This window comes from Bos javanicus, chromosome 18 (assembly GCF_032452875.1).
Source record: "Bos javanicus breed banteng chromosome 18, ARS-OSU_banteng_1.0, whole genome shotgun sequence".
Lineage (NCBI taxonomy): Eukaryota > Metazoa > Chordata > Mammalia > Artiodactyla > Bovidae > Bos > Bos javanicus.
The window spans coordinates 25,351,718-25,494,342 of record NC_083885.1 but is presented as its reverse complement, the minus strand read 5'-3'; the positions used below and the strand labels follow the sequence as shown (position 1 = coordinate 25,494,342).

At 43.3% G+C, this 142,625-nt stretch overlaps 4 protein-coding genes and 2 non-coding genes across 12 annotated transcripts; 3 read left to right on the top strand and 3 right to left on the bottom strand.

Annotated features, from left to right (window-relative positions):
- The first annotated feature begins 5,859 nt into the window (after window positions 1-5,859).
- TRNAL-CAG (transfer RNA leucine (anticodon CAG)) lies at window positions 5,860-5,942 on the top strand. Its single transcript has one exon. It is a non-coding gene; the product is annotated as a tRNA-Leu (tRNA).
- A 342-nt stretch (window positions 5,943-6,284) lies between these two features.
- On the bottom strand, window positions 6,285-6,367 carry TRNAL-CAG (transfer RNA leucine (anticodon CAG)). Its single transcript has one exon. It is a non-coding gene; the product is annotated as a tRNA-Leu (tRNA).
- A 15,394-nt stretch (window positions 6,368-21,761) lies between these two features.
- On the top strand, window positions 21,762-53,618 carry PLLP (plasmolipin). Its single transcript, XM_061387294.1, has 4 exons — window positions 21,762-23,848; window positions 49,155-49,328; window positions 51,319-51,441; window positions 52,687-53,618. The coding sequence occupies exons 1-4, from the start codon at window positions 23,714-23,716 to the stop codon at window positions 52,801-52,803; spliced, it is 549 nt and encodes a 182-aa protein (XP_061243278.1). The 5' UTR covers window positions 21,762-23,713; the 3' UTR covers window positions 52,804-53,618.
- A 1,855-nt stretch (window positions 53,619-55,473) lies between these two features.
- ARL2BP (ADP ribosylation factor like GTPase 2 binding protein) lies at window positions 55,474-61,944 on the bottom strand. 2 transcript variants are annotated; one of them, XM_061387295.1, is made up of 6 exons: window positions 61,601-61,944; window positions 60,802-60,863; window positions 58,900-59,006; window positions 57,856-57,941; window positions 57,532-57,628; window positions 55,474-56,879 (listed from the first exon to the last, which is right to left on the bottom strand). In XM_061387295.1, the coding sequence occupies exons 1-6, from the start codon at window positions 61,636-61,638 to the stop codon at window positions 56,778-56,780; spliced, it is 492 nt and encodes a 163-aa protein (XP_061243279.1). In that variant the 5' UTR covers window positions 61,639-61,944; the 3' UTR covers window positions 55,474-56,777. The 2 variants fall into 2 exon arrangements, with proteins under 2 accessions (XP_061243279.1, XP_061243280.1); XM_061387296.1 differs by lacking the exon at window positions 61,601-61,944 and adding an exon at window positions 61,179-61,391.
- Window positions 61,945-63,857: 1,913 nt separating this feature from the next.
- Window positions 63,858-101,180, bottom strand: RSPRY1 (ring finger and SPRY domain containing 1). 2 transcript variants are annotated; one of them, XM_061387284.1, is made up of 15 exons: window positions 101,091-101,180; window positions 89,094-89,598; window positions 84,554-84,606; window positions 83,762-83,874; window positions 82,524-82,650; window positions 81,784-81,842; window positions 79,143-79,209; window positions 78,481-78,612; window positions 77,500-77,615; window positions 76,419-76,562; window positions 72,036-72,147; window positions 70,408-70,510; window positions 69,892-70,044; window positions 67,619-67,723; window positions 63,858-65,416 (listed from the first exon to the last, which is right to left on the bottom strand). In XM_061387284.1, the coding sequence occupies exons 2-15, from the start codon at window positions 89,441-89,443 to the stop codon at window positions 65,320-65,322; spliced, it is 1,731 nt and encodes a 576-aa protein (XP_061243268.1). In that variant the 5' UTR covers window positions 89,444-89,598; window positions 101,091-101,180; the 3' UTR covers window positions 63,858-65,319. The 2 variants fall into 2 exon arrangements, with proteins under 2 accessions (XP_061243268.1, XP_061243269.1); XM_061387285.1 differs by lacking the exon at window positions 101,091-101,180 and adding an exon at window positions 100,766-100,855.
- Window positions 101,181-101,375: 195 nt separating this feature from the next.
- Window positions 101,376-142,264, top strand: PSME3IP1 (proteasome activator subunit 3 interacting protein 1). Of its 5 annotated transcripts, none has more exons than XM_061387288.1 (7): window positions 101,376-101,464; window positions 114,946-115,083; window positions 115,584-115,682; window positions 116,088-116,210; window positions 120,346-120,475; window positions 128,332-128,396; window positions 141,491-142,264. In XM_061387288.1, exons 2-7 carry the CDS (start codon window positions 114,957-114,959, stop codon window positions 141,706-141,708), a joined length of 762 nt encoding a protein of 253 aa, XP_061243272.1. In that variant the 5' UTR covers window positions 101,376-101,464; window positions 114,946-114,956; the 3' UTR covers window positions 141,709-142,264. The 5 variants fall into 5 exon arrangements, with proteins under 5 accessions (XP_061243272.1, XP_061243277.1, XP_061243271.1 ...); XM_061387293.1 differs by lacking the exon at window positions 101,376-101,464 and adding an exon at window positions 101,479-101,514; XM_061387287.1 differs by lacking the exon at window positions 101,376-101,464 and adding an exon at window positions 101,483-101,699.
- The last annotated feature ends 361 nt before the right edge of the window (window positions 142,265-142,625 follow it).

Genomic DNA, 142,625 nt, shown 5'->3' with positions numbered 1-142,625 from the left:
GGACTAAAAATAATGTTTCCTAGTTTAGCCTGCCACCTTAGTTGGCAAGCCCCCATGGCTTTCTTTCTGGCTTTGTTTCTAAAAGGAAACAATGTAAATAAAGCACTTATCACAGATATGACCTAAATTAAATCCCTTACAATTATACAGTGGAAGTAACAAATAGATTCCAGGGATTAGATCTGGTAGACAGAGTACCTTAAGAACTATGGATGGAGGTTCGTAACATTGTACAGAAGGTGGTGATCAAAACCATCCTCAAAAAACAGAAGTGCAAAAAGGCAAAATGGTTGTCTGAGGAGGCCTTACAAATAGCTGAGAAGAGAAGCAAAAGGCAAAGGAGAAAAGGAAAGATATACCCATCTGAATTCAGAGCTCCAAAAAAAATAGCGAGGAGGGAATAAGCCTTCCTAAGTGATCAATGCAAAGAAACAGAGGAAAACAACAATAGAATGGGAAAGACTAGAGATCTCTTCAAGAAAATTAGAGATACCAAGGGAACATTTAATGCAAAGATGGGCACCATAAAGGACAGAAACGTTATGAACCTAACAGGAGCAGAAGATATTAAGAAGATGTGGCAAGAATACACAGAAGAATTATACAAAAAAGATCTTCACGACCCAGATAACCAGGATGGTGTGATCACTCACCTAGAGCCAGACATCCTGGAGTCCAAAGTCAAGTGGGCCTTAGGAAGCATCACTATGAACAAAGCTAGTGGAGGTAATAAAATTCCAACTGAGCTATTTCAAATCCTAAAAGATGATGCTGTGAAAATGCTGCACTCAGATCAAATCAGATCAGATCAGTCGCTCAGTCGTGTCCGACTCTTTGCGACCCCATGAATCGCAGCACGCCAGGCCTCCCTGTCCATCACCAACTCCCGGAGTTCACTCAGACTCACGTCCATCGAGTCAGTGATGCCATCCAGCCATCTCATCCTCTGTCGTCCCCTTCTCCTCCTGCCCCCAATCCCTCCCAGCATCAGAGTCTTTTCCAATGAGTCAACTCTTTGCATCAGGTGACCAAAGTACTGGAGTTTCAGCTTTAGCATCATTCCTTCCAAAGAAATCTCAGGGCTGATCTCCTTCAGAACCGACTGGTTGGATCTCCTTGCAGTCCAAGCGACTCTCAAGAGTCTTCTCCAACACCACACTTCAAAAGCATCAATTCTTCGCTGCTCAGCCTTCTTCACAGTCCAACTCTCACATCCATACATGACCACAGGAAAAACCATAGCCTTGACTAGACGAACCTTTGTTGGCAAAGTAATGTCTCTGCTTTTGAATATGCTATCTAAGCACTCAATATGCCAGCAAATTTGGAAAACTCAGCAGTGGCCGTAGGACTGGAAAAGGTCAGTTTGCATTCCAATCCCAAAGAAATGCAATGCCAAAGAATGTTCAAACTACCACACAATTGCACTCATCTCACACACTAGCAAAGTAAAGCTCAAAATTCTCCAAGTGAGGCTTCAACAATACGTGAACCATGAACTTCCAGACGTTCAAGCTGGATTTAGAGAAGACAGAGGAACCAGAGATCAAATTGCCAACATCCATTGGAGAATAGAAAAAGCAAGAGAATACCAGAGAAACATCTACTTCTGCTTTATTGACTATGCCAAAGCCTTTGACTGTGTGGATCACAGCAAACTCTGGAAAATCCTTAAAGAGATGGGAATACCAGATCACCTGACCTGTCTCCTGAGAAATCTGTATGCAGGTCAAGAAACAACAGTTAAAACCGGACATTAAACAATGGACTGGTTCCAAACTGGAAAAAGAGTACGTCAAGGCTGAATATTGTCACCCTGCTTATTTAACTTCTATGCAGCGTCCATCATGCAAAATGCTGGCTGAATGAAGCACAGCAGGAATCAAGATTGCCAGTAGAAATATCAATAACCTCAGATATGCAGATGACACCACCCTTATGGCAGAAAGCGAAGAGGAACTAAGAGCCTCTTGATGAAAGTGAAAGAGGAGAATGAAAAAGCTGGCTTAAAACTCAACATTCAAAAAACAAAGATCATGGCATCCAGGCCCATCATTTCATGGCAAATACATGGGGTAACAATGGGAACAGGGAGAGACTTTATTTTTTTGGGCTCCAAAATCACTGCAGATGGTGACTGCAGCCATGAATTTAAAAGACATTTGCTCCTTGGAAGAAAAGCTATAACAAACCTAAACAGCGTATTAAAAAGCAGGCATTACTTTGCCAACAAAGGTCTAGTCAAAGCTATGGTTTTTCCAGTAGTCATGTATGGATGTGAGAGTTGGACTGTAAAGAAAGCTGAGTGCTGAAGAACTGATGTTTTCAAACTGTGGTGTTGGAGAAGACTCTTGAAAGTCTCTTGGACTGCAAAGAGATCCAACCAGTCAATCCTAAAGGAAATCAACCAGGAATATTCGTTGGAAGGACTGATGCTGAAGCTGAAACTCCAATATTTTGGCCACCTGATGAGAAGAGCCTACTCATTAGAAAAGACCTGGATTCTGGGAAAGATTGAAGGCAAGAGGAGAATGATACAACAGAGGATGGTTTTGGATGGCATCACTCAACAATGGAATGAGTTCGCGCAAGCTCCGGGAGTTGGTGATGAACAGGGAAGCCTAGCGTGCTGCAGTCCATGGGGTTGCAGAGTCAGGCAAGACTGAGCAACTGGACAACAACAAATCACTGTTACAGGCTCAGAATAGTTCTCAAGGAGGGGTATTAAGCCAGAAAAATCAAGCTCCGTTTATCTGTGTGACTCTGGGTAAATTCTTTTGCTTCTCTGAGCTTGATTTACCTCCTCTGTAAATGGAGGTAATGCTACTCTGTATTGTGGTAATGCTATGAATGTTCAGCAAAATAATGGATGTAAGGGAGACATTCACTAAAATTCAGTTTCCTGCCATTCTTTACCCAGGCAGAGGTGGGTATATATGCCAAGATTCCAGGGATGCCAAAATCCCTGGAATTTTCAGGCCCCTCGGTTGGCTGAGTACCAGGTTCCCATTCGGGGACTGACTCCATCTGTCCCTAGCAGAGGTGAGCATAGTCACCTGGGACTTCCCCAGCTGCTAGTAGACTTTCCAGGGTGAGCTCAGGGGACTTTCCTCTCCTCAGCCGGACAACTTCCGAGAGTAGAAAATGAGTGAGGCTGGTCCCTCAAGGATTGATTGTTGGTGTTTGGGCTGCTGATAAGGGGACACTGGGATAAACAGGAATAGTGACCCTTTCCCATTTTTGGAGATCTGGGACTGGAATGGGGTTCTAAAATGGCTTATTCCGTGCCACAAATCTAGCACCTGAAAGGTGTCAGGGGAAGATAGCTGACCATCCACCCAAACCCAGGGGTAGGTCTGAGTGGGGCCGCAGCACTGACCCTCATCAAATCAGCACTTTCTCCCAGCCAGGCCAGGAGGGGAGCAGGAAGAGTGGGACTGACTTGGGCTGTAGCTCTGGGTTTGACATTGTTTTCTTATCTCCAAATGATACGCATTTAGAAAGGTTGGTGGTAGAAGGTATGAGGGGAGGGTTCCAGAGGTCCTGAGCACAAGGCTTCTGCCCCAAAGAGGACCTTGGTAAATGACTCAGGCTGTGTGAGCCTGAGCTCTCTGCTGTGCAAAATGAGGCAGGAGGACAGAGCTAACGGTTCCTGCCCGAGCACTGGCCTCAGAGGGAAGTTGTGAGTGTCTGATAAGCCCTCTGATCTTGGTGACTTTCTGTTGCATCCCTACACCCCACTCTCTCCACCTTCTTGTGTATAGGCACTCACACACAAAACACTCACTCACACACACATACACACATCAGCCAGCCAGCCGGGCTAATTAGTTATACCTCCAAAACACACCCTGAATTTTGAACTTGACCACCCTTTGCAATCTCCACTTCCCTGGCTCAGTCACCATCATCTCTCATCCTCCTTTCCATGACCATCTCCCTGGGCTTTTGATTCTCCTCTTGACTCTCACATCCATTCTCTGTAGATCAGCCAAATGGATCATTTTGAAAGGCCAACTGAATCTTGTCACTCCCCTGCTTTGAACACTCCAGTGACTCCAACACAGACAGAAGAAAATCCAAACTCCTTTTCCTGGCACCCCAGCCCTGTGTGATATGGACTTCAGCCTCCTCCCACGCTTAACCTTGTCCCATTGGCCTTGCTGCCTCTTCAACAGACCACAATCCCTCTCTGCCCCAGGACCTTTGCACAGGCTATACCCACCCTGCCCCCTGCCCTGGGAACACTGCCATTCCTGGCTTTGACTGTGCTTGTCTCTCCCTTCAGAACTCACTGTCTTCTGAGAGGGGCCCTCCCTGACCACCTATGAGAGCCTCTAGTCACTCTTGATCATTGGTAAAAGAGGCTTTTTTAAAGGTAAAACTATGGGACTCTCTCTCCTGTGTGCGTGCTCTCTTTTCTTTCTCTCTCTCTCTCCTGCTATCTTCTAAATAAAATGGAGCTGTAACACTGAAAAAAAAAAATAATAAAGGTAAAACTATGATTCTCACCTAAATATAAAAAGAACACGAGTCGAAGATTTCATTTAACTCAGCAATTTGTAAAAAAAAAAAAAACAAAACAAAAAAACAAAACAGCAAGATGTTACAACTGATTCAAAACACACACATATACACTGACAATCAGAAATGATAGAATGATAGAATGGATACAGTTGTAAAAATGGCCAGTATCCACAGGGCAGTAGTTAATTGCATTCCACTCCAACAAAATCCACTTGCATTTCCATGACTAAGACTCATTTGTATGTTGTAGTAATGAAAGGTGCAGGCCCTAGAATCAAACAGGACTAGTGCCCCAGACAGGACACCCAGTTATTTGTCCTGGCCCATTTCAAAGTCTCTTGCAAGTTTCCTGACATTCTCTTTCTTGCACTTAGCAGCATTTTTTTTTTTTTTTTTTTTTTGGCCATTTTGCCTTTCACCTAATTCTTAGCTCTCTCCCTTTACCCCAGATTTGAATGTGTCTTGAGGGCAGAAATTCTCTTTATTATATAGGCCTCCAGGAAATCCCGTGGAGAAAGGTACTCTCGCGACCTGGGATCTTCTGGTCCCTGGACAGAGCGAGTGCGTGGGTAATTCTGGTTGGGTGGGTGGAGTGGGGGAAGGAGTGGGTGGAAGGTGCTGCGGGGGCCTAGGGAAGAAACGGAATGCGGGAAGGAGGCGGCGCGGGAGGGATTAATCCACGGACATTCCCTGCCCGCCTACTGTGTGTCAAACAAGGTTGGGGCGCTAGGAACACGGTCAGGAAAAAGACGGATCTGATGGCTTTGCGCGCTGCAGGACTCGATGTAACCTGGAGTCTGCGTGAATGAGTTAAACACACATACAGAGGTGAACTTGGCGTTTCGACGAATGTTCGGAAGGAGATCACGCGGTACGCTTGCCCGGAGGCCTTGCGATACCCCTGGCTTCACCTGATTCAGAGACCTATAAGCCAAAGCGAATGTGCGGATTTGTCTGCTTTGTGCGGTAAAGGCATGAGGGCATGTATGCAGAAATGTAAATGTATACAGACATGCAAATCAAAGCTGATGTGAATAGTAAGTACACGAGTGCAGAATGAAAGCCTGTCGGCGGCACGAATGCAAGCAGGTGGGAGTCCTCTGTTTCTTCGCCTTTCAGACTCTCCAGCACACCGCGCGCGCCCTCTGCTGCTGCCCAGGCGGGTTTCTGTACCTTCGCGTCGCATTTCGCTCCCCCAGTTGGAGCAAAAGCTTGTATCTAGCTCCTCCTAACGCTGGACGGAGAACAAAGCCGCAGCGCCTGCCGTTCGCCACGCATGCGCACACTGGAACTATTTCGAAGAGGATCACTTGCAAAATACTTTCAGCGCTAGTCAGGATGGCCGAGCGGTCTAAGGCGCTGCGTTCAGGTCGCAGTCTCCCCTGGAGGCGTGGGTTCGAATCCCACTTCTGACAAAGCTAGATCTTTTCCGTTTTTCACGAACGGCGACGTCTGAAATATGCCCTGTGGATATTAATCTTTTTACAAAACAAGTATTTTCTACTTATGACATGTTATTTCCTGATGACTTATTTTGAAATGTAAAAGGAGTCCTTCTCTGAAACCGCAAAGCCATTCTTCAGACATTTGAAGTGAGGAAAAGGCAAAAAGACTCTGATGCTGGGAGGGTTTGGGCCAGGAGAAGGGGACGACAGAGGATGAGATGGCTGGATGGCATCACTAACTCGATGGACGTGAGTTTGAGTGAACTCCGGGAGTTGGTGATGGACAGGGAGGCCTGCAAAAAGGTAGAGTACTGTCAGAAGTGGGATTCGAACCCACGCCTCCAGGGGAGACTGCGACCTGAACGCAGCGCCTTAGACCGCTCGGCCATCCTGACTTCCTGCTTTAAACGTTTTCGTGGGATTCTATTCAAGTCACTATTGGTGTGACGTGGCTTGGGAATTATTCAAATAATTCTGAGGTCTCTCGCAGCTCGAGATCTAGCCATACAGCCCCTCGTCATCCACAATCAATAACCACCGTACTGCCAAGATTTATCGTTACCCTTAAAATAGTTCAGTCTTTTTACTACTTGCTGAGTCAGTCGTGTCCGACTCTGTGCGACCCCATAGACGGCAGCCCACCAGGCTCTCCCGTCCCTGGGATTCTCCAGGCAAGAACACTGGAGTGGGTTACCATTTCCTTCTCCAATGCATGAAAGTGAAAAGTGAAAGTGAAGTCGCTCAGTCGTGTCCGACCCTCAGCGACCCCATGGACTGCAGGCTTCCAGGCTCCTCTGTCCATGGGATTGTCCAGGCAGGAGTACTGGAGTGGGATGCCATTGCCTTCTCCGTTTTACTACTTAGATGTTTTAAAAGGAAACTTTGTAGCCTACACAGAAACGGAAAATTAGTTTCTCTTGCCATCAACAGGAAATAACCATAAAAATAAATAACAATGGAAATGAAACTATATTATTGAATTCTAGTCACTTGCCAACGCTGTGACTAAGTTTTCACATTATTTTTAATGACTAAAATTACCTGAAAGGGTCTAGACTATTGTTGGGCCCCTGGGGGGAAGTGAGAGTAGGTCTAGAGGATTCTTTTTGGAAGAGGGTATTATGGAGAAGGAAATGGCAACGCGCTCCAGTGTTCTTGCCTGGAGAATCCCAGGGACGGGGGAGCCTGGTGGGCTGCCGTCTACGGGGTCACACAGAGTCGGACACGACTGAAGTGACTTAGCATAGCATAGCATTATGGACTTTGTATGGACTCCTCAATGGATTGAAGCCACGGCAATGGGCTTCCATTCCGCACGTGTTTAGGTGAAGCCTCATCAAGAAAGAGAAAGTTGGCTTTTATACCTTTTTAATAAACTGAACCAAGGAAAAGCTAGAGAATGTTAAACATGGAGAAGAGACCATTTATCTGTTTACAAAAGCCTGCTGTGTTTAAGGGGTTGGAATTGTGCTTGTTGAATCCTGCTGCAGGAACTGAGGCTTGATATGTAGGTGCAATGGGTGGGTAGTTACCACGGAGGAAGTTTTCCACGAAGAGCTCGCTGAAAAGAAAACAAGCTGCCTGTGTAGACAGTGACATCCCCATCACAGGAGGCATTCAAGACAAGGCTGGACAGTCACTGCAGGAAGGCTGGTGAGGGGATTTGACAGTTCCCGTATTAGTTTCTTATTGCTGCTGTAACAAACTGCCACTAATTTAGTGGCTTAAAACCACATCATTTATTATCTTATGGTTCTAGAGGTCAAAACTGTGTCCCTTCTGGTGGCTCTAGAGCAGTAATCTCCAACCTTTTTGGCACCAGGGACCGGTTTCATGGAAGGAAGTTTTTCTACCGACCAGGGGTGGAGGATGGTTTCGGGATGATTCGAGCATATTCCATTTACTGTGCACTTTATTTCTATTATTGTTACATCAGCTCCACCTCAGATCATCAGGTATTAGCTCCCAGAGGTTGGAGACCCCTGCTCTAGGAAATATCCATTTCCTTTCCTTTTCCACCCACATTCTTTGGCTTATACCCTCACATCACTCCACCTTCTGCTTCTGTCTTCAGAATGCCTTCTGTGCCTCTGACCCTCCTGTCTAACCTCTTGTTGTCACCTAAATTAAGTGTGGGTGCCCAAAGCACAGCGAGGCCAAACACACCTGAAGGTCAGTTTGGATTAGGGAAAGATTTATGGCAAGGGCCATGCAAGGAGAGAAGCGGTGGGTCATGCTCAGACGGTCCGAACTCCCCAAAGTGTTCCAGGGAAGTTTACACAGGCACCTTAAGGGTGGGGAGGGCTGCAGGGTGTGTAACCTTCCTCTGATTGGTTGGCGGTGAGGAGAGAGGGCGGTGTTCTAAGAACCTCAGACATTAGCATTCAGGTTCCAGCCGGCGGGTGCTCAGCCTGAAATTACCGTCCTCCGCCTGGGCTGGGCGCTTTGTTCCCATAGAACTCAGAGATGTGTGTCAGGCTGTTACATCCCCACCACGAGGAACCAAGAGCACACCCCAAGGCTGTGCTATGGTTTCTTTCTGCATTCCCTCACTCTAATTACTGTTTGAATCAGAGAAGGTCTTGGAGGCTGAAACTTTTTTCCTACAAATAAGAAATGGGCGGGGGGAAAAGAGAGAAATGCGGGGGCCAAAGAAAGGCCCTTGCATTTGGAGAGGGGCCCACAGAGTTCTGCACAGTTTCAGTTCCTCCTTTCCTTTGATATGCCTCAATGTTGATGGTCACAGGTATTGAATAGAGCGATCACTCATAAACTTGGCAGAGGAACTTGATTTCAGGGGAACTCAGTTTCATTACAAAGATTATTTATTTACAATATATGTGTATAATAAAATGTTTCTATTAAAGTCTCAGAGGCCATAGAAACATCAAAGAAAGTGAAAGTGAAGTCGTGTCCGACTCGTTGCGACCCCGTGGACTGTAGCCCACCAGGCTCCTCCGTCCATGGGATTCTCCAGGCAAGAATACTGGAGTGGGTTGCCATTTCCTTCTGGACCTGTGATTATCCCTGGGTGGTGGCATTTATTGTGATTTTTTTTTCTCATTGGTTACCTGCATGTGATATTTATATTTTGAACATGGATTACTTGGGTAATTCTGTTTTAATTAAAAAAAAACTCAGGCCTTTCCTGGTGGCTCAGTGGAAAAGAATCCTCCTGCCAATGCAGGAGACACTCATTCGATCCCTGATCCAGGAAGATCCCACAGACCTTGGAGCAGCAAAGCCCAGGCACCACAATTATTGAGCCTGTGCTCTAGAGCCGGAGAATTGCAACCATGGAGCCCTCCTGCCTAAACTACTGAAGCCTGATCATCTAGAGCCCGTGCTCTGCTACAAGAGAAGCCACTGCAATGAGAAGTCCACGCACCGAAGCTAGAGAGTAGCCCCCACTCTCTGCAACTAGAGAAAGCACACCCAGCAATGAAGCCCCAGCACAGTCAAATCATAAACAATAATTAACTAAGAGAAAGAAAGTTTTAACTGTTAGGAAACTTGGAGAAGAATTTGAAAAGACAAAAAGATTCCTGGATGTTCTTTCAAAGGACTATTAGGTGTTGTCTACAGTTGTTCTGTCTATTACAGAAGCCACTAATCACATGTAGCTACAGAGCACTTGGGATGTGTTGTCATCTTAGTGCAAAAAAAGGAACGCAAAATATCTCAATAAAAATGTTTATATTGATTACATGGATTTTGAGGTGTTTTGTTTTGTTTTGTTTTGTTTTTTGGCTGAGTCTTGCAACTTGTAAGATCCCTGACCTACAATTCTACAGGTTAGAACCTGGGCCCCAAGGGAGCATAGCCATTGGCCCACCAAAGAAGTCCTTTGGCTACATGTTTAAATAATAATATTTTTAAAATAGTGGGTTAAATCAGGTATATTTTGGTGGGAGTCACATTATGTATTCAGGTTTTTTGCGTGTGCTCCTCTTGTGACTTCTTGTGTGTTTTGTTTTTTTTTTTTAAGGTAAGAAGTGGATTTATTCAGATACAGAGAGAAGCACACTCCACAAAGAGTTGGGGCCATTGCAGAGAGTGAGTGTGGCTTGTTTTTTAATTTTTAAAATGGATTTATTTGAGTTGGAGGATAATTGCTTTATAATATTGTGTTGGTCTCTGCCATACATCAACACGAATCAGCCATAGCTATACACATGTCCTCTTTCTCTTGAACCTCCCTCCCGCCTCCCATGCCATACCAAGCCCTCTAGGTTGTCACAGAGCACGGGGTTTGTGACTTACACCGGCTATCAGTTTTACATGATAATGGACGTGTTTCCATGCTACTCTCTCAATTCGTCCCACCTTCTCTTCTTCCCACTGCGGCCACAAGCCTGTTCTCTATGCCTGCGTCCCCACTGCTGCCCTGCAAATAGGCTCATCGGTGCCACCTTTCTAGATTCCTTATATATGTGGTTTTTTTACTTTCTGAATTCACTCTGTATAATAGGCTCTCATTTCATCTACCTCATTAGAACTGACTCAAATGTGTTCTTTTTATGGCTGAGTAAATGGCAACCCACTCCAGTATTTTTGCCTAGAGAATTCCATGGACAGAGGAGCCTGGCGGGCTACAGTCCATGGGGTTGCAAAAAGTCGGACATGACTGAGCGACTAATAATATTTTATATATAATATTCCTTTGTACATATGTACCACAACTTCTTATCCATTCATCATACTGTTTTAATTGTTTAAAATTTAGTTCATAAATTTGCAAACAAATCTTATCTATAAAATGAAATTGATTCCACCCTTGGTAGAAGCCAGTTCTGCATCTATGAGCAAATTCACTTCAGCATCGCTGATTGTGACAGTTACGTACATGTATGTGTGTATGTGTACATACTTACACTAGACAAACTTCACCACCATCCGTCTTCAGTACTCTTTTCATCTTGCAAAACTGAGACTCTATACCCATCAAACAATAACTTTCCATTCCCTCCTCTCCCAACCACCATTCTGTTTTCTGTCTTTATTAATTTGACTATTCTAGATAGCTCATATAAGTAGAATCATGTAATATTTGTCCTTTTGTGACTGACCTGTTTCATTTATGATAATGTCTTCAAGGTTTGGTTCTTCCTGGGTGACTCAGTGGTGAAGAATCCGCCTACACTGCAGGAGACATGGGTTCAATCCCTGGGTCAGGAAGAGCCCCTGGAGAAGGAAATGGCAACCCATCCCAGTACTCTTGACTGGGAAATCCCATGGACAGAGGAGCCTGGCGGGCTACAGTCTATGGGGTTGCAAAGAGTTGGTGGACACAAATAAGTGACTAAATAACAACAGACTTCAAAGTGTATTCATAGCATGTGTCAGAATTTCCTTCCTTTTAAAGGCTGAATAATGTTCCATTGTACATCTATACTACATTTTGCTTTTTACATGTATACTACATTTATCCATTCATCTGTAGATAAACACTTGGGTTGCTTCCATGATTTTTAAAGATTTTTTATTGATTGATGCATAGTTGGTTCACAATGGTGTGCCAATCTCTGCTGTACAGCAATGCAACTCAGTTATACATATAAATACTGATACATATCTATATATTCTTTTCCATTATGGTTTATCACAGGATATTGAATATAGTTCCCTGTGCTACACAGCAGGACCTTATTGTTTATCCATTCTAAATGTAGTAGCTCAACAGGTAAGGAATCTGCCTGCTATTCAAGAGACACAAGAGGCTTGGGCTTGATCCCTGGGTTGGGAAAATCTGCTGGAGAAGGAAGTGGCAAACCATTCCAGTATGCTTGCCTGGAAAATTCCATGGACAGAGGAGCCTGGTGGGCTCCAGTCCACGGAGTTGTGAAGAGTTGGACATGACCGAGCACAGCACAGCACAATTACATAATCCTGAATAATCTCATTTTAAAGCCCTTAATCAAACCTGCAGAATCCCTATTGCTAGAAGAGGTAACATTCACTGGTTCCAGGGATTAAGAGGGACCATCTTGGTAGAGTGGGCATTGTTCAGCTTGCCACAACTATGTCATATAAGACTCCATTTATATGACTTTCTGGAAAAAGCAAGGCAACAATGACAGAAAATAGATCAGCGGTTGCCTGGAGCCAGAGTGGAGGTCTTGAAGGACCTTTTTGGAGTAATCAAAATGTTCTATATTTTAATTTTGGTGGCGAGGAACTTCCTTGGTGTTCCAGTGGTTAAGACTCCACCCTTCCATCTGCCTGCCAATGCAGGAGCTTCAAGAGAATGGGTTCAATCCCTGGGTCAGGAAGTTACCCTGGAGAAGGAAACAGCAACTCACTCCAGTATTCCGGCTGGGATAATCCCAGGAAAGAGGAGACTGGTGGGCTATAGTCCATGGAGGTTGCAGAGTTGGACATGACTAAGCACACATGTTTCCAATGCAGGGGATGTGGGTTTAATCATTGGTTGGGGAACTAAGATTCCACATGCTGGTGGAGTGGCCAAAATTTAAGGGAAAACATTTTTGTGTGTTATTATACATATTTATCAAAATGGCACAGAGTGCGAGAAACAAAGTAGAAAAAAATGATACTGATCTTGGGTGGTCTCAGTTGGCAACAGCTTGATCTCAGTTTTCCCCTGAATCAGAGATTGAAGCCAGCGCATGGCAGTGAGGGCACTGAATCCTGGCCACTAGACCACGAGGGCCAGTGGCTGGTGACAAGACCCTGGCTTGTCTGCTTGGTGGGAATGAATTTCGACAAAGGGACAGGAACAAGTGAAATAGTGGAACAAGTGAAATATTTATTAGGAGGGGGAAAAAGTATGTGTGAATAGACACATATGAACTGGCTCAGAGAGAGGGTTCTGGCTTCTTGGCAGTTTAAGTCACTCATATGGGACATATCTGGATTTCCTCTCGTCAATCATCTTACTTCGCCTGGCTCTGAGTCCATCTTTGGGCTTCTCTGGTGGCTCAATGGTAAAGAATCCACTTGCAATGCAAGACATGCAGGTTTGTACCAGGGTCCAGCCCCGGCGGATCCAGGGAATTCGAAGCGGGGACGGCGTTGGTGAAGATCAGGAAACAACTGCTTAATTAAACGTTAATTAAGGATATAAAGAGTGGTGAAATAAGGAGAGCTCAGCGAAGAAATTCAGTGAAGAAAAGAGGCTGAATAAAATTCCAAAGCAGGGAATTTACGTCACCTACGAAGGCCGCAGGCGTCCTCCCGTTCTCCCGAAGGAGAGGAGACACTAAGGCCTCCCTGGTCAGATCTTAGAAGCCCAGGCAAAATTAGTAGGCTTGACGAGCTTCCCCGCCTCAGAGGAAAAATTCAGCCAGAAGGTGAGAGAAAGAAGGACATGGAGAGATCAAGTTTCGGTGAACAAGGCCCACACTTTATTTTCCAAAGTAGTTTTTATACTTTAAGTTATGCATAGAGGATAATGGGGGAAGGGGTAGAGTCATGCAGTAAGCCAGGCTTTCTTCCTGCAAACTTATCATATGCAAAAGTTTAGGTGATTTGCATCATCTTCTGGCCCGGAGGCCTGTTAACATTTTAAGACCCTTTCTTCAGAAAACTTACTTTTCTCTAAAGGTGATTAGACAGGCGCCACCCTCCAAAAGCATTAAAGTTGCATTCCTATAGGGCAAAGGTGTGGTGGGCTGTAACGAGAAAAAGAATTAACTCAAGGGTCCAAGGTTACAAACATTAAAGCTACTACTTACACCAATTATATTAATCAATGCACTGCCAGGGACACAGCAGGTAAGGGATGTGGAGACTTAGCAGCAAACATTGGCCCAACAAGTGAAAAACCCTTCACCAATACAGTTTCTAATCAATCTTTTAACTGCTCAAAGGAATCTGTATTTAGACAGTTTAGAACATCTCATGTCTCTCACAGTTCTCACAGTTGGGAGGCTCTGAGCAATCACATGTGGCCAGAAAAACCTATTCAGAGGCAGGCTAGAGGACTTCCAAAGGAGTTTGTAGGTTGAAACACTATCACACCCAGGAACTTTATTAACTGGAGCTGTAAGTTAACTCTTTTTTTCAGAGAGAGGTAGTGGGGCACAGCCCCCCGTAAAGTCAGAGGTGTAGGTGAGAGCACAAAGCAGAAAGTAGGCAGACTCTGGTTTTGGGGGTAGATGCTGGAGAATTTCCAGGGGGACTCCTGAGGCTCGATCCCGCCTTTGCAAATGCCGAGCCTCCTTCCTCATGACCTTTGCCATGGGCGGAGTTCCTCACACTGGCTCCCAGCAGTGATGGAATTCCAGTTGAGCCGTTCCAGATCCTGAAAGATGATGCTGTGAAAGCGCTGCACTCAATATGCAATATGCCGGGAGATGGCTCCCAGCAGGTTTGGATCCTTGGGTCGAGAAGAGCCCCTGGAGGAGGAAATGGCAACCCACTCCAGTATTCTTGCCTGGAAAATCCCTTGGACAGAGGAGCCTGGAGGGCTGCAGTCCATGGGGTTACAAAGAGTCGGACATGACTTAGCGACTAAACAGCAGCAGCAACAGAGTCTGTATTTGGTATAACTTAGCGTCCTCCCCTGTTTGGGGTACACATGTTTTAGCCAAGACGGAATCCAGCACAGGAGCCTCTGGGAAGGTCGACACCACCTATTATGGGGTGGCATCACCAAGGAGCCTTTCTGCAAATGTGTAGTCGGGAAGGTCTTCTTGACCTCATGAATGAGAAATATGTGGTCTCTATCTTTCATCCAAGCAGGATTCAGCTCTTCCTTGTTCCTACCATTATATTTATTTGGGAGTATCTTTCCACAGGGGACAGACTAAGCTGCTCAGCCTGGGGCCTCAATAGCAACACAGAAAAGTAAGCATGGGGAGGGGGGGATCCAAAATGTAAAAGGACCTCCTAAAAAAAAAAAAAAAAATCCACAAACCGGGCTACAATGTTGGAGGGAGCACAGAACTCCCCAAGACTGCTGTCACTTCTGCAAGGTTCAGGGGGTGCTCCAAACCACCCTCAGGTGATTCAATAGTTCATTAGCCACAAGGCCTCCCAGAATGTACTGCAAGCTCTCATACTCATTGTTACAGTTTGTTACAGCTAAAGTACACAGATTACAATCAGAGATGGGGTGATGGAGATGTTCTGGAACTAGTGGTGATGATAGTTCATGACAGTGAATACACTAAAATCACTGAATCGTGTACATTGTAAAAGGGTGACTTTTGACTTCCCAAAGTGGAACATCCATTGTCCTCTCCCCGGGGAGTCATGCACTCCAGGCATTCCTTACCCAGCAGTGATGTGTGACAGTCCATATGGAGTACTGTCAACCAGGTAATCTAACCTACCGCCTGGGGACCACAGCCTTTTTGGGGATTTCATCACCTGGCTATGGGTTAACGGCTCACATCACCGAGCTTAGTTTCCAACTCTTCCAGGTGGAGCTGCTTGAACTGACAGCCTGTGCCTCCACCCCAAACCACACTGTTAGACTATCTGGTGTGACCAGACCCTACCCTACAGAGGCATGAAATTTCAAGGGAGATTACTTCTCAGAAACAGAGGAAAAATGGCCAGACCACTCTTTGGCCTAATTTTCAATTCTTTACTACACAGAAGGCAAATGACTCAGACCTTAAATTCACAGGAAAGGAAATATGAATGGCCAATACTTGTCACCACCAGCTAAATATTAGGAAATACACTTGGAAACAAAGAGACTTCTTCTTTAAAAAAAAGCTCACCACACATAGTCATTTGGCCTCCCAGGTAGCTCAGCAGTGAAGAACCCACCTGCAATGCAGGAGACACAGGTTCAATCCCTGGGTCAGGAAGATCTCCTGGAGAAGGAAAGGCAACCCACTCCAGTATTCTTGCCTGGGAAATTCCATTGACTGAGGAGCCTGGCAGGCTGCAGTCCATGGGGTCCCAAAAGAGTCAGATATGACTTAGCAATTAAACGACAATAGCCATGGGACTCAGGTGGTAAAGATTCCGCTGTCAATGAGGGAGACCTGGGTTCAACTGCTGGGTTGGGTAGATCCCCTGGAGAATGGAATACCTACTACAGTATTCTGGCCTGGAGAATTCAGTCCATGGGGTGGGGTTGCAAAGAGTTGGACATGACTGAGCGACCTCTACTTTTCAGCCACCTGCCTACTCAGTCGAATCTGACTCTTTGCAACCCCATGAACTATAGGCTCCTCTGGCCATGGGATTTCCCAAGCAAGAACACTGGAGTGGGGTGCCATTTCCGTCTCCAGGGGATCTTCCCAACCCAGGATCGAACCTGGGTCTCTTGCATCTCCTGCATTGGCAGGCAGATTCTTTACCATTGAGCCATCAGGGCAGCCCATTTTCAAGCATGGGACAGGCAAATAGTTAAGTTCACCTACTCTTAATGTGGGCATTAACTAATAGGGACTTTTGGAGCAATTTGGCAGTATCTATTTTAAAAACCGCAAATACCCTCAATCCAGTGGTTCTGTTTTGAAGACTGGATTCATTTGTGTGCAAAAATGTAAATAAGAGGCTTATATAATATTGAAACTACATAACTCAGATGGGATTCAAACCCAGCCAGATCAGGGACTTCCCTGGTGGCCCAGTGGTTGAGAATTCACCCGCCAATGCAGGGGACAACGGTTTGATCCCTGGCCTAGGAAGATGCCACATGTTGAAGGCCAACTAAGCCCACGCACCACAACTACTGAAGCCTGAATGTCTAGAGCCTCTGTTCTGCAACAAGAAAGGCCACTGCGATGAGAAGCCCACATGCCGCAACTAGAGAGTAGCTTCTGCTCTCTGCAGCTACAGAAAGTCCACAGAGCAACAAAGACCCAGAGCAGCCAAAAATAAATGAAAAGTTTTTTAAAAGAAAGAAAACTTCTCAGATTGGAACTTGAACACATAAGCCAGGACTCAGAACTGTTTTTTAATTGGGATCATAAACCTGGTTTCAGGACTGGGTTCTTTATGTCGCAGCACAGAAGGAATTCAGCAAGAAGCAGTGATAGGTAAGAAGCAGATTTATTTACAAATATACACATTTCATAAACCAAATGTGGTGTCTTGAAAGGGGATAGCAGCCCCAAAATATGAGGTGATTAGTTTTATGGGCTGGGTAATTTCACAGGCCAATAAGTGGGAGGATTATTCCAACTATTTTGGAGAAGAGGGTGGGGATTTCCAGGATTTGAGCCACTGCCTTCCAACAACACCCTCTTCCAACAGCACAAAAGAATACTCTACACATTGACATCACCAGATGGTCAACACCGAAATCAGATTAATTATATTCTTTGCAGCCAAAGATGGAGAAGCTCTATACAGTCAGCAAAAACAAGACTGGGAGCTGACTGTGGCTCAGATCATGAACTCCTTATTGCCAAATTCAGACTTAAATTGAAGAAAGTAGGGAAAACCTCTAGACCATTCAGGTATGACCTAAATCAAATTTCTTACGATTATACAGTGGAAGTGAGAAATAGATTTAAGGGACTAGGTCTGATAGACAGAGTGACTGATGAACTATGGACCGAGGTTCATGACATTGTATAAGCAACAGGAATCAAGACCATCCCCAAGAAAAGAAATACAAAAAGGCAAAATGGTTGTCTGAGGAGGCATTACAAATAGCTGTGAAAAGAAGAGAAGCAAAAAGCAAAGGAGAAAAGGAAAGATATACCCATTTGAATGCAGAGTTCCAAAGAATAGCAAGGACAAATAAGAAAGCCTTCCTCAGTGATCAGTGCAAAGAAATAGAGGAAAACAATAGAATGAGAAAGACTAGAGATCTCTTCAAGAAAATTAGAGATACCAACGGGAGAATTTCATGCAAAGATGGGCTCGATAAAGGACAGAAATGGTATGGACCTAACAGAAGCAGAAGATATTAAGAAAAGGTGGCAGAAATACACAGAAGAACTGTACAAAAAAGATCTTCACGACCCAGATAATCACGATGGTGTGATCACTCACCTAGAGCCAGACATCCTGGAATGTGAAGTCAAGTGGGCCTTAGGAAGCATCACTACAAACAAAGCTAGTAGAGGTGATAGAATTCCAGTTGAGCTATTTCAAATCCTAAAAGATGATGCTGTGAAAGTGCTGCACTCAATATGCCAGCAAATTTGGAAAACTCAGCAGAGGCCATAGGAATGGAAAAGGTCAGTTTTCATTCCAATCCCTAAGAAAGGCAGTGCCAAAGAATGCTTAAACTACCACACAATTGCACTCATCTCACATGCTAGTAAAGTAATGCTCAAAATTCTCCAAGCCAGGCTTCAGCAATACGTGAACCATGAACTTCCAGATGTTCAAGCTGGTTTTAGAAAAGGCAGAGGAACCAGAGATCAAATTGCCAACATCTGCTGGATCATTGAAAAAGCAAGAAATTCCAGAAAAACATCTATTTCTGCTTTATTGACTACACGAAAGCCTTTGACTGTGTGGATCACAATAAACTGTGGAAAATTCTTCAAGAGATGGGACTACCAGACCACCTTACCTGCCTCCTGAGAAATCTGTATGCAGGTCAAGAAACAACAGTTAAAACTGGACAAGGGACAGAGGACTGGTTCCAAATTGGGAAAGGAGTACATCAAGGCTGTGTATTGTCACCCTGCTCATTTAACTTCTATGCAGAGTACATCACGCTAAATTCCGGCTGGATGAAGCACAAGCTGGAATCAAGATTGCTGGGAGAAATATCAAGAACCTCAGATATGCAGATGATACCACCCTTACAGCAGAAAGTGAAGAACTAAAGAGCCTGTTGACGAAAGTGAAAGAGGAGAGCGAAAAAGATGGCTTAAAGCTCAACATTCAGAAAACAAAGATCATGGCATCTGGTCCCATCACTTCATGGCAAATAGGTGGGGAAACAATGAAAACAGTGTCAGACTTTATTTTGTGGGCTCCAAAATCACTGCAGATGGTGACTGAGGCCATGAAATTAAAAGACATTTACTCCTTGGAAGAAAAGTTATGACCAACCTAGGCAGCATAGTAAAAAGCAGAGATTACTTTGCCCACAAAGGTCCATCTAGTTAAGGCTATGGTTTTTTCCAGTAGTCATATATGGATGTGAGAGTTGGACTATAAAGAAAGCTGAGTGCCGAAGAATTGATGCTTTTAAACTGTGGTGTTGGGGAAGACTCTTGAGAGTCCCTTGGACTTCAAGGAGATCCAACCAGTCAATCTAAAGGAAATCAGTCCTGAATATTCATTGGAAGGACCTGATACTGAAGCTGAAACTCCAATACTTTGGCCACCTGATGCAAAGAGCTGACTCATTGGAAAAGACCCTGATGCTGGGAAAGATTGAAAGTGGGAGGAGAAGGGGATGACAGAGGATGAGATGGTTGGATGGCATCACCAACTCAATGGACATGAGTTTGAGTAAACTTCGGGAGTTGGTGATGAACAGGGAGGCCCGGCATGCTGCAGTCCATGGGGTCGCAAAGGGTCAGACACGATTGAACTGAACTCAGGCTTCCCAGCAGTGAAGAATCCTCCTGCAACGCAAGAGAGGAGGTTTGGTTCTATCCCTGGGTTGGGAAGACCCCCTGGAGGAGGAAATGGCAACCCACTCCAGTATTCCTACCTGGGAAATCCCATGGACAGAAGAGCCTGGCAGGTTATAGTCCATGGGGTTGGAAAGAGTCAGACACATATATGCACATGCTTAGCCTCAGAACTGTCCTGGAGCTTGTGGGTATGTCATTTAGCATATGCTATTGCATTACACGGAGAAGGCAATGGCAACCCACTCCTTGCTTGGAAAATCCCATGGACAGGGGAGCCTGTTGGGCTGCAGTCCATGGGGTCGCTGGGAGTCGGACACGACTGAGCAACTTCACTTTCACTTTTCACTTTCATGCATTGGAGAAGGAAATGGCAACCCACTCCAGTGTTCTTGCCTGGAGAATCCCAGGGATAGGGGAGCCTGGTGGGCTGCTGTCTATGGAGTTGGACACTACTGAAGCGACTTAGCAGCAGCAGCACAGTGGTTAAGACTCTGTGCATCCACTTCATGGGGTACGGGTTCAATCCCTGCTCTGGGAACTAAGATCCCGAATGCCACAAGGCACAGCCCAAACACTCTCTTAGCAAGGATTTAGGACCTAGGTGACCTGGTTCCAGGCTTCCCAGGTGGTAAAGAATTCACCTGCCAAGCAGAAGTCGCAAGAGACACAGATTTGATCCCTGGGTTGGAAGATCCCCTGGAAAAGGAAATGGTAACCCATTCAAGTATTCTTACCTGGGAAATCCCATGGACAGAGGAGTCTGGTGGGGTCAGGGGGTCTCAAAGAATTGAACACAATTGGGCACCACCACTGACCTGGCTTTTGGCTGCCTCTTGAACTTCACCTCTCCCCAATCCCTTCATTTTATAAATTTATGTCCCCCCTCAAAGATGCCAAAGTCTTTCCTGCCTCAGGACCTTTGCACCTATGGTAGTTTTCTGAGCCTAGAATGCTCTTTTTCTGTCTGATTCTTATGCATTCTTCAAGTCTCTGCCTAAGTGCTTACACTTTCCCTGACCCAGTTATTTAAATGACACCCCCAAATCTCTATTATTCTTTCCCAGGGCATCTTGATTTCTCTTATAGTATTATCATCAAATTATCTATATATCTGTGGATTTGTATATCTCGAGACTGTCTCTCCCATCACATTCCCTGAGGGTAGAGTCTCTGCTTGGATGGCCCACAGCACTGTTCTCAGTGCCTGCTGTTGTTCAGTGGCTCGGTCCTGTCCAACTCTTTGCGACTCCATGGACTGCAGCATGCCAGACTTCCTTGTCCTTCACCATCTCCCGGAGCTTGCTCAAACTCACGTCCGTTGAGTCAGTGATGCCATCCAACCATCTCACCCCCTGTTGTCCCCTTCTTCTGCCTTCAATCTTTGCCAGCATCCAGGTCTTTTCTAATGAGTCAGTTCTTCACATCAGGTGGCCAAATATCGGAGCTTCAGCTTCAGCATCAGTCCTTCCACTGAATATTCAGGATTGATTTCCTTTAGGATTGACTGGTTTGGTCTCCTTGCAGTCCAAGGGACTCTCAAGAGTCTTCTCCAACACAATTCAGAAGCATCAATTCTTGGGCGCTCAGCCTTCTTTATGGTCCAACTCACATCCATACATGACTACTGGAAAAACCATCCCATTGACTAGATGGACCTTTGTTGGCAAAGTAATGTCTCTGCCTGGTGTACACCGAACATGTGCTCAGTGCTGGAATCCCCACAGCCTCTGCAATTATGCTCCATCCCCACCCCATGGACAACAGGCCCTGCACACAGTAGGGGCTTGATCAGAGTAGGGAGACTTTGTAGAATTACGGAAAACTTCCCTGGTGGCTAGTGGTAAAGAATCTGCCTGCCAATGTAAAAGACACAGGAGACGTGAGTGCTGTCGCTGGGTTGGGGAGATCCCATGGAGTAGGAAATGGCAACCCACTCCAGTATTCTTGCCTGGGAAATTCCATGGACAGAAGAGTCTGGGGGTTACAGTCCATGGGGCCACAAAGAGTCGGACACGACTAAGCACGCACAAGACTAGACGGGTGCTCTAGATGATGTGTGGAGGTGGCCTTTCGGACAGGAGGAGGGGAACTCACCCTGGGAACAGAGAGACCCTCTCCTCCACAACCTCAGCTGGCTCCCTGTCCCCCTGTCCCAAGAACCCAGGGCTTCCTTGGCAAAAGTGGGGTCTCTGGGTGGGCGTCACATTCCAGTCTGGGGACAGGTTCCTTCCCACTTTTTCTGACCGGAGGCGAGTGAAATTGGTTTGGAAGAAAAGGTCGAAGAAAAAAAACACAACAGTACAGTGATTGAGTCTTGCTTGTTGCCATTTGAAAGGAATGAAAGTGGGATTAAGCAAAAACACAGAATCCAAACCAAAACCAAAACAAAAATACTCTACTGTTTTAGAATCTGCCTCGGAAACAATTGTCTTACTGTTTTCTGTGTCATCCTAAAATCAAGGGTTTGCTCCACAGCTTTGTTCTGCACTTGGCCTCGAGCAGTCTGCAGAGAGGCTGGGCTCTGGGTAACGATTTTGCTGTTACCAAGAAGCATTTCTCATTCCCTGAGTATCTACTGTCTGCATGGGGTGGAAAAGAGGGTGTCAGGTGCTTTGGGAAGGGGATTGGGGGGGGGGGTTGAATATCCAGTTGAGTAAATATCAAGTGTCACCTTCTTTGAGAGATTATCTTTGATTTCTTTTTGTTTTTTAAAATATTGCTTATTCATTTGGGTGCACCAGGTCTTCGCTGCAGCAGGTGGGATATTCTATTTTCCTTGTGGCCTGTGGAATCTGTAGTTGCGGGATCTAGTTCCTTGACCAGAAATCAAACTCATGCCCCCTGCACTGGGAGCATGGAGTCTGAGCCACTGGACCACCAGGGAAATCTCCGAGAGGTCATCTGTGACTACTCTGTCTAAAATTTACCTCGTGGTCATCTCTGTCACACTCCTGTTTTACTTATGTATTTCTTTATGGGCCACACCACGTGATATCTGATTTCCCTGACCAGGGATAGAACCCATCCCATCTGTGAGAGCCCTGAGTCCTAACCACTGGACCGCCAACGAATTCCTGGTTGTTGTTGTTTTTAGTTATAGCACTTGTCACTATCTGAAGTTATTTTTTCTCTCCAGTTTATACTTGTCACCTCCAGTAGGAAGTGGGATCATAGAAGCCCTCGTGTGTTTTTTTGCTTGTGTATTCACATGGCCTGGGATAGGGTCTGACAATATAGTAAGGTCTCAACAATCTCTGGTGATGAATAAACGAAACAATTGTCTGTGCTGGTCTCTATAGCCTGAGGGGTGTGTGTGTGTGTGTGTGTGTGTGTGTGTGTGTGTGTTTGCTCGCGCGCAAGTGAGTTTCAGGGCGCAAGTGGAGCAAAGAAACTGTAACTTCAACATCATCTCCCGCTTTCTGACAACCTCCCCGCCCCACACCTAATGGCAAAAAACTTTCCGTGCAATATTTCATTCATTCTGCCGGAGGCTCTGTGAAGTGAGATTCATTCCTCTCCCTGTATTACAGACGAGGATACTGAGGCTCAGCGATCTTCTAAGTTACCGCTCCATCAGTTCAGAAGAGAAGACCACATCAATTGAGTCATAAAAGCATCTCCTTCCACGCACTCCCACATTTCATCCAGACCCTCCCCTCATGGATGCTCGGTCATCTGGGACCCTTTGGGAGTCTCGACACAGCGATGACGATCCTGCTTTACGGGGAGACTTCAGAGAAGTGCAGGAGCTCGCCCAAGAGCACACAGCGCTAGAGAGACATCCAGGAGGGATGTGGGTAGCTTTGCAAGCCTCCGCCAGTTTATCCTGAGGCTCGGAAGCCAACGGCGAGGAGGGCGCGGAGCGATCAAAGCCGCCCCGAATGTGGGGGAAATTGCCAGCAGCCGGCTTTCCGGGGAGAGACAGGTGCGGATGTCCAGGCTGGTTCTGGTGGAGCCATCTCATTGACCGCGGCCTCACTTTCCGCGTCTGTAAAGAATTGGCGACTTCGTGTGCGGGTCGGAGCTGGACTGGCCGGCGGTGAGCGAAGGGTTAACGGGGCGGGTCTCGTGACGAGGGCCGGGCCGGGATTCCTGTAGCACCTGGCGGCTCGCGGCTCCCCGCCCAGACGCCGCGCGTAGCTCGGGGAGCCGCAGCGCCAGCGGGAGCCCCCCGGGGAGGAGCCGCGCAGAAGCCGGCACCTGCCGCGGGAGGGGCGGCGACGACGGCCGGAGCAACCTCGGGAGGCGAGCGGAGGCGCCATGGCAGAGTTCCCGTCCAAAGTGAACACGAGGACCAGCAGCCCGGCGCAGGGAGGCGGCGCCGTGGTGTCGACGCTGAGCCCGGACTTGGGGTTCGTGCGCTCCAGCCTCGGTGCGCTCATGCTCCTGCAGTTGGTGAGCGCGCTCGCGGGGCCTGGGCCCCGGGACCGGGTTAGGGTGGTAGTGTAGGGGGGTTCCGGCCGGGCCTGGAGGGGTCAGGGACTCCGGAGCTGCCTTTTTTCTTTGCTCCCCGCACACCCCCAACCTAGGCTCACACACGCCCCAGTGCGCCTTGCCTTCCTCGGGGGGCGCTTGTAGGACGGACGCTCCCAGGATCTCCTTGGTACCCTCTCACCGCGAGACGCCCTAGTTGCCGTCTCTTAGAGCACACGCAAGATGTACCAGTGTCAGAGTGCCCATCACCAGCGCCCCATCATTCCGTCCCCGCTGGTCACCAAGAGGTCATCCACAGAAGCGCTCACAAACGCCACAATCACTGCGCGCGACTGTTTCTCCCGGACTCTGGCTCTCCCTTTGCCAGGACTATGCCCTTAGCCCTCCAGCACCGCCAGCCTGAGGCAAAGTCCGATCTCAGCTGATCCTCTGCCGAGCTCCGAGATGCTCCCGGTGGCTGCACCCCAGAACACTTCGTCTAATCGAGCGGGCACATCCGGGGCCAACACAGACCCTTCAGCGGGCCCTACGGGCCCATGTGAGGAAGTCCGACCCATCTAGCTTTCACTGAGTAACCTGCCGCTTTCCGGCCGGTTTGGCCCCTGAGGGCCAAGATACCACGCCCAGCGTTGGGGGAGGGTTTGGTGGGAAGGCAGAGGCAGGAATCCTGTATCCAATACCCTCTGTAGACCCCTGCCGAGGCGGATCGATGGGCACACCCCTTTCGGCTGCAGTTTCAGGCTTGGAGGTGTTAGCTTCCCGCCCACCCCCGCCCCGCCCCGCAGTACCCTCTGGTGCCAGTCTGGGAGCTGGGTGGCTGCCCTGTGGGAGGGGCTTGTTGCGTTTTCAGGGGACTAGCGGGAAGATCGGAGAAGGCAATGGCACCCCACTCCAGTACTCTTGCCTGGAAAATCCCATGGACGGAAGAGCCTGGTAGGCTGCAGTCCATGGGGTCGCTAGGGTCGGACACGACTGAGCGACTTCCCTTTCACTTTTCTCTTCCTGCATTGGAGAAGGAAATGGCAACCCACTCCAGTGTTCTTGCCTGGAGAATCCCAAGGACGGGGGAGCCTGGTGGGCTTCTGTCTATGGGGTCGCACAGAGTCGGACACGACTGTAGTGACTTAGCAGCAGCAGCAGCAGCAGCGAGAAGATGGAGGCGGGTCAAGATCCATCTTCCCTTAGGGCACCTTCTGCTGTCCCACTGCTCGGTCCTAGCAAGAATGCCAGGGGTCAGCACAGAAGGCAGGGGCCCAGATCAAGCTTCCCTCTTTACCCAGGTGATCACACTTCCTCCTGGACCAGTGCTATCTCTTTCAGTTCAGTTCAGTCACTCTGTCGTGTCCAACTCTTTGTGACCCCATGGACTGAAGCACCCAGGCTTCCCTGTCCATCATCAACTCCCTGAGCCAGCTCAAACTCACGTCTATCTAGTCGGATGGTTGGATGTCATCCAACCATCTCATCCTCTGTCATCCCCTTCTCCTCCTTCCTTCAATCTCTCCCAGCATCAGGGTCTTTTCAAATGAGTCAGTCGTTCGCATCAGGTGGCCAAAGTATTGGAGTTTCAGCTTCAGCATCAGTCTTTCCAATAAATATTCAGGACTGATTTCCTTTAGGATTGACTGGTTTGATCTCCTTGCAGTCCAAGGAACTCTCAAGAGACTTCTCCAACACCACAATTCAAAAGCATCAATTCTTGGGCGCTCAGATTTCTTTATGGTCCAACTCTCACATCCATACGTGACTACAGGAAAAACCATACTGTTGACTAGATGGACCTTTGTCAGCAAAATAATGTCTCTGCTTTTTAATAAGCTGTCTAGGTTGGTCATTGCTTTTCTTCTAAGGAGCAAGAGTCTTTTAGTTGCATGGCTGCAGTCACCATCTGCAGTGATTTTGGAGCCCCCAAAAATAAAGTCTGTCATTGTTTCCACTGTTTCCCCATCTATTTGCCATGAAGTGATGGGACCAGATGCCATGATCTTTGTTTTATAAAATGTTGAGTTTTTTTTTCTTTAATGTGAATGTTTTAAGCCAAATTTTTCACTCTCCTCTTTCACTTTCATCAAGAGGCTCTTTAGTTCTTCTTCGCTTTCTGCCATAAGGGTGGTGTCATCTGCATATCTGAGGTTCCTGATATTTCTCCCAGCAATCTTGATTCCAGCTTGTGCTTCATTCAGCTGGCATTTAGCATGATGTACTCTGCATAGACGTTAAATGAGCAGGATGACAGTATACGGCCTTGATGTACTCCTTTCCCAATTTGGAACCAATCTGCTGTCCCATGTCCGGTTCTAACTGTTGCTTCTTGACCGAGATACGGATTTCTCAAGAGGCAGGCTAGGTGGTCTGGTATTCCCATCTCTTGAAGAATTTTCCAGTTTGTTGTGATCCACGCAAAGGCTTTGGCATTGTCAGTAAAGCAGAAGTAGATGTTTTTCTGGAATTCTTTTGCGTTTTCTATGATCCAGAGGATGTTGGCAATTTGATCTCTGCCTTTTCTAAATCCAGCTTGAATATCTGGAAGTTCTTGGTTCACATACTGTTGAAACCTCGCTTGGAGAATTTTCAGCATTACTGTGCAAGTGTGTGAGATGAGTGCGATTGATCTGTAGTTTGAACATTCTTTGGCATTGCCTTTCTTTGGGATTGGAGTGCAAACTGACCTTTTCCAGTACTATGGCCACTGCTGAGTTTTCCAAATTTGCTGGCATATTGAGTACAGCACTTTAACATCATCTTTTAGGATTTGAAATCGCTCAGCTGGAATTCTGTTACCTCCACTAGTCTTTTTTGTAGTGATGCTTCCTAAGTCCCACTTAACTTTGGACTCCAGGATGTTTGGCTCTAGGTGAGTGATCACACCAACATGGTTATCTGGGTCATGAAGATCTTTTTTGTATAGTTCTTCTGTGTATTCTTGCCACCTCTTCTTAATATCTTCTGCTTCTGTTAGGTCCATACCATTTCTGTCTTTTATTGTGCCCATCTTTGCATGAAAATTTCCCTTGGTAGCTCTAATTTTCTTGTTGAGATCTCTAGTCTTTCCCATTCTATTGTCTTCCTCTATTTCTTTTCATTGATCACTGAGGAAGGCTTTCTTATCTGTCCTTGGTATTCTTTGGAACTCTGCATTCAGATGGGTATAGCTTTCCTTTTCTCCTTTGCCTTTAGCTTCTCTTCTTTTCTCAGCTATTTGGAAGCCCTCGTCAGACAACCATTTTGCCTTTTTGCATTTCTTTTTCTTGGAGTTGGTCTTGATCACTGCCTCCTGTACAATGTCACGAACCTCCATCCATAGTTCTTCAGGCACTCTGTCAGATCTATTCCCTTGAATCTATTTGTCACTTCCACTTTGATTTAGGTCATACCTGAATGGTCTAGTGGTTTTCCTGAAGATGGAGAAGCCCTATACTGTCAGCAAAAACAAGACCACAAGATTGGGAGCTGACTGTGGCTGAGATCATGAACTCCTTATTGCTATCTCTTTCAGAATTCCTCAGATCTCTTCCTGTGAGCCCTGTCCCCAACCTCACCCTCAGGGTTTCTTGGAGGGGCTTGTAGGTGTTTGTCCCCACCCCAGGAAAAAATGTAGAATTGGAATCTCAGTCACTACAGCCCAGAAATCTGCATTTTAAACTCCTCTGAGTTGTCTGGCAGATTCTCTGGGAAGGGAGGAGAAGGGGCAGAGGTTCCCCCAAATTTAAATCTGCTGGTAGGAAGGGCCTGTCTGGAGCGATGCTGAGTGCTAGGCTTCTGGCTGCTTGTGAAGGGAGCAGTTGCCAAGCACGAAGGAAGTCCCCGACCCAAGGGTGTGGAAGCGCAGAGGAGAGGGAGAATCAGTTCTGAGTTCAGGAAGGCTTGTGGAAGAAAGGTGGCTTTTGACATTGCCCTTTGGGCTTCCCTTGCAGCTTAGCTGGTAAAGAACCTGCTGGGTTTGATCCCTGGGTTGGAAAGATCCCCTGGAGAAGGGAAAGGCTACCCACTCCAGTATTCTGGCCTGTATAGTCCATGGGTTCGCAAAGAGTTGGACACCACTGAGCGACTTTCACTTCACTTCACTGATATCTGAGGCAGAAGTAGGGAAAGGTCGCCTTCTAAAAGGGCAGGTGACCATGCAGGCCAAGGCTTAGGGCTGGGGAAGCTGAAGAGAAGTGGGGAGCAGGCTTCCCTGGTGACTCAGATGGTAAAGAATCTGCCTGCAATGCTGGAGACCCGGGTTCAATCCCTGGGTCAGGAAGATCTCCTGGAGAAGGGAATGGCAACCCACTTCTGTATCCTTGCCCGGCAGATCCCATGGACAGAGGAGCTCTGTGGGCTACAGTCCATAGGGTCACAAATGGTCGGACATGACTGAGTGATTGAACACACATACACACGTGGGGAGAGTAGCCAGCAGGTTGATTTAACTGGTGGAGGGGAAGAAGTTGTCCTCTACCCATCGAGTTCTTCTGGCTGGTCTAAGAGTTAAACTGACATGAAAGAGATGAACATGAGAAAAAGCAAACAAGGTTTAATGCTATGTACACATGGGAGAGACCCAGGAAAACTGAGAAGCTGAAAAAATGGCCAAAGCCCTCCCCTTAAATCCCATCTTCAGCTAAAGAAAAAGAGGATGTTGAGGATGTGAGGTCAGTAATGGGATGTGACCGGGAAAAGCACAAGAAACAAGGGTAAGTTTGTGTGGATTTAAGTCGTTGCTTTTTCCATAGATGTGTTTCTAGAGATTTGGTCAACCTCCTTTCCCTGCTGCTGTGAGGGAGACATCCTTACAAATGTAAGTATTTCTTACAAAAGAGTAAGGAGCCTTGGTTTTCAGCTTTTCCCTTGCCTGCTTTTCTTAGCAAATAACCAGCTTAAAATTGATATGCCAGAAAGATGAGTTTTTGGATGGTAAATTTTGCTCTGCTACACCGGAGTTGAAGCACTTGTTTCTGGGTGGCCAGAAGCTGAGGGAGATAAGTGATGATGGTTTTCTGTTTGCATTCTTAGGGGGGTTGGAACCGCAGGGGGCTCTAAGCTGGGCTGAGGATGAGGAGGCCATAGGGTGGGTCCCCCAGGGTTCACTCTTGGTAGACAGGACCTGAGCATCAGCCCCTTTTGCATTTGAACAATGAGACTTGGAATAAGGGGAACTAGAGGAAGGGCCTAGTTCCCCTTATTCCAAGTCTCATTGTTCAAATGCAAAAGGGGCTGATGCTCAGGTCCTGTCTGGTGGGCTGGAGTCCATGGGGTCGCTAAGAGTCAGACACGACTGAGCAACTTCACTTTCACTCTTCACTTTCATGCATTGGAGAAGGAAATGGCAACCCACTCCAGTGTTCTTGCCTGGAGAATCCCAGGGACGGGAGAGCCTGGTGGGCTGCCGTCTATGGGGTCGCACAGAGTCGGACACAACTGATGCGACTTAGCAGCAGCAGCAGCGGAGGAGGGGCCTGCTGTGTCTGCAAGAACTGAAGTAGCTTCTGCTGGAGGAGGCTTGTGTCTCTTGATTTGGGGGTCCCTGTGGGCTTGGCACCCCACTCCAGTACTCTTGCCTGGAAAATCCCATGGACGGAGGAGCCTGGTAGGCTGCAGTCCATGGGGTCACTAAGAGTCGGACACGACTGAGCGACTTCTTCACTTTTCACTTTCATGCATTGGAGGAGGAAATGGCAACCCACTCCAGTGTTCTTGCCTGGAGAATCCCAGGGATGGCGGGGCCTGGTGGGCTGCCGTCTATGGGGTCGCACAGAGTCGGACACGACTGAAGCGACTTAGCAGCAGCAGCAGTGGGCTTAGCAGCCCAGTCCTGAGCAGCATTTGGCTCCCATCACACACAAATGTAGACAGAGGTGTCGATGGAATGTAGGACTGGCCCAGAGAGCTGTGGGGGAGCTTGGCACTTAGACTCCAGGGACTGGCTGTGAGTGGGATGGCCGTCCTTTGCCCTCCCTGCAGTGTTTTTGGAGCCCAGAGTGGGAGGATGAGAGTCTCCTATTGGAGTGCTGAAGACCTGCACCTTTTCGTGACTTCACCAATTGGCTTGTGGGAGAAGCTGCTTCCTGAACTGTTTCTCTGGCAATGGACAGTTCCATGGGGTCTGAGACAAACGGGGCTCCACTCAACAGGCACCACGTCTGCTGGGCAGCCAGTGTGGCTCCCACCACTCAGATGCCAGGTAGGCTCCAGGCTCTTTGCTAAGAGCTTCATTTTCTCGTATATTCCTCCACTTTACAGGTGAGGAAACTGAGGCTCAGGGGTCAGTTCTTGGCCCAAGAGCTCATAGAGTGTTAGAGCTGGGATCAAAGGCCCCAGTGGCCTGACTTTTCTGACCTGCACTTAGTTATCACACTCAGCTGGGCTCCTCCCCAGCTGGACACTGGGTGTGGTGCTGTTGTGGGAGCAATGGAGACCCCAGGTCCAGTGCCTGCTCTCTGGAACTCTTGGTCTCTGAGGGAGGTGCTCAAAGGATGAGCTTCCTATGGAGGGATCAGGTGGGCTGCCTGGAGGAGGCAGTACAAGGGAAGGTATCAGACATCTGTGTTTCCCAAGATCTGGTGAAGGGTTCCAGATGTGGGAGGAGGAAGAGGGGCTGGGTAGGAAGACCCCAGCTTCTTGAGAAGGAGATGTGTTCTTTGTTTAGTATTAAATGTGTCCTGAAGAACCAACCTCAGTGGTCACTGATTGTCACTTCCCCCACCCCATCTAGCTTCAGAAATAATATGAAATGGGATATGATATTAAGTCACATATGACAGAAGAGTTAAAGTAATATATTTTTTAAAGTTGGTAGTGTGTGTGTGTGGAGATGGGGTAGGGGCTGACTTAAAGAGAGCTGAGAAGAATCTAGACTCCGTCACAAATTTAAGGCTGTTGATTCTTTGTTGAGTTTCCTAGCAGCCTAGGTAAAAAAGGGAAGCATGAATTTATACAGATAGCATCTAAAAAGGAAGAAAAATAAAAAAGGAAGCAGGCATGCCTGGTCTAGAGATAACTCTTGGTCTTAAAAACCTGGAAGCTTTGATGCTGCAGATCTTTGTGTGGCTAGTGGGTGGAGGAACTTTGTGGAAGCTGTGGTTAACTTGGCTGATCCCAGAGACTTATATAGAATAAGTATAAAGTGAAGTGCACATTTCTTCTTCTTCTTTTTTTTTTTTAATCTTCCCCCAGCCCCGGGGAGAAAGGTGATCTCCTGGGTTTGCATGCGTGTATGCTAAATTGCTTCAGCTGTGTCTAACTTTTTGTAACCCTATGAACTGTAGCCCACCAGGCTCCTCTGTCTATGGCATTCTCCAGGCAAGAATACTGGAGCGGGTTACGATTTCCTCCTACGATCTTCCCAACCCAGCAATCAAACCCATGTCTTTTATGTCTCCCGCATTGGCAGTCGGGGTCTTTATCACTGGTGCCACCTGGGAAGCCCCACGTGGGTTTACTGATGAAGGAACAGACTTAGAGAGGTTGAGGAACTAGTACAAGGGCAGTCAGAAGGCTTGGGACAGAGAAGCCCTATGAATGGTCTGTGACAGTAGGGCCATTTGTGTTTAGAAGCTTCTATCCTATCCTTGGGGCTTCCCCAGTAGCTCAGCGGTAAAGAATCCACCTGCAATGTAGAGATGCAGGAGACGTGGGTTCGATCCCTGGGTCGGAAAAGACCCCTGGAGGAGGAAATGGCAATCCTCTCCAATATTCTTGCCCAGAGAATCCCATGGACAGAAGGGCCTGGTGGGCTCCAGTTCATAGGGTCACAAAGAATGGGACATGATGACTGAGTGACTGAACACACACACAATTCCCAGTTAGCAGTTGAACAAACACATCGGAAGCTTCACTTGCCACTTGATGACAGTGATCCATGGGCGGTAGTGAGAGGATTGGTGGAAGCAGAGAAGCTTGGTTTCAAATCCTGGCTCTGTGATCTTGGACAAGTTCCCTAATATCCCTAAGCCTCAGTTTCCTTGTCTGTGAAATGGTGATGGTGAGATTTTGGGGAAGGTGGAAGCTGATGCCTGCAGAGGGCTTAGCACAGTGTGTGTGAGAATGAAGGGAAATTATTAGGATTCACAGGGTCATAGAAATCTAGGGCTCTTACGCTTGCTCCCAAAGGTCCCCAGGTGTCTCTTCAGCAAGAGCTTGTAGGCTCCCAGGGACAGGGAGCTCAGTCTCTCTAAAGGATGCCTGCTGCATCCTTGCACGCCTGGGAGTGTGAGAAAGTCCTTCCTCTTGGTAACCTGGGTCTCTCTCCAGCCCCACAAGGCATGGCAGCTCCTCTCCAGGTTGGAGGCAGGACAGGACCTGAAAGTCAGCTCTTTAGCCTGGTGAGACAATGTTGTGGAGGTCTGAGAGGTGCGAGCAGAGGTTGGCCATATTGGGATCTCAGTGTTGGGGACTCACAGGGTTTTCCTTAGCATTGAGTTTTGTGGGTTCCATCTCCCTAGGGCAGCATTCCTGATGCTGCATGCTCCCCACCTTCATGCTCCACTGTAGGGAGCACAGCAGTGCCTGTATTGTTAGCTCCGCCTACATGCCCCACTTGTGGTTGGGGGATTCTCGAATGTTTGGAGTCAATTTGTAGTTATATAACCAATATATGGACACGTTCTCCTTAAAAAGCAAAAACCTATTACAGATAAGACTAAAATTATCCTTGGATCCCCTGCCTGTCTCCCCAAGGGAACTGCTGTATTGGGGTGTTTCTATTTCTTTTTCCCATGCATTTGAAAAAACACTGATGGCTTAATTCTGTATCCTTCGTTCAGTTACTTGTCTTATACCCGCTGCACCTGCATCTCTTCGAGCTGTCTCCCTCCTTCTTAACCATTCAGGCTATTCCAGAATGTCGCTGGTTGGACCCGAGTTCATTTAGCCGTTTTTCTATGGATGGGCCTGGTTTTTGTTTTGGGCTTCCCTTGTGACTCAGCTGGTAAAGACTCCGCCTGCAATTCGGGAGACCTGGGTTCGATCCCTGGGTTGGGAAGATCCCCTGGAGAAGGGAAAGGCTACTCACTCCAGTATTCTGGCCTAGAGAATTCCATGGACTGTATGGAGTTGCAAGCATCAGACACAATTGAGTGACTTTCACTTCACTTTTTTTATTCTTTGTTTTTTAAAAACTTTTAATTTTGTTTGGGGTATAGCCAATTAGCAATGTTGTGATAGTTTCAGGTGAACAGGGAAGGGACCCAGCCATACGTATACATGTATCCATTCTCCCCCAAAGTCCCCTCCCATCCAGGCTGCCACATAACATTATATAGCATAACAGTGCTGTACAGTAGGTTCTTGTTGGTTATCCATTTTATATGTAGCACTGTGTAAATGTTGATGGGCCAGTTTTTTTTTTTTAATGCTTTTATTCTTTTAAAAATATATACAGACATATAGCAAAAACATTTCAGCAGTCCAAAGGGCTATTAATGAATACAAAGGGTTATCAATGAATATATAATCTCTCATCCTGGTTGGGTCACTGCCCACACCCCCATCCCTGGCCCTTGCTGGAGGCATTATGAGTGTGACATTCCAGGGTGAGTCAGTGGGTTATTTACACAAAATACAGGTAGCTCCGCCCCACCTGTGCCCTTCCAGTCTTTCCCTCCTGGCAATACACCTAGGGATGTCCTGTATCATTGCACAGAGAACTACATGTATCTTTCTTTTTTAATCCTTTCTTTTCTTAATTTCTTTAATAGATAATATATTATCAACAGTCCAGAATAAAATAGAATGGGAAAGAGCACCATGAGCAATCTCTGTGCCCTTTGGTTAGAGTTGACTGCCCCCATGCCCACTCTGTTCTATTTGCTGTGTATACCCCAACCTCTCCCCACTTTACCCCAGGGCTATCATCTAACCAGGTGGTGCAGTGGTAAAGAATCTGCCAGCCACTGCAGGAGACTTGGATTCGATCCCTGGAGAAGGAAATGACAACCCACTCCAGTACTCTTGCCTGGAAAATCCGATGGACAGAGGGCCATAGTAGGCTACAGTCCATGGGGTCGCAAAGAGTCAGACACGACTGAGTGACTTCACTTCACTTCACTTCCTCCCTATAACCCTTACAAGTGCTGACCCTTTATTCCCAACTTATAACTAGACCAATTCCAGCTCATCCTCAACACCATTGAGGACATCTTTGTGCCATTTCTTTGCAACGACTTTTGGGCACTACAACCATTTGGGAAACTATCTTGGAAGGGATGGGATCTAAAATTCTAAGTGTAAATCTTGATCAAATTGTGTGGTGGATTTTAACTTAAGGGTAAAATTTTGGATAGGATGGGAGTTAGAGACATTATCTCAATTTGGATCTGTAAATTTGGTCAGGCGGCATCAGTCCCAACCAATACCCTCCTGGGTCTTATCGTCCAGGATTGGGAAAGATTCAGACTACTGGGATTAAAAACAAAGAAACTTGTTAGGCTATGTAATCATGTTTGGCCACGACATGAGCTAGGAAGCCAAGAAAAGTGAAAAAAGTGAAAGTGAAGTCGCTCAGTCTTGTCCGACTCTTTGTGACCCCGTGGACTGTCGCCTAAAAGACTCCTCCGTCCATGGGATTTTCCAGGCAAGAGTACTGGAGTGGGTTGCCATTTCCTTCTCCAGGAGATCTTCCTGACCCAGGGATTGAACCCTGCTCTCCCACATTGTAGGCAGACACTTTACTGTCTGAGCCAGAAACTAAGAAAAGCGGCCATTAAATGGATCTCTGAGTTATGATACTATAGTGCAGCTAGATTTATATTGTAGAAGGAAATTTAAATGGAGTGAGCTTCCATATGTTCAAATTTTCATGGCCTTGTATTTATACTGCTGCTGCTAAGTCGCTTCAGTCATGTCTGACTCTGTGCGACCCCATAGTCGGCAGCCCACCAGGCTCCGCCGTCCTTGGGATTCTCCAGGCATGAATGCTGGAGTGGGTTTCCATTTCCTTCTCCAGTGCATGAAAGTGAAAAGTGAAAGTGAAGTCGCTCAGTCGTGTCCAACTCTTTGCAACCCCATGAACTTCAGCCTACCAGGCTCCTCTGTCCATGGGATTTTCCAGGCAAGAGTACTGGATTGGGTTGCCATTGCCTTCTCACTGTATTTATACAATGAGACCCAAAAGGAATTTAAGGTGCATGTAGTTCAAAGGGATAATTATAGTAAGGAGACAGAAGACATTTTAACTGATCTACGTATGGAGCCATCCAAAGGTTAAATCCTCTGCAAGGAGGAGCCAGAGCTACTCCTTGCCTACTGGGAGGAACCATTACCTCAGGGGAAGACACAGCTAGGGCTGAAAAGAGGCCCCACCCATATTCAGGAACTTGTTTGTACCCTGAGTTACCCAAGTTCAGTTCAGTAGCTCAGTCATGTCTGACTCTTTGCAACCCCTTGGACTGCAGCACGCCAGACTTCCATGTCCATCACCAACTCCTGGAGCCTACTCAAACTCAGGTCCATTGAGTCAGTGATGCCATCCAATCATCTCATCCTCTGTCTAACCCTGCTTCTCCTGCCTTCAATCTTTCCCAGCATCAGGGTCTTTTCCAGGGAGTCAGTTATTCACATCAGGTGTCCAAAGTATTGGAGTTTCACCTTCAGCATCAGTCCTTCCAATGAATATTCAGGACTGATCTCCTTTAGGATAGACTGGTTGGATCTCCTTGCAGTCCAAGGAACTCTCAAGAGTCTACTCCAATACCACAGTTCAAAAGCAACAATTCTTTGGTGCTCAGCCTTCTTTATGGTCCAATTCTCACATCCATACATGACTACTGGAAAAATCATAGCTTTGAGTAGACCTTTGTTGGCAAAGTAATGTCTCTGCTTTTTTATATGATTGTCATAGATATTTTTTTATAGGTTTGTCATAGCTTTTCTTCCAAGGAGCAAGAGTCTTTTAGTTTCGTGGCTGCAATCACCATCTGCAGTGGTTTTGGAGCCCAATAAAATAGTCTCTCACTGTTTCCATTGTTTCCCCATCTATTTGCCATGAAGTGATGGGACCAGATGCCATGATCTTCGTTTTTTGGAATATTGAGTTTCAGGTCAGATTTTTCACTCTCCTCTTTCACTTTCATCAAAAGGCTCCTCAGTTCCTCTTTGCTTTCTGCCATAAGGGTGGTATCATCTGCATATCTGAGGTTATTGATATTTCTCCTGGCAATCTTGATTTCAGCTTGTGCTTCATCCATTCCAGCATTTTGCATAATGGACTCTGTATTTAAGTTAAATAAGCAGGGTGACAATATACATCCTTGACATACTCCTTTTCCAATTTGTAATCAGCCCATTGTTCTATGTCTGGTTCTAACTGTTGCTTCTTGGCCTGGATACAGATTTCTCAGGAGGCAGGTAAGGTGGTCTGGTAATCCCATCTCTTGAAGAATTTTCAACAGTTTTTTGTTTGTTGTGATCTACACAGTCAAAGGCTTTGGCGTAGTCAATAAAGCAGAAGTAGATGTTTTTCTGGAATTCACTTGCTTTTTCTATGATCCAACAGATGTTGGCAATTTGATCTCTGGTTCCTCTGCCTTTTCTAAATCCAGCTTTAACATCTGGAAGTTCTCAGTTCACGTACTGTTGAATCTCACTTGGAGAATTTTGAGCATTACTTTGCTAGTATGTGAGATGAGTGCCATTGTGCGGTAGTTTAAACATTCTTTGGCATTGACTTTCTTTGGGATTGGAATGAAAACTGACCTTTTCAGCTAGCACTGTCAATGATATAAGTTACCAACGAATGCCCCTACAGTTTTGCCTCTGAGAGAAGTTCCTGATGGAAATTGAGGAACAATATGTGTCTATGTACCTTTCTCAATGTCTGATCTAAGTGTGGCAGAGGACAAGTTGGGAAGTTTTTCTGAGGATCCTGAACTCTTTACAAAAGAATTTACCCCATTAGTAAGATCTTTTGATCTCACCTGGGGGGCTTAGATTTTACTATCCCCTTGCTGCACCCCCAAGGAAAAGCAGGATATAATACTGGCAGCCAGAGCCCATACAGGCCAACTGGCAGCCCAAGCCAACAGGGCCATGCAGTGCACTGGGTGGGGAATGATGCTTCCCTGAGGCAAATCTGCAATGGAATTACCAGCTGAATTCTATTGATAATAGATAGATGGACCATATGATTAACTGTTTAATAGAGAGTATGAAGAAACTTACAGTAAAACCTGTTAATTATGAAAAGGTGAAAAAGGTCCAGCAGGGATAGGATGAAAAACCTGCAGTCTTCCAAAGGAGATTAGTGGACGCTTTTAGGAAGGATACCTAAGCTTTAAGGAGTATATCCCTCCTCTTCTGAGGGACGGGATGCATGCATTTCATAGCCCAGTCTGCCGCAGACATCAGGCACAAAGTTCAGAAAGCAACTGCTGGTCCTCAGACTCTAATGAATGATTTGTTCCAATTGGCTTATTTGGTTTTCAATAATGGGGATATGGTTGAAAAGACTGAATGCACCCAGAGAAACATGCAAGAGACCCAAATGATTGCGATGGCTTTGTCTGCTCAAAGACCACCAACTAGGAGGCTGCCCTCTCTTGGACAATCTGGTCCTGGTGGACCACGAGGCCCATGGTACACCTACAAGGCCAGTGTAGCCTCTGTGGACAAAAGGGGCACTGGAGGAAGCACTGCGGTCCATGTGTCCTTTGCAAGTAGCCAGGCATTGGCAGAGGGAACGCCCCAGATACCAGGCAGCAGAGGCCCCTCAACCGTTGATGGTTTTGCAATCAGAAGACCGATGGGACCCAAGGCCAAAAATGGCTCTGCCAAAAGATACCATCTACATAACTAATGTCAAGCCTCGGCTGATCATTGATGTGGCTTGGTGGAATTTCTTACAGATACTGGTGCAACCTTCTCAGTCTTAGCCCAAAGGATTCGAAACCTTAGCTTACATACCAACAAATAAAACACAGGCAGTTTTGAAAGTCCTAGGCTTGATAGAGGAAATGCCACAACCTTGCTATACTAAAGGAAAAAATTGGGCTAAAAATAGGGGGTTAATAAGTCAAAGGGGATGGTATGTGTTAGATGAAAATACTGTGATTCCACAAGCTCAGCAATGGAAAGTAATCAAGGTTTTATATGAAACTACCCACTATGGATGTGAAAGTGAAGTGAAACGTGAAGTTGCTCAGTCGTGTCTGACTCTTTGTGACCCCATGGACTGTAGCCTACCAGGCTCCTCAGTCCATGGAATTTTCCAGGCAAGAGTACTAGAATGGGTTGCCATTTCCTTCTCCAGGGGATCTTCTGGACCCAGGGATCAGACCCGGGTCTCCCGCATTGCAGGCAGACGCTTTACTGTTTGAGCCACCAGGGAAGTAAGATATGAATGTGAAGCTCTTTGGAATTTACTACAAAGATTGCTTGTGGGTAAAGGAATGAAAATGGTGGTGGCCCAGATTACCAAATCATGTGACACATGTTTACAAAATAATCCTAGAAAAATGCCACCCCCTCCTCCATTATTTAGACCCATTCAACACCAAGAAGAACTGGTAAATTAATTTTACTCAGATGCCCAAGTCCAGAGGAAACAAATTATTTATTGGTAAAGGTAGACACATTCACTCGGAGAAGGCAATGGCACCCCACTCCAGTACTCTTGCCTGGAAAATCCCATGGATGGAGGAGCCTGGTAGGCTGCAGTCCACTGGGTCACTAAGAGTTGGACACGACTGAGCGACTTCCCTTTCACTTTTCACTTTGATGCATTGGAGAAGGAAATGGCAACCCATTCCAGTGTTCTTGCCTGGAGAATCCCAGGGACGGGGGAGCCTGGTGGGCTGCCATCTCTGGGGTCGCAGTCGGACTCGACTGAAGCGACTTAGCAGCAGCAGCAGACATTTATTAAATGGCTAGAGAATTTTCCCACATGGACAGAAAGAGTAACAAAGAATTTGATTAAAAAGATAATCACACCTTTCGGATTACCTCAATATATACAAAATGATAATGAACCTCTCCCAGATTTAGGAATTATTTTGGGAGAATGCTTTGGGTTCTCAAGATCATGACTAAAATTCTGAAATAGAAACTATGAGGTCTCTGTGTTTGTGTGTTCATATGTGTCTATATGTGTGTTCTGGATGTCTAATATTGCCAAAAGTTAATTCACAAAAGAGCTCTAATTGACTTAAAGGAAATTAAATACTCATATAAATACTCAAAATACAAAATAATCCGGCCAGAATTCATTTCAGTCTCATGTTATCTGAAAAATACTCAGGACAAAACTGATATCTGGTGATTGAAAAGTGAAAGATTGAAAAATTGAAAGTGGTTTGAGCTTTTTGGTGTGATTAATATAGGCAAAGGGTTACACATGATCAGGATTTTCTAAGACTGAATTAAATTTAGTTGGGTAAATGGATTTTGTTAGGAATGGGCTAAAGTAAAATAAGACTGGATTTGATTTCTCCCTCCAAAGAATTCTTGAAATCCTTCTTTGGACAAACAGATTGAGATGAGTTTCTTTGCCTGTAAGTGATTTGTATTTGCTTTTGAGATCTTTAGGGAAAAAACCTTTAGGTTAGGGAAAAAGTATAGTCTCCTAGTGACTTATGCTCTTATCTAACTGAAAACTAACTTTGGGATGTTTTAGAGGGCTCCTGTGTTATCTCAAAGAGAAATATTTAACTAGGGTTATTTGGTATATTATGTTAAATATGATCATTTGTAATTCTGGTTATCGTAACCAACTTTATCGTACACTGTAATCAGATGTTTGACCATGCCTTTTGAGTCTTTTGTCATTTATACATATTTATGTACCCTGGTGCTGGTTCAAAAAAGGCTTCATCATCCAGAAGATACATAAGAAGGCTAAGGAACCAGTTACAGCAGTTCTGCATCAAGATGGCTACGTAGGGATTTCAGCCCATGTAGACTAAAACAAGGAGCCTCCCTTGTCCCTGGGGCCCCTAGATCGGGTATCCAGAATTACAGAAGATGGACCTTCCCTTCTGCTTCCCAAACTGGGTTTTGGCTGGGTTAGTGTCCCAGCCACGTGGGTTCAAGTCCCAGGCTGGGTTTTGGCTGGGTTCGAGTTCCAGCACATGGGTTCAAGTCCCAGTCTGGTAAATGGTTTCACCCCAACCCTATTCCCAGCAGGCAGAGAGGCCAGGTCTCATGGGGCTGTGAAGTGCCTGTGATCCCTGCAGCCAACTCTCTCTGGAGGGCCAATGGCAGGGAGCAGACTAGGGTGCTGAAAACATTGCTTCTGTCATCCCCTCAGGGTTCAAGGACCGCCCCTGCCCCTTCTCTGCTCCCACCTCCAGGGCACTGATATTCCCTCCCAGTTAGTCTCCAGGGAATGTCCCTACCTTCTGGGATTTGGAATTGTGTTCCCCACTGGGCATCTCTCTATCTGCTGAGTCACAGAACTGGCACCACCATTAACTGTGCATAACCTTGGGCGAGGTTCATCTTTTCCAAGTGACTTGGTTTCCCCATCTGTGAAATGGGCCGTGTGCTTTATGTAAAGAGCTGGGCTTCCTGGGAGTGAAGCACTGGGGCGGGGTGGGGGGAGGGGCTGGAATTGAGTTGCACTTGACCTGGGCTTTCAAGGGGTCTAAGGCCTTCCTGGGATAGCTCTGTGTGGCTGTTAAGAGTCTTTGTGCTGGGGAGAAGGCACAGATTGGCCTTCTGGGGAGACCAGGAGACCCCAGTGGAGGGAAGGGAGGAGGGTGGGAAGGCAGGCAGGTAGGGTCTAAATTTCTGGAACCTCACTGAGGGGCTGTGTTGCTGTTGCCTCTGGGACCCAGGGAAGGAAGGCCTTGGCGATGCCTCAGGGGGCCCCCACCTACCTCCACACACCTGGGGCTGTATGTGGAGGGGACCTGCTTAGTCTCTGGCCCCAGAGTGCTGCTTGAGCTTCAGGTTAGGAAGGTTTTTCTAGAACCCCAAGAGAGACCCCAGAGGAAGATGGTGGCAGTGAGCTCCTTGACATTCAGTCTGCATGCAGGGGCTGGAGGTCCCAGTTAGGGGGTTCTGGGGGTGGCAGGGCTGTGAGGGTAGGGGTGTAGAGGTCTCTTTCATCTTTAATTAACTCAGGACTCAGGAATAAGAAGCAATGTGATAAAGGCTCTGTTTGGAAAGCCCTGAAGGTGACCCAGGCCCTGAGTCAGTGTTCCCCTCCTCCCCCTCCTCCTTGGCAACCCAGGCTGGGAGCTGCGTGCTTGTGGGTGGGGACCCTGGCTGCCTGGCTCTCTCCCCCTGCCCCACACTCCCTGATGCTTATAACAGCGCCTGGCACAGAGTGGGCCCTTGGGGGAGAGTTTGTTCAGTGACTCCATGTGGTAACTTTTTGTGCCTGCTTTTCAGGTGACAAAAGGGAGGTTTGGCAGAGTTAGATAACAGCCCAGACCTGGTCAGTTGGCCCCAGGCTGGGTTATGAACCTGTCCTGGCGTGGCCTGCAGAGTACACAGTGGGAATTCCAAGGAGCCTACCCCTCTGCAAGGGGAGGAGGTGGGGTGTGGAGTTGTGGTGGCAACCCGCCGCCCGGCGCCTCTGTCCCCTGCGCCTTTGTCTCCTGTGACACAATGGGTGGCTTTTTGTCCCCATAAAGTCCCTTTCACCATAGGGAGAAGGGCCAGAGCGGGGGTGGAGGCCGGGCCGGGCCAGGCCAAGTTCTGAGTGTCCTGAGCTGCCCAGATGCATCCCTGTGCGGGGAAACCCCAGGAAGGGTTCACGTGGTCCCCTGGACCTCAGTTTTCTGGAAGGTGCAGTGGGGAGAAGGGAGTCCTGGGGGCTGTTGGATGGGCCCCGCCCTCAAATTGTTCCCAAAACATTTGGTTTCATTACCAATGTTTAAAAAACTGAAGATTTCATGTAGAATTTTGGATTTCTAATATATCTTTAAAAATTAGAACTTCTTGGGACTTCCCTGGTGGCCCAGAGGTTAAGGATCTGTGCTTCCACTGTAGGGGGCACAGGTTCGATCCCTGGTTGGGGAACTAAGATCCTGCATGTTGTGTGGTGGGTACAATCCAAAAAAAAAAAAAAAAAGTTCTGGCTATCCCAGGCCTGTGTTCCCCCAGACATCAGCTGGTTGCTCTCAGCTCCACAGACCTCCCCTGGCCCACCTTAGTCATTTCTGTGACCTGCCTGCCTCGGTGGCTGCTGAGTTTGAAACCACAATGTTAGCTCTGGGGCACAGTGTCCCCTCTCCTGCCACCCCACCCCCCAACTCGGGTTTGCTCCCTCTAAGCCCCAGGCTGTCTAACAGCCTTCCTAGCCACTCACAACCTCTACAACTGTTCACTTTTTCCTTTCTTTACCTGCATGACATGCCTATGAGGTGGTTGCAGGAAGGAGCATCCCTCCCGGGGCCCAAGAGTGGGCTCTTGTCTAACCCTCGGAAATGAATTGTCCGAGGAGACACACGTGTTGACAAAGCAAGAGACTTTATTGGGAAGGGCGTCCAAGAGGAAAGCAGGAGGGTAAGGGAACCCAGAACTGCTTTGCCATGTGGCTTGTGATCTCGGGTTTGATGGTGACAGGATTCGTTTCTAGGCCAATTCGTTGTCTCTGGCCAATCACTCTTGATTCAGGGTCCTTTCTGGTGGTGCATGCACTGCTCAGCCAAGATGGGTGCCAGTGAGAAGGATTCTGGGAGGTGGTCGGACACTGAGCGGTGACATCTCCTTTTGACCTTTCCCAAATTCTTCTGGTTAGTGGTGGCATGTTAGTCCTGTGTTCCTTACCAGGACCTCCTGTTGTAAAATAACTCACGCACTGTGAGTTACTGTGGTGCCTGACCAGTTTGGCTGGTTTCAGTCGGTGTGTTTCCCCTAACAAGGTGACCAGCATTGGGGTATGTCCCCAAGCTTCTTATGTGTCAGATGAAAACACAAGCCAAAAAAGTTAGGTGACTCTATGATGAACCTAGACAGCATATTAAAAAGCAGAGCATTCACTTTGCCAACAAAGGTCTATATAGACAAAGTCAAAGCTATGGTTTTCTCAGTAGTCATGTACAGCTACAAGAGATGGACCATAAAGAAGACCAAGTGCCAAAGAATTGATGCTTTCAAACTGGGGTATCGGAGAAGACTCGTGAGAGTCCCTTGGACTGCAAGGAGATCAAACCAATCAATCCTAAAGGAAATTAACCCTGAATATTCATTGGAAGCTCCAATACTGTGGCCACCTGAGGTGAAGAGCCAACTCATTGGAAAAGATCCTGATGCTGGGAAAGATAGAGGGCAGGAGGGGACAGAGGATGAGATGGTTGGATGGTATCACCGACTCAATGTAAGTATGTTTGAGCAAACTCTGGAAGATAGTGAAGGACAGGGAAGCCTGGCATGCTGCAGTCCATGGGGTTGCAAAGAGTCGGACATGACTTGGCGACTGAACAACAACGGTAAGGCCACCCAACAAATCTCAAGGGCTTTACTCGGCCCAGAGAATGGAGAATATTAAAGGAGAGTTGAGTGACCGTCTTGGGGCAGGAGAGGAGTTATCGAGTGCTCCTGGGATTGGTAGAGTCCTTTCAGTCAGTACGAGGGAGGAAAGGCTGTAGGTACCCCTGGAGGAGGCCTGAGTTGAGGAGTGTCAGGGCTCAGACTGAGAAGAGCCTTGGAGAACGCTGAGCAGACCTCCCTGCTTCTGCTGTACAGAGGGGAAGGCTGAGGTCTAAATGGGTGAAGGTTCTGCCCTGGGACCCTTAGCCTGTGAGGAGTGGAGGGAGTGTAGCTGCAGGAGGAGTCCTAGGGTGGGGTTGGGTTGCATTCTGCTCCCCTTCACCTCCATATCTCCACCACCTTTGGATAAGCCCAGCTGCCTTATCTGAAAGGTGGGAGGGGCCACACTGATGGGTGGGGGTGGGGTGGGTATGGGGAGGTGACCCTTATCTTCCAGGAACTATGCTTGGTGCTTAAGGTTAAATACCTTCATCTCACCAAGCCTCACACCCCTAGGAACTGCACATGCTATTCCTACCCTATCCACTGCAGGAAGCCAGGCAGAGAATGGACTGGAAAACCCAGGTTCTAACCCCTCGAAGTGATGATGACAGTAGGGCCTGTACTGAGTGTCAAGACTGTGTTGGGTGTTGGTCTGAGTGCCTTTCGTACATTACTTCATTGACATCTACCCTTGTAAGGTTGGCACATTTTGAAGATGAGCACAGGGAGGTACAGAGAGGCTCAGCAACTTGCAGGAGGTCACACAGCTTGTAAGCTGGCAGGGCCAGAGCTTGAACCCAGGGAGTCAATAGACCAACTTTTCATCAGTTAATGCCAACATCTCCCAGTTAAGTCAGATCATAACAGCCTTTCATAGCCTCAAAGAGTAGCGAAGAAAGATGTATTCGTTTCCTAGGGCTGCCATAACAAATTGCCACGAACTAGGTCACTTAAAAAACAACAGAAATTTATTGTCTCACAGTATTAGAAGTTCAAAGTCAAGGTGCTGGCAAGGTTGGTTCCTTTGGGAGGCCCTGAATGAGAGTCTGTCCCATGCTTCTGGCCAGGAATCCTTTGTTTTCCTTGGCTTGGAGACATATCACTCGGATCTCTGCCTCCATCTTCACATGATGTTCTTTCTGTGTGTGTCTCTATGTCCAGCTTCCCTCTTATAAGAACCTCAGCCCCTGGATTGCACCCCCCCCAACTGATTGCCCCCCACCAAATGCCTCATGGTCAGGCATTTGTGACTAATCCCTTTCCTCTCTGACTCAGCAGGTGGTTTTTAAAAAAATCTCTGTTATCCAGTTGAGAAAAAAATTTTTGGAAGCGCGAACGTCCTGGAGCATGTGTAAATGTGACCTTTTTGACAGTGTTAGTCACTCAGTCATGTCCAACTCTGCAACCCCATGGACTGTAGCCCACCAGGCTCCTCTGTCCATGGAATTCTCCAGGCAAGAATACTGAAATGGGTTGCCATTTCCTTCTCCGGGGGATCTTCCCAACCCAGGGATTGAACTTCCGTCTCCTGCAGATTCTTTACTGTCTGAGCCACCAGGGGAGTTGTCGTTTAAAGACAAGATCCCTCATCTGAAATCTTTAGGTTTTCAAGAAGGAAAGGGCATATATATATTTTTCCTTCAGGATTTCCAGACAGTTCTCTTGGTTCATCTGCAGGGGGTGCCTGGGGAGGCATGACAGGGGCCTCAGTGTTTGGAAGGGCCAAGGGGTGAGGTTTCATTCTGTGCATGTTTGTTATGTGTGTGTGTCTGTGTCAGTCTTTGAAGAGTAAGACACACAGGTGTATGTGTAGAGAAGCATGGGGACAGAGGAGCATGGGGGCAAGAGACAGGGACCTCGAGCGTTTGTTAAAGCACAGAGTTCTGCTTTTCCTCACCTGGCTCCTTCCCTTTGCCAACTCCCCCCCCAACCCACCCCCACATCCGCTCTCATGTCCTAGTGAGATCTTTCTTGACCTTCTTATCCCTTCTCAGCTGAATTTTCCCCCATAACACATTTCCTGTGCTTCCCTCGTGTACTCGGGTTTTATCTGACTCCCCTACCCCCAACCCAGCTGTAGAGTGAGAGCTCCGGGAGAACAGGGCTTCCCATGTTTACCGCTCACACAGTGGTAAGTGCTCAACAGATGTTTGGCTTTTACAGTTTTTAAAAGTTTTTACTTATTTGGCTGCACCAGGCCTTAGTCACAGCATGCAGGATCTTCAGTTGTGACATGGGGCCTCTTGGTTGTGCCTTGCGGGATCTGGTTCCCCGACCTGGGATCGAACCTGGCCTCCCTGCCAGGAAGTCCCACAACAGATACTTGTTGAATGAGTGAACCCAGAGGGAGGCACACTGTGGGGCCTGTGCTCAGAGAGCGGGTGTTAGAATTGCATGGGGCCTGTGCTCAGAGAGCGGGTGTTAGAATTGCACGAGGACCTGGACGAAGCCCAGCGGGCAGGTGGCAGAGTCAGGGCTGTCTGCCTTGCCCTCTGCCTTCCGCTCCCCCACTTCCCCTGCACGGTGGGGTTTACCGTTCTGGACTGGACTGTAAGACAAGTCTTCTGGCCTCTTCCAGCTGGACTGTGGGTCCACAGCAGGAGGGAGGGTCCAGCAGCTCCTGCACATTCTAGAGATGAGGCCTGGGCCCAGCTTCCCATGGCCAGCAGAGGGTCAGCATATGCGGAAGTGCCCTATCCTGGACTGGGGTGCTCCGGCAGATTCTTGGGGCTAGGGGTGAGGGGACGGGAAAAACCAGTCTGTCAGGTTCAGATGGACCTTCCTTGTTGGAGAGCAGAAACCGAGGCGGCTCCCTGGGCACAGGGCCAGGGAGGCACGGCCAGAGGGATGCCAGATATTCTCACTGCTTATTCCAGCAGCTTTGTCTCCCAGAAGCTGTACTTGCTGATCTAGAAATCAGGGCTGAGCAGGAGGGAGAGGCAGAGACCAGGGAGCCGGGATGCCAGCTGGGCCTCACCCCTCGGAGCCAGCCCAAGTGTCCTCATTTTTTGTACATCACTAAGTAACTCTTAGTAGACCAGGTTTCAGAGAAGGGTCGACCTGGGTTCAAGTCCTGCCCTGCCCTGTCCTTGACTCATGGGTGACCACAGATGACCATGGACACATTTTCCTCTGAGCTCCTGTTTGAAAAATGGGGCTAATAAATAAGCCTAATGAGAGGGTTATGGGAAAATCAGTGAAATAAAAGGGAAGGTGCTCACCTGAGGCTTGGCACATTACGAGCCAGAGGGCATTACATGGTTATTTGTGACCAAGCCCATGAGTGATTACACCACCAATTGATAAGTGTACATTAATGTAAACCCAAATCATTCCCTTCGTGATTTTTAACTCACTGCATTTTCTAACTTCCTTTCAGATAGTTGTAACCAGGCAACACGATGGCATGGAGGCCCATAAGGACCCTACTTTAAAGCAAGGAGATAATTAGAGACTTCCCTGGAAGTCCAGTGGTTAGGGTTCCACGCTCCCACTGCAGGGGCATGGGTTTGATCCCGCACGCCCAGTGGCATGGCCAGAAAAAAAAAGACAAGGAGATAATTGTCTGCCCCTGGAAGGGTCCTGTGCCTTGCTGCTTTAGGGGTGTCTGTTCTCCTTTCCAGCAGTGACTCCCCTGGGTCTGGGGGCTCTTGGCCCCACTGATGTGTCTGTTTAGGGCAGTGTCTGTCTGAAGGATGAGTGGTAAAAGCTTGGGGGTCTGGGCTGAGACACCCTGACTCTGGGTCCTCATGGATAAGGACTCCCCTCCAGTGGTGTGACTGCCCACAAGGCCCTGCTCCCTGTCCCACCATCCTCACCGCACACTGGGCCCCAAGGGCCACCTAGTCTATTGGTGGTGGCTGAAGGAGAGCACCAGAGGCTGGAGGTGGGGCAGGAAGGCTGGCGGGATGCAGTGCCAGGTGGGCATCCCTGGGAACTCACCCCTCCTCCCCAGGAGAGGAAGAGGGGCGGGTGCAAAAACCTGGAGAGAAGGGGAAGAGGGTGCCTCCCTGAGTCTCCCACTCCCACCCGTGCGTCGGGGGAGGCAAGGCTGGGAGCATATTATCGACTCAGACCTGAGTCCTCCTATAACACACAGCACCTGTGCGGGAAGGGTGTCTAGCCCCTATTTCCTGGATAAGGAAGCTGAGGCCGGTTAGCGCCTGAGCATGTGTTTACTGAGCAGGTCCTATGTGCTCGGCACTGCAGGGCACTGGAGACGCAGCGACGCCCAAAACCCAGGGGTCTGGGTTCTAGCGGGTGGACTAGAGGTGCCCTGGGGAGCTGCACAGAGGTGGGGACACTTCCCACCACACAGGCAGGGTGAAAGCCCAGCAGCTGACTGGTAAGCCCAGGGCTCTACCTCTCACTTCCGGTGGTGGGGGGAAGGAAAGCTGTCAAAGGGGCTCGTGGACTCCAGGCCTCAGCTAGGGTCACCCCTGCCCTGCCCTGCCCCACACGTGGAGGGGGACTGATACAGAAATTTCCCTTTCGGTCCTTGGCAGGGGACCCTCTCTGGGGGCTTTCCTGGTGGCTCAGATGGTACAGAATCCACCTCCAATGTGGGAGACCTGGGTTCCATCCCTGGGTTGGGAAGATCCCCTGGAGAAGGGAATGGCTGCCCACACCAGTATTCTGGCCTGGAGAATCCCATGGACAGAGGAGTCTGGCAGGCTACAGTCCATGGGGTCTCAGAGAGTCGGATATGACTGAATATCTTTCACTTTAGGGGACCCTTTCTGGCTGCTCTGGGGTGAGTGACAGCTCTCTCTTGTCTGGGAAGCTGGGGAAATTTTTGTCCTCCAAACCAGCAGGCAGAGGGGGGTTTTGCTCCTGAGCAAGTAAGGTACCACTCTGCCAAGTTCCCCAGGATGCCTTGAGGTGGGTCAGCCGACCTGCCTGTGTAGAATTCCCTGCAGCATGGCGTCCTCAGCTGGGAATAGTTCCTTTATATACATGAACCCTCATGGGCACTGACCTTATAGAGTAAGTATGCTCTTCATGCTCTGTGCTGTGAACACAGCACAGAGTGGCTGTGAGTTGCCCCAGTGTCACACAGCTGGCAAGAGGAGTGGGTTTTAACTCAGGCAGTCGGCTCTGGAGGCCGTGGTGTTAGCTACTCTGCACACTCCGGGATGTTGGGGCCCACCTTGCCATATACAAATGGTGTGCTAGTCCCTTTGCTTCTCCAAGGCCCAGATTCACCTGGAAGGCAGGGATGGTAGCACCTGTATCGGGCAGTTAGGAGAGTCAGAGAAGGTTGGGTGGAGGGGGCTTGGTGGGGCTCCAGGCAGATGTCACTGTACCTCCGGGCCTCTGTGATTGTGTCCCTGCCTCAGGGATGTGCTGGTGACTTCATCTTTCTTTCAGCAGCTTTTCCTAAGCCCCTGGCCGAGCTCGGGTCCTGTCCTGGGTGCCAGCATGCACTTATGAATGAGCCAGTCATTTTCTTGGGGAACTGGATGAGCCCGGGAGACCACCCTCTCCAGGGCTGCAGGGGTCTCACCCTGGAGGCAGCCGAGTGGATGGCAGTGCTGCTGTGGCTTCTGGTCTGGGGAAGGAAACAGAATTCGTCTTGGGTGGGTGGTGCCTGAGGGGCCATGTGAGCCCAGAAGAGGGCTCTGGAGCCCAGACTGGAGGATAGGGAAGGTTCCCTGGAGCACGTACCATTTCAGCTGGGGTCTGAAGGAGGTAAGTTACCAGGCAAGGGCTTTGTATACATGTGGTGAAAGCCAAATAAATATTTCTCGGGCCAATGAGAAATGTGTCCTGCAGGGGGCGCCCCATGGTGAAGGCCTGGAAACTGCTCTGTGGCCCTCCGCCTGAGCGCTGGGGACTCTGGGAGACTCTGGCTCTGTCTCATCCCCTCCAGGTGCTGGGGCTGCTGGTGTGGGCCCTGATTGCTGACACTCCGTACCACCTGTATCCGTCTTACGGCTGGGTGATGTTCGTCGCTGTCTTCCTCTGGCTGGTGACAATCATCTTCTTTGTCCTCTACCTGTTTCAGCTGCACATGAAGCTGTACATGGTGCCCTGGCCGCTGGTGGTGAGTCTGGATAGGAGCCCCAGGGGTAGCTCTGGGCTGACCCCTCTGCCTCTGGGCAGGCTGTGACAATGTGACCTTCCCTAAGTGAGAAGTGGCGGCTGGGGGTTGACTGAAGTCCTCGTTGGCCTGTAGAACTGAATGGGGATGGGGGAAGGAGGATGAATGGTTCAGGTGTCCATTTTTTCTGAGCGCTGAGAGCTTTGAATCCAGGATGACTCAGGCTTGACTTTCTCCCACGGAGGGAGTACAAGTGAGGTGCTGTTTGGGATCTTGAAAATATCTTTCCTTTTTGGGGGGTGGGCAGTTGGGATTAGATTCTGGGGGTGCTGTGGCTCTGGCTGGGCCCAGACTGGCAGCCCTGGGCCTGCAGGCTGGGATGAGCTGGCAGGAGTCACCGAGGCTGGGCTGGTGTGTGCAGGATGGGCTGGGCGCAGGGTGAGGCCCCCGCAGCCTGGCAGAGGGTGGTGTCCTCAGTTTGCCCAGGTCAGTCTCCTTAGAACACAGAGCTGAGAGTGTCCATAGGAAGTACCCTGGCCAGACACAGAGAAAGCTGCTGGGGCTTTTTTTCTCTCCAGCCCGGAAAACCCCTGCAGCTGGGGTCTGAGGCTTTCAGCGAGCAGAGAGGCGAGAGAGGCACGTGATTGTCAGACAAGCAAGGCTGGGACTAGGCAGCATTGTTTGCAATTCAATGACTTTTGAAGCTGAGGAAACGTGAGTCATCCTCAAGACAGACCGGGTTTGTTAGATCTTGACATCACTGGTAGGAGCCAGGTGGTGTTTGCAGTGGGCACTGGGCTTGGAGGGAAGATCCTGGGGTGACGAGGCAGTGGCCTGACTTCCTGGACGGGGTCCAGCCCCTGCCCTGTGTCCTAGGAGCCTTGAAGAAAGACATCTCCGGAGATGGAAGGGCCTTGGTGTCTCTCAGCACTGCTGTGGGGCTCCAGTCACAGCTGCTGATGGAGAGGCTCCTTTCCCAGGCCATGATGGCAGGGCAGTGCCTCACACTCCTAGATAAGGCGGAGTTAGGATTGCCAAATCGGGCTTTTCTGGGATGGGGACTACAAGCTCCCTTTAGGGCCCGGCAAGAGGCCATAAAGACATACGAGTAAAGTAGGTCAGGAGGGGTTCTGGAGAACCGGTCCATAGGAAGCCGCCTCTACTCAGCTCTAACTGTTGTTAGTGGGAATGCAGGTGCCAAATCTTGATATTTTAAGATTGAAAGTTTTATATGAAATCTTAGTTTTTATATGAAATCTAATTTTAGAATGTTGGTAATTGTTTTTTAAAAATATGAGATAAACCAAACATGCCCGAGGGCCATCAGTTTGCTGTCTGGCTGGGCTAAGAGATCTGCTAAGAACTGACTCCAGGGACCAAGCACTGGGGAAATGGGATCTGGGACTGGTTGTTAGCCCAGGGCCCTTCCTTGCCAGCCAGCTGAGGGTCTTTACCATGGCATTTGACGTGGGGCCTAGAGCCTAGGATGTGGCCAGAAGGCATAGGTTCTTCCCACTGGGGGCAGAGGTAGGGATGTGAGGGCCCCCCAGCGCCCCCCCACCTCGGGGTCAGCCTCAGAGCCAAGCCCTCAGGGGCCATGAGAAGGACCAGGCTTGGCGGGGAGCCACCATGGAGGAGCAGGCCCTTCAGCTGGAGTACTCAGAGACAGGCTCGGTTTGGCCTCTTGCCATCAGGAGTGAGTTTTACCACGTGGATCTGTTGATGTTCCAGCCAGATCACTTTAGCCCCCCATCTCTCAGCCTTCAGTATGTTTGTGTTCTCTGCTCATAGGGCCTCCAGGCTGACCCTGTGTAGACCTCTGTCTCTGGAGGCCCTTGTAGTGGGAAAAACCCATGTGGTCTCCATCCTCCTCCTCAAGCTCTAGTCCCTGTTCTGGCTACTGAAGGGATGTGTCAGTGGGAACAGGAAGTTCCATAGTTACTATAAGAGTCTCATGTCTTAAGCCTGTTCTTTCCACTCCCCCAACCCCCAGTTAATGGTATTTAACGTGGGTGCCACTGTTCTCTACATCACGGCCTTCATCACCTGCTCTGCTTCGGTTGAGCTGACATCCCTGAAGGGCAGCCAGCCGTATAACCAGCGTGCAGCAGCCTCCGTGAGTATGGTTCCCTGGGGCACCCTCAGCAGTTACAGGGGAGACGGGTCAAAGTGAGGTCTATGCCCCTGGGCTCCCACTGCTCCCTGACCCCAGGCCAGGCACCTGACTCATGCTCAGTCACCCTCCAGCTCCCAGTGGACTCACAGGTGTCCATGTTGTTGCTTAGTCACTAAGTCGAGTCCAATTCTTTGCGACCCCATGGACGACAGTCTGCCAGGCTCCTCTGTCCATGGGATTTCCCAGGCAATAATACTGGAGTGGGTTGCCATTTCCTTCTCCAGGGGATCTTCCCTATCCAGGGACTGAACCCGTCTCTTGCACTGGCAGGTGGATTCTTTACCACTGAGCCACCAGGTGTCCAAAATTAACAGCAAAACCCCGAGGAACCAGAATGCTTGGGAAACGCTTTGGGCTGGCAAGTGAAGCTTGGGCTACCTGTTGAACTTTGCTGTGCCACACTGATCTAGGGTTGTATGTCTCCTCGAGAGTCTGTTAGAAGCTCTCTATCATCCACCTTTGAGAAAGCCATGGGCAAAAACCCTTTGGTTTAAACTATCTGGGAGATACTCAGGTTCTCCTAGGCAACCCAAACTTGGGCTCCATGTCGGGTAAAGTGTCAGAACCCCCACACACCTGGCATGCATCACCCATGAGTGTTCTTCCACTCCCTGTATGTGTGAAGACAGGAGGGTCAGGGGGAGAGGGACTGCCAACCCTTTTGACAGGCCAGGAAACTGAGGCTCAGAGCGGTGAAGGGACTCACCTAGACTGAGCCCCGGGTAGGACCAGACCAGGACTTGGGCTTCCTCATTCTTCCTGGTGAGGATGGTTTTGAAATCTGTGAACTCAGTCACCAGAAGAGAGACATGGAGACTTCTGGAATGTGAACTACATAATATTCCTAGGGCAGCTTTCGAATGTTGCCTTTTAAAAAACGAAATTCCGGAGCTGTGTCTACAGCAGCTCCTACCCGTTTGTCACTCTTGGCATATTGTCCAGGCTTCCCTCTCAGTCTGACACACCTTGCCTGTATGGTTAATGCAAAGTTAGCACCCAGAACCTGGTACCCATCAGCCTCATAGTCATTAAATGACTGTACGGGTAAGCAGGAGTTGGTGTGGCTCATTCGGTTAATTGAGGGGCTCTGGCTTCCCTGTCTGTGCCTACCCTCTGTGTTTCACTGCTGTGGCCCCCAGCCCCACATGCCATGCTTCAGACTCACCTCTGTGTCTTCTCTTTCAGTTCTTTTCGTGTTTAGTGATGATTGCCTACGGAGTGAGCGCTTTCCTCAGCTTCCAGGCCTGGCGAGGAGTAGGCAGCAATGCAGCCACCAGTCAGATGGCTGGTGGCTATGCCTAAAGCACCTGTGCCGTGGGCCACTGCGGGCGGAAGGCTACAGCCTGCTCCCAGTGCAGGTGGCTCCGGAAGCCTGAAGTCTGCGCCCTGTACAGAGTCAGCCTGGAAGAGACTACGTGTGCTCATCAGGCTCCTTGGGCTCACCCGACACTCCCAAGGAATCAGGACCCTTCCTCTGGCAGGCATGTGGCCTGGAGACAGGCCAACAGCCAAGACAGTCCTCTCTGCCCTCCATATTCAGGTGATGGGGGATACAGGACTCTTGCTTTGTCCTTAGGACTTCGTGTCCAAGGCCGAGACCTAGCCTTCTCGCCAGCACTAAATACACTAACAGAGAACTCTACACCCACAGCCCCTGACCCACCATAGAATAAGCCTAACAAGCATCAAGTATTTATCCTAGTTTTTGTTCTGGGAAAGCTGAGCAAACCCATGAAACCATTCTGATTCCTGAAAACATTAATTCTGGTTTGACCCTCCCCCAAGCCAACATGTTCACTTGTAGGGAAGCATGTAGAAAGGGTTATGATTCTGACAGCATGGTTTTCCTTTCCTGCCTTTCGAACGTACCAGTTATTTAAAACAAATCAGTTTTAAGAGACTCTCAGTGATGAAAATCTGATCCAGGCTTCCCTCCCTTTCCCAAGCCCTTGTTTTCTCATTTTCCCTTTGGGGAAACTAACATCAATGCTGACTGCCTCCCTGACGCTGTTAATTAGGCACCTGGGACGGGAGGGAAAGTAAGGCCTTGCTGGTGAGCTGCCCTGTGCGTGGTGGTAACTTTTTGGTTTTTACAAAAATAAAGACCGAAGAACTTATTTGGAAAAGATGTTGGGGAATCATAGTTAGAGATGCTTATAAACACCAGGAAGCCGCAACCTAAGTCAGTACAGTTGGCCTTCTGTATTTGTGGGTTTCACATCCGAGGATTCAAACAATCGGTTGATATACCTACCTTGATAGCTTGTGAAGTTGAGATCAGACAATCCAGGTGCTTAGTGTGTGGAGCTGATAGTAGAGAGAAGGGGGAGCAGCAGGGCGGGGGTCCCCCTGAGCTTATTTTCCTACTACAGCACAACATGCTCTGAATAACAAGCCACAGGCATTTCTGGGCACCCCTTGGTCCCACCTTAAAAAATTGGGAACAATCAAAGTGTAACTAGATTCAAACAATTGTGGATGAGCTCCTCTCTGGGGGAGAGGGGCAGTGGAGGGGGTAGGTTAAGTCAGATACCCATTTCCCAGCTGGCCCGGTATAGGCCTAGTTTGGGCCTGTTGTCCTGGGATGACAATTAACTGCATCCCTTTTTACTCTCCAGTGCCTCAGAGTTTGAATAATAAATTATAGTCATTGCAGGATCAAGCCATAAGAAGAGCATTTTTAAGGAGGACCAACCTATTTTCTTTTGAGGCTTAAGAGAAAACAAAATCCTCATCTGAGGTGTCAGGCTTCTGACACCCTGAAACAGCTTCTTTGGGTGGAGATGTTAACATGCTTTGTCAAACAACTACCTTGTGGTTCAGGCCGATGCCTTCCAAGTCCTCAGCCCCTGCTGTGTGGGTGAACAGTGCTGCCCAGGGCTGAGGCCTAAGCTATAGGAAGAGGCAATTGTCCTCTGAAGCTGGGGCCAAACACTGCGCTTTCTCATGCTGGCCATACCTGTTGCGGTCGCTCAGCTGTGTCCGACTCTGTGACCCCACAGACTGCAGCATGCCAGGCTTCCCTGTCCTTCACTGTGTCCCAGAGTTTGCTCACACTCATGTCCATTGAATCAGTGAAGCCATCCAACCATCTCATCCTTTGTTGTCCCCTTCTCCTCCTGCCCTCAATCTTTCCCAGCTCCAGGGTCTTTTCCAATGAGTCTCTTTGCATCAGGTGGCTAAAGTATTGGAGCTTCAGCATCAGTCTTTTCAATGAATATTCAGGGTTGATTTCCTTCAGGATGACTGGTTTGATCTCCTTGCTGTCCAAGGGACTCTCAAGAGTCTCCTCTAATACCATAGATCAAAAGCATCGATTCTTTGTTGCTCAGTCTTCTTTATGGTCCAGCTCTCACATCCATACATGACTACTAGAAAAACCATAGCTTTGACTATATGGACCTCTGTCAGCAAAATATCTCTAGCTTTTTAATAATGCTGTCTAGGTTAGTCATAGCTTTTCTTCCACAGAACAACGGTCTCCTTGGAAGAGAAGAGACACCTAAGCCCCTCTAAAGGTGGCACATGATGACATAAGTTCCTGAGTGGACAGAGAGAGAGTTCTAGTAAGTTTTTTTTTTTTTTTTTTTAAATCAGAAAGCCTATTTCCTAATGGGAAGCTACAGCAGGCTTGACTGCTTTTTTTCTGAGTGGAAAAGGATGAAAAAAAAAAACCCATCTGCCTTTCTTGTTCACTTTTCATAATTTCCTCTTTGGATTTGTCCACTTGCTTTTTCTCACCCAGACTGATCAGTGGGGTCTTCATCAAGTGCTTCCAACATGCCTGGCCTGTGACGGGCAGTCCCATTTATAAAAAGAGCAAGAAGGGTAAGCAAGGCCAGGAGAGTCAGTGTTTAAGGAAGCCTTTGGCTTGAAAGACCAAAGCTCTGATAACTTGATGGCAGCAGCAATAGTACACAAGGGACTGGTTCATTTAGAAAGATGGTTTATGCAAAACACCTCAACTTCTACTCATGGTACAAAAGTATTTAATAAGTGCCATGTCGGTACAGAAAAACACACAGCCTGTAGCTCATCCTTTAAAACCAAAAGAGTCAACTGGTAGAGATTCCTATTTTTACTTTAAAAATAAAAACAAAAAACTAAGTACACATTGGGAATTGAACTACTACATTTTTTCTTTCACTCATGTTTTCCGGCCAGTAATGTTCTATCCAACACTATAATAAGACAATGTACTGAATCTAAGCAGTATGACCAGTAAAGCTGTTTGCTATCTCCTACTCGTGCTAAGCTAGACCATGGAATACTATCTTGGTAGGGTTATTTTGACAGCGAAAAAGGAAGTGCAGAGCCCCTACCCCAAACCTAAGGAGCTGATTTACACAGAAAGGGTTTTAAGCAAACCTGCACAAATACGAACATGCTCTAAGAAAAGGATAGATTTTAGACTACTTCCAGCACACATTCATTGGCACCCAGTAAATGGACCACCAAGGTAGAAAGCATTTTAGCTTTCATAGCGCTAACAGCTAAAAAGCACACAGCATATAATACTTTGATCTTGAAGTGGGTAATCATGGAAGTTCCAAGATTGTATCCACTAGGTTAGCCTGAGTATTCATCTATAAAAATAGTTTTTCAAACACACGTAAAGGAGGGTTATGGAAACAATGGGACCACATCTGGACTTGTAGAAGACAGTGATACAAAGACTGTGCATGTAAGACTAGGAATTGATTTTCCCATGTTAGCTTTTAGGTAAAGGAAATCTCTGTAAGTTGATTCCTACTAGCTGTGATGGTAGGATTTTCAGAAATCTTGAGATGGGCAGCTAGCTGCAGTTAACCCCTAGATAAATCCTCCCAGTCAAAACCCCCACTGAGGCTGTAGGACTCAAAACTGTGATCCATATAAAGAGCTGTGAATGCACGAAAAGCCTCCTCGGATATGTAAGGCCTGCTGGGCCAAGAAGAGTTGATGATGGCGAATTTTCCCAACATGGACACCCCGACATGAATGCTGGGGACAGGCATCTCAGGTAGAATGCTGGACTTGAGTGTGCTGCAGGACCAGACTCCGAAGCCTCAGAGAGGGGTCTACTAAGGGAGGAGTACTAGGGTTACCAGAAACAAGAATGTCTTGTCCCAGGAAGGTCAGGTAATTATCTTCTGACCCATCAACACTTAACATTAATGAAGAGTTGCAGAAGAGTCAGTCTTTCCAAGATGTATTCTTCTGACATCATTAGCCAAAGCCTCTCCCAGTCTATTGAGCTGGTGACGTCCAAAAGAGCCCAGAGCCTGAAGTGGGACCTAGGGCCGCAGATTGTTCTGGGAGGCTGGCACAGAAGATGATTTGCAGAGTGAAGTCACCACTAAACCACTGCTCAAGTCCAGTCCCCGGCCTTCTTTTTCCTACAAGAGAATATCACAACTTTAAGAGGCAAGGGACAGAAGAAAGTCCTTTCTAGCTCTGACTGGGGAGGGAGATGCTTAGGGTGGGAGGGCGGGCCACCAGGGAGCACACAGGAAGAGGGAGGATGTGATTTTGCATTTTTGTTCAGCACTGGTCACTCAAAAAATGTACCTCTCAGGGTACAATGGACCCTGGAGGTCCAGCGGTTAAGCCCCACTGCAGGTAGCATGGGTTTGATCCCTCATTGGGAGAAGTAAGATCCTGTGTGCCAAGCAGCAAGGCCAAAACAAACAAAACAAAAAACACCTCTCTTCAATGAAAAATATTTCCTTCTCCTATTAAGATCCTGCATTACAAGAAAGGCAAGGCAATTAAGACTTGTTTTTTGGCTTTGTCCTTTTGATTATACAGGGACCCTGTAAGATGCCTGGGACCTTTGGTTTCACCAAAACTATGAGAGTGTAATTCTTCATAAGCGCCCCGGGCCCCGGCCAGTGGGGGACAGCAGCTGCTCTGCTGGCACGTTGCTCGCTGTCTGGCTGACACTGGCCAGTCTTACAGCGGGGCGCACAGAGGGTGGTTTGTGCCTGACAGGTCCACTTGGAATTTTCTAAGTGGTTCACTGTAGCATAACAGACAAGAAGGACTTACTGCTCGGTAGTCCAGAAACATTTCTTTAAAAGCCAGGAAATCCGTAAATGTGAGGAGCATGTCAAAAATGTCACCAGCCACTTCATCTTTATGGTGCCTGCGAAGGAAAAGGGTGGTTGCTTCATGAACAATTGATGACACAGACCATCTCCTTGAGATTTCCTTCAAAGGTATGGAGGGCCTCCCACCCAGGACCTAACCACCAAGTGCTCTGAAGCTTGATGTTCAAGCACTAGGGGGGAAAAAAGGAGGAAGGTCTATGAATTTTCAGAGTTGAGGAGGAGCAAGGTACCAAGAGGTTAAAAAAAGTCAACTTCAACTCACTGTAAAGTTGTAGTGAAAGCCGCCATGTTAAATCCAGGAATCCGCTCCAACAGCTGTTCTTCTATATACTTTTCTACCAAAGAAATCTGTAACAGTAAAACTTCTTTTCAGAAAGCCTGTTCTCCAGCCCTTTGCAAACATTTCTGTGTGCCTGGCTCCCAGCTGAGAGCTGGGGGCACCAGAGAGAACCCAAACCCAGCTCCTCTCTTCAGTGAGCTCATCCCACCCCTGCCCTCCGCCCTCCAGGGGAGAGGTGTACGCAGGTAATTACACTGCAACAAGAGGAATGCTCCCAGATGGATAGGGTTAGAGAGCAGAAGGGCTCCCACCCCCCATGGCATGAAATGAAGAGTGGAGTAAGTGGGGGCTTTTCTGCCTGGGTAGATAGAATCTGTAGAAAGAAACAGATGAAAAAGCATACAGTGAAAGGCAGTCACGGATCTGTTACAAGCGGAGGCTTGGCTTAAGAAACTTTAACCAACTCTGCCGTACTTTTGCATTCAAGGAATTAAGTCCTGGAGGCTCAAACTTCTCAGACAGAGGAGATCCTAACAGGAGGCTGCACAGGGCCTTGGCATATACAAAGACCCAAGGGTCCAGAGCCAAGGTTCCTGGGTTATAGTTTGGTTTTGCCACCAACTGGTTTTCACTTTTATCTAACTGTCATGCACACTTGATTGAATTACGTAGTAAGAAAAAATAGTGTGTGAAAGCTGAAAGGTCAAAAGTATGTAAGTGCAAGGTATGGTGAACCCATATACTGTAACTGAAAGCAGGATTATGATAAAGTCAACCATGTTTTTAAAATAGACGAGATTATTAACTATTTGGAAAACAGCCCCAAGAACTATGCAGAGGAAAACAATAGGTAATGAAGACTAAACCCAATTCTAATTAGACTTCCTAGCAGGGTGCTGGTGGCAGATTCTAAAAATTGAGCAGATTTCAACATTATTTGATCCTAAATTCATATTTTAAAGAAATCCTAAATTCATATTTCAAAGAAATCCTAATCTCCAGTAAGAATAATAGGAACCCACTTACATATTCATTAAAAATAGGTGTGTACGTGAGCTTATTCTCTTCCGTGTCTTCAAACTCCTGGTAGTACTTGTCCATGAAATTCCTCTGTAATAACTGGAACTCATCATCTGAATTACAATAGGAAACATATATTCTTTTTAACACGTAGGAATTAAATGGCAGCAGAAAAGTGAAAGTGAAGTCACGTCCAACTCTTTGAGACCCCATGGACTGTAGCCTACCAGGTTCCTCTGTCCATGGGATTTTCCAGGCAAGAGTACTGGACTGGATTGCCATTTCCTTCTCCAGGGGATCTTCCCAACCCAGGGCTCGAACCCGGGTCACCCGCATGGTAGACAGACGCTTTACCGTCTGAGCCACCAGGTAAGTCTTCTTTCTAAATGGCCAACCTTTAGGAGTGGGAAAGCTGAAGGTGTTAAGGGTAAAGTTCCGTGGTATTAAGAGCCTTCACACTGTGTGCAACCACCGCCACCACCCTCTAGTCCAGTTTAAACACAGCCAGACAGGGCAGGGTGGCTTAGGAACTCCACAAACCGTTCTCTTAAATTCAGCTGCAGTGGTAGAAACAGTGTAGTGATTAGATGGATGGGCTCTGATAGAGGCTAGACTACCAGAGTTTAAATTCCACCTCAGCCACTAACAATGGGTAACCTTGGGCAGGTTAATTTCTCTCAGTCCCAGTTTCTTCAACTTCAGAGTACCTATCATAAAAGATTGCTAGGTGGCATTTAGATGAGGAGTCACGTACAGTGACTGAGTCATAGCAAACACTTATTAGGGTTTAGGGGATTTCAACAACCAAATAGAATATCATTTCCAAAACAAAAGGAATGCTTCACAAATGGCCTAGACTTAGGAATAAATGCCCTGGGCTTACAGAAAGCTCATTTCCCTCACTGCACACAGGGTTCTTGTAGAGGCCAAAAGAACTCCAAGTATTCCTCAGCATTCACCAGGAATCCTCTGATCGACATGGGACCTTAATGGTGTATCTTCATCTGTATTTAGGAGTTAAGGTCATGAACCTTTATAGGACCCAAAGGTACAAAACTGAGTCAAGTGATTTTCACTAAACAAGACTAACAAATACAGCTAATAACACTAAACAACAGTGTTCTTTTCCTTATTCTCAGCAAACTTAAATCACCCATACGAGAGATTTTTTTCAAGTTTTTCTCTCCCACACATTTGTCTTAAATGACAGATGCCTGTTACCACTTATTAGTTAGCAGGACCTATGGATGCCAAAGTGAAAATTGCTCAGTTGTGTCTGACTCTTTGCGAGCTCACGGACTATACAGTCCATGGAATTCTCCAGGGCAGTATACTGGAGTGGGTAGTCTTTCCCTTCGCCAGGGGATCCTCCCAACCCAGGGATCGAACCCAGGTCTCCCGCATTGCAGGTGGATTCATTACCAGCTGAGCCACCAGGGAAGCCCAAATGAATCCACAAATAGGAACTCAGGACCTAGGAAAATATGGAACCAGCTGAAGCATGACACCTTGTTCCTCATGGGCACGTGTGCTATGGTTACCTATTACACTGCTCTATGTCACAAAAATATTAAGACTCAAGACTACAAACCGCTCTTACTCTCTGAATAAAGTAGTTAATATTTGCTGAAGTTTTGCCATGAGCCCCATAACTCCAAGGTACTCTGTTACCTGAATGAGTCCCTTCTGGGGACTGAATCTATGGTAATCAATTATTTTCAGGAGTAGGGGCTGTATGCCTTTAAGGCAAACAACAGGACGGCTTCCTTTGTATTTCAGCATGCCACTTTCAACATTATATGCAGCATGATGTTTTCTCTCTTTTTAAAAATTAACTCTCCAAGTGGATTTTCAATGTCGTTAAAAGCAAGAGTCTAAAAACTAAAGAGCCGGAGTAGGGAAGCTTACCCATGATAATGTCCTCTAAATATCCAACCACAGCATCAAATTCTGCATCAGAGGCGGAAGAGCTGAAAAATAGACCTGGATTAGATACTGTTTCAGCTTAATTCCTCTCCCCCCACCCAAATGTACTCTGGCCCTTTTCAAATGAATTCTCCATCACCCAGCTTAAACAATTAAGAATGATTTACTGTTTAATCTAGCAGTTGCACACTGAAGAAAACACATTTTACACACCTGTGACATCAAAGTTTAATGTAGTGGATCTACTTTCAGAAAACTGATGGGACACAAGGAGTCACGAAGGGACAAATAAAAGGGGTCAAGGCTCACATCAGACATCTTAAGGCTCCTCACATTTATTTCCTGTGGGTTCTACTCACCGCATCTTCACTATCACCCCACATCAATCTACTTGTGGGCGGGCGTAAACCTGGTGCGGTCAACACACAGGCCGGGAGTCCCTGGGGATGGTGGTGTGGTAGTGGTGGAGGGTCTTCTGACCCGCGGTCGGGCCTCAGCCGCTCAAACCCACCAGGTTTTGCTGACGACTAAGGACTGGAGACCGGGGGATTGTGACAGAGGCGTGTATCATCGCGCAACACCACGCTGCGCTCCTGTCCTCCGCGCCTGAAACCCCGCTGTTGCCGCAGAGGCAGTCTACCGCGGGAACTTGGGTGGGGTGGGTAGGGGGGAGTCTTGTTTCCCACCCCCACTGAGGGCACTGGTTTCGCAGGGCGGAGGCCTAAGCCAAGCGCCAGCAGCCCCGGCCTTCAGCCTCCCGGGCTCGGGCGGCGTGACTCACAAGGACAGCGCGAAGCTCTCTTCCTCTAGGGCGTCCATCGTCGCCGCCGCATCCACTGGGCGTCGGGGAGCGGACCCGTTCGCCTTCTACCTTTGCCTGCGGCCCGGGCGCAGCCTCTGCTTTGCACCGCAGAGCTGCAACCGGCATCCGGGAGGCCTCGCCGCCGAGGCCACAGCCGGCTCACGGCCTAGCCGGTTAGAGCCTGCACGCGACGTCCCAGCTTCAGGCTCCCCGGCTGCGGCCACACGCCGGCCGGGCCCCCCAACCCTGCCAGGCCTAGCTAAACTCGCCCCTACCGCCGCTGGGTCCGGCGTCAGTTACCACGCCCCGCCTCCCGTCACCATGGCCACCGCGACCCTTCCGCCTCCTCGGGGCTCCTAGCAACCAATCGCAGGCCTGCGTTACCCAAAACCAGGGGCGGGACAAAGATAGGGAAAGGAAGTGAGGCAAAGGGATAGAGGATAGCGAGAGGAAACTGGGCCGCATCCAGCAGGTCAGGGACTCACTATCGTAAACTCACGCTGTCGGACGATTAAAGCCAAGATGTACCCAATGCGAAGGGAAAGGAATGGAAGCCCAGAGAGAGCCTCGATTTCCCCACTTGCTACTTGGGAATGAATTACAAGATTTAAGAAGATTAAGTCATTCAAATTGGTTTTAAGAGCACTGTAAATCGAAAATCTTTTCAGAGTCAATCCTTAGCTTTTGAGCCAGATAGTGCAGACATTTGATTTTCGAGACAGTTGCTCCCTCTCGTGGAACTACCACGAGACAGCTACCAAAGCCAACCCCACAGCAAGAAGTGGATGTCCTGTAATTTACATCATGAACATTCACATCAAAAAGATTATTTGGCAGTAACTCGTTTCTTGGGTAACTAGGCAAGATTAACGTTGACAGAACCACTTTGAGCAACGCAATCAGGTGACTTTGCTCCAGGATAAGCCCCCTCCAAAACTGCCCAGTTTTACAAAAGGGTACCCTATACCTGTTCTTTGCTTGGATCACTAGACATTGTGTCTTTTCGGTTGCATTTTATTTTTTGGCCAAATGTGTGGTACATTTTAGATATGGTTCATGTTTGATCTGTGGGTCAGATGGCCAGCCTGAATGGGCAGATATCTTTAAATGAACGTAAAATATCTATCAGTGGGGTGTGGAACTAAACTCGTTACCATGACACAGTTGTATCTAGGGTGAGATCAGTTCTCAGAGGTACTATCTCTGTTTAGTACCAAGTAGAAGGCAGGCATTCAGAAAGGTTTGGTAAATAACCAGACCGAGTTAATACATAGGATCAGAGAGAGAAAGAAACTTGATTCCATCTGTTCTGGTTATCTAATGCTGTTACTCGGAGAAGGCAATGGCACCCCACTCCAGTACTCTTGCCTGGAAAATCCCATGGATGGAGGAGCCTGGTGGGCTGCAGTCCATGGGGTTGCTAAGAGTCGGACACGACTGAAGCGGTTTAGCAGCAAAGCTGTTACTAGCCACCCAAAACTTCCTGGCTAAAAAAAAAAAAAAAAATTATTTTGCTCAGTAATCTGTAACCTGGACAGGACTTGGTAGGGACAGTTCGTTTCTGTTCTACTTGGCATCAGTTGGGGGTAGCTGGAATGGGGCTAGAGAACCTCCTCCAAGAAGCTTACTCAAGTTAGTATTCGCTGGAACAGCTCAGTTGTTGATGTTGAACGGAGGACCTGAGGGGTAGGGGGCTGTCTCAGTTCCTCTCCATGTAGGTCTTCTCATGGATATTTGGGTTTTCCCACACCATGGTGGCTAGGTCCAAGAATATTTCAAGAGACAGAAAGTGGAAGCTGCCAGTCACTCAACAGCCTGAGGCCAGAAACTGGCTCAATATTTTGTCTCTGCCTTGCTATATCCCTAGGTCCTACTTCCTTTTTTTTTTTTTTTTTTTACTAATGTTACTCCTTCAGTGACGTTTCTCTCCTTCCCCTCATCTAAATTAGGTTCTCCTTGTTCTTTCTCAAAGCACTCAACAAGTTATTACAATAAGGAAAAACATAGTTTTCTCCCCACTACCAGACGTCAGCTCCACAAACAGATTTGTTTTTGCATACCACATAGTTGCAGTGCCCGAGATATATTAGGTGTCCAATAAAGGTTTGTTGGATGAATAAGTGATTAACCTTGCTTCTGAATTCTAATACTTGATTCTATCCTAGCCTGGAAAGGATAAACCTGAGTATAATATCTTGGAACCTTAGCAGCAGATACCAATGAAAGTTGTGATATCTTAAGTCAAAAAAGGCAACAAATGTTTTATTTATTCAATGCAAATTACTGTATTTACCACAAGCTAAAGAAGAGAACATATATATATATATATTTATATATATATTTGAATTTATGGAAGACTAAAGACATGGAAAAAATCCAGCACCCCAACAAGTACAGCCAGGAAGGAAATCAGCTCTGTAATAGGACGATTTAATGAACTACAAACAAGAAAGGGTGGGGAAGGAAGAAAAAAATGTGCATTGAATTTAAGACATTGTAAAACTGAGAAGACATATTTACTATTCAAGTATAAACTCAGTAAGGACTTGGCATAAATTGAAAGGCAGCTGCTGAGGTACACCATTATAAAATAAGTTCTATGAATTTACAATTCTACCTTCCAATTTTCTGGGAGAAAAAACCAAACTCTTGAAGGTCTTCACCAGAGACCCTGAGAGGGAATAACACTTTTGATGAAGACATAGTCAACAATCCATGACTGAATTTACTATTCAAAAACATGTATTTATTTTAAACAATAGGAATACGTGCTCTCAGACTGTCCGCTAAGAGTTTTTGAGACTATTAGTTCAAGAGTTTCAAAGTATATTACTTCCAAAAACAATACTGATTTTTAAAAATTATTTTAAACAAAAACCAAAAAGACCTGATTTGATGGTACCTTAAAAATACCTTAAATACCAAATTTTCTCCAGTCTAACATTGCAATTAATTTAAGAATTCCTCCTGCATTGTTAAAACATTTTTTTTCTCACAAAATGTGGGTACTGAAATTGGATAGAAACATCATGAATGTGAAAATACCACCAATTTTCTGCAGTTAAAAAAAAAACCAACTAGCATGTTCTTTGGGATCACTGAAATATCAAAAATTGGGTTTTGTTTTTTTGTCTGCAGTCTGTGCACCCTCTTTCAGGCCCTCCATGTTGCTTGTAGTACTGACCTGTGGGATTCTAGTTTTACAGCTTCAAGTCTTGCAGTGCAGTATCCATGCTTAAGATACCAGTGGCTCTCTGACCAATGGGAAGTGATGCTTTACCCAGAAACGCTGTCATTTACTTCTCGATAATGACTTTTGCCCAAAATAAAAACTTTAGACTATGAGACAAAACATCCTGTGTTACACAAGCAAATGAACCCAACCTGGAGAAATCCAGTGTGGTTTCAGCACTCAAGAGGGCATTGTCTCCTGTTGCTTTTCATGGAATTACCATAGGCCTAGCTACTGGCATTCAACTTTCCTTGGCCTTAAAAGGAATTTCTCAGGGCTAGCAGGTTGGGTTAGATTCTAGGAGAATTTTGTCTTTGATAAACTATCATTTTTTTTAGCATAAAATCTGGCCATGGCTATAAGTTTCAATGTGCATACAACTGATTAGAGATTTTTTTCTTTGTTTTTCTTTTCAACATTGGCTGGAATTGAGTAGAAATAAGTCCATGAGGCCTCTTCACGTGTGTCATGAGATATGAGAAATCTGTCTGACTCTAGTCACTATTTCTTTCCGACACAATGGGCAGGTCTCCAGTTGCAAGGCACAATCCATGCACAGATCACTGAGGAGAAAGACATAGATACCAGTTAGGTCTGTTCTTCAAAAAGTCAGACTGACGATGTGCTGACTCAATGGAGCATGTTAACTGAAAGGGTAATAATCACACATGGCTGAAACATTAAGTAAATATATAAACAGTAAGTCTCTCTTCCACTTCTGACCTTCAATCTTCCTCTTCTGAGGAATAAGTTAAAAGTTCATGTGCATTCTTCCAGAAAGTCTGGATATATACAGCCTATGCATAGAGATGTGTATCTGTAGGTAGAAATACAATGCTATTTTTTTCCCCCAGACAGTTAGCTATCTGTCCCATTATCATTTGTTGAACAGTCTATCTTTCACCAGATTTGACATAATGTCTTTATATTTTTCTTTATAAGTAGTATTACTTTTGGGCTTCTGTTCCATTACTGTGTCATTCTTTTCATATATTGGGACAAAACTATTAACTTTTTTTTCCCCTCAAGGTGGCATTTTACACATATTCTTTCTCACTGTTTTTTTTTTTTTTTAATTTTTAAAAATTTATTTATTTTTGGCTACACTGGGTCTTCGATGCTATGTGCTGATAGCAGGCATCCTTGTCTGGTCCCTAGCAACTCTTGGAAGGCTTCTAGTGTGTCCCCCTTAAAAAGATGCTTGTGTTTGAGATATATGTTTTTTTATATTTTAAAGGAAGTATCCATCCATCTTTAATGTATACTTTTATTTCCTATATCCATTTCTGTTTTGTAGTAGTCATTCGAGATGGATATTGAATTTTTAGCATTTTTGCAGAAAGTATTAATTCTCTGCTTCACTGTCCCTTGGCCTACTTGAGAAATTACATTTGATTAAATACATTTGAGAAATTACATTGATTTCCTATGTTGCACTAATCTTGCATTCCTGAAATAAACCCCTCTTGGTTGTGTTGCTGGGTACTAGTTGCTGATAATTTAGGATTTTTAGGTTTATATTCATTCATTCATTTTTATGTTTCATCAGCTTTTTGTATGATTAACATGCAGGCTTTGTAAAAAGATTGTGACTTTGCTATTTTCTCTGTGGTCTGAGAAGTTTATATAGAATCCATCCATTCCCTCAAAGTTTGAAAGAATGTACTTGTGAAACCACCTGGGCTTTTAGCGGGGAAGGCAAAGGGGGAAAATAATTTCAATTTCTTTCATGGTATTAATAGTAGGAATGTTTAGATTTTCAGTCTCTATTCTAGGGGGTGGCTCATGTCATTCTGTTTAGCCAGATTTCCTTTCTTAACCTCTACTCAATGGAACTGTTGTTGCTGAAAGTGGAGCTAGACTTTCTTATAATTCTTTTAATTTCCTATTCCAACTTTGTTCTAGATATGTCTAGTGTGGAGACTGTGGTCATACTTAAGATACCTGATTCTAAGTTTTTAGATTTCAGCCCTCTTTCATGAGCACTTATTGTGTGCCAAACCACCAATAAGGGCCAGAGCGTTCAAAGAAGAATAAGCCCAGATCCTGAGGAGTTCTGGGCTACAGAGTTGATACAGGGAAACCTGGTAGCTAAAGCTATGTGAAGAATAAGAGCAAGGCAGTGTATGGGGTGGGCTGAATTACAGGGAGCTGGTCTGGAACACTGGGATAGAGGTACTGCTCGTATATAATCAGCACACATGCCTGGGCCAGGCCAGGGTCAGCACACTGCCCAGCTCTTCTCCTTCTAACCTTAGTTGCGAGGCCTTTTTAGGGGACTGTTTTACTTGCTACTCTTGCTGATGTTTAAACACTCTATTGTACAGGATCCAGGCTGTCCTCATTTTCTAAAAATGCAGAGTGGTTAGATGGTAGGGTGGTGCTGCCCTCTCAATGCTGAGGAGGGTGAAGAGTAAGTACATGAGAAGGCTCTAAAACTAAAAGGGATTTCCTAAGAGACCTGTAATTAGCATTAAGTCTTTTACATTTTGGAATGAAAAATGTGTTAAAAATAAAGTCCTGAGTAAACAAAGTAAAACAAAACAAAAACATGGGTCTTCCGTATCAAGAAGGTTCTTCTATTTCAGGTACTTTCTGGAAGACAGACTTGGCAAACTCTGAAACCTCCTTCAGCCCACTTTGGATATTATGAACCTTGATGAACAGCTAGGGAACTGGTAACACTGTAAAAGCAATTCAAGAACAGGTAGAACTTTGTCTACTGTAATGTACACAAGCAGAAATAACCAAACAAACCCTCTGACCTGTGTCCACATGGCTTCAGTTGCGTGTCTGCTACCTCATCGCAACACAGGGAGCAGCAGTTTTCCCGGATACTGACTTGCTTCAACAGAGCAAGACGCCTGTGCCTGAGTAGAAAACACAGTTGGAAGTTCATTTTATCAACAAATAAATGGGGTCAGTGAGCAGTGATGCATATGAAATGCCTTGAAAATGCTCTGTACATGGGAGTCATTCCCTAAGCTCTATTCAGTAAAGTTTTCACACGAGACATCTCATTTCAATCTTACAATGATTTTCTAAAACAGAAAATGAAGGAGGCTGGTCATTCTCATCTTACCTGGGGGCTCAGCTGGTAAAGTGTAACACATACACAGAAGTAAACTGCTTTCCTGAGTTCTGTGGTGGGAGCTCTAGCAAATTAATCAAACCAAAGGTGGAGGGCATGGGAGCCTCCAGATACAGTGAGTTGGTCATGACCTGGACTTGTGACTGGCATCTAAAGTGGGAGGAAAGAGCAATCCTGTAGGACTGAACCCTTCTCCAGGGGGAGTCTGAAGCTATTTCCAGGTAGACGGTGTCAGAATCAAGTTCACTGCTCAGTAGTATTGGAAAACACATGTCAGACCATTCTGGTAGCAGGAAGAGTTGTGAGAGCAGAACTTTCTAGTGCAAAGACCTTGGGGCTATAGTAGCAGACCTGGTCTGTTTCAGGAGCAGCAAGGAGGCCAGGATGGCTGAAGTAGCAGGAGCACAGGGGAGAGTGCAAGAGGTCTAAGAAGTAGTGGAGGAGAAGAGGGGACAAATTCTACAGCGTCTGCTGAGGTTCAAGGTTTTACCTTAAGTGAAAGAGGAAGCCACTAGAGTCTGATGAGCAGAGAAGTGCATGATCTGATTTATGTTGTAACAATCATTCTGGAGGCTGTGCTGAACAGACTGAAGGGGTTAAGGTGGGAACAGGGAGACTAGTTTGAGGGCAGGAACAACCCAGGTAGGAAATTGGAAGCTTTAGCCATGGTGGGAGCAGGGAGAGGGACCAGAAGTTGTTGGCTGGGATATATTCTGAAAGTACAGCCCGTAGGATTTGCTGAACAATCCGTCGTAGAAATGGCAGAAACTCATACTCTGCCTTGTCAAGGATCCTCTAGGACTACAGCCAGGGAAACAGAATCGACAATGGAGCTATTAACAGAGAAAACCGTAAGAGAAGCACGTGGCTGTGAGTGGATGACTTTTGTAGCTGAGAGGTGGGTATATATATATTTATATGGTGCTTTACTGTGCTATTCTTTTTTTCTTTCATGTGTATTTGAAGTTTTCCATAATAATAAGTTTTCCATAATAAAAAGTTTAAGAAGAAGAAGAAAAAAAAGAATGAATGGAACAAGAGGTAGAGACAGAGAGGATTTACAATATGGAACAATTTACAAAATGCCAAGTAGAAACAGGGCCCTGATCTCCTACCCTGAAGTCAGAAAAGAATTCTATGAGTAAAACAGGCAACTTTGGCATTAAAGAGGCCATTTAGTTAGTCTCCGACAACTTCTGTCTTGGTGTCACTGTCACAGAAAACAAAATTCCAATGCAGCACAGGACTGCCAAGCTGGTAACTCTGTTCTTATCCAAGGCAGACTGCACTTTGGGCACCAAAATCTTAGGGTACTGACAGTACACAGAAACCACCCATAAAAGATGACTTTCTGATAGTTAGTGCCTATTGCCATCTGACTTTTGGAAAGTTTAATTCTGCAGGGGTGGTTAACTAAATGCTGAAGCAGTTTTAACTAAGGTCAGCTTCCAGGGGAACTCTTAGATGGATCAGTTGGAACTTTCAGGGTGTAGGTGAGAAGACAGACCTGTTTATGGGCCGCATCCAAGAAAGGCTACATAACAAAGTGATGGGGTATGGCAGATGAGACAGGTGTTACTTCACACTTTCACCAGGAGGAATTTAAAGTTCTCAGCGTCCCTGTCAGGTGCTAAGACAAGATGAAGAGGAGTTCTCAGAATGAACCTCAGATCTCTGAGCTGGGAAATAAATGGCCCTTCAGTTCTTGGGATATTACAAAGGCTCTGTTGCCAACAGGCAGGGCTGTCATCACTCTGTGACATTTTCTGGTTCATCTGGAAACTGCTGAGCCACTCTCAAGCTTTGGGACACTGAGTCCAAAGTAAAGTACAGCCCAGAAGGGCTTGTTACAGACCTGCTTTTTAAGCCAGAACAGGAGCTAGGATTACAACGTTACGTTATAGACACCCTTAAGGGCGCAACAGGCCAACACTGCTGATTCCTTACCTTGGCAAAATGATTTTCTCTTCAGCTGTGAGGAAGGCGTAGTCATTAAAAGTGCTAAATTTCATAGACGGTGGATATTTGAATGGTTTTGCTCCAAAATTGAACTCACATTGCTGATATGACATGAAACTAGCTGCTGCAAAAAATCCAGATCTACAAATAAAAATGAGTAGAGATCAAGAGAATTCATAAAAACAAAGTGAAGGTCATACACAAAGCGGTCTTCAGAAATAAGCTGGAGTAAGAAATAAGTCAGAATAAGTCGTACCCAGGCAGAAAGAAGGGTGGCATTCTGTTTACTAAACTAGACGGCACTATTAATCAGAGAATATCCTGCTCTTATCTTCCTATATCAAACTCTGGGAGAGTTCTAGGTTATGATCAAATGAGTCCCCAATTACTTGAAGTACAGTGATTTCTCACACAACTGACTATATAAATGGACAGTCTTTTTTTTCTTGAGAGAAGGACATTCCATGCATCTACTTGAATTTTTGATTGAGAGAAGGTACTTACACAGTAGATGAAAAGACTTGCTTCTCAGGAGGCAGCTGGTTGCCATTTAAAAAGAAGATCATTTGCTTTTCATTCAAGTCTAACAGAAATCCTACCGTGTCTCCTAAAGGATGAAGTGGAATACTGTTAGGACGGGAAGATTCTGCTGTCTCAAGGGTTTTGATATCATTGTATTAAGTCTGTTTTTGTAGACCTATACTCAACATACTTATCTTGCTTCTTCTGCAACTGATCTGACCCCTTTACATCAATATTTGGAAAGGAAAATGCTGCCAATTAATCTATGCAAAGTCATCAATTGTAAGATGCATCCCAATTTCAAAGATGTGAAATGTGGGGGCAATGTGCATTCTTGGACCAGTAAAACATGGTAAGATCAAAATCATGAACTTTGCTTCTCTGCTGAGATTTAAAATTCTGAGAGGGAATTCCCTGGTGGTCCAGTGGTTAGGACTCTGTACTTCCAATGCCAAAGGCAAGGGTTCAATCACTAGTTAGACAACTAAGATCCCTCCTACAAGACTGCATGGCCAAAAAAGAAAAAAAATTTTCCAGAGGTTCCATCTGCTACCATATGACTCTATGTCTTCAGTACAAGGCGGGGTGCACCAGGAGGCCCCCTGAGAATACCACCCTTGATGCTGTGGTGTGAGGCAGAAAAGCCCTGTTTCATTGTATTTAGTTGGGGGTAAAAAGACTCACTCATCTTAAATCCTTTGCTCTAAGTGTTGGACAGATCAACTGTGTGGTTCTAACTATGCTGGTTTGAATCTTTCATAAATAAATGTTTTCATGGGTATAAGGCCTTGGATACAGCAAACCAGTTGGAATACAAATTGAATGGGGCAAAAAAGATGAGGCTGTTGATAAGATGTATTCTTGCTAAAATCCTCATGCTTTGACTGAGAGTCCTGGTAGCCTCTACCTTTGCAGTGTCCTGAGCCTGATGTCTGGAGAGCTGAGGCTGGGCAGATGTTTTTGAGGCCAAGAGTGCTCAAGTCAGCCTGAAAAGTTGCATCTAGAGGGGCCCAGAATGTGTCCACTGAATAGTGCCAACACTCTGAAGAAAATCTCATTTTATTGGCATTACAATTTCAGTGTCCTTAGTATCTCCACAGCTGCTCTAAGACATATACCCAGAGAGGAAAGTGGAATTCATATTAATCCGAAGAATCATATGAATCTTAATTCATATTAATTAATCTTAATTAATAATTTCCCCACTAAATTAAGAATTTTATAGTCTGAAATGTTTTGCTGAATCAAGGGCTCCATCAGAGGTGAGTATCAGGAGAGTACTGTTCTACCTGAGAGTACTACCACACCCATGGTAGGGGATACAAATGCTAATATCCCTTCCCACACTTAATCTTTTTCCATCAAAACATTTTTTTAAATTAATTTATTTTAATTGGAGGCTAATTATTTTACAATATTGTCGTGGTTTTTGCCAAACACTGACATGAATCAGCCATGGGTGTACATGTGTTCCCCATCCTGAACCTCCCTCCCACCTAACATTCCATCCCTCAGGGTCATCCAAAACATTTTAAAGCCTAACATAATGCCTTGTCAGAACCAAATGTCTTAACCTAGTTGATAAATTCATGAAGGAGAGGAATGCATACCTTCTTTCCAGCATGGGTGTAGGTGCGGCTTACTTCTGGCGTTGTACCAAATCAGCTGCCGGCAGCCGTCGTATGCACAGGAGTATTCATCGTCTCCGATGCCATAGCCTTCCTGGAGGGAGATAGGGCCCAGAGATTAGTGAGGCTCTGCCTGCTGTGTTCTGGGAAAAGTTAAGTGTGTCTTTTATAACCATTAAGCTGGTGGTTGGAATTCTAAGCTTTCTAGATGAAGTGAGAGAGCCTATTATAGTTCTTAGAAGGTACCAAAATTTTGACATGGAGTCAGAAGAGAGTATGACCTCACCAACAAATACTTCCCAAGTTTCACATCTGTTAGTTTATTTAATTCTCATGAACCACCTTGAGGCTGAGAGTATTGTATTCCGTTTTAAGAAGAAATAAAGTCTCAGAGAGGTCAACCATCTTGCCCAAGAACATATTACTAGAAAAGTCAAGTTTGGACCTTGGGATTTTCTGATTCCAAGGCTGGTGTGGGCAAATACCTTTTTTGCCTGTAGTACACTTCAAAACACCCCTTGCTCAGAGATGTTAAACCTGGGTACAACAGAGAGGCTATTGTGGGTAATTAGCAAACAGGTATTCCGAGATATCTGAACATTATATAGGTTCTTGGCAACTTCTTTTATTACTTATTGCCTTTTAATTGTTTAATAATTACTTTTATTGTTAACATAAAAGGGTGGTAAGATCTTAAGAAATTATTTTGAGCAGTTATAAGAAAAAAATAGAACGAATAGAGGAAACATGCAGACCAGACAATTGCTATCTTTAAGGCTCAATGGTGAAAGATTCTAGTAGAGAAGGCCACTGAAAATGTTGCCCAGATCCAAGTAAGACTTCAGATCCTGGGGATGGTCTACTTATTCTGTGCGATAATGCAATCAGAAGATAGACTGGAACGAGGGCTCCAACACACTCCTTGATTACTTGGACCACAACATACTGAATTCGGATGTGTGTTCTCCAAAGTGAGAATTAGTTGTTCCGAATGCACTGCTCAGACTACTCAAAGGTTAAATGAACCTGTGTAAATTCTCAGAATATTCACCAGTCTATTAACAGAAAGAATGCCTTGCTATCCTGTTCAAAGCCTGAACAAGTAAAAAAAAAAGTAACGATAAACAAGATAACTATTCTGTAGGTGACCTGAATAAGACCTACCCTTTAGCTTCTCAGATTAATGATCTATCTCCAAGCCTAACACTTCATCATCTTTTCAACAGCAAAGCCCAATCAGTAAGAGTTAAAATAAGAGGCACCACGAATGGACTTCAAATTTTCAGAAACTGGGTGTGTCCTAGGAAAGACTAATTCCACAAAGCCACACCGTGTCTGTACAGGCAAAAAGATTCAGAATCACCAGAACAACGTCCATAGGAAGCAAAGTTTTAAGTACAGTAACAATATGAAAATGCTGTATTTGGGGAAAGATATATCAGACTTCATCAATTTCTAACCAACCAGTACTTAAGTCAGGGAAAAATGTTTTATTTTTTAAGGAAAGAAATTAAGTCTATCTTAATTTGGATAGACTTATCTGGAGGGATAAGAAAATAGTATTCTAAGTTTCTTGAGAAGCCAAAGTTTTTGCAACTCTATGGCAGAAATTAGTTTCATCCACGAGATAAAATGATCCAGCTTCATTGGCCATTAAAAAGAAAACCTGCAACGTTCAGTCTCATATATACTACTCTCAGACCTGCAGTGTGCTGCCATATTAGGAGATACACAATTTATAAAGCTTTCTCCCAAGAGAAGTCCATATTTCTTCTAGTCTTGGGACAAATTTTTACTTCCAAATGAGACAACTAGCTAATTCTCTGAGATTATCCCCATTTTCAAATGCAAAGAACACAATTATTGAAGAATAGGAAGGGGAATGAACTCAAGTCCTAGTTTCTTTTTGTCCCAGTCTTGGTTTCAGTTTTCTTGCCTGTGAAATGGAAATTATAACAGTAAAAACTGTTGTGGGAATCAGATGATAGGCTTTAAAATGAAGTGCTCTGGAAATTAAGATTTTTTAAGTCCTGAAAAAATCATCTTAAGGACATAATTTGGAGCAGACTATCTGTGTAATTGATACTACTTTCTTTAAATCAGTCCCCAAGTTGGGCACTAGAAGACTAACTGGCATTGTTCTCCAGTCCCACTTATTTTTGACTATGTGGTGCCACCAAAAAAGCCTCATTCTTCCAGGTTTTAATTAAGGCCTAGTCAACTAGAAGGCCCTGCAAAGGGAAGGTTCCCAACAAAAGCAACGGCTGTTTAGGGTCCAGTTTTCCATCCTGGACAAAAATCCAGACCTGCCCTTTCCATGGGCCCTCTTCCTCTAATTTGTCTCTTTCCAGTGAGCAGTTTAGTAAAATGTCATAAACAATTCCAGGATGCTGTACAGCCTTGCTAAAAGGGTGCTTTAGAAACTATCCTTATGGCAGGCAAAGTTTAGTTTGACTTTGTTGGATCACTTCTAAAACCCATCCTAAGACCTTACATATGGGATGGGAGGCTATATTATTTATTTATTTTTAATTGGAGGGTAAGAGGCTATTCTAGTCAAGGCTATGGTTTTTCCAGTGGTCATGTATGGATATGAGAGTTGGACTATAAAGAAAGCTGAGCGCAGAAGAATTAATGCTTTTGAACTGTGGTGTTGGAGAAGACTCTTGAGAGTCCCTTGGACTGCAAGGAGATCCAACCAGTCCATCCTAAAGGAGATCAGTCCTGGGGTGTTCATTGGAAGGACTAATGTTGAAGCTGAAATTCCAATACTTTGGCCACCTGATGAGAAGAACTGACTCATTGGAAAAGACCCTGATGCTGGGAAAGATTGGGGCCAGAAGGAGCAGGGGACGACAGAGGATGAGATGATTGGATGGCATCACCGACTCAATGCACATGGGTTTGGGTGGACTCCAGGAGTTGGTGATGGACAGGGAGCCCTGGCGTGCTGCGATTCATGGGGTCACAAAGAGTCAGACACGACTGAGCAACTGAACTGAACTGAACCGAAGAGGCTATTATTTATTTTTATTTATTTATTGTTTTATTTTTGGCTTGCTGGGTCTTTGTTGCTGAACGAGGGCTTTCTCTAGTTGCGATGAGCAGGTTTCTCATTGCAGTGGCTTCTCTTGTTGCAGAGCATGGGTTCTAGGGCATGTGGGCTTCAGCAGTTGTAGCATGTGGGTTCAGTTGCACTTCCTGGGCTCTAAGAGCACACTCAATAGTTGTGGCACTTGGGCTTAGCTGCCCCATGGCATGTAGAATCCTCTGAGACCAGGGATCAAATCCATGTGCCCTGTACTGGCAGGTGTATTCTTAACCACTGGATCACCAGAGTAGTCCAGATAAGAGGTCATTATTTAGATTAATAACAAAAATAAGTCTAAGGGTATTTTCCCAGCTCAAAGGGTAAAAATCATATGGCCACAAAATGTTCCTGATCTAAACTGGATTAATTCCAAAGAGCTTATACTATGACTATGAGAAGGAAGCTGATTGGGTTAGACATTGCTGCTGCTGCTGGTGCTAAGTCGCTTCAGTCGTGTCTGACTCTGTGCTACCCCACAGACGGCAGCCCACCAGGCTCCTCCGTCCCTGGGATTCTCCAGGCAAGAACACTGGAGTGGGTTGCCATTTCCTTCTCCAATGCATGAAAGGGAAAAGGGAAAATGACATGACTCTCAGCAACCCCATGGACTGCAGCCTACTAGACTCCTCCATCCATGGGATTTTCCAGGCAAGAGGGTTAGACATCATAAGGGTATAAAGCAGCAGGAAATGAACATCTGAAGGAAAGCAAAGAATCCTAACCTCTCGCACTCAAGTAGAAGTGGCCCAACTCTGCTTCCTCTAGTGGATTTAATCTCCCCTTATATCTGATAGCTTTCTATAACAAAAGATAAGTACTAAATATCGAAAACAAATATGCCTACAAATTACAAGATAAAGGTAAAGTGAGAGGAGTCAAGCCAACATTTAGGATTATATGAAAGGAACAGAATTCCTACAAAGTTCCTAAAGCTTAAATGCAAGGTAAAAACCATCACTGATAACAATATAAAAACTGAGCCAAAGATGTGGCTGGGGCCGGAGCAGAGCCTAAAAAAGAAAAAGAACACATGTAACCTCTGGGTGGAAAATTAACATGAACTTAAAACTTGAGGGGAAAAAAATAGCTGAGGTCCACTTGTGTTTTCCTATTTCTGAATCAGTTTGTAAACCTGATGTTGCAGATTTGGCACCATGTGGTTCAGCCCAAGGAATAATTACTGGGCAAACCTACTTGAAAAATGAGTATGCACCACCCACTTGCCAAAATCACCCGCTGCTACCCGCTTCTGTCCAGGTCTCCACAGTACTCACGTGGTTGAGGAACTTGCTGTCCCGTGTGGCCCAGCCGATCTGCATGACGCCGGAGGTGACCACGGTAACTTCATAGTACCATACCCCAGCGTCCACACAAAAGGTGCAACGCACACTTTCGAAAGAAGAAGCATCACAGCGAGCCTGGCAAAATCAAAGGGCATGGCAGCCCACCATCAATGCCTGAAGACCACCAGAGATAACAGACTGCTCAGAAGGTCGAATCTATCCTTTCTCATTACAGCTCCTGCTGGACTACTGTCTCCTTCTCTGTGCATCCTCAGTGACAAAATATACAAAACTGAAGGAAGGATGGTATTTTACAGTTTAGTTTCCATGGAGTTCCAGATTGAAAGGACTGGAAGACCTCAAAGTAAGAATTAGTGAAGGCTACTGGCTTCATTTTTAATTACTTACAGAGTTTTGCTCTCATAGTAGAATCTTTTACAAATGCATAAACACTGCCTTAACCTGTACTTGTTAGGGAGGGAGATGAGGGAGAGGATATTGAAGGGTATAAGATGGAGTACCTAAAAATAAGCTAAAGCAGAAAACTACATAAAGCATTTGGTAAGATGTAAGATCAAAGGGCTGTCTGCAGCCATTCTTCAAACAGCTCTTTAATCTTGACATGTCTAGTGCCTAAAGCAGCTGTATATAAGCGGCTCTTTCATTAACCTTCACCCCCCCTCCCCCCATCAGCAACATTTCCAACATGCAGGGAGAAGGTAAAGTGCTAGATTGAATATAACTGGTTATACAGGGATTAAAAAAGAAAGGGCCTCTTTTAGAAATACTAGTCTTTGTACCTTTAACTGCATAAAATAGAAGAGATTAAAGTCAGACATTTAAACAAGTCAATAAACATTATAGCACTTACTATATGTATAGGATCATGTGAGATAGGAATGAGTATATAATATCTCAGATACTCTCTCTTCTACCACTGCTACCTCTAACCACTCTCTGAGCATGTAGTAAACTTCCATCTATTTTGCAAGGATTGCTTTTGTTCAGAATCAGGGCATGAAAATGAAAACAAGATTTTCTCCCTAGAATGGTCCATCTATGGAAACTTTACCTCCAAGCCATGAGGCGAGATCTTCAGGTACTCGCTGACATCGTTGCTATTCAGCATGGCCTTAATGCTATTCAAGTCCACTTTCTCATAGGTCAGCTGCCTACCCTCTTTTAAAACTGCAAAAGAAGAAGTGGGCACATTTCTAAGGCAGGCTATTGTGGAAAAACTGTTGTCATCGCTGGCTGCCACTCTTGTTAATAAGTGGAGGTGCTCAAAAATGGCAGAATCAGTAGACATAACCTTAGCTTTGGGGCTGCATAGCCGTATGAAGATTAATTAGGCAAATTAGTAAAGGCAGCATAGGTAGGTTTATATTTCTGTTCCTTATTGTCATTTTTTTGCATGCAGCAAAATCCAAATGGTACTTTTTCAGAATTATTCTTTAACTGGCACTACACAGGCTGTGCACTGAGCAATTCCCCACAATGTTGCAGTAGGAGCAGGGGGACTGTGCTAACTATGGGGCAGGGGAAGTGAGGACAGAGCAGCAGTCTAGTTTTAGTTCTTGCAGCCCTTGGAGGAGAAAAAGAATAGTTGGGAGCAACTCTTAAGGTATAGATATGATTTGAGTTTTGAAGAGCAATGCTGGGATAGGGAAAAGAGTAGAGAGGGAATTCCAAGTTGAGAGGAACAGGCCCAGAGATAGAAGTGACTGGGAACTGCTTGTAAGACAGTGAAAAGAGTCTGTGTTGGGAAGAGTTGGATTACACAATAGTATCTGATTGGTGGCCTGGATGTAGCAGGAAACAGGAGACCAATAACAATGTCTGAATAGGAGAGCACTGCAATTAGAAGCATTCCTTCCATCTAATTGTCTGAAGAGTCCCTAGGATTCATTACCGCTAGAATACAGCCAACCTACCAGTAGAGGACTTTATATGGAAAAACTCACACTGTCACAAATGAAGACGAGTGATCCTATTTAAGAAGTGGATTTGGAAATGAAAACAGGCATTTTAATACAGGACAACTCCTACTTACAGAGATTGTCTAAACTCCACTGGGCACAGAAACCAACTTGACGTTTCAGATAATCAGGATCATCAGTCCAGGACTCCAATGTGACAAGCCGGTCACTAATACTGGATTCAGAAATAGTCAATTTATTTTCACCTGTTTGGGAAGACATAAACCTTAAATTAACCACGGAAGAGTAGGAGGATTTGCTGGGCAGATTGATGGAGGGAAGGAATACAGAGAGACGATTAGAGAATTTTGAAACTATACTAACGACAAAGCCCAAGAGCTCTATTTTCTAGAAGGTAGCAATATCATCACTAAATTTTCTAGCTATAAAAAGTGGCTAATCATGGTCACCAATTTTGATTCTTTAGTGAGAAAACAAACTGTTGCCTTTGTCACCATACTATAGACCTTGAGATGTTTATCTAGACAAATCAGAATGTATGCATGTTATTTATATAGCTGCATGACTTGCAGAAGCTTAGTTCCTCAACCAGAGACTGAACTTAGGGCCACAGCAGTGAAAGCCTAGTATCCTAACTACTAGGCCACCAAGGAACTCCCCAGAATGTGGGCATATCTGATGGGGTTCAAAGGCGTCAGCTCATCCAGTAACTAAGAAAAATTAACATTTTTAACAGGCAATATAGATCATTAGTCCAAGAAGTCACTATACCTACTTGTCTGTGCAAACTTTTCCAGTGCGATAAGTGCAAAAAGCATGACTGTGGGGTGGGACTGTAATTTCTGAAAGACAACAAAAGATAAATATATACATACATATATATATATATATCATTGCCCTTCTGGGGTGACAATTTCCTCTTCTTACCCATTGTGTGCTAGACTTTTGTTTTGGAGCAGTCATAAAAGTTTTACTCATTCAAGTCCTTGATTATCCACTTGCTACTATTGTTAGTAACTGACCATGATGGTCTCCTAAAATCTTATTTTCTTGTTCATTTACAGATATGGAAACATCAAAAGTATCTTGTTAAATGAACTATTTTACTTAGTAACATTTATATTTGTTAAATGAAAACTTTGTTAAATGAAATCATGCTGATTCTTACATTCATTTAAGCAAGCCAAACAGAAGCTTAGAAGTGTAGCTAAAAATGGCTTTTTTATTCAGAACCCTAAAAGGAATCATTCATCACTACCAGGTTCCAAAATTATAAATAATGAAATTAACAACTCATGGCTTCATTTTCAATCTGTTCTCAGAACCATTCATCACTACCAGGTTCCAAAATTATAAATAATGAAATTAACAACTCATGGCTTCATTTTCAATCTGTTCTCTGAAAGGAAGTCTACAAATACTGATTGTAGGTGGGCGAGAGCAACAAGTGAGCTCTTTCAGTTACAAGCTCTTTCAGCAACAAGCAAGCTCTTTCCGTTACACTTAAGTTCACATCACATGTGTTCACATTTGAAGAAAGGTCTATCTGCTTAACATCACATCTGCTCCCAGCCATCCCTCCCTAGTTATGTTGCTGCTGCTGCTGCTAAGTCACTTCAGTCATGTCTGACTCTGTGCGACCCCATAGACAGCAGCCCACCAGGCTCCCCGTCCCTGGGATTCTCCAGGCAAGAACACTGGAGTGGGTTGCCATTTCCTTCTCCAATGCATTAAAGTGAAAAGTGAAAGTGAAGTCATCCAGTCGTGTCTAACTCTTAGTGACCCCATGGACTGCAGCCCACCAGGCTCCTCCATCCATGGGATTTTCCAGGCAAGAGTACTGGAGTGGGGTGCTATTGCCTTCTCTGCCCTAGTTATGTTAGGAGCCTGCAAGAGAGCTCCAGAACATCACCTGGTTTCCATTCACTCTTCTGGTGCCCAACTGGGTTCTGCAAAGCTCTTCCCTGTTACAAGCCTGTTTAGCACTCTACTTCTTGCCATAACCATCTTCAATCCCTCTGTCTGGCTTTTCAGACCCTGAGCCCTCCCTACCTGGCTACTCAGTCTATATCCTCCCGTCTCTGAATACTGTCTTCTGATCAGACAATTCTCTGTAATATGCTGGGAACACAGCCATTTCTGGCTCTGGGCTTCTGCCAGTGATTTGCCTTTAGCCAAGAATCCCATTTTTAAAAAAACTTTATTTAAAAAAAATTTTTGGCTGCGTCATGTGGCATGCAGGATCTTAGTTCCCTGACCAGCGATCAAACCTGTGCCCTCTGCGTTGAGAGGGCACAGTCTTAACTACTAAACTGCCCGGGAAGTCCCGAAGCCCATTTTTCCTCTCCTGTGTGCATAATTAAATTCTCACCCTATGCTGTGACCCAGGTGAAGCTTTACCTTTATCAGGAAGTCTAGCTCCCACAATTCCCAGTCCCCATCACCCATACCTCCCACCTCCCAGTCACTTCTCAGAATTCCTGGCACTTGGTCTGAAGGAAGGGGTTTTGCCCTTGATCATATCCCACCATAAAGTAGAGGCTAATTATCTTGTCTGAGTAGTTTTGTTCCCTGAACTAATCAGGAAACTTCTTGAGGGAGAAGGACTGTTAGACTACTTCTGTATTTCTACAGTGCTTACTTAGCATAGTGTTAAATGCTTTAAGTACATATTATCTAGGTACTGAAAATATTTTTCAGATTTTGAAAAAGGCCAATGAATAGCAGTCCTGCAAAAAATGACTCTAAAAAATACAGACCAGACAAGCCTAGTCCAACAGTGCAAGAGATCTGACAGCATAGCCTTGGCAAACCACAAGCTTCACAGACCATATACCAAACAACAATAATTTCAAGAGCAGTAAGGGAGCATGCATTGGAGAAGGAAATGGCAACCCACTCCAGTGTTCTTGCCTGGAGAATCCCAGGGACAGGGGAGCCTGGTGGGCTGCCATCTATGGGGTCGCACAGAGTTGGACACGACTGAAGTGACTTAGCAGCAGCAGCAGTAGGGAGCAGGGAGGGATGGAGGAACAGAGAGATTTATATACACTGGGAAACTGACCTCACAGTTTCCTGGCTTGGAATGCTGTGTAATTTTGTTTCTATTGTGGAGGTTCCTACTACCATTTGGCAGACTCTAAGGATGCATACAAAAAAGCCAATCATAGCACCTATCTTATGACTAAATTTAAAACCAGACCGACTCAGCTGTTTTTGCTTGTAATAAATTCCTATCCTGCCCTTACTTTTTTTTTTTTTTTTAACATAGGAGGGAATAGATAAACACTCAGGAAACACCTGCAAATAAAATTTATAGCTGATTCCATTCTCTGTGCCATTGGCTAAGCTGGCAATGTTAGACAAATGCACAGTTCTAGATGACTAAGAATAACTAGCTTTGCTGTCTCACTTACCAGACACTGTAGCAAATATTCCAGTATTCCTGGGCTAAGTAAACCAATACTTGCAGGACCTAGACAAATGCAACAATCACTGGATATAATTAAATGTGTCATATTATTTGAATTGGTAACTAAGACCAACAAAATCATAGAACTCTTTCATCTAGTTAAAATTTATAAACTGTGTATATATGTATATATTAGATTCAATATCATATGAGCTTAGCCTTTTCTGTTATTTTTAATTTTTAAAGCAAATAAGCAAAGTTTTTTTTTAATCTTGGTATATGCTTTATTCTCAAAATTGATAAGATTCTAAAATTTATAAACAAATGCAAATGGCTACATATATAACAACCAAGACAAATTTGGAAAAAAAGAAAGCAAAGTTGAAGAATTCATGTTACTACTCATCTGTATCTTGGAGTATGTATAATTATGGCTGATTTTTGTTGCTGTATGACAGAAACCAACAAAACATTGTAAAAATTTAAAAAAAAATTTTTAATTAAAAAATAAAGATCCTGCGCCTGTACTCAGCAAGGTGTAATTAAAAAAGAAACTTATCAGTAGAGGTCCATTATCAGAAGAGACTTTGGGGAGAGACATTTTTACCAAAAAAAAAAAATAAATAAATAAAAGAAAGAAAAGTATTTCTTGTATTAATAGGAAAACTCTTTGTTTTAAATTTCCATCTTCCCCTTAATGTCAAACAACTTAAGGTTTTCCTTTCGGGAGCTTCCCAGAGTTACCTGCTAGTTTCTCTGCCAAGCAGCCTAGGACTGCAGATGTGTTCCTGTGTTTGGCAGGATGACCTGAGTCCTGGCAAGCTACTTCTCCATTTAGGTTGAGAATTTCAGTCAATTTTTGGAGTGCATCCTAAAAACAAAACATACAAGTGGATCTGATAAATATATGACTTAGGCTTTTTATCCCCAAGGTAATTCTTTGACACAAAAGTAATAACCAGGTGTTAAATTAACTCAGAATTACCATGCAAACATGATAAAATATACCCAAAGGATACCATTATTGATGGGAAATATTATTTGATAAATCTGAAAGTTTTCTTATATGAATTTCTAGATAACATTTCACTCAAAATGTACCAGTTGTATCAAATATATCCTATATACTCTTGGGTCATTAAACAGACTAAATCCACCCAAATGCCAATATGATTGATAACAATAGGGCCTAGTGATATTGAAATAGAAAGTTCCTTAAAAAATATTTTTTTTTTATCAATCAAGAACAAATATCACCAGAATTTTTAAGGCAAATTGTAATAGAAACCTCCTATAAGACTAAGCAAAGGTCAATTCATCAGTGACAAGATCAAAGACTTTTTCCCTTTGTCCATGTTTTTCCATGTTGGGCCTAAATATGTGGGGCTTAGACAAATGAAAAATGCCAGAATCCAAAATTTTTAAGAAAGGATTCCATAGACCATATGGAATAAGGCATTGAAAATTTGATACTTTTGTTCTAACTTGGAATAATCAAAATTATGCCAATATACCAATATTAAGACTCAAAAGTGCTTTTTGTATAATAGTTTTTTTCTCTTAATAGAAAATATTTAAAGAAAGTTTTGCCATGAGGAAATTGTTTTAGAGAGAGAATCAGCTTAGCAATTGAACATTCCCTTCAAATTTCAAAGAATTCCATTATAGATACCTGGGTTGGACCCATACACTCTTACAGAAAAACCCAAATGAACTTTTTGGCCAAGCCAATATAAATGCTCCCATTTTTGACATTTTAAAAATTTTAAACTAAAGTTTTTGAGTAAACTACTTATAGATAGAGGATGTAACAATTCATGGGTAATAAAAAACATGTTTATACAATGAAATTAATATTAAATAAAACAGACTCAAAATACTATATATAAAGAGGAAATGCATTATACCAAATGTTCTTTGTGGTCATTCATCCTGTGTTTAAGCACAGATGTCAGTTTCATAAAAGATAATTATTAACTTACTTTAGTAGGCAATGGACATTCATCTAGTAATAATGTTATAACAGCTGGTCCCAGTGGATCTTCCAATGGAATAACTCTAATTAAAGACTGGACAACGTCTAACCATCCTTCATCTAAGAGCAAATCAAGAAGATTATATGATAAAGTCGCTATTTTTAAACTGTGAAAATATATAACTTATAACACAAGATGACTTCACATTAAAATAGAACCATTCTTGGAGAATAGAAACATCCTATAGCTTTTAAGCAGCTAGTATCTGGCATGGACATGGTCATCAATTGCTGGTTATCATGGTAGAAACAAAAATCCTAATTTACAGGAATCTGGTGATTTAGGGGTATCTTTATTTGAAGAAAATTCAAGCTATGTTTCTGGGTTCTCAAATTATGATTAAAAGTTTCCAGCCTTTATTTATGACACAGGAGTTAACTGAGAAAATTAAGTATCTAAAACAGTTGGCTCTATTTTCTGAATGACATTTAGAAAATTGAGGAACAAAAAATCATCTTCCTCATTCTAGAAGAGTTATAGTCAAAGATCTGTCAGTGCCAAAATAATTTTAATAATTCCAGTGAGATAAAACCATTACTAAAAGATGCAGTATATACTCAGAATACAATACAGTGCTTTTAATTATTGCCCTTGTGCAGGAAAATTTCCATAGACTAAGGGCTTTTTTCCTCATCATGTATGTTAAGTATTTTTGAAGTATTTTTTTTTAAGTGGCTACATTTCTTCATGATCATTAATTAATCAATTAGGAATACTTTTTAAAAACTTAAAAAATACCTGTTTCTGCCATTTCGTGCAATGTAATCATTGAATAGGGAGGTTCCTGATCACTGAAAAATAAACATTCAAGACATCAAACTTGAAGAAATAAGAAATGACAATTTCAAATAGAAGTTCAAACTGGAAGTATGGGGGGTAGAAAGAGAAAGAAAGGAACACGAATGAATGTAGAGAAAGATGGAGGAGACAACCAGAGCTATAATCTTTAAGGACAAATGCACACCACATGTACTTATTTCCAAGGTCACTGTCCATGACAGCCCACAAACATGAACAAAATGGGCAGAAAAGCACATGAAAGGACCACCGTGTGGCCTGAAGTCAAAGCACAGGACTAACACTGAGAGCCAGAGCCCACTTTCAGTTTTACCTCTAACAGCCCAATGCCAATAGAGACAAGGCAAGGAGACCAACATCATCTTCCTCATACATACCTCAAGAAGTGTCAGGAAGGCAAATGCAATCCCAAATGAGGACTTACAGAAGCAAGGGCCTACATAACACCTTCGTTTTTAGGTGGTGTTCTGGTAAATATCACTATATGCTTAAACTTCATAAAATGAGGTTAGAAGGAAAAGAAACCAAACTTAATTAGTCATTGCTCTAAAATGGCATTTTCCTCTTAATTCAGTGGATTTTCAAACTGTAATCTCAGGAATTCAAAGAGATGCTTTAGGGGAAATTTAAAAATGAAGGAAATCTATTCCACCAAACTGATCATCTAATTATTTAAAGAATATACTCACTGCTTATATTCACAGAGCCATATATTGTGGCTCTCTGTTTCACTGTGAAAAAAGAAAAAAAAACAAATATTGTCTTCAATCATTTAATCCTCAGAATAACCTTGCAATATGGGAATTACTCAGTTCATGTCAGGTACTCATTAGGTGCCAGTGTTGGACGCATCCTATTCCTTTTCAAAACAAGGGAAAATTCTTATTTAAAAAAATTGTATTAAATGATATAACTAACTAATACAAACACTGCTCTGGGGCAATCTGGCAATAATGAAATTAAGTATGCATATATTCACCAGTGCTAGAGAAATAATTACACAGGTACATATGAGGCTATTTGCTGCAATGCTATTTGTACGAACAAAAATTCAGAAGTAGTAACCTAAGTGACTGTCACCACATTATTGGGTAACAAAATATAGTGCTTTTGAGCATACAACAGAATACTCCGTAGCAGTCTCAAACACAATGTTGAGAGGAACTAAAACCAAAGAGATTTCTTTCATCGTTAATTTTAAAAATCATATACAAAACAATATATATAAGCTTCCTACACAGACATAAACATATGTCAGGCAGATTAGAACATACCTTAAATTCAGAAGAATGGTTACCCACTGATATTTGGATGTGGGAGGTAAAAAGGGACAATGTGATTAGGGAAGGGCAAAATAATAAAAATGACAAGGTCAGTGACCAGTAAGGAATATGAGTACCTGAATTCTATACAGACACACTTAAAGGACATGCACATTCCTACCCTCAAACAAATAATATAAAGACCTCCCTAGTGGTCCAGTGGTTAAGAATCCGCCTTGCAGTGCAGGGGCTGTGGGTTTGATTCCCAGTTGGGGAACTAAGATCCCACATGTCACCGGGCAACTAAGCCCGTGGGCCGAAACAACTAAGACCCAATGCAGCCAAACAAATAAAACATAAATACTATATATAAAAAAAGATGACGACAAAAATTCTTTGTGGAACAGAAACAGAGCAGGAACTTGTGGCGGGAGGCAAATGCTAAAACCATAAGATCACTAAGCTCTGGGCCAGGAACTAGACAGAGGTCACCAGGAGCTTTACACCTGCAAGGCAGGTAAGGGGGACCAAAGCCCCACTGTTGCAAAGGATGGAGCAGATTTATCAAATCAAGTGGGAACAGCATTCCCCTCTCAGTGAAAGGAGTTGAAAAGCTCTAAATAGTAGCCTGGGCTGCAGCTGACATAAAGTTGCAAGTCTCCAGTGACAGAAAAAGGCAGAGAAAGCCAGGCAGCAGGGCCTGGGCTTCCTAGAGTGGGGTGGGGCCTCAGAACCACCACTTTTAGGCTCAGTTGTAGCCTGAAGGCCCCTGGGCCCCAGATGGAGACAACAAAAGTGACAGAGAGAAAGGGAGAAAAAGAGAGAACACGCACACACACACACACAGAAAAAACTTCCATCGAGAGGAGCCTGCAAATTAAAATTCCAAAGTCATGAGAATAAGTAACATTAATACCATCAGCGATCTGAGGATATAATACTAAGAAAAAAAAGCAAAAGAGTTGAACTTCAGAATGATTTTTAAATTAAGTATATATTTCAAGTGTATTTCCTATAGCAACGCTCTCACTATGCCATTAGGAACCATGCTGTCCTCTCAAATCAAGGTCATTCTCTTGTAAGTAACAAGAGGAGAACAATAAATATTAAGATCGTTTTATAAATGTGATATCTGCATACATCCTTTTACACATATTCTTACTAAGCCCATCTGTCTTGTCTTCTATGTTTTAATAGCCTTATAAACTTTGTAGGTTAGCAAATTCTTTTCTCTATAGCAGTTTCTCAAAAAAAAAGCTCTGTAACTATGTTTACAAACTCTCTGAACCTGATTTTGCCATTATGTTCTCCAACATGTCCCTTTATAGTTGTTCTGCACCTGCCAAATTTTTCCATTTTCAGAAGAGTTTTCACTGTAATTCAGTAAAAACAGGTTTAAGGTAAAAGTTACCCTATTATTCAAGTGTACACTACTTGCCTCGTAAGTCCACTTGTAATGTGTAATACTGTTGTGAAGCTTAGAAATAAAGCTCCTGCTTTGCCCCTACACTCTCTTAACCACCCTATAAAAAATATGTGGAAGTCTATTCTGTACCTGTTTTCCCAATGGGCTTAAATAAGACTGCTGTGGTTTACTTCCTTATTTGGGAAGGACAATTTTTCATTACAATTTCACAGCATGCTTTAAATGTCACCATGAAGAAACTTTACATAACAGTTTCTAGACCTGTGCTTGAATTTAGGGGATGTATGTGGCATAGATTTATATTAAATATATTTCCTATAAACATATTAAAATGATATTAAAATCAGATACCAGAACTACTTCAAAGGCAGGTTTTAATAACTTAGGAAGGCCTTTCTGAGATGGTTACAGAGCATATTTGTAAGAATATTTCCTAGCATGCTCTATAGCAGAAAGAAAATGTGCAAAATAAATTTATTTCTATGAGGACAAAAAAAAACCCTCAAAATAATATGCACAGGTATATCTTGGTTTATGCTATTATTTTTCAGGAACTAAACAAAACTGTTTTCTCATAAATGTGATTATCAATATTTAGATACTTAAATATACTGGCAGACCCTGAAGCAAAAAGAACCCAGACAGAACTTAAAAAAAAAAAATCTATCCTCTATTGAGGACATGTTCTGTACAAGGCACCATTTGTATCTGTGCTCAGCCACGTCCTCTTTTTGAACCATGGACTGCAGCCCACCAGGCTCCTCTGTCCATGGAATTCTCCAGCCAAGAATACTGGAGTGGGTTGCCATTTCCTTCTCCAGGGGATCTCCCTGACACAGGGATAGAACCTGAGTCTCTTGTGTCTCCTGTATAGGCAGGTGGATTCTTTACCACTAGCGCCACCTTACTAGATGATTTATATATATTTTCTCATGATAATCCTTGTCAGAAAGGTATTATTTTCTTTTCATAGATGAGGAACCTGAGGCTTAAAGAAGTGATTTGCTCAGTGTCATGTAGCTAGTCAAGGGGCTGGGCCAGAATCTGAACCTTTGTTCACTACAGTTCTAAAACTTACTGCTACTTTCTGTGCTATACGGTTGAGTTAAAGTACTTCTTTCAACTTGAACAATGCCCTTTAATCTCAGTTATTCAACCTGGGATTTTGCACTTAGACAAAGCAGGGGAAGAAACAAAACAGGGTACAGGTGTGTCCTGACGTTTCTTTCAATTTCCGTTTCCCAAATGGATCTAGGAGGGGCATCTAAGGGATATACTGGTAAAAGAGGGAGAAGGATAGAAACTCTCCTTGACCTACGTCCTTCCATTGCCAACAGAAGTTGTATGCAGCTACATTCTTGGTACAGTGGGGTCGCAAAGAATCGGACACGACTGAGCGACTGAACTGAATGTTCTTGGTAAAACAACTTATCTTGAATCTCCAGTTAGTACAGCAGATAGCCAAGCAAGATAAGAGTGAGTCTTCACAAAACCATTTCCTCTTGCAGGTTTCAACACAAACTCCATATTGACTACATTCCCCAATAGAGATCAAAGCTTTCATAGGTGTATTCTGCTACAGAAATGTTTAGACATTTCCAGGCTGGAGTAGATATTAGCAAGTAAAATGATCAAACCTTATAATTTACTCTCATGAGAAATGAAATAGTCTCCCCCTATGAGTAATGAGGCTTGGCAGATATATCTTAATGCACTGAAGGAGTCCAAGAGTTATGATTCCTGGCATAAGGCTTTTCATTAGATAGGAGGTGACCGTGAGCCAGATACTTACTTATCTACAAGAGTCCGTATGACTGCCAGTGTGTCCAGCACTAGCCCGTCTACATTTTGTTTTTTTCTCCTTGGCTCATGAGGTCCTCGGCCTCTCCTTGGTGGCCGAACAGGGTCCCGGGGCTGGCTCCTCATGTCAGCGGTGGGTACTGCGCTGTTATCGGCCTGTTGCTGCTGGGTGTCAACACTGTCTTCTGCTCCACTGTCGTCTCGGCAGATACAGGAATTGCCCATGGTCGCAGTGGCACTTCTAGTCCCCAGGAAGCGGGCTATGTGCTCCTCAAGAGTCAACAGCAGACCCTGGCCAAGGCTTCTGCTTGCTAAGAACACGGCCCAGCCAAAGACAATCATTTAGATAGTTTTCAGTTTTCCAAGTACTGTTTTCATAATCTGGAGTTGAGGAACTTGCATCCTATTTGTTTTTAACAACTGAATGCTGAAGAAAGTTGCAGAGCTGATCTCCAACATTATCAATTATAAGGAATCCTGGTCATCCAGTGGCAGTTCTAAAAGAGAAAAGGAAAATGAGTCAAAGGTTTCTTGGCTACTCAATTACTCAAACTTTCCTAGTTTGATTTTATAGATATTAGGACTACAGTGAAGAATCATCTTTGGTTATTTTTATAGGCTTCTGATGCAAAGAGATGTCTTTATGTAAGAATTAACCAGTGATTTCTTTTTATCATTACAGTATAAAGTTGGTTGCTAAACCACATCCTTGTAAACTACAGGCGTTACAATAGATTTTTTTTTAATGTATGTTTCTATCCATATAGAAATACATTAGAAGAATGTACGCAATTGCTTTAAGGGCTCCTTTTGTGGATTAAAAAAAAAAAAACACTATTTTTTGAGTGTATGAGAAAATTTAATATATTTCAAATAAAATATCTAATTATAAATGTCTGTTGTTTAAAAAAAGTTATGATACAATGTGATAGCACCCACTTGATAACAAGAATAATACAAGGATAGTGTTCCGTTTAAATGACCAAACTGCATAGATTTCCCATTTGGAGGACACTTGAGAATTCACAGAGATAACACAAGTAGTTACAAAGTTTTTCCTTTATGAAAGCAAGACTTTGTTTGGGGAAGGTCAATATATATCACAAGGTTACATTTTTCACAATGATAAGCTTGCTGCACATGTCTGCTGCAAGGTTAAGAATAGGGAAGCACCAATGACTCGATGGATGTTGAGTCTGAGTGAACTCCAGGAGTTGGTGATGGACAGGGAGGCCTGGCGTGCTGCGATTCATGGGGTCGCAAAAGTCGGACACGACTGAGCGACTGAACTGAACTGAATGATCTTTGTCTGAAAATACGAAGCACCAGGCTACCAGGCACCAGGTCAGCACTGGGAGAATAAAGAACAAGATACAGTCCCCACCCTCCAGAAATTTGTGGATGGCCATTCTCATCCCACACAGCATGTTTATCATTAAAAAAAAAAAAAGCCTAATGATAGAGTCAGCCCTTCATTAAGTTGAGAAAATCTGGTTAGGTGTAAAAGGAAGTAAAGATTTGGAAGCAGGAGACTTAACACAGTAGCAAAGGATGAAAACAAAATCATGTGGAGACTTGAAGACCAGGACCTGTAAGGACACTAACAGACACATAAGGATTAGAGACTGGTATGGAGTCTCTATGCAACATTTGCTATTTACAAATAAATCCTATCTTGAGCAATGGCTTAGGGATAGATATAAATATTAATAAAATAACTTGGTGGGATTAGAAGCAAGAGAAAACTTGTTTCTGTTATTTTGGACAGATTTGCAGCAAATTCTTTCAAATATTTGCCCAGTTTAATTACTACTCATAAGAAAAAAAGGAAGGATTTTTATCTCCATAAAAATTCTTTATATATATAATACTTAATCTAATGTAATATGTAGAGAGAGGGGGAGGGGCAGGGGAGGGGAAGAAGGGGAGAGGAGAGGCAATGATAGACATTATCTCCCTCCAGAGTACCAAGAAATAAAAATTCTTTATATATATAATACTTAATCTAATATAATATGTAGAGAGAGGGGGAGGGGCAGGGGAGGGGAAGAAGGGGAGAGGAGAAGCAATGGATAGACATTATCTCCCTCCAGAGTACCAAGATAGCAACAGCTGAGCCAAGTATAAGACCACAGATGTTCTTGGTTCTTCCAAAAGAGTCAGGCCATCTTCAAAATTTGGAGATTGTACTGTAAAGGATGTGACTGAAGCATAGGTAGGAGAGTGATGCATGGATTCAGCTGAAAATAACCTTTTAAAAGAACACAGTGAGAGTTCCCTGATAGTCTAGCAGTTAGGATTCTGTGCTTTCACTGCTGTGGCCCAGGTTCAATCCCTAGTCAGGGAATAGATCCTACAAGGCGTGCGGCGTGGCCAAACATAAATAAATAGATAAAAGAGAACACACTCTAAACCAGCAAAGAGTGCAAGTAATACCATACCATTCCCATCACTGCAAGGATGGGAGTGAATGTGAGGAAAGCAGTGGATTAAAAAGACATTTGTAGACATGGAAAACCAGTGGGAAAGTATGAGTCATGATACACATGTGATGTGATGAATTAACTATCCAAGTAGAGGGAATGAGATTCCTATCACAATCACAAGATTCCTCCCCATATTTGAAAATTCCAAAAGGATAAAAAATTTTAATTTAAAAATAAATATATAAGGAAAATAAGTTTGTTGGATCTCAAATTCTTAAACTTTATTCCATCCAAATTATTCTTGCTAAGCCTTATTTAAACTGAATGTAGAATAATTCATGCACATTTCTATTTAGTACATTTCAAAGCAAATGGAAGAAATGGGTATGGGTATTTCTAAAAATCTGACTAATTTGGAAGAATTATATGTGATTTTTTTTTTCCTATTCCTAAATTGAACTGAAGTATAGTTCAGGTCAATTTCTTCCAAGAGAGTCATTTTCTTTAAATGCCCTAGAAAATGATGTCAGCTACAAAATTTGTTAAGGGAAGGAAATGTAAAAAAAAAACCAAAAGATTATATTTTCAATATTTTAAAACCAAAGACTTTCTTTTTTTAAGAACTAGCTATAAAGACCAGGTGCAAAGAAGTTAATTAGGTGGGAGAAGCCATGAGGCATTTCAAAGGAAAGACTATGAAACAAACAAGGAAAAAAAAATAAGAGCTGTTATCTTCAAATTTTTTAGCCATGATCTTTAAATGAGCATACAGAGTGCTCTTGAAGGTTAAAGCCAAAAGCAGGGCAATTAAGTGAACATAGTGTATGATCTTTCAGGTTTATTCAGGACTAAAACATGGATAGCTTTTCATCTGGAAAAGCATCACTCACGACACTTCTCAGAGACCAAACTGTGAATACTTTAGGCAAAGGACTGAGTGGTGAAGCTAAACAATTACACTTTATACAGCCCTGTTTTATCTCATTCCAAAAAGCATTATGTGGTTCACTTTCTACAGATCATTGTTTTAAGACAGTAACATTCAGCCTACCATCTCATACAGGACACCAGAGGCCACCTACAGTACAGGGCACAGGCTTTGCAGTCAGTCTGGGCGCAGGTCCCAGCCCTGTAATATTTACAGCTATGCATTCTAATTACGCTGACTATTGACACACTTCAAAACATGGAAGATAGTAACAGTTCTTACACCTCACAGTAGTTCTGTGAGGACTACTTGGAATAGTACCTGTAAAACATGGCATGGTGCCCAACACTTAAAAGGTTCCCCACATGCAAGATGTTTTTATCAAATGCGTACATAGCTAATCAGAAGTAACCAAATAATCTGGGAGTTGGGGGCTAGGAATAAGACCTGTCTTAATTATGAGGACTAAGATAACTAGCAAACTTACCTTTTATAGAACTCATCTACACTGCACTGAAACGATGTTTACTTATCTGTATATTTTGGGGAAAAAACCTTGGAAAAGAATGTAGCTTAACAATCAACCCCAAAGGTGACGGGCATTAAAATCACTTAGGTGTCTCTTAAAATACCAAGTCCTGGTTCTACTCCAAATGGGCAGCATCTGAATTTCTACGATGTGTTTTTCTTAAAGTCTCCTCAGATGATTCTGATGGTGGCCATGTCTGGAAATCACTGTGCTATGGAACCTAACACAAAAACTGGGACTGTACGCAGGACCTCCTGCCTGAGTGAAAGGACAAACTGGGAACACTAAAGAGTGATTCTTCTGGGGTCTAAAAAGTGAATCTCCTTTTCCAGAGAAATGAACTGAGGCTATCTTTGAATATATTCCTTTGGAGAAGTCAGTCAAAAACCCACCAGAATACAGTTACATCTAGTATGGATGATGTACAGTACACGTCAACACAATGGAGGAAGCAGTCCCCTGTATTTCCCACCACAGCCCCCTATGAAGCATCATACTGAACCACGATGGTACGCTGCTTATGGGTAATGTTATTCAAGGCCTGACAGACGTCATGGGATGGAAAATGAGTAAGACTAGAGATTATGTAAAGGCAACACACAGATGACACCACCCTTAGGGCAGAAACTGAAGAGGAACTAAAAAGCCTCTTGATGAAGGTGAAAGTGGAGAGTGAAAAAGTTGGCTTAAAGCTCAACATTCAGAAAACGAAGATCATGGCATCCGGTCCCATCACTTCATGGGAAATAGATGGGGAAACAGTGGAAACAGTGTCAGACTTTATTTTTCTGGGCTCCAAAATCACTGCAGATGGTGACTGCAGCCATGAAATTAAAAGACGCTTGCTCCTTGGAAGGAAAGTTATGACCAACCTAGATAGCATATTCAAAAGCAGAGACATTACTTTGCCAACAAAGGTTTGTCTAGTCAAGGCTATGTTTTTTCCTGTGGTCATGTATGGATGTGAGAGTTGGACTGTGAAGAAAGCTGAGTGCTGAAGAATTGATGCTTTTGAACTGTGGTGTTGGAGAAGACTCTTGAGAGTCCCTTGGACTGCAAGGAGATCCAACCAGTCCATTCTAAAGGAGATCAGCCCTGGGATTTCTTTGGAAGGAATGATGCTAAAGCTGAAACTCCAGTACTTTGGCCACCTCATGTGAAGAGTTGATTCACTGGAAAAGACTCTGATGCTGGGAGGGATTGGGGGCAAGAGGAGAAGGGGACAAGAGAGGATGAGATGGCTGGATGGCATCACTGACTTGATGGACGTGAGTCTGAGTGAACTCTGGGAGTTGGTGATGGACAGGGAGGCCTGGCGTGCTGCGATTCATGGAGTCGCAAAGAGTCGGACACGACTGAGAGACTGATCTGATCTGATAATACTTCACCTTAACTTTTAAGACTACTTAGGTCGCTGGGAGTTGGACATGACCGAGCAACTTCACTTTTACTTTTCACTTTCATGCACTGGAGAAGGAAACGGCAACCCACTCCAGTATTCTTGCCTGGAGAATCTCACGGACAGGGCAGCCTGATGGGCTGCCGTCTATGGGGTCGCACAGAGTTGGACACGACTGAAGCGACTTAGTAGCAGCAGCAGCAGGAGCATTAGATGGTCAAGTTAGTTTTGAAACAAAACAAAAAATCTAGTCACATAATTTAAGTATATACAACTATCAGATCTGCAACTGTGGCAACCATCAACTGATTTCATGATGGATGAAATTATTTTCTGATAGATGAAATGGCACTGGATGCCATTACTTAGTAGAAATACTTCTCTTACCATCTAAATGGTAATGCTTTTAAAATCATCTCAGTGTTCATAACCATTTTGCTGAAAGGACCTAATTACAATCAAACATTTCCTTTGCAAATCTACTTCTCTGAAGTGCAGTATTATTTTTATCCTCCCCTTTGAAAAAAAGAAAATAAAGGCTATTCTTTCCATTTCAGTATCATTTATGACTTATTCTCCATTTTATATATTTTAAAGCTGCTCTGAGAGGGGGAAAAAATCAAACTTGGGCTCTCAGTAAGGTTAGTGTTAAAGCAGTGAGGGCTGGTACTCAAAATACAGACCTCTACCATCATAAACAGCTCACCACAAAGACATCTGCCAACTGGTCTAACCCTCTCTAACAAATGGTCCAGGAATCAATGATTCATCTATTCAAATATTTGCTTGAATTCAATCATAATACAGCTTAGTAACTTTAAGAACATTTTCTTTTCTCTGAAAAATAAAATCTCAGGACTATGCTGCCAAGAAAGGAGAGGCTGGTTAAATGAAGGAAGAAAAACCAAACTTTGGGCATAAAATTACTATTGCTGTCATTTTCACCTTATTGTTCCAAAATAGTGAATGCAGCACTTTTTTCCAGTCCACCCCACAGAGGCTAAATTGTACAGCATGAACAATAACAATATATAATACACTGGAAATCTTAATGATTTTCTCTTCTTAAAAATTGTTTTGGAATTTTCTCCTAAGACAGTGAATGCATTTACAAGTGATAGCTTCTAGTGTGATGTTTACTATGCTCTTCCAATATTTCATTATGAAAAATTTCAAACATACAGCAAAGAAGGATTTTACAGTGTATACCTATATATCCACCACCTGGATTCTACTATTTACATTTTACTGTACTTGCTTTATCACATCTGTACACACCTTTATCCATCATCAATCCACCTTTTTTTTTCTTGATGCATTTCAAAGGCATCTATGTACTTCCCCCTTAAAAAATCAGCATGTATATCACTAACTGGCTTCAATATGTTTTCAGGTTACATTTACATAAAATGTACAGTTCTTAAGCATGTAGGCACTGAACTCTGTCTACTGCATATAGCTGTATAACCCTATCAAGATAGGGAAGCTTACCCCATACATTTGCTTTTAAAATATCCTGCTGGACACTCCAAAGACCACAATTTTCTTGTGTTTAAATGGGAGGTCAATGTGTAAAACTTGGAGGTCAACGAGATTATTTGGTAGCAAAATAAATAGGTAAGAAAGATGTATTGTATATCAAGAGTACACTGCCATTTGAAACAGAAACCACCTGAGGACATTTTAACAAGAGCATGTTTTGCCTCTAGAATCTAAGATATCTCAGAGCAAAGGGAAGGGAAAGACTGTGAAATATTTGGTTGGTGCTTCACTTTTCCCCCAAAAGGAAGGGCAGCTCTGATATTTTTACATGCCACTCAGGTGTTGAAAACTATTTGTCTGCAGTGGCACTGGGCACTTGAGGTTTAAGTCACATAAGGTATTCTTATCCGCTGGACTGTAACTTTCAAGTTGTCTGGGAAAAGCACTGAATGATTCTAATACTTCTCTTGTGCACTGAGGTTGGTTTAAGAAAGTGCATTTTTGAGGGAAAAGTAGACAATTTTTTTTGGTTGAACTGTTGGAGGAGTACTTAGGGTAGGACAGAGTAAGGGATTACCAAAAGCAAATGACAGTAAAAAGGAGAGAGGCGAAAAAAAATAAGGAGAAATGAATAATCCTGCCTGGTCTCAAAGGCTGAAAAATTTGCCTTGGACCCAAAAAGGAAACGCTAAGGAAGAACTGAGGTAAGTGCTAATGATAGCTGCCATCCAGAGGAGAAAAACAAATGTAATACTCCATACTATGGGGGATTTTCACCTCCAGAAGACCAAATAACAGGAAATAATATAGATGTGTCATCCAAACACATGATTCACAAATCTGAAAAGATTCTTCTGTTATAGAAAACTCTTTGCTGCTAAGAAAAGCAAACAAAAAGTAAATAGCATGAATAGCAACACCTTTCTCAATGAAATCTACTTAAAATGGTGTCTGAAACACTCAGTTGCATACTTGACCGTTTATCTACTGGAACCTAAGAGAAAAAGTGTTAGTTGTTCAGGTGTATCCGACTTTTTGCGACCACGTGGACTTGTAGCCCATCTAACAGATACTCAGTAAGTATTTTAAGTGAATTCATTCTAAAATCTGTAAAAAGTATTCTTTGAAAAGCTGAGAACACATCACTCAATAAATATGAATCCAATGCTAATATGCCAGGCACAGAGCAAAGATGAAAAAAGGTCCCTCATACTTTTCTTAAAGGGATGAAGGGCAGCCACAGACAACAGAGTGCCCAATCCATAATACAGCACCTGCCATAGAAGCCCATGCATATAGTGTCAGGCCCACCAGAAGGAAGCCTCTCACTCCACCATTTTTCCAGTGGAAAAGGAACTTAGTGAACATGCAAGTATCTGTACCAGAAAGTTTTTAGGTGACTATATATATTAGCCTTGGCAATAGGGGAATGAAGGATTTAGATCTGCACTGCAACACATTCGTGTCTTAAATGATAAGCCAAAATATTGTTGGTACATATACCCCTGACCATGCAGTTGAAAGGTTAACCGAAAGTCCATAAACTTAGTTGATAAAGATAACGGTAATGCTAATGAAAAATAAATAAAAGAGGAAGCACAATGAAAAACAAAGATCAATTCAAGATAATACTAATGATGACTCCCAAATAAGCACCTTTCCTGAATATTGTAAGAATCCCTATTCTGCACATGACATGGTAAGAAGCTTGTGTTGCTGCCAAGTGTCTCACGACAGTGCTTTCTGGGAAAACAAGGTATCAGAGACAACGTTATGCTAGTTTTAGTTCATGAACATCATGGTTTAGTGACCTGGTAAATTATTAATAACTAGCCTTTAGGTGCAAGTAAGTATGAACAACTATGAAGCAATAAGAATTGGGAAAAAAGAGCACATTTTCAACAAGGCGGGGCAGGGTAGGAGACATACTCTGAGAATCACTGCATTAAAGGAGCACAGAAAAGGAAACTTAATTCTTTAGGAGGTAGAAAGGGTAAAGAAAACAAACAAACAAACTAACACTGAAACATTAAACTGAGGTAATAATAAACCTGCCAAATAAGGTATTTCAAAACTTTCTACTTGATGTATACAAGACCCATGAAATTATGCTTGAAAACTATAATTTCAAGCAATAAGAAAGTTACATGCAGGGTTCATTCCTTAACAAACTTAAGGAGTGTATCAATCCTCTGCTGTCTCTAATACATTTTTAGTTTTCCAAAGCTTAGAGAGGGAGAAAGTGGAATATTCTCCAAGAGTTCACCACTACTTATTAGGTACTACCTCAGTTAGCCTTGTATATATCATAGTTATCTACAGTAAAAAAATGATTTTACATACTGAACCAGCAAGCATTCCCTCTTAAAACGGACATTGAGAGTAAAATAGAACAAATATGTACTTTTTTCTAATCATAAAGGTTGGCAAGAAAACTATTTCACAAGATAACATATTGAACAGATAAACCAAAGGGAACATAGTCACTTATTTGCATTCCTACAAAGTTGGGAAAGTCTCCTCAGGTTGTGGCCCAAGTTATGGCATTCACTATTTCTTAACTATTCTGTTTTTCAATTTTATAATTTGAATACCAGGAAAAACTATCCAAATTCAATGGGAAATGCTTTGAAAATGCCCAAATATTTGACGAGAAGCTAAATAGTTTACTACCCCACTCCATAACTCTTTTGAAATAGATTACTGGTTCCACTGTGGTTCCCGTCTGTGGTGTCTAATGACTTTTCACTTACTTTTGCAACCCTGTGACTGTCACATCCTACTTTACAAGAATTCCACCACAAAACAGAAATTTTCCAATTTTAAGTAACCTAGGTAAAGTATCTGCCTGCAACATGGGAGACCCAGGTTCAATCCCTGGGTCAGGAAGATACCCTGGAGGAGGGAAGGGTGGCTGCTCACTCCAGTATTCTGGCCTGGAGAATTTCATGGACAGAGGAGCCTGACAGGCTACAGTCCATGGGGTCGCAAAGAGTCGGACACAACTGAGCGACTTTCACTTTTCACACAAAATGCTAAGTTTTTATTTCCCCTTGATTCTTGGCCAATTTACTAAGTGAAAAGTTATTTTGCTGATGAAGCAGAAAAAGTCCACATAGACTATGCTGGAACACTTCTTATAATCAATAAAGTAAAAATAATCATGAAGTGCAGAAATAATGAAGTGTTTATGAAAATGGCAAAAGCAGGACTTTAAATTAAAGCAGCAGGTCTGGACAATGTGTATCTTGGGAACCAGAAAGCTCACAGAATCACCACAGGGATTTTTTTCAAAAAAGGCTCATGGAACGTAAGATTAGAAAAACAGGAAATTCAAGTCAGCTTTTTGTTTAGAAAAAAAAGAAACTTCAAAAATCACAAATTACTCAATATTCGTTAAACCAGCTCGAACAATTGCAACTAACCCCAAATTAGGAAAATGTCATACATGGACACAGTACTTATAACCTCATAGAGGGATTTACAAAGCAAGATGTCATCCCAGGAAGTGCAAACTATACATGGGTGAAAAGCAGAAACAACCGTTGTGGGAAAAAACTTTTAAAGCCATTGCTAATGTGCTTCATAATGTATGGTTTGGAGTGACTACAGGAAGGCATAATATTTATGGAGAAAAAACAGAGGTCTCATTTATAAAATCAAAACTGAGGGAGAACACATGATACTCACTACCTGTACATAAAGAGGCCACAAATACATATATATGGAAAAGGGGGGGGGGTTTACAATAATGAGATTAAATTGCCTGGAAGAAAATTTCAGCTGTCAGGAAAAAAAAAAAATTCCTGGAGGAAAAGAGTATATCATAGTGCTATCTCTTGCTGTATCATCAGAGGTTCAAAGTAAATTAAAACTCTGGGAAAAAACCATCCTCCACCCCCATCTAAGCAGAAGCTGAAATCATGGGTTTAGACTATATGACCTAAAAAGCTGGAAACCGTGAAGCTTTCAGTACAATATGACTCCCCCACTCCACAGGTGATCAACAACTGTATTAATGCTAATCCCTTACATCTACATACTGTTTCACAGTTTAGAAAGAGCCTTCACTTTCACTCCTCAACAGCAACCCCTTTGATGGCAGAATCACAATACTTTCACACAGCTTGTACTCTGCAAAACACTTTCACACACTGTGTTATTTTACAGAAGAGACCCAAGGAGGTTAAGGAGGAGGAGATGGCAGGTAAGGGGCCTGGCCAACCAGGGGACTCCCTTCAGTCAATTAAATAGACTCTTCTAACCTTTAGAAGTTCAAAGTACAACACTCCAGGGGGAGCAACCTCATTCAGACAGCTATACAGGATAGAACTGAAGAGTCTCAGTGGATCATTTCTGCCTCAGTCTCCGACCCCAAACACAGGGAAACTGAGGTAGCAGGTAGAACAAAAGCTTGATCCAAGAGTCACGCACGGAGTGTCGGTGGGACGGACTTCCCCCCACTCCACCTGCACTATGTCCAGAAACGGCTGATTCCTATGTTTCAAAGGAAAAAGCTTGCCATTCCCGTTTCCCTCTATTTCCCACCAGGGCTTTCCTATGGCTTGGGGGGGGGGGGGGGATCTTCCTCCCGGAACCGCACAGCAAATCCCCTCTCCCCAGGCTCTTACTCATTTTTCACATCGGGCCTCCGAAGTAGGGAAACCTGCTAGCTCTGGCTCCCAACTCCTAGCTTCTCGCTCTCTCTGAGGCGTTTCTTGACCCTAAGGCACGTCTAAGCCTCCCCAGGGATGGTCTTCTGCCACTCCTTCCCCCTAAACCTCAAACTCCACAAAAGGAAACCCTCCCCAAGCATCCTCCCATCTACCCTTCTATCCTGGCCACCCCTGAGGAGCACCACTATGTATCAGGAACCTCCCAGGAGCTACCTGCCTCTCACCTGGGCCCTTTTGGCTGCGGCCTCCGCAGAAGGGCGACCCCCAACAATCTCCTCGGTCAAGAAACCCCTAAAGCGGAAACACCCTCTTCCAGGTCCTCTCCTGGAGCCTTCAGCACGGGCCTCGCTGGAGAACCTCCGGGCTGTTTTCTGGGCTCTGCCCAACGCCACCCGCTCCCAGCCCCCTCCTCAGAATCTCCCCCAGCCCAGTCCCGTCTCCCCGCCGCAGATTCAGGCGGCTGTTCCCCTCCCTCACGGACGTCCCCAGCCCTGGAACTCCCCCCGCTTCGCGTTCCTAGGGGCTTCCCGGCTGGGCTGCGGCACTGACTTTCTCCAGCTCTCGGGCGCACTCGAGGGAGGGGGCGGCGGCGGCTGCGGCGCGACTCCTTTGTGACAGGTCCAAGAGAAAGGTAAAGATGGACGCGAGGCCACGGCGCTGCCATTACGTGCTGGGCCCACCCCCGCTTCGTACCGCCCCGGCCCTCCCTCAGTCCCCTAGGAAACGCCCCTTCCTCGGTGGCAAGCCCTCTTCCTCACATCCAATCATCTTTCAGGAAACACATCACGTGACAACACGGCTCGGCCCGCCCTCCTAGAGGGAGCTGGCCAATCCCCTTGCTGAAGTGTGAATGGCCCAATCAAGTCTCTCCCGCTAGCTTTCAAGGCACCGGATTTCCATTTGGCTCCACGGGAGGAAGGGAGGTACGGATTGGGTTACACCGCCGGAAGAGGGGCGGGACTTTGTTGTGGCGGTGAGGAAAAGGAAGCCCTGAAGGGTAGAAAGAAATACCAAAGCAAAGGCTGTTTTCTTGCTTTCATTCTTTCTGTTTTTATTTTCCTTCTTTTTATTTTTTCTTAAGAGCGAGCGGCGTTTGCGGTGGCAGTTTGGGGTGGGCGCCGCCGAGGTGAGGGGGTCTCGCCTCCCCCACGCTGGTAGGTGAGTGCGGCCTGGGCCCTGGCCAGGCAGCGAGACCAGGGCGCCAGCATCCTCGCTGAGGAAGTGGGGGGCTGCGTCTGACGTGAACTTTAGGGCCAGGCCTGCCCTTAGTCTGCGCTCTCGCCCAGGGTTCTGAGTCACCAGAGACAGGGGCTTGTGGGGCCCAGTGTGAGGGAAGCCGAGGGAGCCCGCGGGAACGCCTCCAGGTCCTGTGGAAGAGGATGCCGACCCTTTCAAGCGGTCCTGGGGCTTTGGGTCTCTTGTCGACTCCCTTCTACGTTTTCTACCAGGTGGCAGGCTTCAAGCGAGGAGTGGGCTCTATCTCAGAGGTCTTGGAACGGCTCCAGGCTACTCCGGAGATGTGGGGTTGCCTGCCTGGTTGCGAGTTTCTGAGTCACAGAATTAGTTTAGGATGGAAACATTAATTATGTTCCGTGTACCAGTCTCTGTGCTCAGTGCACTTTCTTGTAAAGGAAATCAAACTGGCGTGTTCGTCTTGCAGAAAACTTAACTGAGGGTTGAAGGGTCTTGAGAGCTGCTGGCCCAGGTGAAAGCCAGAGCGCATCGCGGTAAAGGTGGAGACCTATTCCTTCTTAGCACTGGTTTTGAAACTAGCAGAAAACAGGAGCTTCTGTGGCCCTTTAAAATGCAGATTCTCGGACCCACCCCCCCCCCCCCCCGCATCCCTGCTGCTGCTGCTAAGTCGCTTCAGTCGTGTCCGACTCTGTGTGACCCCATAGACGGCAGCCCACCAGGCTCCCCTGTCCCTGGGATTCTCCAGGCAAGAACACTGGAGTGGGTTGCCATTTCCTTTTCCGATTCATGAAAGTGAAAAGTGAAAGTGAAGTCGCTCAGTCGTGTCCGACTCTTAGCGACCCCATGGACTGCAGCCTACCAGGCTCCTCCGTCCATGGGATTTTCCAGGCAAGAGTACTGGATTGGGGTGCCATTGCCTTCTCCTCCATCCCAGCTAGTCCGACTCAGGTCTTGAGTGAGACCCAGGAAGTCAAGTGCAGATCTGGCGGTCAGAATTCCCAGTGACCTCTTGTGTACCAGCTGTTGGGTAAGATTCGTTGATAATTCAGCTGTTTGCCTTATTGCTTGTTAACAAGGACCCCATAAAAAATGGTTTGGAAAGCACTGCTTCTGAACGCCTTGAAAGGAATTAGTGTGTAGACTCCTTTTTGATACAAGGAATTGAGTAGAGATAAAGGCAGCATTTACAGTCTTAAAAATAGAGCTTGAGATGAACAGTTTGTAAGGGTCTGAAAGCTGAGGCTGCCCAGAGGGGTCTTGGTGCCTTTCCCTCATGGGGAAATTCTTCGTGGTTGTAACAATTATATCAATACCTTTTACCTGGTTAGCAGTCGTTCCCGTTTAAGAATCTTGCTGTTTTGATTAGACTCAAGCTGCTGCTGCAGAAATTGAAAACCATGTATCTGGTAAATGAAGTGATTTAAGCGCATGGTTCAGCTGTAGACTCAATCAGCATAATTATATCTTCATGGCAGGTAAATTAAGCAATTTCAGTGTGCTCACTATTGATCTCGTTTTGAAGGATGCTTTGTCTTCATTCTCAAATACCACCTGTTTCGCTTTTTCTGTAGCATGTGTTTTACAGTTCATTTCATCTTTAGTCTTCTGAATTTTCCTTATGATGTATGCAACTGTGGGTTTCTGTTCAGTGTGTTTGGTGTTTATTACACTTCTAAATATTTGGATTAGTGTCTTTCATAAGTTCTGTAAAATTCTCAGTCATTTATATTCATGTACTGTTTCTGCCCTGTTGTATATCTTCCTTCTTTACTGATTTAATGTAGACCTTTCCCCCTCTCTTCTTTATGCCTTTTCCTCTTTTTACTTTTCTATACTACAGTCTGCGTAATTTGTTTTTTATTAATTTTCTCATAAGTTATTTCTAATCTGTTACTAAACTCATCTGTTGTGATTTTGAATTAATTTATTGCATGTTTTAGTCACTGAAGTTCTGTTTTTTCTTTTCAAATGTGCCATGCCACTTTAACGGTTTCTTATGCTCTGCTGTTAATTTTGAGGCCTGGTTTTTATTTCTTTAAACATGGTAAGCATAGTTGTTTTGTAATCTATATGTGTTAATTCCACTGTCTGGATGTCCTTTGGTCTTTTTCTGTTGCCCATTATTCCTGCTTTTTTGTCTTACCAGTTCACCTTTACCTGATGCTGTAGTTCTTTGGGATACCAGATTAAGATGGAGAAAGAGGTGCTTATCAGACCCCACACACGTTACCTGGGCTCTCTGCTTTTGACTTTTACTTACCAAGAGCACCAAAACAGTAGCTTTCTTTTTTTTTTTTTTTTAACAGTAGCTTTCAAGATCAGAGAAATCCTCAGGATGAAAACCAGTTTGAATATTGGGCTCAGTTTCTGGTTTTCACCTTGTCTTGGGTTTTTGCTGAATTCTTTATTGTCTTGTTAGCTTTTCTATTTGTTTAAGAATTATTAAAAAAAAACTTTCAGTTTTATTTGTTGCAGAAGTGAGGGATTGGTCTCAATTACCTAGCCCGCTATTTCTGGAAATGGAAGCCCCCTTTGATTTTAGGAGTGAAATTTGTCTTTCAGGCAACTTTGAGTTAAAGGTTATTTTTCTTCACCTATCTAAAACTTCCACCACCTTTCACAGTGCAGTGTCCTTGTTATTCAGTTGCCCAGTCGTATCCGACTCTGTGTGACCCCTTGGACTGCAGCACGCCAGGCTTCTCTGTCCTTCACCATCTCCCAGAGCCTGCTCAAACTCATGTCCATTGAGTCGGTGGTGCCATCCAACACCAACATCCAACAAAGGGACATCCTCTGTTGTCCCTTTTCTCCTCCTGCCTTCAGTCTTTCCCAGCATCAGGGTCTTTTCCGATGTATCGGCTCTTCACATCAGGTGGCCAAAGTATTGGAGCAGTGTTGTAGCTGCTACCAAAATTAAGCTTCCCCAGTGCTTTTTTCTAGTCTTCCTTTTTTGAACTCCTTAGTGCTTAATTTCTTTTCTCTTAGAGCATTTACCCTCATTCTCCATTTCCTTAAATTGCTCCTGTACTTACTTTATCTCTTCTTTTGAATTCAAATTTCTTATTTGCTAAAAAATACTGTCAGTTTAGTACCTAGCATTGTGACTTGCACATAATGCTATTGCTGCTTGATGGTGTCCAAGTCTTTGCAACCAACCCCAGGGACTATAGCTCACCAGGCTTCTCTGTCCATGGAATTTTCCAGGCAAGAATACTGGAGTGGGTTGCCTTTTCCTACTCTAGGGAACCTCTACCCAGGGATCAAACCCACATCTCCTGCAAGTCTTGCATTGGCAAGCGGATTCTTTACTGCTGAGCCACCTGGGAAGCCCTGCCTTGCACATATATTCCCTGTAAAGATTTACTTCAAAAATACAACTGAATGAGTGGGCCTTGTATGTTTGGTGTAGTGTAAAGTCCTTTTTTTTTTAATTTGGTTTGGACAGGAGATCCATAAAGCTTGGAAGGTGGGGGTGAGAGAGAGTATAATTTAGTGTGGATTAGGTTCCAAAGTCCACCCAGATGGTAAAATAGTGTGTAGTCAAAGCTATCCTCACAACAAACTGTGGAAAATTCTTAAAGAGACGGGAATACTAGACCGCCTTACCTGCCTCCTGAGAAATCTGTAAGCAGGTCAAGAAACAACAGTTAGAACTGGACATGAAACAACAGACTGGTTCCAAATCGGGAAAGGGGTACGTCAAGGCTGCATATCGTCACCCTGCTTATTTAACTTACATGCAGAGAACATCATGCGAAGTGCCAAGCTGGATGAAGCACTAGCTGGAATCAAGATTACTGGGAAAAATATCAATAACCTCAAGATATGCAGGTGACACCACCCTTATGGCAGGAAGCAAAGAACTAAAGAGTCTCTTAATGAAAGTGAAAGAGGAGAGTGAAAAAGTTGGCTTAAGACTCAACATTCAGAAAACTAAGATCATGGCATCTGGTCCCATTACTTTGTGTCTAATAGATGGGGGAAAAATGAAAACAATGAGAGACTTTATTTTTGGGGGCTCCAAAATCACTGCAGGGGGTGACTGCAGCTGTGAAATTAAAAGATGCTTGCTCGTTGGAAGAAAAGTTATGACCAACCTAGACAGCATGTTAATTATTTTGCCAACAAAGGTCCATCTAGTCAAAGCTATGGTTTTTCCAGTAGTCATGTATGGATGTGAGAGTTGGACTATAAAGAAAGCTGAGCGCCGAAGAATGGATGCTTTTGAACTGTGGTGTTGGAGAAGACTCTTGAGAGTCCCTTGGTCAGCAAGAAGATCCAACCAGTCCATTGTAAAGGAAATCAGTCCTGAATATTCATTGGAAGGACTGATGCTGAAGCTGAAACTCCACAATACTTCGGTGGCAACCTGATGTGAAGAACTGACTCATTGGAAAAGACCCTGATGCTGGGAAAGAATTGAGGGCAGGAGGAGAAGGGGACGACAGGATGAGATGGTTGGATGGCATCACCTACACAATGAACATGAGTTTGAGTAAACTCCAGGAGTTGGTGATGGACAGGGAGGCCTGGCGTGCTGCAGTACATGGGGTTGCAGAGAGTCGGACATGACTGAGCGACTGGACTGAGGTGGAAGTCAACCCAGATGGTAAACTAATGTGTAGCCAAAGCTATCCTCGGAAATCTATTAGGGAGGCACCATGTTGGGTATAGGTATACCAGTGTAGCAAAATTCCAACATGGCCAGATTTTTCTCCAGCTTTGAAACAGATGCTATTTTTTTCCTTTGAGTTTTAGATAAAGTAGTTGGTTCACATTTAAGAATCACTGTTTGTAAAAAATATAGCTCATATTAGAATTACATATAGTGAGGGAAGGGCTTACACTCTGAGAGGCACGCATGAGTTGGGGAGTTGAGGATCAGCTAAGGGAACCAATATTGTTACCTTTTTTTCTTCCAGTGGATCTATCAGTAGATAAATTCAAGGTAAATGTACATATGATGAAACTGTTCTTATGCTGTGGAAGAATACATGGCATGTGTTTTCTAGATGTCTTGCAAAAAGAGGAGGTTACTTCAAATTGCTGTTTATAGTAAACATTGTACATATGAATTGCATTTACTAATGCTGTGCCCTCATTTTTAGATTCTTTCAGTCCTCTTTGCTAGTGGAGTAGGTTAAATAAGCCTCAGTGTTAGAAGAGTGACTGAGAATTACTTTTTCTAGTAATAAGTGCTAACAGACTGTTCTCTGTTAGTAGTTGTCATGCTCTGAAGTTTTATAGGGAAAGTTGGCTTGACTTAAATTACTGTAGCTTGATAGAAGTGCCTTCTGGCCAGAAAGCAGTCTTTTCTAGAATGATTTTTAGTTTTCCAAATTCCTTAGTTTCTGTCCTACATTTTAAAATCTCACGTGACTTGAACATCAGGATAGTGTTGGAAGAGCAGTACTTAAGTATATTTACTAACAGAAAAAATGTGGATTGGCCTATTGTTTTTGCTCCCTTTGGGGAAATGTTAGAACATTGTGACACAGAGATCTGATCTGCCCTGGTGTATTTTTACAAGTACAGTGTATCTAATGTTAGAAGTTAGGAGGGTATGGTGGTCAGTGATGTAAACACTTAAGTAGTGTGCCATCACAAAATTCAATTCCAGGGGAAACCAGATCTCATGTACTTGCATCATGGCATGAGCTAAATGGAATAATTTTCATGTCAGCAATGGCAATTATCTTGGGAGCAGCAATGTAAGTTTAGTTTCTTGAAACTTATATAGCATGCTGTGCATAAACCCATTCTGTCTCACCAGTCTGGAAATTAAATACTATAATCTCCAGTACAAACACAGTAGTGCAGTGTTTAACATTTATTTCAGCTTGAAATATAAGAACATTGTTTGGCTGTCAAGCAAATTTGAAAATTTGCATCAGCTTGAAACTTTTAAGTAGGGACAAAGTGATTTTGGTATGGTTTTGGATTTCCATGAATTCTCTATTTGAAGAACTTATAGAATCCTTTTAAAAATACTATAATGTTTAATTTGATAACTGAACTTGAATCACCATAAAAATGCTATGAGAGTAAAGAAAAGTTGGCACAGTTATTCTTTCTAAAATTAAATACAATAAGGACAAAATAAGCATTCTCAATGTAAATCTTCTTCATCCCTAAATGAATTTTTATCATTAAATCCCCAGATCTCTGGGCTTTTGTTTATTTGTGTTTTGTTTTTAATTATTCTAACAAAAGAGAATAAGAGACTTGTGAAAATTTAGGTAAGCTGTAGGAATTAGAAATAAACACTTTAGTTTCTGATTTCTCTACTTCTGGGAGAAGGTAAATAAGTTGAGGGTAGAAATCACCTTTCTGTTGCAAAATAAACAGCTAATGAATGTTGGACTCTTTGGAGAAAAATGCTTTGTCTAAGAAATTTTTAGTATGAGATTTTTTTTTTTTTAGTTAGCTGAAATTAAAGGAAAGTAAGTAGCAAGAGTTATTCTTGAAGAAGATGTCAGTTATCTAATATAGCAAGGTGATGTAATCTTTGGTCCTGTGTTTCCTATTGCACAAGTTGTATGATGTTTGAATAGAATTCCCTATGGGACAAAGACACATTAGTGAATACTTATTTGATGACTATTATTTTCTATAATTTACATTGGACAGTATCTAAGAATATGTGAGAGCATTCCTCTCTGCTTAAATTCTTCAAATTCTCTCCCTGGTTGGTTTATCCAGTAAGTATTTCTTATATATTTAATATATGTCAGACACGGTGCTAATAAGCACTGTGGATACAAAGAGCTGTTGGAATAGTTCTAAGTGATAAAACACAATGAATAAATGCTGTAGTAGAATTAGAAATAGCTGGAATGGGGGCCAGAGGAGAAACAGAGAGTCTTAATAGAATGCTCTTAGAGTAGTTTATGCAAGATGAGGCCCTGAAAAGAAGAGATTAGAAAGGAAAGGATGAATTAAAGAGAGATCATTGTGAAGTAGAAACAACAGAACTTGGTGACTAGTGGGATGTAAGGGAATAAGGAAAAGAGAGTCTTAAGTATATGTCCAGGTTTTCAGCTTGGGAAACTGGGTTGATCCCTGTTTGTGCCCTTCATTACTGCCTCTTAGCTGTACTATTTACTTTGGTAATTCATTACATTCACTGTTTACCTGTTAGGAACTAATACAAGAGTACTAGCTCTTTAAAGTTTATTTTCTTTATGCACCCCCATAGAATTTGCACAATGCTGGACACAGAGTTCAGCATTCAGCCTGATGTTGAGTTTATTTAAGTTGAATTAATAATAAAATAACTATGGTAAAGGGGAATTATAGAATTACCAAATACGTATACATGGAAGCTTTTCCTGATTTCCCTCAGTTTCATCTGGTCCCTTTCCCACTTCACTTATCATGGTTGTTTATGTCACTGATTTATTTCTCCTACACTCCTTGAGCATAGGGTAGTATATTTCTTTCACTCCCATAACCAGAGCTCAGCATAGCTCTTTGCAATAATGACAGACCTTTTAAAGCATTTTTAAGCAGGTCCCAAACACTGTGCTAACTGCTTTATATGAATTATCTAGTTTATCTCACAAAAGCTTTATGTTGTGCAGTACTCTCTTAATCTCCATTGATGAGTGCAATCTGTGGATTAGGAAACTAGGGCTTAGATGAGTTAAATGACTTGCCCAAAATCATAACAACTTACAAGTGGCAGAACCAAGGTCTCTTGATCTCAGAATCTATACTCCTCATTACCTGTTTTCCCTCCTGTAAGGAGACTTCGACAGAAGGTATCTGTTATATGTTTGTTGAGTTAGATTAGGTTGTCATGAAAAGTGTCTGAAGTTAAGCTGGCTTCTCGGTAGTATTTATTGATAGGGAAATTTTGAATACTGCTGGAGAAGGAATATTCTGAATATTATCTAGCATACTGAGGAGTATGACCAGTTGTTGTTCATAAACATTTTCTGTCCTTCAGTTCAGTTGCTCAGTTGTGTCCAACTCTTGGCGACCCCATGAATCGCAGCACGCCAGGCCTCCCTGTCCATCACCAACTCCCGGAGTTCACCCAGACTCACGTCCATAGAGTCAGTGATGCCATCCAGCCATCTCATCCTCTGTCATCCCCTTTTCCTCCTACCCCCAATCCCTCCCAGCATCAGAGTCTTTTCCAATGAGTCAACTCTTCACACGAGGTGGCCAAAGTACTGGAGTTTCAGCTTTAGCATCATTTTTCCAAAGAAATCCCAGGGCTGATTTCCTTCAGAACCAACTGGTTGGATCTCCTTGCAGTCCAAGGGACTCTCAAGAGTCTTCTCCAACACCACAGTTCAAAAGCATCAATTCTTCGGCGCTCAGCTTTCTTCACAGTCCAACTCTCACATCCATACATGACCACAGGAAAAACCATAGCCTTGACTAGACGAACCTTTGTGGCCAAATAATGTCTCTGCTTTTGAATATGTTATCTAGGTTGGTCATAACTTTCCTTCCAAGGAGTAAACGTCTTTTAATTTCATGGCTATGGTCACCATCTGCAGTGATTTTGGAGCCCCCAAAAATAAAGTCTGACACTGTTTCCACTGTTGCCCCATCTATTTCCCATGAAGTGATGGGACCAGATGCCATGATCTTCGTTTTCTGAATGTTGAGCTTTAAGCCAACTTTTTCACTCTCCTCTTTCACTTTCGTCAAGAGGCTTTTGAGTTCCTCTTCACTTTCTGCCATAAGGTGGTGTCATCTGCGTATCTGAGGTTATTGATATTTCTCCCGGCAGTCTTGATTCCAGCTTGTGTTTCTGTCCTTTGACCTCTCCTAATATAGAAAATTCATTAACCAGAGGGCCACTGGTGGCATTGCAGGCCAGAAGGGAATAGTAGTTGAAGGGCCAGGGAATGACGACCTATAGGAGATGTGCAAATGGAAGAAAGAGATGGATGAAGCAGTCTGTGTTTAGTGTTGGTCCTTTTAAATTCACAGAAATGTTTTATAATTAGGCATGGCCATCTAGTTTTATTTTGGGAATGAGGGAATGTCGGGATTATGTTAGGTTTAAAGAACAGATTTTTACAAGTGCACATTAGTTTTGATAGTGCGACTTTTCTCAGGAAACCAACGCATTGAAAGAATTTTTTTGTCAAAGTATAAACCCATTGTCTTTAAATTTCCTTTTTAAAACATGCTTCTACCTTGTTTTCTTTTTCATTAACCAACTGTGATTCTTGACTTAGTCCTACATGTGAAAGATGGGGAAATAGCACAGGGCAAACTCTTTGGGTAAAAGTTCAGTTCTAACACTGGAGAAAAAGATGAAAAGGAGAGTAAGAATGTCTTGGAATCCCATAAATTTGTCTTTTTCCAAAAGTAATTGATAAATGTTGGGAAAATTCTTATTCTCTAAGAGTCTCTATTTTAAATTCAAACCTTTGTTTACATGTATCTTAAAGGCTCTGACCCTTGAGTTTCAGGGATTTTTTTTTTTTTTAAGTCAAATGAATTATTTTTTAAAGTCAAATTCATTTTTTTTGAAGTCAAATGAATTCTTCTTTATCCAAAAACTCAACAGGCTATGAAAATTAAATAGATGGCTTTACTTCCGTAGTTTTGCATTATAAGTATAAATCTTGAGTCTGAATTCTTTCTTGGATGGAAGCATGTAAGATTCAAGATTTTTATTTTGAACTGTAAGAAGAGTTCTTTCAATACTTGTATTTTTTAAAGTGTAACAAGAGTAAAGAGATGGATTCAATGGCATGCCAGTTGTATTACCATATCCTAATATTGCTTTCCCAGGTTTAAATCATAACAGTTTAAGGTTACTGTTTTGAGACAGTTTTTTCATGGTTTTATAAGATTAAAGGAACTAGGAATGTTTGACCTAGAAAAGTGACAAATTAGGAGGAAAATGGGAGTTGTTTTCAAACAGCTGAAGCATTGTCGTGTTGAAAAAGGGATTTGGCTTCTTTTGTGTAGTCCCAGTGGATTCAACCTATCTGTGGAATTTATAGGAAGAGAGATTTCAGTTCAGTTTAAGGAATAACTATCGAGCTAGTCAGATCTGCTCAGAGTGAGTCAGCTGCCTGAAGGGAGTGCAGTTTTAAAGTATGGGTTGGATGAAAATCTCCTGGGTATGAATGGTGGGTTCTGTTGCCAGATGTAGAATTGTTTGAGGTGGGCTATGAGGACCCATCACATTCTGAATTATTTCCCAGTAAATAAGGGTGAGAGGAGGAAACCAGACAGCCAATATAGGATGAGAAAGGAGAGCTACAGCTGAGAAAGAGGACAGTGAGGGTCTAAATTGTCTCTTCCATCCACTAAAGTTCTACATCTTTGATGTTTCTCTGCCAGAAACATTTAAAATGTTGGCCCTTGTTCCATAAGAGGTCGTTCTGCAAAACTTGGGAATTTTTGGCATGGTCACAGAGACGTAACAGTTCTCTCTGTAATAGGCAAAAACAAGACCAGGAGCTGACTGTGGCTCAGATCATGAACTCCTTATTGCCAAATTCAGACTTAAATTGAAGAAAGTAGGGATAACCACTAGGCCATTCAGGTATGACCTAAATCAAATCCCTTATGATTATACAGTGGAAGTGAGAAATAGATTTAAGGGACTAGATCTGATAGAGTGCCTGATGAACTATGGACTGAGGTTCATAACATTGTACAGGAGACAGGGATCAAGACCATCTTCATGGAAAAGAAATGCAAAAAAGCAAAATGGCTGTCTGGGGAGGCCTTAAAAATAGCTGTGAAAAGAAGAGAAGCAAAAAGCAAAGGAAAAAAGGAAAGATATAAGCATCTGAATGCAGAGTTCCAAAGAATAGCAAGAAGAGATAAGAAAGTCTTCTTTAGCGATCAATGCAAAGAAATAGAGGAAAACAACAGAATGGGAAAGACTAGAGATCTCTTCAAGAAAATTAGAGATATCAAGGGAACATTTCATGCAAAGATGGGCTCGATAAAGGACAGAAATGGTATGGACCTAACAGAAGCAGAAGATATTAAGAAGAGGTGGCAAGAATACACAGAAGAACTGCACAAAAAAGATCTTCACGACCAAGATAATCACGATGCTATGATCGCTTACTTAGAGCCAGACATCCTGGAATGTGAAGTCAAGTGGGCTTTAGAAAGCATCACTACAAACAAAGCTAGTGGAGGTGATGGAATTCCAGTTGAGATATTTCAAATCCTGAAAGATGATGCTGTGAAAGTGCTGCACTCAATATGCCAGCAAATTTGGAAAACTCAGCAGTGGCCACAGGACTGGAAAAGGTCGGTTTTCATTCCAATCCCAAAGAAAGGCAATGCCAAAGAATGCTCAAACTACCGCACAATTGCACTCATCTCACACTCTAGTAAAGTAACGCTCAAAATTCTCCAAGCCAGGCTTCAGCAATACGTGAACGGTGAACATCCAGATGTTCAAGCTGGTTTTAGAAAAGGCAGAGGAACCAGCGATCAAATTGCCAACATCTGCTGGATCATAGAAAAAGCAAGAGAGTTCCAGAAAAACATCTATTTCTGCTTCATTGACTATGCCAAAGCCTTTGACTGTGTGGATCACAATTAACTGTGGAAAATTCTGAAAGAGATGGGAATACCAGACCACCTGACCTGCCTCTTGAGAAACCTATATGCAGATCAGGAAGCAACAGTTAGAACTGGACATGGAACAACAGACTGGTTCCAAATAGGAAAAGGAGTTCGTCAAGGCTGTATATTGTCACCCTGCTTATTTACCTTATATGCAGAGTACATCATGAGAAACTGTGGGCTAGAAAAAGCACAAGCTGGAATCAAGATTGCCAGGAGAAATATCAATAACCTCAGATATGCAGATGACACCACCCTTACGGCAGAAAGTGAAAGTGGAGAGTGAAAAAGTTGGCTTAAAGCTCAACATTCAGAAAATGAAGATCATGGCATCTGGTCCCATCACTTCATGGGAAATAGATGTGGAAACAGTGGAAACAGTGTCAGACTTTATTTTGGGGGGCTCCAAAATCACTGCAGATGGTGACTACAGCCATGAAATTAAAAGATGCTTACTCCTTGGAAGGAAAGTTATGACCAACCTAGATAACATATTCAAAAGCAGAGACATTACCACAAAGGTTCGTCTAGTCAAGGCTATGGTTTTTCCTGTGGTCATGTATGGATGTGAGAGTTGGACTGTGAAGAAAGCTGAGCGCCGAAGAATTGATGCTTTTGAACTGTGGTGTTGGAGAAGACTCTTGAGAGTCCCTTGGACTGCAGGGAGATCCAACCAGTCGGTTCTGAAGGAGATCAGCCCTGGGATTTCTTTGGAAGGAATGATGCTAAAGCTGAAACTCCAGTACTTTGGCCACCTCATGTGAAGAGTTGACTCATTGGAAAAGACTCTAATGCTGGGAGGGATTGGGGGCAAGAGGAGAAGGGGACCAGAGAGGATGAGATGGGTGGATGGCATCACTGACTCGATGGACATGAGTCTGAGTGAACTCCGGGAGGCCTGGCATGCTGCGATTCATGGGGCCGCCAAGAGTCGGACACGACTGAGAGACTGAACTGAACTGAACTGAATAGGCCTTTGGCTAGAGACATTGAGTAATGCTAAGTCAGAAATGCCCAGGGTTGTAGGCTTTAGGTAAGAGCAACAACTTGTGTCCATTGATTTGGTTTTCTTCCTAGTAAATTTAAAATTTTTCTGTGTTGTTACAATGAACTAAACTTCAATAGTAGGTTTTAGGCAAAGACTATTCTTTTGTTCTACATGTTTGGATTTATTTCCTCTGTTTCCATTTTCGTCTTCACTAGAGGAAGATGTTCCATGAACATTCTCAGCACTGGAATTTGATATAAGAAGAAAGCTGAAATTGACATGTCCTTCTTCTTAAGGAAGATCCCTGGTTTTTGGGGAGGGGTATGATTAAGTGGGTAAGAGTATGACTTTTTGCTCTCAGCTGATTCTCAGCTCCACCATTCACCACCTTAGAATTATTCCAGGTCCTCTTGCTGACTTTGTAGATAAGCATAGATGTTGATAAAACTACATAATACATTAAGAAAATGTAATCCTGTGCTTTTGTCAGTGACTTATGAGTTAAACTACTTGAGGATTTCTCAGTTTAAGGCTGAAGGAAGTTTTGAGGTAGTCCATTGCTTGGGGGAGACAGTTCAATCTCCTTGTGTCTCTTCAGAATTTTAATTACAGTTCTCACTTGAAATTGTTTGTTTGTTTGTTTTTTAGACTGTTCCATTATGGATGGAGGGGATGATGGTAACCTTGTTATCAAAAAGAGGTTTGTATCTGAGGCAGAGCTAGATGAACGGCGCAAAAGGAGACAAGAAGAATGGGAAAAAGTTCGAAAACCTGAAGATCCAGAAGGTATATAGGCTCACAGATCTTTAATCCTCACAACCCTGCAGGCTATTAACATCACTTTAGAGTAGAAGAACTGAGGCTGAGGGGCTGAAGGGACCTATGTAAGATCTCCATAGCTGGGAGCAGACCAGGATCTGCACATCCATACCCTTTCCACTCTACCACACTATTTCAGAAGATTCCACTGGTCCTCTAGCTATTCAGGTGGATCCAGGATCTGAATAGCTGAGAGTGCTGCTACCATGCAGGGTTTGTTTGGAGTGGATCCCTCATCCAGTTAGCTGTCTCAGTCCATGGGCCCTGTTCACACTCACAGTTGGCTTTGAGAACTGCTGGCTTCTGTCTGAGGTCTAGAGGGAAGCTGTGAACTTTGTACTATTTTTGTGTTATCTTTGCCCTCAGATCTTGCAGAGACTTGACTTTATCTTTAAATCCTTTGTGATTCCAAAATAATATGAATGGATTGTAAAGTATGTATTTTTCTCCCCTCCCTTTTCTTTCAGAATGCCCAGAGGAGGTTTATGACCCTCGGTCCCTGTATGAAAGGCTACAGGAACAGAAAGACCGGAAGCAGCAGGAGTATGAAGAACAGTTCAAATTCAGTAAGCTTCAGAAAAAACAGCATCTGAGGGACTCTGCAGGGCCTTTTTGGTGCACTTTTGCCTTGTGCAACACTTTTTCTAACCAGCCATGAAATTGTCTTGATTATCTAGTCTCTAGGTGCTCATTTGGTGGAAAAGAGACAGCTTTCTACCATCTAGACCACATTGAACATTTTTGCTTAGAACTCAGTATACCCATTTAAAATTTTATGCTAACATCTAGTAATGGGAGAGATGCTTTGATTTTATGCCATGTTATCTATCCAAAAGCTTTGGTGTTTACAAATTCTTTCTTCTAATCCCCTGAACAATCTGCTGTTCATTAAAAAATAGGACAAGGAAAAATCTTGACTGTATTTTCCCTTTAGCCTGCTTTAAGTGTTCCTTGTTTAATTATTTCCTCAGAAAACATGGTAAGAGGCTTAGATGAAGATGAGACCAACTTCCTTGATGAGGTTTCTCGGCAGCAAGAGCTAATAGAAAAACAGCGAAGAGAAGAAGAACTGAAAGAACTGAAGGAATACAGAATATCCTTTGTACTTTGCTAGGAATCTGTAAGGTGTCAGTTTCTCATCAACATCTCTGCATTTCAGTTTTTTCATTATAGAATGAGGGTCTTCTGCCTGGTCATCTTTAAGTTCCCTTTCAACTGTGGTGTTCCTGTGATGCTGAATAACTGTCAGCGATATGTAGAGTTATGTTGCGTGCAAGAGTCTGTTGCAATCAAAAGTCCAGATCCTTCAGGATTAACTAAAGGCCTAAATCCTAATGGTCAGTACCACAGTATTCTTGCCTTGTGAGATTAGACTCTGAAACAGATGGGCGATGAAATAAACCTCATCCAGGGGAGAAACTGGCTTCTAGGTTTTTTAAAGGAAATTTTTAGCAACCCTCCTGTGTCCTCAGACCTTCCCTACAGATACAGCCTGGTCTGTCTCCGTAGAGGGGTAGGGAAAGCAGCCAAGAGGACTTTGCTTTGACTCACTGTTACCTTTCTGGCATCCACTTGCATGTCTTACTAAGCATCCCAAATGTAACTTGGCTGAATCAAAATTCTCAGTTCCACGCCTCACTACTCCTACCTTCACTATACTACCTCCCTCCAAATCTCTTTCTGGTATCTGCCAAACTACCTCCAAAATGTACTCCAAATCTTGCAGCTCTTGGTGTCTCTGTTGCCACTGCAGTCGTCGTAGACCTTCTCTGGACTACGTGACCATCTAATTGTCTCTGCTTCTGTTCTCCCTCCCAGTCCATTCTCTAGACGATAGTCTGGGGAACTTTTGAAAACATACGTGGGATCATATAACTTTCCTGTTTCAAACACTAGTGGCTTTCTGTTGCATTTAGACTTAAAATCTGCATTCTTAACCAGGTCCTACAAGGTTCTGCATGATTTAGGCCAACTCACCTCCCTGTTGTATCTTGAACTACTCTTGTTCCTGTTTACTACACTCCAGCTTACTGCCCGTCTTTATGTTCTTCTCATACTGAGCTCTGATTCCATTTCAAGGCATTTGTATTTGCTATTTCCTCAGCCTGGAATGCTCTGCCCTCAGATTTTACAGGGCTTGCATTTCATGACACTTGGGTCTCAGCACCCTTCCTCATAGAGATCTTCCCCAAGCACTCCATGTAAAGTTGCAGCCACCCCATCACTGACTATAATGTCATTTTTTAAAATAGTATGTCACTACCTGAAAATCTTTATATACTTATAGGTTTGTTTGCCTCTTTACTGCTGGAATATAAAGTAAGCACCATAAGAACAAAGACTTGATCACCACTGATTTCTCCAGTCCTTGGTATATATAGTAGGTTCTCAGTATACGTGTGAAGAAATTAATGAATGACTCGTAGAAGAGGTTAAAAAGGCCACCTTAGCATCTTCCACCTGTGAGAAAGCTTATTTGAGTATTTCAAGCTTATATGTTGAATAACCTCACTAGTGTGGTAACAGGCTTTTTTACCTCTAAGATTGGTGCTATGACTGTGTGTAAGCACTAGTTGGTATTTTCTTTGCAGAGTGTGTGCAGTTGGTCACATTAAAGAGTTATGTAGGAGAAAATGTGAACAGATTCCCAGGAATTTGGTTAAAGACAAGGTGACTGACGGTGGTTGAGATAAGGTAGCAACATGCTGCCACAAAACGTGCTCTGAACAGGTAGTGAAAGACATGGCTGCCAGTCTCTGTTTTCCAAGTGGAATTCTGGTATAACACTAAGGTAGAAGTTGATAGAAAAAATTACACCTCCATCCCAACTGTAGAATTGAGGCTGATTCTTATGAAGCTTCCCTCCCCCACTGTATTGCGTCATGACCCCAGGATGGTATTATGCATTGATGTTGGCAGAGATGGGCAGGTATATGTACTGCATTGTTTCAGGCATCCAGCTTTTTCCTCTAAGGAAAAAAATATATTTTCATTTGAATTACGCCTTGTTTTATGTGCTTAATTTGGCGGGCAAGCAAATAAGACCGTGTCTCCCAAGGCAACATTCTGGAGAGTATTGTTGGTGTGGTATGAGTATGAGAGGCCCTTGGGTTTTCAGTTCAAAGGGAAAGATGAACAGGGCAGCCTTGAGGTAAAAGAAACTTTTCTGTCCTGATAACATTGCAGTACAACATTGAAGAGGCTAAAGTTCTGTCTAGAAAAACTAAGACAAAGCAAGCCTTCCAACCGACTGATGTATAATGTGCTAATCCCAAGCATGCATGTAGCCAGAGACATGTTGAGGTAGGAACTGAGGTTTAGACATCTTTTTATTAAAGCTCTAAATCAGGAGATGGTTCTTGGTTTTGCTTGGTTGGTATAAGATATATTTTATAATGTGATACTGGTGAATACAAGTAAGCTGCAGTTTGTGCCAGTATAAACAGAACTTTTGTTTTCTTTAGGTTAGAACAGTATTTATTAATATGTGTGTTCAAATACGATGTGACCTTTTAAAAACTGCTTCATGTAGTCTATTCCTTGAGACTTTTGAAATGTATTTGTATATTGAAAACATTTTAGGGGGAGAGGATCTTAAGGGGGAAAAAGGACTTGGGCTTTGAATGTGGATCAAAAATATTACCACCTCCCTCCCTGCCCACCAAAAAAGAAGTTGATAGCTTTTCTTCACTTAAGAAGAATAAAAGTTAAATGTTGGTTTTTGTCTTTGTCTTGGTATTATAAATGTGTGATTTTGTTAAATTTTTTCTGTTGTACTTGAAAGTTTCTATCCTTAATGGTGGAGTTGTAGGTAAAAATCACAGCATGCTCATGGATTTTGGTATTCTGTACTAGAAAGATGAAATTTCTATTTCATTTTTATTCTAAAAAAAAAGAACATTTAGTATTAACATATCAGTTTCCATGATTACCTTAAAAACATTAAATAGATGAAACTCAGAATAATGCTGAGTATAAAGTATAATCCCTGTTGAATATTACAAATGTTTAAGATAACTGGGTCCCACAAAAATTGAGTGTCTGAAAATTAGACACTAGAATTAGAAATTAAAATTTCCTAATTTCTGGTACCCAGTTTTTCCATTGTTCAAACATACAGGAATAGCTTAGACCGTAAAGTCCCACCTCCACTCCTTTGGGCTGATAATACATAGTCTTGGATATCTTGAGCACTAGATGTCGCTGCTGTTCCAGCAAGGTACCACTGCATCTTAAGTAAGGAATTGCACCATGTTCCAGTACTTATTTATTGACTAATACCTTGTGTGAGAGCATGAAAGGGAAGGAGAGGAGGGAGTTGGTGAAGAGAACAAAAGAAATTGACAAACCTTGAGAGCCACAGATTGAAATCAAGTTTGAAAACAGTATGTAACAAATGAACTGGTTGTTTTATGCCTTTAAACAGTTTTTCAGTCCTTGTGTTGTGTATGCACAGGAGTTTCTCATTAAAATCACCCTCAGAGTGTTTAATACAGGTTCCTGGGCCTCTGGAAGTCCTCATTCAGTAAGTAGGTTTGGGATAGGGGAGGGACCCTGTTTTTTAAATGAGCCTTAAGATGATTCTGATGTTGTCTTACATCCGCAGAATAGGAGTTAGTCTTCATAATATCTAAAGCTGAATACTACTAGTCATAGGACACTCTGCAAAATTTTATTTTATCCTTAGGGGGAAAAGCAAGTAATTTTTTTGCAGTCAGGGAAGCTACACTTTTTTCTGTTGGATTCTTCAGGATCTTTGTTTTCCCCAAGTATGATATTGGCCATGTTTTTGGTAATAGCACGTGTTCTGGTCATCCTCAGGATTTTCTTTGGGAATCAAAGGGAAAAAATTTGCTTCTCTGTATTATTTTGGGCTTGCTTTGCCATCTTCCTCCTAGTCATGTTCATTTCTCTTTAAATCAGCTGGATTTGACTGGCAGAATAAAGGCGGGGGGGTGTTTTTGTTTCCTTTGGCAGTGCTTCTTGGCATGTGGAATCTTAGTTCCCCAACCAAGGATTGAATCTATCCCCCTGCAGTGGAAACACAGAATCCTAAACACTGGACTCAAAGAAAAGTCTGGTGAGGGCGTTTTTTAAATAAGTAGGGCAAACATTCCATGGCAGAGCTGAAGTGCTTGTGAGTTACAGGTGCCTTCCACGTCTTGATTTATCCCTGTCCTGCTATAGCTCTCCTTTTTGCTTAGTTTGATCCTTAACCTGTAACTCACAGTAATCTCAACAAGGTTGGAATTTCTTCAGAAAACAAGAAGGAAGTGGAGAAGAAAGCTGTGAAACCCATAGAAACCAAGAACAAGTTCTCCCAGGCAAAGCTGTTGGCAGGAGCTGTGAAGCATAAGAGGTCAGCCCTCATTTACACGACTTTAATCTCCCTCTGCCTGTGTGCCCCCAAATGCCAGAGTAATGGTAGTCAGCACAGAGTTACCTAAGCACAAGGCTTGGTGATGACCCTCCCTCATTCCCCTGTCAGATTTGGTGTTTTCTGACGCCTTTGACCTTTGTGTCTCTGTTCGTTCAACATAATAACCACTCTTCATTGGACACTTAAGTACTTTCAGTGCAGGTGATATTTTATTTGTCTATGAAGTACAGAGACTGAGAATCTCAGAGGTTGAGAACCTTTGTCCAAAGTCAAAAAGTAACAGGAGAGGTGGAATTCAACATTTGAGCATCTGTGTTTCTAGGCAAACAAGGTAGCAAGTTCTGTGGAAGGATTTATATAGGGTGTAATGAGAGCAGGGAGGATAGCATATTAAAAAGCAGAGACATTACTTTTCCAACAAAGGTCCATCTAGTCAAGGCTAGGGTTTTTCCAGTGGTCATGTATGGATGTGAGAGTTGGACTGTGAAGAAAGCTGAGCGCCGAAGAATTGATGCTTTTGAACTGTGGTATTGGAGAAGACTCTTGAGAGTCCCTTGGATTGCAAGGAGGTCCAACCAGTCCATTCTAAAGGAGATCAGCCCTGGGTGTTCGTTGGAAGGAATGATGCTGAAGCTGAAACTCCAGTACTTTGGCCACCTCATGCGAAGAGTTGACTCATTAGAAAAGACCCTGATGCTGGGAAAGATTGAGGGCAGGAGGAGAAGGGGACGAGAGAGGATGAGATGGGTGGATGGCATCACTGACTCGATGGACGTGAGTCCGAGTGAACTCTGGGAGTTGGTGATGGACGGGGAGGCCTGGCGTGCTGCGATTCATGGGGTCACAAAGAGTCGGACATGACTGAAGCGACTGAACTGAACTGAATGAGAGCAGGGAGTAGGAATAACTGCTTGGAGTGGGTATATGTGACTTGTGTTGGGGAAGTTAAGGAAGGCATTAGAAAGGAGACTGATTAGGTAGGACTATGAAGGAAATGGCAGCCTACTCCAGTGTTCTTGCCTGGAGAATCCCAGGGATGGGGGAGCCTGGTGGGCTGCCGTCTATGGGGTCGCACAGAGTCGGACATGACTGAAGCGACTTGGCAGGCAGCAGCATGAGGGCTTTAACAGGCAGACAAGGAGAGCGGAACATCCCAGGCTGGGAGAAGAGCTGGGTCAAAGGCTGTGAGATCTGTAAGAAGGTGGCAGCTGTGATAGGGTTACACACCTGGCTGGGACTCTGCTTGTTTGATGTGGGGTGGCAGCACTTCCTAGAGGTTTTGGTAAGTTGTCTGTTTGTTCCTCTTCTTTCAAACCCTGAAATGGCACCAAAGTGATTAAATTTGGTCATTTCAATTTGATCAACTCTACTATAAGTAAAATGATACTAAGCTGAAGTGCAGTCTGTTAGGAAAATCAATATGGTATTTTGGCAGCCAGCCACATGTTTTGCAGAAAGTGCATTGATGGAGTTTTGTGGTTTGGAAAATACTAAATGCTGGAACAGTTTCCTGGAAACATTGCTCGAAACATTGTTTACATGTAAAAATGTCATCATGGCATAGCAGCAAAGGGGAGGCATATCAGAGGCCTGAAAAGGGCCAGTTACCCAAGCCATGGATTGTTCCTTTCAACTTTTCATATAAACTTGCTTGTCTGGTCCAGTATCTTTGGGGATTTGGACCTGGGTCAGTTGTACTGGGCTGCACCAAGAGGGGGCTCTCTAGGTAGTCAGTCAGTGTCTCCAGTGTCTTGCTTCTAGCAGAATGGGTGTTGTAAGTATCTCTCCTAGTCCTTGTGCTGTGCTGTGCTTAGTCACTCAGCTGTGTCTGGCTCTTTGCGACCCCATGGACTGTACCCCCCAGGCTCCTCTGTCCATGGGGATTTTCCAGGCAAGAATACTGACACGGGTTTCCATGCCTTCCTCCAGGGGATCTTCCCAACCCAGGGTCAAACTCAGGTCTTTACCATCTGAGCCACCAGGGAAGCCCCTCCTAGTCCTTCTATACCACCTTTTATTAGATAATCCTTTATTGTTGTTTTGTGCAGCAAGGTAATAAATGAGTCTCCTGGGGCAGGTGTTCCTAATCTACCCAGCTTTGGGTTTATTAGAGTCACCTGGGAGTTTGTTAATCCTGTGGATTGCCTCACACTGATTCTGGCTCAGTATGGAGTGAGGTCTGGGAGTCTTAAGTTCGTGGATGACTCTAATGCTCAGTGAAAGTCTGATGCCTGATGTGTGTATGAAGAGAGAGAAGTCACTCAGTTGTGTCTGACTCTTTGCGACCCCATGGGTTATAGCCTACCAGGCTCCTCCATCCATGGGATTGTCCAGGCAAGAGTACTGGAGTGGGTTGCCATTTCCTTCTCCAGAGAATCTTCCCGACCCAGGGATTGAACCCAGGTCTCCCGCATTGCAGGCAGACAATTTACTGACTGAGCCACCAGAAAAGCAAGCATAGTAATAAAACAAGAACCTGTGAACCCATCACTCATTTTAAGACCTAGAACATTAGTGATACCGAGTCTGCCTCTGTGCTCTTCCCCGTTCTGTCTCCCTGCCTTGTCATCCTCACACCACTTTCCTTAGTCTAGTTCATCATTCTTTTGTCTTTCTTTACTTAGTAGGTTTCCTATGTAGGTATCCATGAACCATATAATAACTTGTTTGTTTTTGAACTTTATTAAAAATGATTTCATTGTCAGTACACCATCTTCTGTGAATTCGGCTTTTTGCTCAAATTGTTTCTGTGACTAAAACAGTTTTGTGTATATGTGTGTGCAGCTGTAATTCATTCACTTTCATTGCTGTATAATAGTACATTATTTGAGATATCAAACTTTGTTCATTCTCCTGTGAGTGAATGTTTGAACTAGGACACATGGTGCTGATGGGCCAAGGACAAACTTTGTACGTGTGTGCATGTTTCTCTGGAGTCATGTGTCCATATGATAGCCCCTGACTACCTGTGGCTATGTAAATTTATTATTATTTTTTTAATTTTATTTTATTTTTAAACTTTACATAATTGTATTAGTTTTGCCAAATATCAAAATGAATCCACCACAGGTATACATGTGTTCCCCATCCTGAACCCTCCTCCCTCCTCCCTCCCCATACCATCCCTCTGGGTCGTCCCAGTGCTCTGTAAATTTAAATTAATTAAAATTAAAAGAAATTTAAAATGCAGTCCCCTAGCCACAGTAGTCACATTTTAAGTGTTAAATGACTCCATGTGGCTTGTTGCTACCCTAGGGGATAACATAGATACAGCAATAAAGTGATTTATAAAATAGTATCTCCTTATGGTCTTAATTTGCATTCCCCTGGTAACAAATGTAGTTGACATTTTATATGTTGGTTTGCCATTCATGTGTCCCATTGTCCTAAAAGATCTATTCATTTATATTGTCTTTTTTTTTTTACTGAGTTATTTGTAATTTTCTTACTAATTAACAGGCTTTTTTTTTTTTTTTTTTAACATTTTTTTCCTATAGTTTATAGCTTATCTTTTTAAAGTGGTCAAATATATTTAATTTTAAGATGGTCGGTTTTAAAAAACTGATCTATAATTGATGTATAACAGTTTCAAATATGCAACATAATGATTTGATAATATATATGTATATATAGTGAAATGATGGCCACGATAAGTCTAGTTGACATAGTTACACAACCATACATAGTTACACACTTTTTTCTTGTGATGAGAAACTCTAAGATCTACTCTTAGCAGCTCTCAAATATACAATACTGTATCATTAACTATAGTCATCGTAATGTACATTATATTCTCAGAACTTATTTTTTTGATAGAAGGTACATTCTTCTTAGGGATGTCTTGTTTATTTTTGGCCACTTCATTCTTCTATATAAATTTTAGATGTAGTTTTAAGTTCTTTAACAGTCCCTATTGGGATTTTTATTGAATGCTATTAAATTGCTTGATAAATTTATGGAGAAATCAGATCTTTATGTTTTTGAGCCTTTATTCATGGTTTATATCTACATTTGTTTGTTTCCTTTAGTTAAAGTCATTCAGTAAAGTCTTAAGAGTTTTGTTGTTTTTTTCAACGATTGTGTACATGTCTTTGATTAGATTTATTCCTAGGTATTTTATCTTTTTTTTGTTGCTGGTAAATAAAAATGCATTTGATTTTAGTATATTTGTATCCAGCCACCCAACTTTTATTAACTTTACTGATAATTCTTATCAACTGTAATAATTTATTGGTGAACTCTCTGAAATTTCTATGTAGAAGGTCACTAAATGATGAGTTTTTTCCTTATACCTTTTAATTCCTTTTTCTTATTGAGCTGGTTGGGACCACCAGCAAAATACTAGAACAATTACTGTGCACATCCTTGTTTTATGTCTAATTTTAAACCGAATGCTTATAACTTTTCACTGCTAAGGATGGTATTTATAGTTCTGTTCCTAGTTTAAGAGGTTTTTTTTTTGTTTTTTTTTTTTTTTTGTAGCCATGAATTATTAAATCTTGTCAGTTTTTTCCTGCTTTTGAATTGATAAAATAAATTTTTCTTTTTTACTGTTACAGTGAAAAAAATAAAGATTTTTCTGATGTTGCATTCCTGGTGATAAACCCAACTTGCAGTGATATATTTTTTTCTCTTTTTTTTAAACTTTGCTGGATTTGGCTTGCTAATGTTTTGTATAGGTTGTTGCAGTTTTCATCATGATTGAGACTGGCCTGTACTTTTTCCCCCACTTTATCTGATTTTGATGTGAAAACTAAATCTAACTTCACAGAATGATTTAGGGAGTGTTCTTTCTTTTTCTCTTTTCTAGAGCACTTTGTATAAGATAGTAGTGTTCTTTTGTGAAGGTTTTGTAGAACTCAATAAAATCACTTTGGGCCCCTCTTTTTATTTTGTGACTATAGGACTATCTACCTTTCTCCAAATCTTTTTGATCAGTTTTTTTAGTTGTATTTTCTGGGAATTTGTTCATTTTGTCTTTTTTCGAATGCATTAGCTAAATTGTCAGTATTCTTTATTTATCTAACTGCTCTTGTCCCCTTTTCACCCCAAATATTGATGAGTTGTACTTTTATTCTTATTTTGACTATTTTCTTGAGAAGGTAGTCTGTTTTATTAGCCTTTTCAAAGGCCTTTTGGATTTAGTTTTTATTATTTTTGCTCTTTAATGTCTTCTACATTCCTTCTTTGAAATATTCTTTACTTTCTCAAGCTTATACTTTTATTATTTCTGTTACAAACAACTGTCAGATACCAAACTAATTAATTTTCAGCTCTTTTCAGTTATAGGCATCTAAGATCCAACCAGTCCATTCTAAAGGAGATCAGTCCTGGGTGTTCTTTGGAAGGAATGATGCTAAAGCTGAAACTCCAGTACTTTGGCCACCTCATGCAAAGATGCTGGGAGGGATTGGGGGCAGGAGGAGAAGGGGACAAGAGAGGATGAGATGGCTGGATGGCATCACTGACTCGATGGACGTGAGTCTCAGTGAACTCCGGGAGTTGGTGATGAATAGGGAGGCCTGGCGTGCTGCAATTCATGGGGTCGCTTTAAGAGTCGGACACGACTGAGCAACTGAATTGAAAACTATAGTTTTTCCTCACCTTTCATTGTATGCAATTTTCTGTTTCCAAGTAAGTATTTTTAAATATCCATTTTGATTTCTTTCTTGACTCATGACTTAGACATTTTAAAAAATTTCCAGACATACTGAGGTAGTTCAGTTCAGTCACTCAGTTGTGTCCTACTCTTTGTGACCCCATGAATCGCAACACACCAAGCCTCCCTGTCCATCACCAACTCCCGGAATCCACCCAAACCCATGTCCATTGAGTTGATGCCATCCAACCATCTCATCCTCTGTCGTCCCCTTCTCCTCCTGCCCTCAGTCTTTCAATGAGTCTTTCAGTTCAGTTCAGTCGCTCAGTTGTGTCCGACTCTTTGCGACCCCATGAATCACAGCACTCCAGGCCTCCCTGTCCATCACCAACTACCTGAGTTCACCCAAAGTCTTGTCCATTGAGTCGGTGATGCCATCCAGCAAATTTCTGCCTTAATTGCATTGTGGTTTGTATGTACTAATTCTTTTGAAATTAGATTTGCTTTGTGACCTTTTCCTGAGATTAATTTTTGTGTATGTTCCAAGTTAAGGAGAATTTGTGTTATGTGATTGTTCTGGATTGTATGTAGGTACAACAAAACAAACTTGTGGATTGTATTGTTCAAATCTTCTGTGTCTTTAGGTATTTGTCTGCTTGTTTTATTAGTACTTGAGGGGAGTATTTTGAAATCTCCCATTATTGTAATGATTTCTTGATTTTTCTTCAGAGTCTATTGAATATAGTTTTAAGCTCTTTAATTAGAAGCATAGATGTTTGGGATTGTTATTTCTTTGTAGTGATTTAAACTTTGTTTCATTATAAACTAACCTCCTTATCCCTTGTAATACTTTCGTTTTTAAAGTCTGTTTTCTTAATATAGGTGCTCCAGCCTTCTTTGGGTTAGTATTAGCTATGCTGACTCTTTCCATTCCTTTACTGTAAATCTTCTAAGTTGTTTGTTATGCTTCTGTTAAGTTTTTAGTTAATCATAAATAGCTGACTTGAAATCATCTGTTAAACTCTCTTTAAAGGTAGGCTTGGACTTACTAGGATTTTTTTGTATAGTTTCTACTATCTTTTCTAAAATTAATTTTTTGGTCATCCCACGTGACTTGCAGGATCTCAGTTCCCAGACCAGGGATTGAATGTGGACAATGGCAGTGAAAGCCTGGAATCCTAACCACTAGACCACCAAGGAACTCTGCAGTTTCTACTATCTAATGTTATTTGTCTTTTTACTTGAAAACTCTTTTCCTTATATTCTTTTTATTAAACTTTTGATGATAATTGTAAAATTTTTAATTCTCTTTTTTTCTATTAGTTTGGATTTATGTATTCTGTTTCTGTTCTTTTGTGCCTTAAGTTGGCAATTTACCAGGAATACTTAGCAAAACCATAAAGTAAATAGCTTACTTGCCTGCAGGATTATCCATAGATCCTAGAACTTTTAGCCACAATAACCTTCTTCCTTCCTTACGCGCTGTCCAGGACTTTAGTATGGTCATGTTTAATACCACAAATTAGATGTTGTTTTTTATATAGACAATGTTTGTCTAGATTTGTATTGGCCAGTTTCTTTGTTCGCCATCTCTTCCTTTTGGGATTAAGGCCTTCCTTCTAGGACCATTTTCTTCCTGTTTGAATTGCATTCTTTTTTTTCTCACTGTCCTAACTTGTTTAATAGGTACAAATTTACAAACATTACACATAGTAGTAGTAATGGCGGACTTGGAGAACGTTGTGCATTTTCTGAGCTGCGTGGTGAGAGAAGTACATTCTTTAGATAATCTTTTAGTGAAGGTATTTTGGGTGACATTCAGACTCTCTAGCATGTCACTAAATTTAGTCTTTAATAACTACATTTTTGTCATTTATAAGCATGTCTAGATATTCTTGAAATCGATCTGTGGTTCTAACCAAGATGAATGATGACAATAAAGAATCTGATATTTAAGTGATACTTGAGGATGTTACTTCACCCCTTGAATTGGTCAGAGGTTTAAAAATTCTTTATAACAATAATTTAATTGTTCTCTAAAGCAATTATCCTTGAATTAAAAAATAGATTAAAAAATAGTATAATTGGAAGGAGATTAAGAAGCTGAAATGAAGACTTTCAGATCATCTCAGCTCCTGAGGCTACCTAAAACCCATATAAAATGGTTTTTGGAGCTCCTGATTCCCTAAGATTTGACCTAGCTCAAATCACATATTTTTTTGTTTGTTTGTTACAGTTCAGAGAGTGGAAACAGTGTGAAAAGACTGAAATCTGACCCTGACCCAGATGACAAGAATCAAGGTGGGTGGCAGCTTTCATATCATTCTTTACCCATCATACACATGAACCATGGTAAAAGGCTGGAATGCATTGTATCTGTGGAGGAACACGTGTATCCCCGAGCAAACCTACCTAAACTTAGCAAGCCATTTTAAACCATGCAGGGTTTAAACCTAGGATTATATCAGCTGCCCAACAAAGTAATATGTTAGAAACCATGGAACTGATAAATGACAGTTACGTTCTCTCAGGAGTGCTAACAAAGCCAAAGCCCTGGTGATACCAACCTCTACTCACAAAGAGTTTTTCTTTCTCCCTTAAATGTCAGGTTTCTTCATTTCACCTGGCTGGCTACCAGTGAGAGGTAGAATGCCTGGCTCCTTCTGTTGGGTGGATTGGATTGGACCAAGAAGCTAAATAGTTTCCAAAGAGTACACTTTCTTTGGTGGTTTCTTTCATGTGATCAAATCTGGTACTGTATTAAGTGGCACCAAGCTATAAGTGAGAGTGAGTTACTCAGGACTGAATCAGGGATAAGAAATTCAAGAGTGTTTTCAGTTCTTCTGACTTCCTGTGGAATTGAGACTCTGAACTGAACTCAAAGTGCCATCATTGAAACAGAGCTTACATTTATTTCTCTTTTAAAAAAAGATATTTTAAAATATATTTTTTCTTTAAAAAATTAATGGATATTTTAAAATACATATCCACTGAAGTCCAATAACGGTGGGCTGTTGCTGATACCTTTTTGCTCTAGAAGTTACTTGTGAAAAGGATGTTCAGTGAAGAACTTTCCTTCTCCCTGTATGTACTCTTCCATCCAATTCTCCTTCCCAGAGGGAAATACATTTTTTTACATGTTTATCTGGATATATGTGTATATCCAGATTATTCTATGTGTGTATCAGTTCAGTTCAGTCGCTCAGTCGTGTCCAACTCTTTGCAACCCCATGAATCGCAGCACGCCAGGCCTCCCTGTCCATCACCAACTCCCGGAGTTCACTCAGACTCATGTCCATCGAGTCAGTGATGCCATCCAGCCATCTCATCCTCTGTCGTCCCCTTCTCCTGCCCCCAATCCCTCCCAGCATCAGAGTCTTTTCCAATGAGTCAACTCTTTGCATGAGGTAGCCAAAGTACTGGAGTTTCAGCTTTAGCATCATTCCTTCCAAAGAACACCCAGGACTGATCTCCTTTAGAATGGACTGATTGGATCTCCTTGCAGTCCAAGGGACTCTCAAGAGTCTTCTCCAACACCACAGTTCAAAAGCATCAATTCTTCGGCGCTCAGCTTTCTTCACAGTCCAACTTTCACATATAGGCAATTACAAATACGCTCTTTTTTAAAAAAAAAAAGTTTTATTATAGCTAACTTAAAACATATGTAGATATTGAGATAATAGTATGATGAACCCCATCATGTACCTTCAATTTTTAACATGTCCAATTTTCTTTTTTTTTTAAAGAAAGTTTTATTTTCTTATTCTTTATTTTGGCTATACCACATGACTTGTGGGATCTTAGTTTCCCATTTGCTGTGGCTAAGACTTTCAATACTGTGTTGAAGAGAAGTGTTGAGAGTGGGTATCCTTGTCTTGTTCCAGATTTTTAGCAGAAAGGTTTTCAGCATTTACCATTGAATATTATATTGGCTGTGGGTTTGTCATAAAAGCATTTTATTATGTTGAGATATGTTCTTTCTATACTCACTTTTGCAAGGATTCATCATCATGAATGGATGTTGATTTTTATCAAATACTTTTTCTGCATCTATTGAGATGATCATGTTGGTTTTGTCCTTTTTTTTTGTTGGTGTGGTATATCATGTTGATTTCAGTACACTGAACCATTGTCATGACCCTGGAATGAATTCAACTTGAGTCATGGTGTATGACCTTTTTTATGTGTTTTTGGTTTCTGTTTGCTAGTTTGAGAATTTTTGTGTCTATATTCATCAAAGTTATTGGCCTGTAACTTTCTTGGTAGTGTCTTTGTCTGGTTTTGGTATCAGGATGATGGCTTCATAGATGTCTTTGGTAGTGTTCCTTCCTCCTCAGTCTTTTGGAAGAGTTTGAGAAGGATAGGTGTAAGTTTTTCTTTGTATGTTTGTAGAATTTCCCAGAGAAGTCATATGGTTCTGGACTTTTGTTTGTTTTTATTATTACAGATTCGGTTTCATTTCTAGTGATTGGTCTGTTCAAGTTATCTGTTTCTTCTTGGTTCAGTTTTGGTGGACTGTATGTTTCTAGAAAGTTGTCCATTTCTTTGAGGTTGTCAAATTTGTTGGCATTTAATTGTTCATAGTATTCTCTTATGGTTTTTTGTATTTTTGTGGTATCTATTGTGATTTCTCCTCTTTTATTTCTTATTTGTTTATTTGGGTCTTCTCTCTTTTCGTCTTGTTGAGCCTGCCCACAGGCTTGTCAATTTTGTTTATCCTTTCAAAGAACCAGCTCTTGGTTTTATTGATTTTTTTTTTCCTATTTTTAAATCTCTTTTATTTATTCCCTCTCTGATCTTTATTATCTTCTGCTGACTTAAGTTTTGTTTGTTCTCTGTCTCATTCTTTTAGGTGATGGGTTAGGCTGTTTGATTTATCTTGTCTTGAAGGCCTATATTGCTGTGAACTTTCTAAGAACTGCTTTTGCTGCATCCCATGGATTTTGTGTGGTTGTGTTTTCATTCTCATTTGCCTCAAGATATTTCTTGAATTTCTTCCTTGATTTCTTTGTTGATCCATTGGTTTTTTAGTCATGTTATTTAGCCTTCCTGTAATTTTTTTTCTTGTTTCTTTTTCTGTGGTTGGTTTTTAGTTTTATATACCCTTGTGGTCAAAAATGGAGAAGGCAATGGCACCCCACTCCAGTGTTCTTGCTTGGAGAATCCTAGGGACGGGGGAGCCTGGTGGGCTGTCATCTATGGGGTCGCACAGAGTCGGACACGACTGAAGTGACTTAGCAGTAGCAGTAGTGGTCAAAAAAGATGCTTGAAGTAATTTCTATACTCTTAAATTTGTTTAAGCTTTTTTGTGTTTAATCCTAGAGAATGTTCTACGTGGACTTGAAAAGAATGTGTATTCTGCTTTGGGGGGATGTAATGTCCTGAAGATATCAATTAAATGTAAATGTTCTGTTGTATCATTTAGGATCTCTGTTGCCTTTTCTGTCTCAAAGATGTGTCCATTGATGTTGAGTGGGGTGTTAAAGTCTCCTACTATTACTGTATTCCTATCAATTTCTCCCTTTTTATGTTATTTATGTATTTGGGTGCTCCTATATTGGGTGCATACATGTTGACAAGAGTAATATCCTCTCCTTATATTGATCCATTTATCATTATATAGTGTCCTTCTTTATCTTTGTTTATAGCCTTTGTTTTAAGGTCTGTTTTGTCTGATACAAGTATTGCTACCCTTGCTTTCTTGTAATGCCCATTTTCATGAAATAACTTTCCATTTCTTCACTTTTAATCTGTGGGTGTCCTTTGCCCTAAAGTGGGTCTCTTGTAGGCAGCATGTTGTAGGCTTTTGTTTTTTTTAATCCAGTCTGCCACTCTGTGTCTTTTGATAGAGCACTTATACACTGACATTTAATTATTGATAGATATGTATTCATTGCCATTTTAAACTTTGTTTTCCTGTTGATTTTATTTCTTCTTCCTCTTTTTTGTTTTTTCTTTTGTCCGTTATGCTTATGTTCTCTTCTTTTTGGATTTTGTGGATCTGTTGTAGGTTTTTGATTTGTGGTTGCCCTGTTTTTCAAGTATGTTAACCCCTTCCTTTATCTACTTGCTTTAGACTGGTGGTCATGTAGGCTCAAACACATTATAGAAAAAAAAAATCCATGTTTTCTTGCTTTCCTCTCCCACATTTTATGATTTTGATGTCCTCTTTTGCATCTTCATGGTCATCCTTTTGCTGTTTATTGTGGTTATCATTGCTTTCAGAGAAAGTTTTAAATTTTTTAAAATCTGTGTAATGTCTTAAGTGATTTATTTCCCATTGTGATTTTCTCCTCTCTATAGATTCTTAGTACTTTTCTATTTAGAGCTGACCTTTCAACATTTCTTTTTTTAAGATAGGTTTAGTATTGCTGTATTCTTTTACATTTTGCTTATCTGAGAAATTCTCCCTCTCTCCCTCTGTTCTGAATGATAATCTTGCTGGGTTGAATATCCTAGGTTGCAGATATTTCCTTTTCAGGAGTTCAAATATATCTTGCCATTCCCTTCTGGCCTGCATTGTTTCTGTAGAGAAATTAGCTGATAGCCTTATAGGTGTTCCCTTGTAATTAATTTTATTTTTCTTTTGCTGCCTTTAGAATCCTCTTTTTATCTTCAGCTTATGCTATTTTTATTATAATATGTCTTGATGTAGGTCTGTTAGGGTTTATGTTGTTTGGGACCCTCTGTGCTTCCTGTATCTGGATATCTTTTTTTTTTTAATTTGCAGTTCTAATTGAGTGATTTCCATTATTTTTTCTTCTAGATCACATTCATTTTTCTGCATTATTCATTCTGCTTTTCATAGCCTTTAGTTCAGCTTTTATCTCGTCAAATGAATTCTCTAATTTTTCTTGGCTCCTCCTTGTCATTTCTAATTCCTTTTTATAGTAATCTATATTTCTCTTGATATTCTTAATTCCTTCAGTATTTTCATTATCTCCTTTTTGAACTTGGTGTCTGTCAGACTGAAGAGGTCTGTTTCATTGTTTGCTCTTTTAAGGGGAATTCTCTTGATCTTTAATTGGGAGTGATTCCTCTCCTTCCTCATTTTACTTACATTTCTCTTGCTCTATGAGTTTAGGAGAAGCAATTATCTACTGTAGTCTTGGAGGCCTATTTTTATACGGGAACGACCCTTTGTAGCCTGCGTGGGTTTACTTTTTTTTGATGTGAGGGCTGTTTTTAGTATTGGATGCCTGCCACCTCTTTCCGTAGTTCATGCTGGCGTTGTCCCCCTGAGAGGAGGTGTGATTGATGTTGTGGTGATTGGAGCCTGCACTGGATGTTGAGCGTGGCCTCCCTTTTGCTCTCTGGTTGTCATTGCCCTGTCTGGGGCAGGATCTGCTCCCTAGTTGCTGGAGTAGAAGCCCCCAGCTCTATTTCTGAGCTGCATTTCTTTTTAAAAATCTATGTATTTATCTTATTTTTGGCTGTGTCAGGTCTTTGTTGCTATGAATGGGCTTTCTCTAATTGTGGCGAGATGAGGCTACTCTCTAGTTGTGGTACACGGGCTGCTCATTGCATGGCTTCTCTTGTTGTGGAGCACCAGCTCTAAGACATGTGAGCACAGTCGTTGCAGCTCGCGGGCTCAGTAGATATGGCACGTGGGCTTAGTTGCCCTGTTATATGTGGGATCTTCCCAAACCAGAGATCGAACCCATGTCCTTGGTGTTGCACGGCGGATCAGGGAAAGCCCCCTGAGCTGCATTTCTGATCTGTGGTGTGAGGTACGTGGAATTAGAGTATTCCCACTCGGAGAGGAGTTACTGAGTATTTTCTGTTAGAGCTGATCACCTGTGTGTGTGCTCTGCTGTGTCACTTTTCACCTGTTGTGTGGGCTCACAAAGTATACTGTCATTGGCACCAACCTCTGCCCCACCTCAACTATGGGTATTCTGGCAGTCGGCCCTGGCGCCTCTCAGGCTTTGTTTTCACAAAGCCACCAATGCAGATCCACTGAAGTCAGGTCCCAGGACTGCCGTAGTTGCACATCTGGACCCTCTGTGGGAGCTGTGGAGGCAGCTCAGACCCTAGCCCTCCCTGGTCTCAGGAGCAGCAGTTGTCCATTCAGATGTTCCACAGACACTGAATTCACAAAACCAGCCATATAGGTGTAAATCTGTGGTTTGTGCAGTTGTGGGGAAAGATTTCAGCTCTGCTTTCTAAGTCCCATGATCCCTGGGGGCTCAGCTGTGATTTCAGCCCCACCTCTGTTGGGCAGCCCACTAGCGTCTACTCCCAGGACTGCTGAGGCAGTGGCCAGAGTGCTGGAGCCTGCCTGGGCGGGGCCTCTCCTGGAGCGAGAAGAAGCAGGAGCTGGCAAGTGGGGAAAGAGGCTGCAGTGGCAACCCCACCCCTCTCTTTCGCATGCTGATTAACAGTGGTGCTTAGCTTCTCTGGTGGCCTAGGATTCTTCCGGTTACACTCCTGGTTTTTGTGCCCTACACTTTACCCCCTTCAAGCTGTCTCTGCACAATCAACAGCAGTCCTCTCCCTGGGTCTGTCCTCTGAAGCCTGCATTCCAACACCCAGCTCCCATCCCTACCAGCAGACATGTGTCTTAGGCTGTAGCATACAGGATGGTGGCACAGACCATCTCTGTAAGTCTATCTCCTGCCTGCCACTAACTGGTTGTTGCACTTTCCTCTGAGCCTCTTTTTCGTCTCAGGTGACCTCCTTGCCGGTGAGGGGACTTCCCAGGGTGCCGGAACTTCTGTTCTCCTTCAGCTCCCTCCCCGGGGTTCAGGACCTGTTCTGCTTCTTTTCGTTTTCCTTTTGTACTAACTGGTTACCTGGAAATCTGTCTTGTCCTTTCAGGTGTTTGAGATTTTCTGTCAGTGTTCAGTGAGATTGTTCCATTTATAGATGTATTCTTGATACATTTGTGGGAAGAGGTGAGTTCCATGTCCTGCTACTCTGCCATTTGAATTCTGGTCTGATAATTGGTTTTTTAAAAATCAGTATCCAAGGAAGGATTAGACATTGTATTTGGTTTACATGGCTTAAAAAAATGATCCAGATATAATTCACATACCATAAAATTCACCCTTTTAAAGGAGATAGTTTAGTGGTTTTTAATAATGTGCATTTATCACCACTGTCTAATCCCAGAACATTTTTGTCATGCCAGAAATGAAGCCCCACCCATGCCCATTAGCAGTTATTCACCATTCTTCCCTCTCCCCAGCCCTAGCAATCATCAGTCTACTTTCTGTCTCTCTGGATTTGCCTTTTCTGGAAAATTTTATGTAAATGGATTCATGCAACCTATGACCTTTTGTGTCTGACTTCTTTTCACTTAACATGTTTTCATAGTTCACTCTGTGGCATGTATCAGTGCTTTTTACAGCTGAATATCCCATTGTATGATACATCTCATTTTTGTCCACTCATCAGTGGATGAACATTTGGGTTGTTTCCACATCTGGGCTTTTAGGACCCATGCTGTTATGAACATTCATGCCCAAGTTGTGTAAACAACTATTTTCAGTTCTCTTGGGAATATACCTAGTTGTGGAATTGGCTGGGTCATATAGTAAATCTATGCTTAACTTTTTCAGGAGCTGCCAAACTGTTTTCCACAGTCGCTGCACCATTTTTATATACCACCGGCAGTATATATGAGGGTCCGGTTTCTTCACATCCTTATCAATACTCATTACAGAAACTTCTCTGGTGGTCTGGTGGTTAAGACTTTGCATTTCTACACAGGGGGCATGGGTTCCATCCCTGGTCAGGGAACTAAGATCTCACATGTCATGTGGCACACAAAAAAAGAAGAAGAAAAAATAGAAGACTTGTTACTGTATCCTGTGGGTATGAAGTGATCCTTTATTGTAGTTCTGATTGGAGTTTCCCTAATGACTAATGATGTTGGCATTGTGTACTTAATGACCTTTGGTTTATCTTTTTTGGAGAAATATATACTTATATCCTGAGCCTACTTTAGAATTGGGTTATTTTTCTTTTTATTGCGGAGTTATAAGAGTTCTTTATATGTTCTGAATGCTAGACTATTTGTCAGAGAGGTGATTTACAAATATTGTCTCTCTGGGTTGTATAGAAAGAACACGTGATAGTATTCTTTGGAGCACAAAAGTTTTAAATTTGATGCCATCAATTTATTTTTCTTCGGTTGCTTGTACTTTTAAGAGTCATATCTAAGAAGCTATTGCCTAATTCATGGTCATGAAGATTTACACTTAAATTTTTTTGAAGAGTTTTATAGTTTTAGCTCATAAATTTTGATCTTTGACCCATTTTATGTTAGTTTTTTGACTCAAAAGTTTGTTGAAAGGACTTCTTTCCTCCACTGAATTGTTGTGACACTTGTTGAAAATCAGTTGGACAACATGTATGGGTTTGTTTCTGGACTGTCTTTTCTCTTCCATTGATTTGTATAGCTGTTCTTATGCTGTCATCACACACTTTTGACTTGTTTGTTTGTTTGTGCTCCACGGCTGTGAGGGCCCAGAGTCCTAACCACTGGACCATCAGGGAAGCCCCAGCTACACAGCTTTGATCATTCTGGTCTTGTAGGAAGTTTTGAAACTGGAAATTGTTAGTCTTCCACCTTTGTTCTTTTTCAAGATCGTTTTGGCTACTTGAGGTCCTTTACACTTCTGTTTGAATTTTGGGATCAACTATCACAATAAACTGTGGAAAATTCTGAAAGAGATGAGAATACCAGACCATCTGACCTGCTTCTTGAGAAACCCGTATGCAGGTCAGGAAGCAACAGTTAGAACTGGACATGGAACAACAAACTGGTTCCAAATAGGAAAAGGAGTACGTCAAGGCTGTATATTGTCACCCTGCTTATTTAACTTATATGCAGAGTACATCATGAGAAACGCTGGGCTGGAAGAAGCACAAACTGGAATCAAGATTGCCGGGAGAAATATCAATAACCTCAGATATGCAGATGACACCACCCTTATGGCAGAAACTGAAGAGGAACTAAAAAGCCTCTTGATGAAAGTGAAAGAGGAGAGTGAAAAAGTTGGCTTAAAGCTCAACATTCAGAAAACGAAGATCATGGCATCCGGTCCCATCACTTCATGGGAAATAGATGGGGAAACAGTGGAAACAGTGTCAGACTTTATTTTTTTGGGCTCCCAAATCACTGCAGATGGTGACTGCAGCCATGAAATTAAAAGACGCTTGCTCCTTGGAAGCAAAGTTATGACCAACCTAGCTAGCATATTCAAAAGCAGAGACATTACTTTGCCAACAAAGGTCCGTCTAGTCAAAGCTATGGTTTTTCCTGTGGTCATGTATGGATGTGAGAGTTGGACTGTGAAGAAAGCTGAGCACTGAAGAATTAATGCTTTTGAACTGTGGTGTTGGAGAAGACTCTTGAGAGTCCCTTGGACTGCAAGGAGATCCAACCAGTCCATCCTAAAGGAAATCAGTCCTGGGTGTTCATTGGAAGGACTGATGCTGAAGCTGAAACTCCAATACTTTGGCTACCTCATGCGAAGAGTTGAGTCATTGGAAAAGACTCTGATGCTGGGAGGGATTGGGGGCAGGAGGAGAAGGGGACGAGAGAGGATGAGATGGGTGGATGGCATCACTGACTCGATGGACAAGAGTTTGGGTGAACTCCAGGAGTTGGTGACAGACAGGGAGGCCTGGCATGCTGCGATTCATGGGGTAGCAAAGAGTCGGACACGACTGAGCAACTGAACTGAACTGATTCAGTTTCTATGAAAAAGGCAGCTGGGATTTTGATAGGGATTGTTCAAAATCTGTAGATCAGTTTGGGAATATTGCCATCTTACAGCATCTTAACAGTAGAATAGTATGTCTTTTAAGTTTCATTTAACCTGTGGGTTCTTCCTTTTTCTTTATTTTTGTTTCCTTTATATTTTACTTACAAAGAAACTGAGTCTCTGTCTTGTAGAGTTTTTTACCCTCTAGTTTTGCTAATTGCATCCCCATGGTATTCCTTTATACCCTGTGTTTTGTGTAAAATGGTAATTAGATCTAGAGCTTGATCAATTCAATTTGATTTTTTGATAAGATTACTTCATATGTTGTTTTGCATTTCCTATCATCATCATTATCTTAATTAACATATGCTCTGTTTGTTGCTTAGTTACCTTGGGAGTCATAGCATACTTATGCATAAAGAGCTTCTTTATTCCTATTTAAGGCTGTGTAATCCATAGTATGGTTGTACCATAGTGTATTTATTTAGTTTTTTTATTGATGAACATTTAGATTGTTTTTATTTTCTAGTGTGATGTTTCATTAAATAACCCTGTGCATGCATTATTTTTCACATTCACAATATGTCATGTTAAATACTTACAAGTAGAATTATTGAGTCAGATATACATTTGTAGTTTAGATAAATATTGCCCAATTGCCCTACTAAGAAATTGTTCTAGTTTATATTCCCATCAGTGATGTAAGAGTTCCATTTTAATTGGGATCTTTTTAATATATAAGAAACTTGCTAAATTGTGGCTGCTTAAATAGGGTAAGTATATATACTGTGTGTAAAGTGTCAGTAGAAATCTAAATGTATTACAACTAGTTACCAGGGAGCCCTGTATCTGGTGCTTATACACTGATAGGAACTATCTCCATCAGTCAGTGGAAAGGAAAACTTGTGGGCTTCTTTAAACTCTCTAAAGGCAGACAAATTGTATTTAAGAGCCATCTTTTCTTCGTTATTCTAAAGCCCTTCTTCCTACCCTTTCATTCTTATTTTAGAAACTGGACAAGAAATATCCTCTTGGTAGGAGCTAAGGCCCGGTGAGAAGACTGTTGCCTGAAGCTTTAGAGTCTTGACCTTGGCCAATAGAAAGATTTGTCCCTTGAGTCCCCCAGAAGATAGCTCTGTTGTCCTTATGGAGATTCAGGCTTCCCCACTGGAGGCACTGGCTTAAGCTCTGAGCAGATCCAGTGAATGTGCCAGTTGGTCCCATCTACTCTCATGTCACGCATCTGTCTGAATCCCAAGAATGTTCTCCATTAGTAATTTTCAGCGTCAGTTTAGTATAATAATGTGGTCTTGCAAATACAGAAGTTGGCAGGAAACTTCACCAAATGGGTGAGATCAGAGGGCACCATCTTGTTCTCTGTGGGCATTTAACTGCTTTTGGAATGAAATTTGTTAGAGCTGCCATCTCTTTTCTTTCTTGAAACTTCCTAGATAATTGGGAGATATGGTTCTTTCACTTAAACTTTGCTAATGCTATCATGGTCCCGATTCCTTTGGTTACATTTCTGTGGCTGGCTTCCATCTTTCCTTTAGGTCAGCTCTAGTCCTCCACAGGTGCTGTGAACTTGACCCTTCTTTTCTAAGATAGACCTGAAAATTCAGTTCATCCTTGAAATACTTAATAAAATGATACATCTCACTGAATAGCTCCACACAAATTCCTTTTCTAAGTAGCTGATTCATGCCCTTATGACATCAGGGTTTTTTGTTTTTTTTTTTTAAACAAAAGTTCCTCAAAATGCTGAAAGTGTCATTGTATGTGTGAGCATAGTAATACAATGAATGTTCAGGTAATAAATGAAATACAGTTTGATATTCTGTCCTAAATTTTCACATTCTCTTCACTCCCACCTCCAAAATCTAGCCATTTGTAGTGAAACTCTGTAATGCATTTTCCTGCGTTCTCACACATTCTGAATGTTGTCCTGCTCTGTGCCCAGGGGGTGGGATAGAGAAAAGAGCCCTTACCTTCCGGAGACTTACAGTCTAAGAGAATGTGGATAAGGAGAAGAGAGTCATTAGGACTGTCAGTCTTCTATAGCCTTCCTGGCTATAATACAGGAGTTATGGAGCTAGAGGGGCTGTCCTTCCTAATTAAGTACCCTAGGATACTCTTTAAATTTTTGCATTTGGCTTTCTTAAAATTGTATGAATTAGGTAGTCCTGTGCACATAATAACAAATTGAAAAGGGACAAAAGAGTGTGGAATGAAAAGTTGTTTTATCTTACAGATCATTGAATACCAGTACACACAGAGATGCTCTACTCTTCTTAATGGCTGGATACTAGTCCCTTACATTGGTCCTCTATTAATGCACCTTTTGGTTTCTGTTATCAGCAGTGTTGCATGAATATCATTTAAGTGTGAAGAACATGGCCACATTGTCCTACATTCCCTCAGCAACATTATATATAAATGCCTACATTCCCTCAGCAACATATATAAAACATATATAAATGCCCCTCCTTACATATTGTCTATGCTTTAAAGTCATTTGTTTCTTTTTTGGTGAACTGTTTGTGTCTTCTGTCTGCTTTTCTATGTGGTTGTTGATTGGTTGTTGGTTTTGGAATAATTTTTTGTATCATAAAGAAGTTAGCTTTTGTGATACTAATTGTAAATATTTGCCTGTTTTTTTGTAACCTTGTTACCACCTCTTCTGCAGTCATTGTCAACTCTCATGTCACTTTTCTGCATCTCCATGTTTTCACATTGCTTATCTGTAGCAGCTTCCTTTTTCCTTATTGGTAATTCCTGAATGAGCAAATGAACTGTGTGTACTGGCTGGTTGAGATCTCTGTCTGCTTCTCAGTGGTATCTTTTTACTTACTCCTCATTTCAGAGGTGTTAGGGGCTTGTTGCGTCGCTAGGAGTCAGACATGACTGAGCGACTTCACTTTCACTTTTCACTTTCCTGCATTGGAGAAGGAAATGGCAGCCCACTCCAGTGTTCTTGCCTGGAGAATCCCAGGGACGGGGGAGCCTGGTGGGCTGCCGTCTGTGGGGTCGCGCAGAGTCGGACACGGCTGAAGTGACTTAGTAGCAGCAGTAGCATCGGGGGCTTGTTAAGGCAAAACCCTAAAAGGTAGTATGCTTGTCAGCCGGAGACAATGAGTGGAACTCCAGCCGTACTGTGTAGTGAGCTCTGGGAACGTTTTAGAACATCATCTTTTGATTCAGGCTTAGTATAATGTTTTCTACTCTAAGTGGCATTTAACTTTAGGTGGGTCTTTGGACCTCCCTCATCAGCAAAATGGGGGATCCTTACATACCAGGTTGTTTCAGTGATTAAATGAGGCTGAAACAGGGAAGAAGAAGGGGTGGAGGAGAGTCCTTAACTTTTCCTCTAACCTTCAAGTTCTGTGTTTTCTAGGTTGAGGCTTTCTGTCATGGAAGTGAGGCCATGACAGTGGGTTTCCTTGGGCGAGAAGAGCCTCAACTACTTGGTGACATCCTATGTGGTCTTAAAATGTTCGCTGCTGTGGCTTTAGTTTTCTCAATTGCAAACGAGAATTCAAAGGAGATGAGTGTGATGATAGTGTTGACTGCATAGTGTTGTTTTGAGGCTTCCAAACGTGAAGCCCTCAACACATGGAAAGCAGGCCATCAACTTTGGAAAAGGGTGCTGAAGTAACAATCCCACCTGCTTTTTTGCAGAAGCCTCGTCCTGCGTGTCTCTGGGAAGCACCTCCCTGAGCAGTCCCTCCATCCACTGTCCATCCGCGGCTGTCTGTATTGGCATCCTCCCGGGCCTGGGCGCCTACTCCGGGAGCAGCGACTCTGAGTCCAGCTCAGACAGTGAAGGCACCATCAACGCCACGGGCAAGATCGTCTCCTCCATCTTCCGAACCAACACCTTCCTCGAGGCCCCCTAGCTCCTCTATTCTCACCAAAGGGTGCTCCTCCCCAAGAGTAGACTGGACAGTTCATTCTGCCTACAGGCATTACTTCCCACAGAAAACTCCTTTGCCTGCTCCTTATGCACACCATGACATTTTAAACTGCATCTAAAATGTGCCAGAATCCACCTGTGGCCAGACTTGTGTTTGGTTTCTCTTTCTACTCCAACACAGATGCCCAAGCCAGTCCCGCAACCTCTGTCCGCACTGATGCAGATTGCGGCCCAGCTGAAGTTTCACCAAAAACACCCTGGGAAGATAGGTACCATGCAGCTTGCAAAGAGTTTGGATTCTGGTGCCTTCTTGTTTTTTCTTTTTTTTTTTCTTTTTCCAACATCATTAAGAAGCAGGGACAGTTTATTGAATAGATACCATTTAAACATTCTATTCTAAGTGATTATATTGCATTGTGGAATGTGTGGCAGGCGGGGGTGGGGCGAGGAGAGCCCTAGTAATGGAACAGCGCGCAAGGCCCTGGAACTAGCTGATTCTTGATGTTGTGTGACTAAGTAAAGATTCTAAACTACGTCCACAGGGGGTGTCACTTAACACTTATTGTTCATTAATAAGTTTTTTCTTACCCTTGGCTATTCCTTCTCCCTCCATCTAATCCCACTTCAGATTCTAAATCTTAGAGAAACAAACACAGGCCTTATTTTGTTGTAGCCAGAAATCAGAAGTACTGATAGTGTGTGGACAAGATTACTTATTTCTGGCAGCTCCTGATTCTAGTATTGCAAGTCAGTGGAACACTGCCCTCTCTGTTGGATACATTTATATTTGTGGCTTCTAATTGTGGAAGCTGTTTCTAACCTAAAGGTGCTGCCCTCCTACTTTTCTCTGCTTTGGTCTGCTGCCCTTCCTGCTCTGCTCTTCCCATTCAGAGCAGCCAA

Excerpts from the sequence above, each read along its gene's own strand:
- PLLP (XM_061387294.1), top strand. The coding sequence starts at position 23,714 with ATGGCAGAGTTCCCGTCCAAAGTGAACACGAGGACCAGCAGCCCGGCG. Across the intron at positions 49,329-51,318 it reads TGGTGCCCTGGCCGCTGGTG|TTAATGGTATTTAACGTGGG; the intron begins GTGAGTCTGGAT and ends CCCAACCCCCAG. Across the intron at positions 51,442-52,686 it reads ACCAGCGTGCAGCAGCCTCC|TTCTTTTCGTGTTTAGTGAT; the intron begins GTGAGTATGGTT and ends CTTCTCTTTCAG.
- ARL2BP (XM_061387295.1), bottom strand. The coding sequence starts at position 61,638 with ATGGACGCCCTAGAGGAAGAGAGCTTCGCGCTGTCCTT. Across the intron at positions 59,007-60,801 it reads TTTAGAGGACATTATCATGG|ATGATGAGTTCCAGTTATTA; the intron begins GTAAGCTTCCCT and ends ATTGTAATTCAG. Across the intron at positions 56,880-57,531 it reads TGTTTCTGGACTACCGAGCA|GAAAAAGAAGGCCGGGGACT; the intron begins GTAAGTCCTTCT and ends ATTCTCTTGTAG.
- RSPRY1 (XM_061387284.1), bottom strand. The coding sequence starts at position 89,443 with ATGATTGTCTTTGGCTGGGCCGTGTTCTTAGCAAGCAGAAGCCTTGGC. Across the intron at positions 79,210-81,783 it reads AATATTTGCTACAGTGTCTG|AAATTACAGTCCCACCCCAC; the intron begins GTAAGTGAGACA and ends GTTGTCTTTCAG. Across the intron at positions 78,613-79,142 it reads GGAAAAGTTTGCACAGACAA|GTGAAAATAAATTGACTATT; the intron begins GTAGGTATAGTG and ends CTTCCCAAACAG.
- PSME3IP1 (XM_061387288.1), top strand. The coding sequence starts at position 114,957 with ATGGATGGAGGGGATGATGGTAACCTTGTTATCAAAAAGAGGTTTGTA. Across the intron at positions 115,084-115,583 it reads AAAACCTGAAGATCCAGAAG|AATGCCCAGAGGAGGTTTAT; the intron begins GTATATAGGCTC and ends CTTTTCTTTCAG. Across the intron at positions 115,683-116,087 it reads TGAAGAACAGTTCAAATTCA|AAAACATGGTAAGAGGCTTA; the intron begins GTAAGCTTCAGA and ends TTATTTCCTCAG.